The 117,993-nt window shown below is 39.8% G+C and overlaps 5 protein-coding genes, 1 long non-coding RNA gene and 2 other non-coding genes across 8 annotated transcripts; 3 read left to right on the top strand and 5 right to left on the bottom strand.

The window, feature by feature from the left end:
• Positions 1 to 5,291: 5,291 nt before the first annotated feature.
• On the top strand, positions 5,292 to 15,530 carry LOC124254905 (flavin-containing monooxygenase FMO GS-OX-like 4). Its single transcript, XM_046688739.1, is given in 9 exon segments — positions 5,292 to 5,427; positions 6,864 to 6,996; positions 6,999 to 7,069; positions 8,179 to 8,317; positions 9,725 to 9,861; positions 12,254 to 12,431; positions 14,709 to 14,820; positions 14,823 to 15,000; positions 15,002 to 15,530. Coding segments are annotated over 8 exon segments (1,254 nt in total). The 5' UTR covers positions 5,292 to 5,427; positions 6,864 to 6,867; the 3' UTR covers positions 15,312 to 15,530.
• A 4,729-nt stretch (positions 15,531 to 20,259) lies between these two features.
• Positions 20,260 to 37,833, bottom strand: LOC124254900. Its single transcript, XM_046688735.1, has 12 exons — positions 37,484 to 37,833; positions 36,646 to 36,784; positions 35,368 to 35,507; positions 34,949 to 35,126; positions 33,359 to 33,987; positions 31,861 to 31,972; positions 30,805 to 31,314; positions 28,208 to 28,503; positions 27,013 to 27,151; positions 25,580 to 25,716; positions 22,659 to 22,836; positions 20,260 to 21,082 (listed from the first exon to the last, which is right to left on the bottom strand). The coding sequence occupies exons 1-12, from the start codon at positions 37,675 to 37,677 to the stop codon at positions 20,480 to 20,482; spliced, it is 3,255 nt and encodes a 1,084-aa protein (XP_046544691.1). The 5' UTR covers positions 37,678 to 37,833; the 3' UTR covers positions 20,260 to 20,479.
• A 12,127-nt stretch (positions 37,834 to 49,960) lies between these two features.
• LOC124254912 lies at positions 49,961 to 50,076 on the bottom strand. Its single transcript, XR_006892578.1, has one exon. It is a non-coding gene; the product is annotated as a U5 spliceosomal RNA (small nuclear RNA).
• A 10,308-nt stretch (positions 50,077 to 60,384) lies between these two features.
• Positions 60,385 to 60,500, bottom strand: LOC124254913. The gene has a single exon (XR_006892579.1). It is a non-coding gene; the product is annotated as a U5 spliceosomal RNA (small nuclear RNA).
• Positions 60,501 to 64,387: 3,887 nt separating this feature from the next.
• On the top strand, positions 64,388 to 69,329 carry LOC124254901 (proteasome assembly chaperone 2-like). The gene is given in 7 exon segments (XM_046688736.1): positions 64,388 to 64,493; positions 64,496 to 64,576; positions 65,243 to 65,301; positions 66,097 to 66,215; positions 66,732 to 66,920; positions 68,026 to 68,143; positions 69,017 to 69,329. Coding segments are annotated over 7 exon segments (786 nt in total). The 3' UTR covers positions 69,131 to 69,329.
• Positions 69,330 to 71,253: 1,924 nt separating this feature from the next.
• LOC124254902 (targeting protein for Xklp2 homolog) lies at positions 71,254 to 89,186 on the bottom strand. The gene is made up of 15 exons (XM_046688737.1): positions 88,980 to 89,186; positions 87,804 to 87,851; positions 84,697 to 84,795; positions 81,535 to 81,658; positions 81,194 to 81,277; positions 80,066 to 80,377; positions 79,397 to 79,697; positions 78,962 to 79,112; positions 78,363 to 78,522; positions 77,770 to 77,980; positions 77,053 to 77,154; positions 76,042 to 76,218; positions 74,903 to 75,049; positions 73,310 to 73,421; positions 71,254 to 72,760 (listed from the first exon to the last, which is right to left on the bottom strand). The coding sequence occupies exons 1-15, from the start codon at positions 89,089 to 89,091 to the stop codon at positions 72,471 to 72,473; spliced, it is 2,430 nt and encodes an 809-aa protein (XP_046544693.1). The 5' UTR covers positions 89,092 to 89,186; the 3' UTR covers positions 71,254 to 72,470.
• Positions 89,187 to 89,395: 209 nt separating this feature from the next.
• On the top strand, positions 89,396 to 100,634 carry LOC124254895 (anamorsin homolog). Its single transcript, XM_046688732.1, is given in 8 exon segments — positions 89,396 to 89,479; positions 91,333 to 91,498; positions 92,318 to 92,361; positions 92,363 to 92,542; positions 96,037 to 96,193; positions 97,235 to 97,369; positions 97,738 to 97,859; positions 99,323 to 100,634. Coding segments are annotated over 7 exon segments (906 nt in total). The 5' UTR covers positions 89,396 to 89,479; positions 91,333 to 91,344; the 3' UTR covers positions 99,437 to 100,634.
• A 235-nt stretch (positions 100,635 to 100,869) lies between these two features.
• Positions 100,870 to 114,791, bottom strand: LOC124254897. The gene is made up of 3 exons (XR_006892577.1): positions 114,778 to 114,791; positions 111,166 to 111,170; positions 100,870 to 100,959 (listed from the first exon to the last, which is right to left on the bottom strand). It is a non-coding gene; the product is annotated as an uncharacterized LOC124254897 (long non-coding RNA).
• Positions 114,792 to 117,993: the final 3,202 nt, after the last annotated feature.

Below are 117,993 nucleotides of genomic sequence, written 5' to 3' on the forward strand. Positions count from 1 at the left end.
GAAACGTCGCAATCACGAATAAAAAGAAGTTGTTATCCATAAAGTTTGTTCTATATTGAACCCATATGAGCCAAAAGATATAACTGAGCTCTTAAACATCGTAGGATTGGTTACAGCATTTTTAACATAAGCTGTAACAGCTTGTTAACCAATCGTAACACATGTTATACTTGAGATTACACTTTCTCAGAAAAGTACAGATTCTGGTAGTTTTGTTAGTTTGAGTCCCATCCGAGATTCGAACCCACACCCTCAGTGTCAGGCATCTAATCGCAAGAACACATTACACTTTACTGAGAAAGTGTAATCCCAAATATAGCTAAGCTACATTTGACCATTTTCTAACTGTCCTGTATTCATTGTTAACCAATCGCTATTCATTTATTGACTAAAAATATGTTTAAAGGCACAATTTCACACATTTTCAAAAATATTTTGAAATATTGGGACATATGCACTCACTTTAGCTTCTTATTGATGCAACATAAGACTTATTACCCCTTACGACTTGCCTGATATCGATAATTGAAACTTATGAGGCGAACAGCTTCCAAACAGAGAACACTTGCCATATATGGAATGTAAACAATTGCTCCGTACATTGAAAATTGTCGCATGTGGTGTTGTCAGTGTTTGCCGAAGTTGTGCGTAGGATTAGTAAAGAGCCCTCCAAGGGACATAACTCTATGGGTTTCACTTGAAATAATGTTCAGCCGGTAGAGGGCACAAAAGTCGATATAATGCAACATTGCATTAATTCATTTAAACATTTTAATTCAATATTTTAATCTAAATACGTAATTTGTTTTGGGAATAAATTATATGGTAGCTTCCCTGAGGGCTGATAGTTAATATTATTGAGAAAAATGCATTATTTATTGTTAGAGAAGTGTGGTGTGAAACAGTGCCTTTAAATAAAGCATCATAGGATAAATGCTGATTATCCCCTCCCCCACCCCACTTAGACTGAAGAATAGCCACTCATTATATAATTCCACGAAAATAGAAGGGCTATTAACCTGGATGGGGTACTTGTGTTTCAGAACCACGAATGAGTGAGTGAGTATGGTTTTAACGGCGCTTTTAGCAATATTCCAGCAATATCACGGCGGGGGACACCAGAAATGGGCTTCATACATTGTACGCATGTGGGGAATCGAACCCGGGTCTTTGGCGTGACGAGCGAACGCTTTAACCACTAGGCTACTCCACCACCCCGAACCAGGAATGAGAAAGTGATAGGATGTAAAGACCCATGAAATCTCTTGTACACATTAGGAACCGCTGAGATCAGTCTTAAATATTTTCTGAAAGTCAACACAGTTAACGCATACTTGGCCACACATCTAAGTAGCTAGACTAATGCTTAGTCTCTGAATATATATAATTTTGATTGTAACAAGTAAACCCATATAAATTGGAAAAGGAGCCCAATGAGAAGGGAAATTCAGAACCTGAGGAAATCTAAACTTGCTTCATTTAGGGTTTTAGCATTGCATGGAGGGCTAGGTGGAAGGGAAAATAATGATCAGGTTCAGGCACTGCGAGACAGACTACTACAAGTAGCTAGCCTGCTGAATGCTTAATGTGTTCGTCCATGCTTGAGCTCTGCTCCTATCACTGTTAAATGTTCACAAACTTGTACAGACCTCACAGCCGGAATGGTTTTTTCACCTGTATTTTCAGGACTGTTTTTGTTATATGACTGCTTGACATAGACGGACAAACGTCACTCAGGTTGAACTTGGCAAAATACATTATCATTAGAATTTGATGAAACAATCTCTTTTGCAGGGTTTCATCAATTTATGGGATAACTTCATATAAGGTAAAAAATCAACAGAAATATAAAAAAAGTCAACAGAAATAATAAAATTCCTGATTTTTTTTATCAGTCAGTGAAGATAAAGTGGATCCACGCATATATCACATGACTGTTTTAAATGTCAAGGTCACTTTGAAGGTCCTTCACCGGTGAAACAACCCGAAATAGTTTTATTCAGATGTGGAGGAGACTTCACATTTGTAACTCAAGTTACGCTCTCTCATTGGATAACATTGAAGTGAAATGGTCAATAAGAGTGAATAACGCATCCCGGTAAACTTTAGAAGTTGCTGCTTTTAAACAGGTGATAACTGTTATATGACAGAGGGTCTCGGGCATACAGCGCCCACTGTAGTATCGTATTACGTCTCATTAGTCTCTTTGTCAAGTTGAGACAATAATTCATCGGCGTTTGTGAATCTGATCTCACGTGTTCAAAGCAGCGTCTCACATTGGAAAATCCTCCCGAGGCGGAAGGCTGCAGCTTTTTCATAGACGAGGCAATAACTTTTCCCCTTGTGTCGTTGAATCGCTGACAAGGCGTTTTGACGTCATTTTGTCATAGTTGCCTCATGTCTGCCAGCACAGCAGTTCTAGAGTTATAGAAACACTTTTCTGTTTACGGTTCTTCTTCGACATGTTTCGGGCATTTTTGGAAACGTTCTGATCCACAATAACATCAAAATCAAATTCGTCGCCATCGAAACCCGTCCTTGTTGATAACGGATCCTGAATTCAAATCTAACTTTGCAGCTAAAGCATACTGCACAAAATCATTTGAAGACCTATCATGTCATACAAAAGAACCCCGTATATTTTATTGAATGTACTCTCTGTGGATTGACCTGTGTTGGAGAGACACAACAGAAACAATAGACATGAGGCAACCAGCATAGATCCGGTTCAGTGGAAATATTTCCAATTGCGTCTACCAACATTTTAATTCTGAAAGTCACGCCATCCTGTGTATAAAAATTAGGATATTAGAAAAATATATCCCCATTCTAATAGCTTTAATAGTCGACCTTACATAATGTCAAGAGAAAATCATTGCATTCGACTCTTATGATACAATGTCATATGGATGTAATGACAAAATAAAAAACGTTGGCAGTCTTTCCAACAGAAGAACTGTACCAATGTCAATGTATTGAGTCTGTTTCCAGCTTCTCGAAGGCGTCACGCAGTCATGGTCACAAGAACGGACAAATGCTAATGGTACCATTCACTTGGAAGAGTTGCTGCCTCTGCTGCAGGAACCACTAGGACTGCACAAAGTGAGAACAAGACTATACTCTCGATCTCGGTCATTGAAAGAAATGAAATTATCCTCTAAATACAAGCAGCCAACTGTGTTCGTTTTATTTGTTCTCATATCTTTGTGGCAGCTGTTATATCGATGGAATAGAAGCGACAGAAACCTTTTTTCACATCCATAACAATTCTACAACTTTAGCTGATGGCTGGGTCTACGGACAGCGAAAGCCCACAGTATGAGCTAGAGAGTATAGTTTGCCTCAAAACGTTTGGTGAAACGGAAATAAAAACAGCTGAATCAGACAAAGGCCGCATGTTCCTGAATCTGAAATTTGCAAAAAGGCTATCTGCGACCCAGCCCAACTCCAACATGAGATCGACCACTCAAAACAACCTTCATCACCCTCAACGGATATCCCAAACAACTTGTAGAGCAGACCGTAGCCACAATCCTCCATCAACAAAATGACCGTCCACCCAAACCCGAACCAGCTCCCATCCGGATCAACATTCCCTACAAAGGCCAGATTAGTCATCACATCAGCCGACTTCTTAGAAAAACTGCTAGTGTTGATGTGACATTTTATTCTGATAAAACTTTAAAATCAATCCTGAGAGCGAATGGAAGAGGTGGCAGCAGCCAGACCGAACCCAATCCCAGAGGATGCATCTACAAAATTTGTTGTGATTGTGGAAGCAGTTATATTGGAGAAACGTGCCGGCCGTTCAACATAAGGCTAAAAGAACATAAAACTTCAGTTGAAAAATCTGCCCTCTCAGAACACATCGTCAAAAATCCAAATCACTCTATAAACTGGCAACACACTGAAATCCTGGCTTCCAACATCAGTAATTGGCGCCAAAGAAAACTTCTTGAATCAGTCAACATAAGAAGATTAGTACCCGAGATCAACAGGGATCAAGGGGTTTACCTCCCTAGCGCCTGGTGCATCACCAAGAAATCATAGACTCTCAAACCACTCTGCTGTGTAAACATACTGTTGTTCTCATTGTAAAAACATACCCTATCATTGTATTCTTCTCTTTCATCTCACTGCATTGTTTGTACATACTTCCTGTACATCTATATATATATACAATGTATATATATATATATATACTGTATTGTTCACTATGATCATTATCCACCTGACGAAGGGGCAAGAACTAGCCCAGAAACGTTGTGTAAATAATGAATCAAGAAGTTGTTATCCATAAGATTTGTCTTGTAAGAGCAGTCGATTGTACAATTCTGCCTATATCATGAGCATATATTTGTTTCCGCTGTATTACAGCTGTATGATGTTGTTTGTAAACAAAGTCTGGACCAGACAATCCAGTGATTGCCACCATGCGATACGAAGTGAGTGAGTGAGTGAGTTTATGAATAACTATGAAATAGTGATGATACCAGGTGTTCGCGAGAAGGTGAGCGTATCCTGCCCCACGGGTGGCACCCGTCATAAACATATACACAGTCTAGACGGGTGGCACCCGTCACAAACATATACACAGTCTAGACGGGTGGCACCCGTCACAAACATATACACAGTCTAGACGGGTGGCACCCGTCACAAACATATACAAAGTCTAGTCAAATGTTCACCGGAAATAAATCGGGAACGTATGGTACAAGTCAAAATAGGGAATTTAAGAACAAATATGTATTTTTATAGTCAAGACTACGATATTAAAACAGTACTTTAGGGTTAAGAATAATCAATTAACAGTAAAATCCTAAACTCATATAACACAAGTGAATTCCTGGTGAATATCACCACAACATATATACCCAATGTACTTCAAATTTTATATTTGATTAGGCTTTACTAGGCATAGCCAGCTCCTTACGTTAAAATATGTTTTATGTAATCATAGTTATGACATTGTGTATAAGTGTCCATGCCCCCAGTATCATTCTTTTAGTTGCTGCGTTTTTTCATTTAACTATATATGTTATGTATCCAGCTTATGTAAATTGTGTGTGTGTGTGTGTGTGTGTGTGTGTGTGGGGGCCGTAGACATAAGCCTTAAACAAAACCAATCAAACTTAAAGGTAAATGGACATTGAAGGTATGACAACGTCCACGGTGTTCTGCAGTGTGGCGGAGGTCGATGTATAGTAAGGTTTATGTACCGTGTGATGTCGGGGGCTACGTGTGTTGTGACGTTCAATGTCTGTATTGTAATAGCTCTCCCAGCTGTAAGATCACGCGTGGTGGCGAAAGATGATGTATGAAACTTGCCACCACAGACTCGGTTTAATGACACAGCATAAAGTCGCCCAAGACCTGACGGATATTTTGACTGAGTTAATCCTGTGGTATTTCGCTGAAGACAAGCAAGTAAGTAGGACTCATAGACAGGCATGTTGTAGCCTAGTGGTTCTTGGCAGATCAAGTGTCTTGTCCAACTATGATTGTTGCATGCTGTTGACACGGTCGTCTGTCAGTGGCTATATAGTGTTCGCTAGTTACGCCGCTTACCCGGGTTCGATTCCTCCCATGGGTGCAGTGTGTGAAGCCAATTTCAGGAACAAAACAATTCTTCTCATTTCGGGTGTTCCTAGTCGTAATATAGTTTGAATAGTGAGTGAAAGCGGCGTAAAACCACATTCAGTCACTCAAAAACAAAAACAAACGCCTTCACAAATCAAAGTGAGCTCGTCATTTCCCCTATAAAGATCCGGATATGCATGCATGGAGATGAATGTTGTACAGAACGGGACACGTGGAATGTGTGACATGAATACTTCACTATATAGCCAGATCTGATTTTGTGTGGTCCTAATTACACCACAAACATTTAATGGCTTCAGAAGCCATTTGTGTAAAATATTAATTTGACCACTGTCTTTTCTGAAATTTGGAGTTAACTGTGTGAAAGTGATGACGATAGCGGGATTAGGAATGTATGTGGCTGGACAGTATGATTGGGTTACAGGTTTATTCACAGTTGGGTGACATGAGAGTGGATGTATACTGGCCATGTTTTTGCTTTTGAAGATCAGTTATATTTGATCTAACTGGAGAAATGTCCATTTACCAGGCACCATAATATGATATACTACTCAAAGACTGACTGACTGACTGAGTTTGGTTTTACGCCGCTTTTAGCAATATTCTAGCAACATCACGGCGTGGGACACCAGAAATGGGCTTCACTCATTGTACCCATGTGGGGAATCGAACCCGGGTCTTCGGCGTGACGAGCCAACGCTTTAACCACTAGACTACCCCACCGCCCCTACTACTCAAAGAAGTTAAAGATTACTCATATTATCTATATATGCCAAACAATGTTATATTTGTATAGGACTCATATTGGCTGTGCCCCAGTTGCAAGCTGATGTGAATACGTTGTCATGTCAAAGTTGTTGGTAACATTCTTTTAATTAATGGAAGTCGTGTCCCAAGCATGAAGTTGATTTGAATACGAGTATATTTGCCGTTGTTATTTCTGCAGCTGCTATTCCTTGATACATTCATTGCTTGAAAATAGCGATTCCACGACCCTTGCTTTCATTTTAAAGATCGTAAAGTACGAGAAATAGTCGTTATGCCTTGTTTCAATCTGAGTGTAGGGCGCAAACGGATCGACATGTAATGCTGTTCGCTTAACGGCTGCGACGCGATTACCCGAAAGGTCTGTAGAAAAGTACTAACGTGCACCTGCAGACGATGACCTGACCGATGTTTCGTTAGATCTGTCTTACTGTTTTCACGTGTCTTAGGTCTGTCGAGTTCTACCAAAGTCGCCGTAGTTCCTTGTTTCTACACAGAAATATGCCGATACGAGTGGCCGTGATCGGCGCGGGTGCAGGTGGGCTGTGCGCCATGCGGCACCTGTTGGCCAGGCCGGACGTTTTTGAGGGGGTCTGTTTTGAACAGTGTCCGCTAGTTGGAGGTACATGGGGGTGTACACAGACAGAGTTGGAACTGATGAATACGGACTTCCGGTACACTCCAGCATGTACAAAAACCTCAGGTGTGTGCAGAAGATTTAGAGAAACATTCTGATAGTGATATATATGTAATATATCAATTTTAAGAATTAAAAAAAATACAAAAGTGAATGAAATAAAACCTGCATTTATAATATCGAAATTTATCAACATTTATCTGAACAGAGACCATATATCGGTATATGGTCTCTGATCTGAACAACTTCAATTGTGTTGTATTTATGTGCTCATTCTATGAAGCATGTGAGTTGTACTAATATACCACTAAGCACATGCATCATCCATTGTACTGGTATTTGGACATTTATATATATAATGCTGTAGCATTCCACTGAGTGGGGATATGGGTAAGAATAATTTAAGTGCCCAGGAACCTTTCCTGCTTTTCAGAGGCGACTTAGAATTTCTAATGCTTGATAAATGTCAGGATCAGTGACTTTGTTAAGTGTATGTCATCGTACTCCCTTGATATGGATCATTGATATTGATATTAATCACTGACTTGTCTTGTCCCGTTTGTCTTTTAGAGGCTATCACCATGAGTTGTGGCAATAAACCACAAACAAATTAACAAACCAGATATATTTCAAACATTGCACATCTGTCCGACAAAGAGAGTACAATGGAAAACTACTGATATTTTTTATTATATAGTGTCAATAAATATCAGGTTTCAGATTTGCATCAAGTACACCTATACAAACCTGAAAACAAATGTATGCATATATACTGAGAGAAACAAATAAAGGATCACAGGAAAATTCAAGCGTTCCTGTATTTTTTTCCAGTTTTCATCACCACAGCGCTATTCAAAGCTGGTGATTAAAACTTGAAAATATTAAAGGGACGCTTGCATTTTCCTGTGATCCTTTATCTGTTTCTCTCAGTATATAATCTCTTAATTGTGTTCCCAGGGTGTTGTACAAAGCAACCATAATGCTAGGTGACTGTAGCTCCCACTCCTAAGCATAGACTTACGACAGTCTTAGCACTAAGGTTGTTTTGTACAACGGCACCCTGATCTTCAACAAATCCCTTTTCCACCAACCTTCACACTGCTGTCTTGGCAAGTTATGAAGGTGAAGGTTACTACTTGTACTAAATTTAATGTTGTGAAATGTTCTTGTTTCAGGACAAATCTGCCAAAAGAAGTTATGGCATTTCCTGACTTTCCTTTCAAGGATAGTTTACCATCTTTCATATGGCATCATGATGTCCTGCAGTATTTACAAGACTACAGCAACCACTTCAATGTCACTGACAAAGTCAAGGTACAGTTATCCGAAACAACACATCAGGCTTAGGTTTACTATTATTACTATTAATATTCGGTCAGTAGGGAAGCCTAGTGGTTAACACGATCGCTCATCATGCAGAGGACCCGGCTTCGATTCCCCATATGGGTACAATGTGTGAAGCCCATATCTGGTGTCCCCCACCATAATATTGCTGGAATATTGCTAAAAGCGGCATAAAACTAAACTCACTACTATTTCTCCACTTGTCAAAAAATAAAATTTCAGTTTTACTTCTGATATCAGTTACCTTTTTTAATATTTTAATTATTTTAATTTAAAGTGAAAATATTAAAGAAATATATGTTGTGTAAGTTTATTATGCTAGAATTGTTTTTTTTCCTTAACCTAATGCACACTCCACTACATATTCAAGACGGGTGTACAGATTGACATGAGTAACTTGATGCAAATTCTGAAAATATACCCACCATTTCCTGGTACTGTATGGCCTGTGGTCCTTACTTCTGAAGACCCGGGATATAAGTCTTCAGCAACCCTTGCTTGTCGAAAGAGGCGACTAACAGGATCAGGCGGTCAGGCTTGCTGACTTGGTTGACACGTGTCATCATATCACAATTGTGTACATTGATGTTCATGCTAATGATGGATTGTCTGGTAAAGGACTCAATTACTTACAGACCGCTGCCATATAGCTGTAATATTGCCGAGTGTGGGGTTAAACAACAAACTTCTGAAAATGTAGCGATGTAATGATAAATCAGTACATTTGTTAACTGTAGTACATCAGACAGTAAATTTCAGTACAGTTTTAAAAAACGGACCATTATTTTCCTCCACACATATTTGCATCAATCTAAAGCATTTTTAGGTTTGGAAATTCCTCACTGTTCTCTCATTCTCATGTAAATGTTTATCACCAGAGTCACAAAACATTGTTCTGTGACAGAGTTCTGGTTCCTGCTGATGACAACAGATGTTTTTGTTATGACATTGAGCTGATTGTGCGAGGAAGTGACAAAGAGTGTACATATTTACCTGCTGTCTGAAACCCATTAACAAGGATTTGGTACAGACAAACCATGGATCAAAATTCGGATTTGAACCAGCAATCATCAACAGCAACTCAATATCTGATGACTGAGCCACTCATGCCCCTTAACATTATGAAATCACCAACATACAACCATGATGAACAGTGAACGAGGGAAAAACAAAGCACCTTTGAGCAGCTGAGCTGAGCTGGATATCGGCGCTATACAAATGTTAGTATGTATGTATTTATGTGTATGATGAACAGTGAACACAGAAACAACCAAGCTGATTTAAGTCCTGAAGATAGTAGACGTGTTGAGCTTAATTGCTTTGTTTATGAAGCAAAATAAATATTCCAACACTGACATTTTTCCTTTCCATTTGCAGTTTCAGACCAGAGTAGACTGTGTACGTCCTCTGAAGAGTAACAACTCAGAACCACAATGGGAAGTGCAGTTTTGCAGTGTTCTCAATCAAACAAAGAAACAGACGGAATTGTTTGATGCAGTCATTGTGTGCATTGGGTAAGTATACCATGTGGTACTTGATGGAATGTCGTCTAGATCCATGACTGGGCGGCCATTAGGTAAAACATCCAAAAGTTGAAGTAAAGAACAAAAGTAGGCAATAATGGCCAAATGTTGGGAACAAGGTATTTGGTAGATACTGATTAAAATTAGAATGTTGTACAAATTGCAGCACGCTCTGCCTTCTCTGTTGTCAATGTTGTCCTTTAACATTGAACAATTGGTATCATTTGTATGCACTGATGGTCTTAAGTCCTCATTGTTCTTTCTTTCATATTGAGGGCAGTGGGGTAGTCTAAAGGTTAGAGTGTCCGCTCATCAAGCTGAAGACCGGGGTTTGATTGCAATGTGTGAAGCCCATTTCTGGTGTCCCCTGCCGTGATAATGCTGGAATATTGCTAAAAGCAGCATAAAACCCTACTCACTCACTCACCCACTTACTTCCATTTTGTCTGTCTGTCTTTTGTATCATTACCTTTTATTACTAACAATTCATTGTTTATGTGTAAAATGTGACTATTATTGAGTACTTTTGACACTTACTTCAGCTATTGAACTTTTGGATTGAATGGCCGCCCATACATTTGATAGAGCTAAATAAGGAATCTGTACATCGGAATGAGTTGCTAACAGCTGGAGTGTAAAGGACGTGATTTGATTGTTGGTTCTGTATGATGCTGTTAAGTGGTATATAAGTTAGTTTTTTTAGAGGGACAGTGGTAGCAAGCAGTGCGATAGAGCCATACTTGGTTAGCATTTAAACAAAAGGTATGGAGCATGTTGTATGTGTCGTATCACAAGTCGTAAATGTGTTGATATATTTATTCGGGTTTTTGTTACAGTATACCAATCTGTGTAGGGTTAAGATGGCTGACTGTTTTCAAACTCACACAGTTGGTCTCGCTTGAGGTTTATGCACGTGAAAGGGCATGCTCCTGTATTGTTTGTAGTGAGTGAGTGAGGTAGTAAGGCTGTACGAAGCATTTCACAAACATTCCTTTCATATTACGACAATGGGACACCAAAAGGACTTCACACCTCGGGGGAATTGAACCAGGTACCTGAACATCTGTATACTGAATGAACCCATGAACATTCTGGTCCCTTTAATAGTTGACAGGACAATTACTAAATAAAATTGAAATATAGTAAAACTTATTACTTGTGTATCCCAAAGATGTACCTTTGCTGCTCATTCATTTGTATTTAAGGCGCAGTCAAATGTCGCAGTTTGCATGAAATAATGTTCAGCATGACCCTTTAAAATTCTCTGTCTTGTCTAGACTTGTCTGAATGTACTTGTAGCCCGTGTGGTTGATTTATGATGTTTTACTGGATAAACCTCCAGCTGTGTTTACATCAACGGCAGTTTCTGCTTGGCTGAGTGAGTGAGTATGGTTTTACGCAGCTTTTAGCAGTACTCCAGCAGTATCACAGTGGAGGATACCAGAAATGGGCTCCACACATTGTACCCATGTGGACAATCGGACTTGGGGTCTTCAGTGTGACGAGCAGGCGCTTTAACCACTAGGCTACTCCGACACCCCTTCTGCTAAGCTGAAAAGTTGAGATGTACCATTTCCGTCACTGGATCCTTTTCCATTGAATTGGGCAGAAAACAGAAATGTAACTGATTTAGTATCCTAAGAATGCAAACGGTCAGGCAATGAATATTTACTAGGAACAGTATTTGCCCCTTACTACTTTTCATATGTTAGGTACCTTCAGTTGTTGGCAATTTAAAGCCCATTTTTATATTGAGTTGTTCTGTAGAAATATTGTTTTACGACTACATACTAGTTTGAAGTTTACGTCTGTGATAATCTAGATATTTACTGTCCCTCGTTGACAGATATTTATATTGTCTAAGTTTATTTTTAAAAAACAGCGCTCATAGTCTTGATATGGCTGAAATACTGCTGATGTGACTTTAAGTTCAACTCTATCACTCACTCACTCACTTATGTGTTAGGGGTGGTGGAGGCGGGGAGCAATTTACAGTGCAGAGTCTCTTGTGACAGAAACCTATGATGTTGAGTTTGAATCCCAGAATCGCTTTCTAGGTTTGTCTGCACCTTATCTGTTTTCAGCTGTTTCAAGAAAGTCGAAAACACCTTAGGCTTGTGTCATTTCAGGCTTTCATCACACTCAAATTGTCATGTCATTATGTAACTGGTGTTAATATTTTCTTTCCCCCAAAATCTTTGTGCCACACTAATTCTTTCTTGTTTTATGGATTGTATTGGCGAGGAAATAACCTCAAGGTTGGTTTGGGTAACATGGAAAAAAATCAAAGTGGCAAGTATGCAGACCAAAAAAACAATTTAATGAAAAGTTGCAGAGTGTGTAAATTTGAAATGTAGTGAAATTCATGATTAATATACACCAGGCATGCTTCCATCCCCTTGGTGCCAGACATTCCGGGTCTGGACAAGTTCAAGGGTCGTGTGTTCCACAGCCACGACTATCGGGAGCCTGATTCCTTCAAGCAGCAGCGTGTGGTTTGTCTTGGTGCTCGGTCGTCTGGCATGGACATTATGCTGGAGCTCAGCGCCGTGGCTCAGACAGTAAGTTCAACTCTGCATCTTATGTAAGAACTCTATTCAGGGAGTGAAAAGACACCTTTAAATTTGTATGTTTTTATAAAGTTAATTCATTATTAGAGAAAAAAGAGAACTGCTGGCCTGCAGGATGAGTTAAAATAGATTGTTCATCTCAACAGCTGTTTGTAAAAGTATGTGTTGGAAGGTTTTGGTATTGTAGGAAAGTGGGTTTTTCTTTTAAGAAGTGTAAGTTTACATCCTATCAGGTATTAGGTTCGTAATGTAAATTTAGTGGGAAGTTTGACGTGTCAATTACCAGAAATAAGTGATTTCTGAAAGAGGTTTCTTGTAGTTTATAAAATTCCACTTGTTACCTTTTCGTTTTGGCAGTAAAATTCCGTTGGAATTATCCTTTCTCGGTCGGTTGACAGTCGCAACATGCGCTGCCATGCCGTGCACAGTTTGCCGTAGCCAGGTGTGTTTTCTGTTGCGCATTAAGAGTGCGGTATGGTAGAGCTGCCGTGATTGGTTGGCTGACTCCATTGCGGGCCAATGGGTGATAAGGTAGCTACTTGACCAGGGTATATAAGGGCCTGTAACACTCTCAGTCGCTTGCTTCAAGATATCCTGAACCTACAGTAAATCGGGAGGTTTTTCTCCTTTCCTTAGTTTTTGTATGGTAGGATAGGAGAATGATTAGCGGGTTGGGGGAAATGATAGGATTAGAGTAGGCTTTATTTTGTAGGAATTAATTAGTTAGGACTTTCTTTTGGGGTTAAACAGATTACTAGGTGTGAGTGTGTGTGAGGAAGGCTTGTATTTATTCTGTTAAGTTTGACTCAGTTATTTGTATTAATTAATAAATTGTTTTTATTTGGTGAATTTGAATTGTGTTATTATTCTGTGAGAATCTCTAGCAATGACATTAACCACCATAGGACCTGAAATATGGTTTATGAAAGGTTCCGGTCTCTTAACACAAAATTAACATCCATTAAAAATACACAACGCAAAGTCTACAACTGAGACCGCTTAACAATATCGAACCTTGACACTCGCATGAACCTTACTGTCACTGGGCAACCTACCTCAGCGGAGGCGCCTATTACAGTATCATGGCCACCGACTACTTGACAGGTGCTTGTCCCTTGACGAATTGAAGCCAGCATATTAATTCATTGACAACCATCAGCATATTGTTACTTATGGAATCATTCACAGGGAAGTTTTTCATATAAACATGAAAACATAGTGTGTTTTGTTTTCCAACTTTCTGGTGTTGTGTAGGAATGTAACTACAGCATCTACATTCTCATGAAACGGCAATTGTTTGGACAACAGTCAAACGGTCGATTTCAAAAAGAATAATTTTTATATGAGGATGCATGACTAGAAGTGGTTGTTAACAAGTTTAGTGGACGTAACTTTTGACCTTTAATAGTTTTCATGATGATATTACCAACTTCCTCTTCATGATGACATTACCAACTTCCTCTTCATGATGACATTACCAACTTCCTCTTCATGATGACATGACATTACCAACTTCCTCTTCATGATGACATTACCAACTTCCTCTTCATGATGACATTACCAACTTCCTCTTCATGATGACATTACCAACTTCCTCTTCATGATGACATTGCTAACTTCCTCTTCATGATGACATTACCAACTTCCTCTTCATGATGACATTGCTAACTTCCTCTTCATGATGACATTACCAACTTCCTCTTCATGATGACATTACCAACTTCCTCTTCATGATGACATTACCAACTTCCTCTTCATGATGACATTACCAACTTCCTCTTCATGATGTAAAATTCCCAATGAATTTTTTGTGGAAAGTTGGTTGTTGTTGTTATCGTTTAACGCTGCACTCAGCAATATTCCAGCTCATTAGTCTCGTCTTATGACAAGCATGAGTTGCTGAAGACCAATTGTAACCTGGAGCTTCATGGTTTTTTGGTGGAAAGTAGTGTTTATGACAGTGAGGAATCTTTCCTTCTGTAGGACTATTAATAAATAAATGGTTTATATACTGAGTCAGTTAAATATTTTCAGTAATGACATTCTGCACAAAATGATAGCAGTGAACTTTCTGACTTGTCATTCCCAAATAATTTACTATAGTTTTATATATATTTGAAGGTACCTTTTAGAAAATGAATTTTACAGTTACAAATTTATATATTTATACATCTATTATGATAACTAAGACATTGAATTGGGAAGAATCCACAATGTAAATCATTAGAAATGAGAGTGGACATGTTTAATGCAACTCTTCTGTTTCAGGTGTTCATCAGTCACAACAAGGCCCCCCTTACATCCAAATTACCCCCCAACGTAGAACAGAAGCCAGGGATAGCCCCGGCTACGGGAAGATTCAGTTATCTTCTCCAACGAGGGATGAACAAAAGATTGACACTGTTGTTTTCTGCACTGGATACAAATACACTTACCCATTTCTGTCTGAATCTTGCAATCTCAAGATAGAAAATGAAAGAGTTACCCCCCTTTACAAGCATATACTCCATACAGAATTCCCAACACTGTCTTTTATAGGAATGTGCAAAGTTGTCTGCCCTTCCTCAGTTCCATTTGCAAATTCTTGTCGTTCTATCAGCATTGGATGGATCCTTGAAGTTGCCGTCGCGGAATGACATGGACTTAGACATAGAGAAGGACTATCAACATCGCCTCCCTCAAGGACTGCTCCCTCGGTATGCACACCACATGGGCCCGAGGCAGTGGGCGTACAATGATGAACTCGCTGATATGGTCCAGTGTCCAAGGTTAGATCAGCAAGTGATGGACCTTTATAACACAGTACATGAGTGGAGGGCAAGAGATGCAGCCACATACAAGACAATGAACATTACACTAGAGAAAGCCTGATTTTACCAGAGCTGTGAATAAGTGAACGGTTTTAAATGATATAGCATTTCAAATCCAGGGAATGACTGTGATCATTTTAAATGCATATTTTATCAACTCTGCTGCTGTAAAAATGGTTAATGATATTCGGGTATGCATGTACATACATAGAATATGTACTCTAGTCTTTTTACGTGATCAAATGATGTATCTGACTGATATAAAATATTATTATTGTTATTGAGTTTCCGTTTGCATCGTGATTGAGCTTTCTTCACCCTCTGTGGGAACAGCCCAGCTAACACACAACGTTGTGGGAAGGTTGTAGATTGGTAACGTCATGACACAACCTTACATTAGTATTATAACACAAGTTACTGGTATTTAGATTTTGTATTGAAAATATTATATACATTTTATAATTATAATTTGAAAAAGTGCAAAATTTGACAGTTAAGTTCAGTCACAAGGGTGAATGTGACAATGTAAATGGGAGGGAAATGAACTTGTCAGCTGACCAAGCTTAACTGAACTGTTATTGATTTTACATTTTTCTTGGGGAATAAATAAATTTACCCTCGATTGACATGAAATGAGGGTGAAACGCTCAAACTGGTGTTCCTACACAAATTGGGTGGATGGACATTTGGGATACAGATGGTCAGTTTGGTCAGTTTGTCAATAAAGGGCATGCATAGGATCTGAAATGATTTTGATTAAGTATCTAGTAGCGCCTACCAGTCTGAAATATTAGTTAGTTATGCCAACGTTGGGTTGATGTATGGCTTAAGGATAACTAGAAATGTCATTTTATCACTGGAAGAAATTGATGGTACCAAATAAAGTCTCCGAAAGGGACTAATGAAAATAACTAATTATCAAGATTGGATATGAGTCATTTTGGGGAGGAGCCCAGAAATTGTGAAGAAAACTAAAAACTAGTGACTGAGAGAGAGCGGGGGAGACTGAGCCCTGCCGTTGACTTGAGAGGTTCTCTGCATATTGAGAGAAATAGGCTCAGATGAAATTGTAACTTTAGAAATTGGGAAAAGAAACCAACAAGTTCTTCCAGGAGATGTGTGAATCTGTGTTACATGTAAACCAGGACATCTAGGAAATATTTGAGGACCTTTGTGAAAGAATTCAGGTTAAAATAAACCGGACTTGAACACCATACTGGACTTATCCTTGATTATCCATCTAGCTACATCATCCCCAGAACCAGAGTGGCTAGACAGATTGCCTAGGGAATAAGGGTATAACACCCCGAAAACCTAAGGTAATAGTAGGTTCACTAGCAGAACAGCTTGATGACAATATGGATGCTGTCAGTCATATTCTTCATCTGTCTCTGTAGTGAGTTTGTGGTTTTACGCCGCTTTTAGCAATATTCCAGCAATATCACAGCTGGGGACACCAGAAATGGGCTTCACACTTTGTACCCTTGTGGGCAATCGAACCTAGGTCTTCGGCATGATAAGCGATCATTTTAACCACTAGGCTACCCAACCACACCTCATCTATATCTGTGAATTAAAGTCAGACAAACAAAGAACTGATAACCTGAGGCACACATCAGCACTGGGGCAGTGGGGTAGCCTGAGTGGTTAAAGCGTTGGCTTATCGCCGAAGAACCGAGGTTTGATTCCCCACATGGTAGCCTTGCTCCAAGGTTGTACTGAATGCTAAGCCCATTGGTGTATAGTAATTCTATCCTTTAAAGAGGCAAGTCTAGATCAGTGGACAGTACCAGTCCGTTAGAGGAATATTTATGTTTTATAGAAATTATCATTTAGACTATTTCTTATTACCTTAGAGACTTATGCAAGTCTACCCACATGAGTATAATGTGTGAAGCCCTTTTCTGGTGTCCGTGATATTTGCTGGAATATTGCTAAAAGCTAAATGAAAACCATGCTCACTACCCACTCACATATCAGCACTATCAGAGACCTACTAGCAAAGTTACTTCCTGATTGTCATTGAGTGAGTATAGTGTTGTGTCTTTAGCAATATTCCAGCAAAATCACAGCTAGGGGACACCAGACTGACTGAGTTTAGTCTTCGCCCGCTTTTAGCAATATTCCAGCAATATCCGCAGTGGGGACACCAGAAATGGGCTTCACACATTGTGCCCATGTGGGGAATTTAACCCGGTTCAACCTAATCGCCAGCACACAAAGTCAGCCACCTAACCCGCTCAGCTACGCGACTTCCACAAAACGAAAGTCGGACAACTGGTAGTCTAGACTCGCGGGCTTTATTGTACCCTCTGATCGTTAATTGTTAATTGGCACAGCCCCCGGCCGAAAGCTATGATTACACAATGCCATTTAGAAAGTGGTCCTATGTAATATTTGGGATTACACTTTTCTTAGTAAAGTACAAATTCTAGTACTTTTTGAGTTGAGCCCCATCCGATTGAACTCTCACCCTCAGAGTCAGGCACCTAATTGCCAGCACACAAAGTCAGCCACCTAACCCGGCTCAGCTACACGCACCATTGTGTAATCATAGCTTTTTGGCGAAGGGAGCCCGTGCCTATTAACACTTATCAGAGGGTATTCAAAGCCCAAAGAAAATGAAAAGAAGTGTTGAGTTTCCATGGACAAGAGACAGGTGAACTGTTCATTTATTGTCTGTATCGATTTAATTTTTTTTATTTAAATACCATCATCAAAACCTGTTGCAAGAGTATTAGAACACAACAAATTATTTTCTTCTTTGAGTGGCATTTTAGAAGCTGGGAAGTACAATATTGAACAAGTTTATGGAAAACAACTTCTTTTATTTCCTGCTTGACAACAGTACAAGAATCTGTATCGAAATATTGCACTCACGAAATAAAAAGTTGTAATCCATACAGTTTGTTCAATATTGTACAACAAATTATGACAAAACATGAGGAAAAGAATAAAATATTTTGAAATATAAAAATAAAAATTAAATTACCACACCTGTTGAAAGTGTATTATAACACAATGACAAATCTTGAGAGGAAATGAAAAGGTTATTTGAAAAATAAAAAGATGCCCTTACCAACATGAATTTTGGGAAAAAATCTTGAAAAATGTTTTCTTATGTTTTGAATCACATATGAATCTCTGTCTTCACTGTTCTGTTAGTGGTTTGTGAAGGCGGTGGGGTAGATTAGTGGTTAAAAGCGTTCACTCGTCACACCGAAGACCCAGGTTAGTTTCCCTACATGGGTACAATGTGTGCAGCCCATTTCTGGTGTCCACCGCCATGATATTGCTGGAATATTGCTAAAAGAGGCATAAAACTAAACTCACACTCACTCACTGTTCTGTTAGTGGTTTGTGAAGGCGGTGGGGTAGATTAGTGGTTAAAAGCGTTCACTCGTCACACTGAAGACCCAGGTTCAATTCCCTACATGGGTATAATGTCTGCAGCCCATTTCTGGTGTTCCCCTGCCATGATATTGCTGGACTAAAGGGGTGTAAAACTAAGTCATTGGAATGACATAATTACCACTTGCATGTTATTTATCAATTTGAAAGTTATATCAATCAAAACATAGCTTGTTCCCTCACTCATTGCAGAGCTACTGAATGCGGATGAATATGGCTGTTTATCCTAATCATTACCCTTTGCAATAACTGTATTTGTTGAGAGTTTTCTGTAATTAAAATGGGGCAGTGGGGTAGCCTAGTGGTTAAGGCAGTAAAATTTCGTCACACCGATGACCCTGGTTGATTCCCCTACCTGGGTACAATGTGTGAAACCTGTTTATGGTGTCCCTTGTCATTGATATTGCTAGAATATAGCTAAAAGCCGGCGTAAAAACTAAACTCCCTCACTCACTGTAATTAAATGTCACAATATAATTTACAGTTGCAGTCGTGGGTAAGCATAGTACTAGTAGACAGCACCAATCAGGCAAGGTTAAGCATATCAGTTTAAAGTTCATCTGCTGTAACAAATAGTCCAGGTTTTCCTCCTTTGGTGTAAGAGATGACATCAGTGAGAATCAGGGCCTGAGGGCGTCTCGTGGTTAACACATTCGTCTGTCATGCAGAAATCCAGCTTCGACACCCCACATGTGTGAAGCCTATCTCTGGTGTCCTCGGGGCGGTGGGGTAACCTAGTGGTTAAAGCGTTGGCTCGTCACGCTGAAGACCCGGGTTCAATTCCCCACATGGGCACAATGTGTGAAGCCCATTTCTGGTGTCCCCCGCCGTGATATTGCTGGAATATTGCTAAAAGCGGCGTAATACTAAACTCAGTCAGTCTGGTGTCCCCAGCTGTGATATTGCTGGAATATTGCTAAAAGTGACACAACACTATACTCACTCAATGAGAATCAGGAAGTAACTGTGCTTGTAGGTCTCTGATGCTGATATGTGAGTGGGTAAGTGAGCATGGTTTTACGCCACTATTAGCAATATTCCAGCAAATTTCACGGTAGGGGACACCAGAAAAGGGCTTCACACATTGTACTCATGTGGGTAGACTTGCATAAGTCTCTAAGGTAATAAGAAATAGTCTAAATGATAATTTCTATAAAACATAAATATTCCTCTAACGGACTGGTACTGTCCACTTATCTAGACTTGCCTCTTTAAAGGATAGAATTACTATACACCAATGGGCTTAGCATTCAGTACAACCTTGGAGCAAGGCTACCATGCTGGGAATCAAACCCGGGTCTTCATTGATAAATAGCGCTTTAACCACTAGGCTACCCCACTGCCCCCAGTGCTGATGTGTGCTCAGGTTATCAGTTCTTTGTTTGTCTGACTTTAATTCACAGATATAGATGAGGTGTGGTGGGGTAGCCTAGTGGTTAAAATGTTCGCTTATCATGCCGAAGACCCGGGTTCGATTCCCCACTTTGGTACAAAGTGTGAAGCCCATTTCTGGTGTCCCCTGCTGTGATATTGCTGGAATATTGCTAAAAGCGGCGTAAAACCACAAACTCACTACAGAGATAGATGAATAAACTCAATAACAATAATAATATTTTATATCAGTCAGATACATCATTTGATCACGTAAAAAGACTAGAGTAAATATTCTGTGTATGTACATGCATACCTGAATATCATTAACCATTTTTACAGCAGCAGAGTTGATAAAATATGCATTTTAAAAGGATCACAGTCATTCCCTGGATTTGAAACGCTATATCATTTAAAACCGTTCACTTATTCACAGCTCTGGAAACATCAGGCTTTCTCTAGTGTAACGTTCATTTTCTTGTATGTGGCTGCATCTCTTGACCTCCATTCATGCACTGTGTTATAAAGGTCCATCACTTGCTGATCCAACCTCGGACACTGGGCCATATCAGCAAGTTCATCATTGTACGCCCACTGCCTCGGGCCCATGTGGTGTGCATACCGAGGGAGCAGTCCTTGAGAGAGGCGATGTTGATAGTCCTTCTCTATGTCTAAGTCCATGTCATTCCGTGACGGCAACTTCAAGGATCCATCCAATGCTGATAGAGCGACAAGAACTTGAAAATGGAACTGAGGGAAGGGGCAGACAACTTTGCAAATTCCTATAAAAGACAGTGTTGGGAATTCTGTATGGAGTATATGCTTGTAAAGGGGGGTAACTCTTTCATTTTCTATCTTGAGATTGCAAGATTCAGACAGAAATGGGAAAGTGTATTTGTATCCAGTGCAGAAAACAACAGAGTCAATCTTTTGTTCATCCTCGTTGGAGAAGATAACTGAATCTTCCGTGAAGCGGGCTATCCCGGGCTTCTGTTCTACGTTGGGGGGTAATTTGGATGTAAGGGGGGCCTTGTTGTGACTGATGAACACCTGAAACAGAAGGGTTGCATTAAACATGTCCACTCTCATTTCTAATGATTTACATTGTGGATTCTTCCCAATTCAATGTCTAAGTCATCATAATAGATTTATAAATAAATAAATTTGTAACGATAAAATTCATTTACCTTCAAATATATATAAAACTAGGGTAAATTATTTGGGAATGACAAGTCAGAAAGTTCACTGCTATCATTTTGTGCAGAATGTCATTACTGAAAATATTTAACTGACTCAGTATATAAACCATTTATTTATTAATATTCCTGCAGAAGGAAAGATTCCTTACAGTAATAAACGCTAATTTCCACCCAAAAAACATTTCATTGGGAATTTTACATCATGAAGAGGAAGTTGGTAATTTCATCATGAAAAATCTTAGAATAAATACAAGCCTTCCTCACACACACTCACACCTAGTAATCTGTTTAACCCCAAAAAAAGTCCTAACTAATTAATTCCTACAAAATAAAGCCTACTCCAATCCTATCATTTCCCCCAACCTGCTAATCATTCTCCTATCCTACCATACAAAAACTAAGGAAAGGAGGAAAACCTCCCGACTGTAGGTTCAGGGTATCTTGAAGAAAGCGACTTTTGAGAGTGTTACAGGCCCTTATATACCCCGTGCGCTAACCTTTAACCCTGGTCATGTAGCTACCTTATCACCCATTGGCCCGCAATGGAGTCAGCCAACCAATCACGGCAGCTCTACCATACCGCACTCTTAATGCGCAACAGAAAACACACCTAGCTACGGCAAACTGTGCACGGCATTGCAGCGCATGCTGCGACTGTCAACCGACCGGGAAAGGATAATTCCAACGGAATTTTACTGCCAAAACGAAGGTAACAAGTGAAATTTTATAAACTACAAGAAACCTCTTTCAGAAATCACTTATTTCTGGTAATTGACATGTCAACTTTCTCTCTAAATTTACATTACGAACCTAATACCTGATAGGATGAAAAATTACACTTCTTAAAAGAAAACCCACTTTCCTACAATACCAAAACCTTCCAACACATACTTCTACAAACAGCTGTTGAGATGAACAATCTATTTTAACTCATACAGCAGACCAGCAGTTCTCTCTTTTCTCTAATAATTAATTAACTTTATACAAACATACCAAAGTTAAAGGTGTCTTTTCACTCCCTGAATAGGTGAGGTGAGGTGAAACTGGGTTTTACGTCGTGCTTGAGAATATTTGGCTCATATGACGACGGGCATGCATGTGTATGTGTATGTGCGGCTGCTTGTGCTAGCCCAGACTGAAGCTGGTTTTATAGTGCTAGCCCACTGAGATACCATGCCGCAGTGAAGCATGAATACCCCACTCAGACACATTATACTGACTCCGAGCCGACCAGTCCTTGTTGTACCCATTAATGCCGAGCACCAGGCAGAGACCAACAAGTACCATATTTTAACGTCTTTTGGTATGACGCTGTCGGGGATCGAACCCGCGACCTTCCGATCTCCTGGCGGATGCTCTAACCACTACACCACGGAGGCGATCCTCCTTGTATAGAGTTCTGACATGAGATGCAGAGTTGAACTTACTGTCTGAGCCATGGTGCTTAGCTCCACCATGATGTCCATGCCAGACGACTGAGCACCAAGACAAACCACACGCTGCTGCTTGAAGGAATCAGGCTCCCGATAGTCGTGGCTGTGGAACACACGACCCTTGAACTTGTCCAGACCCGGAATGTCTGGCACCAAGGGGATGGAATAATGCCTGGAGCATATTAATCATGAATTTCACTACATTTCAAATTTACACACTCTGCAACTTTTCATTAAATTGTTTTTTTGGTCTGCATACTCGCCACTTTGATTATTTTCCATGTTACCCAAACCAAACTTGAGGTTATTTCCTTGCCTATACAATCAATAAAACAAGAAAGAATTAGTGTGGCACAAACAAATTTTGGAAAGAAATTATTAACACCAGTTACATAATGACATGACAATTTGAGTGTGATGAAAGCCTGAAATGACACAAGCCTAAGGTGTTTACGACCTTCTTGAAACAGCTGAAAACAGATAAGATGCAGACAAACCTAGAAAGAGACTTTGGGATTCAAACCCAACATCATAGGTTTCTGTCACAAGGGATGTAACTATGGGTGCCGTTATACAAAACAACCTTAGAGCTAAGGCTACCTTAAGTCTATGTTAAGGTATGGGAGTTACGGTCACCTTAGAGCTAAGATCGCTTTGTACAACGGCACCCTGCACTGTAAATTTGCTCCCCTCCTCCACCACCCCTTACATATGAGTGAGTGAGTGATAGAGTTGAACTTAAAGTTACATCGGCAGTATTTCAGCCATATCAAGACTATGAGCGCTGTTTTTTTTAAATAAACTTAGACAATATAAATATCTGTCAACAAGGGACAGTAAATATCTAGATTATCTTCAAACTAGTATGTAGTCATAAAACAATATTTCTACAGAACAACACGATATAAAAATGGGCTTTTAATTGCCAACAACTGAAGGTACTTAACATATGAAAAGTAGTAACGGGAAAATACTGTTCCTAGTAAATATTCATTGTCTGACTGTTTGCATTCTTAGGATACAAAATCAGTTACATTTCTGTTTTCTGCCCAATTCAATGGATCAGGATCCAGTGACTACAATGGTACATCTCAACTTTTCAGCCTAGCAGAAGGGGTGTCGGGGTAGCCTAGTGGTTAAAGCGCCTGCTCATCACACTGAAGACCCGAGTGCGATTCCCCACATGGGTACAATGTTGGAAGCCCATTTCTGGTGTCCCCCACCGTGATATTGCTGGAATATTGCCAAAAGTGGTGTAAAACCATACGCACTCACTCAGCCAAGCAGATACTGCCGTTGATGTAAACACAGCTGGAGGTTTATCCAGTAAATCAACCACACGGGCTACAAGTACATTCAGACAAGTCTAGACAGGACAGAGAATTTTAAAGGGTCATGCTGAACATTATTTCATGCAAACTGCGACATTTGACTGTGCCTTAAATACAAATGAATGAGCAGCAAAGGTACATCTTTGGGATACACAAGTAATAAGTTTTACTATATTTCAATTTTATTTAGTAATTGTCCTGTCAACTATTAAAGGGACCAGAATATTCATGGGTTCATTCAGTATACAGATGTTCAGGTAACTGGTTCAATTCCCGAGGTGTGAAGTCCTTTTGGTGTCCGTTGTTAAGTAATATGAAAGGAATGTTTGTGAAATGCTTCCATTACAGCCTTACTACCTCACTCACTCACTACAAACAATACAGGAGCATGCCCTTTGAGGGCTGTCTTTTTCACTCTAAATCACACCTGAATCCTGAATACTGCTAAACACAAATGTCAAAAGTATCGGTCACACTTCACTCCAAACCGGCAGAACAAAGACCATAAGAATACCTTTCTTGGTCATATAAGGGTCAGATATGAATCTAAATCAATAAAAAAATATGTTTAAAAGAAAAGACATATGTAGGACATTATTATTTACACTGTGGTATATTTGCGATAAAGACCTAGGGGAGGTAACTCTCTTTCAAGTGTGAAGCACATCACGTGCATAAACCTCAAGTGAGACCAAGTGTGTGAGTTTGAAAACAGTCAGCCATCTTAACCCTACACAGATTGGCATACTGTAACGAAAACCCGAATAAATATATCAACACATTTACGACTTGTGATACGACACATACAACATGCTCCATACCTTTTGTTTAAATGGTAACCAAGTATGGCTCTATCGCACTGCTTGCTACCACTGTCCCTCTAAACAAACTTACTTATATACCACTTAACAGCATCATACAGAACCAACAATCAAATCACGTCCTTTACACTCCAGCTGTTAGCAACTCATTCCGATGTACAGATTCCTTATTTAGCTCTATCAAATGTATGGGCGGCCATTCAATCCAAAAGTACAATAGCTGAAGTAAGTGTCAAAAGTACTCAATAATAGTCACATTTTACACATAAACAATGAACTGTTAGTAATAAAAGGTAATGATACAAAAGACAGAGACACAATATGGAAGTAAGTGGGTGAGTGAGTTAGTAGCGTTTTATGCTGCTTTTAGCAATATTCCAGCATTATCACGGCAGGGGACACCAGAAATGGGCTTCACACATTGCAATCAAACCCCGGTCTTCAGCTTGATGAGCGGACACTTTAACCTTTAGACTACCCCACTGCCCTCCATATGAAAGAAAGTACAATGAGGACTTAAGACCATCAGTGCATACAAATGATACCAAATGTTAAAGGACAACATTGACAACAAAGAAGGCAGAGCGTGCTGCAATTTGTACAACATTCTAATATTAATCAGTATCTACCAAATACCTTGTTCCCAACATTTGGCCATTATTGCCTACTTTTGTTCTTTACTTCAACTTTGGATGTTTTACCTAATGGCCGCCCAGTCATGGATCTAGATGCCATTCCATCAAGTACCACATGGTATACCTACCCATTGCACACAATGACGGCATCAAACAATTCTGTCTGTTTCTTTGTTTGATTGAGAACATTGCAAAACTGCACTTCCCATTGTGGTTCTGAGTTGTTACCCTTCAGAGGACGTACACAGTCTACTCTGGTCTGAAACTGCAAATGGAAAGGAAAAATGTCAGTGTTGGAATATTTATTTTGCTTCATAAACAAAGCAATTACACTCAACACGTCTACGATCTTCAGGACTTAAATCAGCTTGGTTGTTTCTGTGTCCACTGTTCATCATGGTTGTATGTTGGTGATTTCATAATGTTAAGGGGCATGAGTGGCTCAGTCATCAGATATTGAGTTGCTGTTGATGATTGCTGGTTCAAATCCGAATTTTGATCCATGGTTTGTCTGTACCAAATCCTTGCTAATAGGTTTCAGACAGCAGGTAAATATGTACACTGTTTGTCACTTCCTCACACAATCAGCTCAATGTCATAACAAAAACATCTGTTCTCATCAGCAGGAACCAGAACTCTGTCACAGAACAATGTTTTGTGACTCTGGTGATAAACATTTACATGAGAATGAGAGAACAGTGAGGAATTTCCAAACCTAAAAATGCTTTAGATTGATGCAAATATGTGTGGAGGAAAATAATGGTCCGTTTTTAAAACTGTACTGAAATTTACTGCCTGATGTACTACAGTGAACAAATGTACTGATTTATCATTACATCGCTATATTTTCAGATGTTTGTTGTTTAATGCCACACTCGGCAATATTCCAGCTATATGGTGGCGGTCTGTAAATAATCGAGTCTGGACCAGACAATTCAGTTGTCAACAGCATGAGCATTGATCTATGCAACTGTGATATGATGACATGTGTTAACCAAGTCATTGAGCCTGACCACCCGATCCTGTTAGTCAATTCTTACAACAAGCATGGGTTGCTGAAGACCAATTCTCACCCGGATCGTGACGGATATTCAGAAGTAAAGGACCACAGGCCAATGGTGGGTACGTTTTCAGAATTTGCATCAAGTTACCCATGACGATTTGTACACGTCTTGAATATGTAGTGGAGTGTGCATTAGGTTAAGGAAAAAAAAGAATTCTAGCATAAGAAATTTACACAACATTGATTTCTTTAATATGTTCACTTTTAGTTAAAATAAATAAAATATTAAAATGGTAACAGATATCAGAAGTAAAACTGAAATTTTATTTTTTGACAAGTAGAGAGATAGTAGTGAGTTTAGTTTTATGCCGCTTTTAGCAATATTCCAGCAATATCACGTCAGGGGACACCAGAAATGGGCTTCACACATTGTACCAATGTGGGGAATCGAAGCCGGGTCCTCCGCGTGATGAGCAAACACATTAACCACTAGGCTTCCCTACTGACCGAATATTAATAGTAAACCTAAGCCTGATGTGTTGTTTCGGATAACTGTACCTTGATTTTGTCAGTGACATTGAAGTGGTCGCTGTAGTCTTGTAAATACTGCAGGACATCATGATGCCATATGAAAGATGGTAAACTATCCTTGAAAGGAAAGTCAGGAAATGCCATTACTTCTTTTGGCAGATTTGTCCTGAAACAAGAACATTTCACAACATTAAATTTAGTACAAGTAGTAACCTTCACCTTCATAACTTGCCAAGACAGCAGTGTGAAGGTTGTTGGAGAAAAGGGATTTGTTGAAGATCAGGGTGCCGTTGTACAAACAACCTTAGTGCTAAGACTGTCGTAAGTCTATGCTTAGGAGTGGGAGCTACAGTCACCTAGCATTATGGTCGCTTTGTACAATGGCACCCTGGGCACACAATTAAGAGATTATATACTGAGAGAAACAGATAAACGATCACAGGAAAATGCAAGCGTCCCTTTAATATTTTCCAGTTTTCATCACCAGCTTTGAATAAAAAATAATATTAAAGGAACGCTTGAATTTCCTGCGATCCTTTATTTGTTTCTCTCAGTATATATATAAACATTTGTTTTCAGGTGTACTTGATCCAAATGTGAAACCTGATATTTATTGACACTATATAATAAAAAATATCAGTAGTTTTCCATTGTACACTCTTTGTCGGACAGATGTGCAACATTTGAAATATATCTGGTTTGTTAATTTGTTTGTGGTTTATTGCCACAACTCATGCTGATAGCCTCTATAAGACAAACACATACGGGACAAGACAAGTCAGTGATTAATATCAATATCAATGATCCACATCAAGGGAGTACGATGACATACAATTAACAAAATCACTGATCCTGACAATTATCAAGCATTAAAAATCTAAGTCGCCTCTAACAAGCAGGAAAGGTTCCTGGGCACTTAAATTATTCTTACCCATATCCCCACTCAGTGGAATGCTACAGCATTATATATATAAATGTCCAAATACCAGTACAATGGATGATGCATGTGCTTAGTGGTATATTAGTACAACTCACATGCTTCATAGAATGAGCACATAAATACAACACAATTGAAGTTGTTCAGATAAATGTTGATAAATTTCGATATTATAAATGCAGGTTTTATTCCATTTTACTTTTGTCTTTTTTTTTGTAATTCTTAAAATTGATATATTACATATATATCACTATCAGAATGTTTCTCTAAGTCTTCTGCACACACCTGAGGTTTTTGTACATGCTGGAGTGTACCGGAAGTCCGTATTCATCAGTTCCAACTCTGTCTGTGTACACCCATGTACCTCCAACTAGCGGACACTGTTCAAAACAGACCCCCTCAAAAACGTCCGGCCTGGCCAACAGGTGCCGCATGGCGCACAGCCCACCTGCACCCGCGCCGATCACGGCCACTCGTATCGGCATATTTCTGTGTAGAAACAAGGAACTACAGCGTCTTTGGTAGAACTCGACAAACCTAAGACACGTGAAAACAGTAGGACAGATCTTACGAAACATCGGTCAGGTCATCGTCTGCAGGTGCACGTTATAGTACTTTTCTACAGACCTTTCGGGTAATCGCGTGGCAGTCGTTAAGCGAACAGCATTACGAGTCGATGAGGTTGCGCCATGACTTACGTTTAAAATAAGGCTTTGTGGCTTTCTGTTATATATGCGATCTTTAGATGAAAGCAAGAGCTGTGGAATCGCTAGGCTCAAGCTGTGTATGTATCGGAAGTAATAAAAAGCATCGCATGGCTGCACACAAACCTACATGATTATATTCAAATCACGTACCTTCGTGCTAATGACACAACCTGCATTAATTAAGTGGATGTTACCAACAACTTTGACATGGAAACGTATTCACATCAGCTTGCAACTAGGGCACAGTTGAGTGCTATACAAATATAATATATATATGACATAATACGGGCATTCTTTAACTTCTTTTGAGCAGTATATCATATATCGTCCCTAGTGGGAGGACATCTCACCAGTTAGATCATATACTAGTAACTGATCTTTAAAAGCAAAAACATGGCCAGTACCCTACTCCCATGTCAGAAATGGGAAGAATTGTTTTGTTCCTGAAATTGGCTTCATATGGTCTGCACCCATGGGGAATCGAACCCGGGTAAGCGGCGTGACTAGCGGACACTATGTAGCCACTGACAGAAGGCCGTGTCAACAGCTAGCAACAATCATAGTTTGACAAGACACTTGATCTGCCAAGAACCACTAGGCTACAACATGCCTGTCTATGATGTCCTACTTACTTGCTTGTCTTCAGCGAAATACCACAGGGTTAACTTCAATCAAAATATCCGCCAGGTCTTGACTGTTTGCTGTGTCATAGAACCGAGTCTGTGGTGGCAACTTTCATACGTTATCTTATCTCCACCACGCGTGATCTTGCAGCTGGGAGAGCTATTACAATACAGAGGACACGTAGCCCCGACATCACACGGTATATAAACCTTACTATACATCGACCTCCGCCACACTGCAGAAGACCGTGGACGTTGTCATACCCTCAAGGAACCGTTCATAATGTATGGCCAGGAGGGTGATGATTTTGATGTAGAAGCATGTACAATGTGACTGACACCCACCCCCCAACCCACTAAAATGTATGTACAAAGTAAGTGACCCCCCTGCGTGTCATGTACAAAATCAATGATCCCCCTCCCCTTTCCAATATTTTTAAGCATAATTGTAATATCTTTTTATGTACAAAATTGCTGACACCCCCTAGAAACATATGTACAAATTGATGACCCCCCTACCTCCCCAAAACAAAATGGGTGACGCCCCCTTAAAATCATCATCTCTCTCACACACACACACACACACACACACACACACACACACACACACACACTAACCAGCCATAAATTTTGAACGGTCCCTAAGTCTGATTGTTTCTTGTTTACCAACATAGCAAACGTTATGCAGGGCTGTTTCGACGTAAATTGTAATACGCAAATTGTGATAAAAACTGACGTAAATTGTAATAATTTTAGTTGCGGTAAAATGTAATAAATATTTACGTAAATTGTAATAACAGTTTTAACCACTGGTAAATACGCGTGTGTTTGTTTTACGTTGCATTTCATACATCATATAAGCTTGTTAGGGCGATAACTCAAGAAAGAAATGATGGATTTTCTTCAAATTTGGTACCAAGGTATATTGGCGCGATTCACCGACACAAGTGAAATTGTGTGACCTTGAGATAATTTGCAAGGTCACAGCAAAACTCTGAGGGTTTTGACAATACAAAGATTGTTAGCTCGACAACCCAAGAAAGAAGTGACAAATCTTAGCTAAATGACGAAAACGATATTCGTCCTGATATACAATCGATATAAAATCTCTAACTGTCCTCTGTATCATGTCTTTTCGCAAATATCTGTTGAGTTTTGATATGTATACATATAAAGTGGGGATGGGATGGGGGTGGGTTTCTAACGGGTATATCTAACACACTTACATGCATGTAGAGTCGGAGGGGTGGGTGGGTGTTCCAACGGGTATATCTACGAGGGACGTTCAAAAAGTAGTCAGCCTCACCTACAATATGATACAAATGCAGCTGTTTTTATGCTTTATTGATTTGAAATCAGATTTTTCAACTGAAGTTTTATGGTCTTTTAGCCTTATGTTGAACGGCCGGCACGTTTCTCCAATATAACTGCTTCCACAAACACAACAAATTTTGTAGATGCATCCTCTGGGATTGGGTTCGGTCTGGCTGCTGCCACCTCTTCCATTCGCTCTCAGGATTGATTTCAAAGTTTTAGCAGAATAAAATGTCACATCAACACTGGCAGTTTTTCTAAGAAGTCGGCTGATGTGATGACTAATCTGGCCTTTGTAGGGAATGTTGATCCGGATGGGAGCTGGTTCGGGTTTGGGTGGATGGTCATTTTGTTGATGGAGGATTGTGGCTACGGTCTGCCCTACAAGTTGTTTGTGATATCCGTTGAGGGTGATGAAGGTTGTTTTGAGGTGGTCGATCTCATCTTGGAGTTGGGCTGGGTCGCAGATAGCCTTGGCGCGTCTGGTTAGGGTTGAAACTATGGCTTGTTTTATTTGTGGATGGTGGTTGGATAGATAATGAATATACTGGTCAGTGTGTGTTGGTTTTCTGTAGACAGAGGGAGTGATCTTGGATGAATTGTCAAGGGATACATCAAGGAAGGGCAGCTTGTGTTGATCCTCAATTTCCATGGTGAACTGGATGTGGCTGTGCTGTTTGTTGAGGTGATCTAGGAGGACTGCAGGGTCGTGGGCAGGATCAAAGATGGCGAAAGTGTCATCCACTTCCTGTACCAGCATAGTGGCTTTATAGGACTCTGCTTTTAGCAGAAATTTCTTATGAATGTGGAAAGGGTTTTGCCGCTTTTATTTATAAGCGAATAACCAGGTTGAAATTGTGTTCGTGTAGGGAAACGATATTGATGGTAGTTCCTAAAATTCGAAATATTTTGGGAAACTGACATTTGTCTCAGAATGTTGCTTAAATTTAGTGCATCAGTTCCCTTTTTTTTGCAAATTTCAGATTCAGGAACATGCGGTCTTTGTCTGATTCAGCTGTTTCTATTTCTGTTTCACCAAACGTCTTTAGGCAATATAAAGAACTATACTCTCTAGCTCATACTGTGGCTTTCGCTGTCTGTAGACCCCCCCATCAGCAAAAGTTGTAGAATTGTTATGGATGTGAAAAAAGGTTTCTGTCGCTTCTATTCCATCGATATAACAGCTGCCACAAAGATATGAGAACAAAAAACCGAACACAGTTGGCTGCTTGTATTTAGAGGATAATTTCATTTCTTTCAATGACCGAGATCGAGAGTATAGTCTTGTTCTCACTTCGTGCAGTCCCAGTGGTTCCTGCAGCAGAGGCAATAACTCTTCCAAGTGAATGGTACCATTAGCATTTGTCCGTTCTTGTGACCATGGCTGCCTTGACGCCTTTGAGAAGCTGGAAACAGACTCAATACATTGACATTGGTGCAGTTCTTCTGTTGGAAAGACTGCCAACGTTTTTTATTTTGTCATTACATCCATATGGCATTGTATCACAAGAGTCGAATGCAATGATTTTCTCTTGACATTCTGTAAGGTCGACTATTAAAGCTATTAGAATGGTGATATATTTTTCTAATATCCTATTTTTTTATACACAGGATGGCGTGACTTTCAGAATTAAAATGTTGGTAGACGCAATTGGAAACATTTCCACTGAACCGGATCTATGCTGGTTGCCTCATGTCTATTGTTTCTGTTGTGTCTCTCCAACACAGGTCAATCCACAAAGAGTACATTCAATAAAATATATGGGGTTATTTTGTATGACATTATAGGTCTTCAAATGATTTTGTGCAGTATGTTTTAGCTGCAAAGTTGGATTTGAATTCAGGATCCGTTATCAACAAGGACAGGTTTCGATGGCGACGAATTTGATTTTGATGTTATTGTGGATCAGAACGTTTCCAAAAATGCCCTAAACATGTCGAAGAAGAACCCTAAACAGAAAAGTGTTTCTACAACTCTAGAACTGCTGTGCTGGCAGACATGAGGCAACTATGACAAAATGACGTCAAACCGCCTTGTCAGCGATTCAACGACACAAGGGGAAAAGTTATTGCCTCGTCTATGAAAAAGCTGCAGCCTTCCGCCTCGGGAGGATTTTCCAATCTGAGACGCTGCTTTGAACACGTGAGATCAGATTCACAAACGCCGATGAATTATTGTCTCAACTTGACACAGAGACTAATGAGACTACTACAGTGGGCGCTGTATGCCTGAGTGTTGGCAATATATATTTTAAATCGATTTAAGAAAATACACAATATCCAGCCGTGCACGTTGAGGTTTAATTGATGTATTGAACTGAAGAAACCAGGATCCTGGGGTGGAAACCCGTGGGGGCAAACCCTCCGAAAAATTTATATTTAGACTGAAGGTTTCATGAAGCTGGCAATATTCTGTTATGTAAATCGATTTAAGAAAAGAGTGACAAATTTATTCTGTAATATAGGTCATCGGACCACAATAAAGGAATATTTAATCGGTATTATCCTACATATATAGGAGTCGATCTCATGTCAATATTTTCTCTTTTGTCATTGCAAAGTCTTCAGCAAAACATGATCCAGTAGCATGTATAAAAAGTCCGTCAGTTTAATTCTTGAGGTAGATACATTTTTCAGATATTACACTGGATGTTTCATGGTTCGTCACACGTCTTCCGAGCAGGTGCCCGTAGTGTGCCATTTGCAGTTATAAAACGCTTTGAAGAGTATCAACATACTTATATACACATTATAATGCGTATAAAAATGTATTCACATATTTCCTTAACAATTATCTCTCCACATGGAAGTTATCGTTTCCAACACGAACATATTTTTCTTTCTTGTATCCAACCAAATTCTGTATCCTGGTTCTGTGTACGTAATCATAGATGATTTTCACGTTGGGTGGAATTGGATCTTGGAATCCGCCTAGCTGTACCAGCTGGGCATTGTATTCCCATTGGTGAGGACCCATCTCGTGCGCGTGTCTCCTTGGCAACCCACGTGCTATGCGATCAGCAAGATCATTGGCTTCATCCGCCTCCATCTCCTCTTTTGATGGCAGTTGAACAGTTCCGCCAAGAATGGATATCGCGGTACTTGTCTGGACGTGGAATTGTGGGAAAGGACATATAGTTTTACACAATCCAATCAAAAACAAAGATGGAAACTTGGAATGAACTAAATGTTTGTAAAGGGGAGTAACACGTTGGTCTTCGTCGACCTTGACCCCTATTTTGGGGTCAAGGAAAGGGAAGGTATACTCGTAACCGGTGCAGAAGAGAAGAGTGTCGATCTTAGCTTCCTGGTCGTTATCGAAAACCACTGATCTTTCCTTTAAACGCTTTATTCCAGGAACTAAATGAACGTTTTCCGGCAACGGACATTGTAGTGGGTCCTTTCTGCTGCTTAGGAACACCTGTAAAAGCAATTTGAGCCAAGTTGCTTTCAGAGAGGATGTGGATGCTTAGCTTTGCATTGAGAACATAAATTACAAAGCTTATGTAAGCTTATACATAAGAAGGTAATAACCTTCTCCGCCATTACCAATAAATTGACCGCCTCCGTGGTTAGAGCGTCCGCCCGGAGAGCGGAAGGTCGTGGGTTCGATCCCCGACCGCGTCATACCAAAAGACGTTAAAATATGGTACCTGTCTGGCGCTCGGCATTAATGGGTACAACAAGGACTGGTCGGCTCGGAGTCAGTATAATGTGTCTGAGTGGGGTATTCATGCTTCACTGCGGCATGGTATCTCAGTGGCCTAGCACTATAAAACCAGCTTCAGTGTGGGCTAGTACAAGCAGCCGCACATACACATACACACGCATGCACGTCGTCATATGAGCGAAATATTCTCAAGCACGACGTTAAACCCAATTTCACCTCACCTCACCTCACCTCACCAATAAATTCATACATAAACCAGCGTAAGATGGAAATTTGTAATCACTTCGGATAATGACAAACTTTATGGATGCACAACTTCTTTTTTTCAGGTGATGCGACGTTTGATACAGATCCTTGTATCGTTTTCAAGAAATGATAGTATCCCTACGATACAAAAATCTGTATCGAAACGTCGCATCGGCTGAATAAAGAAGTTGTTCATCCATAAAGTTTGTCATTATCTGACTCTCCAACTTCTAGAAACTGTCACTGAGAGAAGTTATAATTACAAAATGGCGTCTCCAGCGAATTTAGATGATGTGACACTATTTCTGAGACATTCCATTCACATTTCAGCTTCGTGAACCATGTAATATTCAAAATTTAAAACTCCCATTTTCTCACAACATTCATCAGTCACATGATTAGCAGATCCAACTTAATTATGCATTAGCTGCATATGGGTACCACGTTCCACAAAGACCTCATATACCTCTTTGGCCTCTGAGCTGACGTCGATGGCGATATCCTGCCCCGAGGCTCCCGCTCCCAGGAGAACCACCCTCTTCCCCCTGAACGCTGACGGGATCCTGTAGTTGTGGCTATGAAGAACCTCCCCCTCGAACACATCCAGCCCTGGGGTGTCGGGTATCAGCGGTGTGGAATAGTGCCTTATAATACACAACGTCAAATATATTTGTTATTCGTCAGAAATGTCACTTTGCTTTCCTTTCACATAATCTTATTCCAAAGTTATCACTACCCAAAGTAGTATCATTTAATTATAAGTTCATGTCATTGAAACCACCACAGTTTCTGTTTTGTTGTTGTTGTTTTTCTGGCCTAGTGAACCACGACAAGCTAATATCTACCTACCTACCTACATCTATCTATCTATCTATCAACACGTACCCATTGCAGACGATAACAGATTCAAACTCTTCTGTCGTCTGCTTCTCCCTATCGTCTGCTGCAGAATACGCCACCTTCCATTTGACGGCCGGAGTGTTTGGTTCACACACTGGTGAGACATGTTCAACCACCGTCTTGAACTAAAATACACATAGTACAGAATAGTCAAAGCATTTATACTTCATCATTTCATACAAAAACATTTAATACAAAAACAGTAATTAATAGTAAAGCATCCGTGTAGTTTTAGATTTTCATTCAACAATGCCTCAACAACCTGTCTCATATTGTATTATCTCCGAGAACTTAGAGACGAAACAAAATCGCAGTTTTTCTTTGTTTCTTTACTAGAGTGAGTGAGTGAGTTTAGTTTTACGCCGCACTCAGCAAAATTCCAGCTATATGGCAGCGGTCGTAAATAATCGAGTCTGGACCAGACAATCCAGCGATCAACAGCATGAGCATTGATCTACGCAACTGGGATACGATGACATGTGTCAACCAAGTCAGCGAGCCTGACCACCGATCCCCTTAGTCTCCTCTTATACAAGCATGGGTTACTGAAGATCAATTCTAAGCCTGATCTTCACTGGTATCTTTTTCACATAAAGATCCCGTTCTAAAGTACACCATAAAGAAGGTCCTGAAACAATATTCACCCTACAGTTAATGAACAAAGATGTCCGGCATGGTTCAGGAACCACGGGGCCTGATTCACGGAGCGTTCGTAGCACTTCGATATTCGTAAGCCTATAATAAAGCAGATAGTTACGATACGATTCTATGGCCTATTGGAGTGTTAATCTAGTGTTATAAGTGATTAATATGGTTTAACATCGCTTTGAACAACATTCCGGGTATACCATGGCGTGTTACAAGCGTGACATGGGGTTACAGCTTTAGTGTGAGTATGGTTTTACACCGCTCTTAACAATATCACGGTATCGGACACCAGAAATGGGCTTCACACATTACCCATGTGGGGAATCGAACCTGGGTCTTCAGTTTGACGAGGCTACTACTTGGCTACCCTATCGCCCAACACAGCTTGAGTGAAACCTGGGAGCAAGAGTATGGTTCTGTCAAGCAGGGACGCATGGCCCTGACGAACCAGGTTCGAATCCACAATTGTAGCACTGTTATACTGACGAACAGTATTAGACAAATCAACGTTAACCAAAATTGGCAGGTAGATGTGATTCTTTAACTACTTATACACATGTACATGAATTCATCGAGAGTACCCAACACCTTTGAAAACCATCGTTACATGTATACCTTAATGAATTTGTGGAGGTCAAAATGTTCTGCGTATCGTCGAAGGTATTCGGCGACATCGGTGTGATGGACGAAAGACGGCAGTCTTGAGTCGAACGGGAAGTCAGGAAATGCCATGATCTCCTTCGGAAGGTTCGTTCTAAAATGGTACGGTCGTATACTTTGCAAAATATTGTAGCTTGTTTTGTTTTTGAAAATAATCATAAGTCACAGATGTATACTTTCTTTTGAACGTCAATATAGCATGTAGAACGCAACGTCATAGAAGTAACGTGACGTCATAACATTGATTATGACGTCACGTCACCATGACACCATGACAAAGAGATATTTTGCCCTAGGGCATTGTATGAAAAATATGAACCCCGATATTTTCCCCCTCGTAGGACAGGTTTGATACACCTAATACAATTTGCACTAAAAACACTAAATTGCAACTCAACAAAATGAGTAAAACACTCCTCTCTAGATTTTTCGACGAAAGACTACACAGACTGTACAACCAGAGTATCCGAAGCAAAATCAAGTTTGTAATGCCACAGCGATTAGCCAGTGGTTGTCTCCCCTAACATCTAAAAATATTAGAGGGGGCGGGCTTATCGGTCCGGGCTGGACCGGACTACTGGGCTAGAGAAGAACTAAACGTGAAACTGCCTCATTTAAATCAGGGATACCCTACAACTTATATAGTCTCCCTGTTCAAATGACTGTGATATGCGTTAACATATATTGATTATGCATTACTCTAAGCTGGGTTAACAGACACACCGAACTAGACTCATACTTGCAGGCCGAGCCCACATGAATATTTCACTGTTTCACTATTCGATGTACTCACCTGAGGTTCTTGTACATGCTAGACTGAATCGGCAGGCCTCGCTCATCTGTTCCGGTTTTATCTGTGTAATTCCATGTTCCACCTACCTCTTCACTAAGCTCGAACCCCACCGGACAGAAACCCCGTGGGTGTGCCTTGAGAAGCCGTAAGGCACACAGGCCCGCAGCCCCAGTTCCTATAACAGCTACCCTCATACTGTCAGTGTACGACCGTCTAACTAATATTCTGTACTAAAAAGACTTGTAAAGTTGTAGAAGAATCCGTGTTGGAAGTAAGGCAGTAGGTAAACAGCTGGGTAACATTTAGGTCGGCACGTACTCCTCCTCAGCGCGTACTCGCTGCGCCATTCATAAAGGAACCACTCAAGTTCGATAACGCTGTCTGGAGTTTGGATGGCAATACATATTTTACCGCAATCACTCACATAGACTAACTTTCAGTCTCTGAATATATATAATTTTGATAGTAACAAACAAACAAACACATATAAATTGAAAAGGGGCCCGGGGAGACCAGAGATTCAGAACCTGAGGAAATCTAGACTTGCTTCATTTAGAGCTTTAGCATTGCAAGGAGGGCTAGGCAGTAGGGAAAATAATGTGGTTCAGGGACTGTGAGACAGACTACCACTCACATTGTTCCCATATGCATGATGTTAACCTACAGGATGTATCCCGGAATCGGAATGGCTCGAGTTGGTCACGGATAGTTTTTGCTGCAGTCACTATGTATGGAATACTAGTATATATCAAATATCTAATAACTATTAATATGTTAATTAAAATAATGATTATTTTATGTCAGTAAAACGAATTCGTGGTATGTCACATCTTTCACTTGAAATGATCCAATGACTAGATTAGGTTACTGGGAGCTTATGACATTAGCGTGATATCACATTTATTATAGCTTATAAAATTGTAAAAAAGTGTGTGTGAACAGAATATCCTCCATTTTCTTTTTATGACGTAACCTAGGTGTGACCTTTGTGTGACCTAATCGATTGTTGAACCCCACCCTCCCCTTTCCGGCCCAGGTGTGTGTGTCACCTTCAGGTTTACCTTAGTGGTCTGTGATTATTATTCAATTATCTTATGAGTGGTATGAGTTTGCCGACTCGAGTGTTCACACGACAAACTAATGCTTAGTCTCTGAATATATATAATTTTGATAGTAACCAACAAGCCCGTTTAAATTGAAAAGGATCCCTAAGGACCCCAGAGATTCAGAACCTGAGGAAATCTAGACTTGTTTTTATTTAGGGTTTTAGCACTGCAGAGAGGGCATGTGGCAGTAGGGAAAATAATGTGGTACAGGGACAGTGAGACAGACTAAGCATACGTACGTGTTCAACGTAGAATTAATATCACACAATGAGGGGGGGAATTTAGCTGCGATTTATAAGGTCAAAATATCACAGCGCATTTTGTTAAATCAAAGTTTAAAATACGCTGTCACACAAGGAACAAGTATTTTACATATCTGTCAACAATAAACGGTTGTAGCTGTTAAAATCCATGTGGGCCTGTATATGCGTGAAATAGAGGGCGCAGTCTAAGCACTTCTGTCAGTACTAACAGCAGAATCGCTTGCTCACTGAGCCGTCACTGAAGAGACATGTGACAGCTGTGATTGGATGAAATAGTGTAAGGTGTTATGTTTGTTAAAAGCACCAGCATCCAGTCATTAAAACTGACCACCATTTTAAGTATTTAATGCTGTCATTTGTATCAATTATGCTTATGCGTGTACAAATTATGTTCAAGTAGGTGACAGTTGGTGCGGACCTGGGAGGGTTGATGTGTTTAGCTTCCTGTGTGTGGCTTCCTGTGCTCGCAAAGTTATCCGGTTCAAGTTGACCAGAAATTGTTTTATTGTAAGTTAAAGGTCAGACTGTAATCATGACGGTACATGCAGAGACCATATACCGGTATATGGTCTCTGGTACATGGCATGGATAATTTTCAATGTGATGTTGAATGTATGCTGACAAGTGGTCAGATTCCGTTATGTAAGGAGACAAGTGTCAGGACAGGAAATAGTAAGCAGTTGAGGACAGATGGTCACTGAATATCTCAAGTAGTTTGGTTGTACGGTGATGAAATGATTTAGCATTTGTCATATATATTACTGAATAAGAAATATGTGTTCTCCTGTAAAACTTTCACTTTTACTCAACATTTTAAAACTTTTACTCTCAAATTGCAAACATGAAAAACACCCATCTTATGTTCATGTTTATGACACTTATTTGACATCATGTGACACATAGGTTACTCACATGCCGTTAGTCGCCTCTTACGACAAGCATGGGTTACTGAAGTGTAGCCCAGACCTTCATGGGTACAATACATTAAGAAACAAGAAAGATATACAGATTTCATTGTTTATTAGCTCCGTTTCAAATGAGTAGGCTTTAGGATAGGAGCTCTCCCAAATGTCTACTTTACATGTTGTGCTAATTGTATTATTGCCCTTCCTCAACGTTCGGCCCTTCACTCTCTACATCAGATATCATGTCTTAATAATCATCATCAATTAAGTCTTCTACCCAAGATTTATATTGGTACAGTTTGGAAAACACGTCATGATACATATTATTTGTGTCTTTTACTCGTTTCAGTATTCCTTGTGTCTTTGGTCCATACTGTATATGGTACAGATAAGTAATAAATCGGGCATACGTCTCTTTAAACGTGCTCCAGATGAATTTCTTCAGTTTGGCTTGAATATGTCTTCGTTTAAACCTCTTTTCATGTACAGCTGTCGTTTCTCATCCAAAAAGTCTTTATTCAGCTCACGCGTCCGTGAATACATTTGTCTTATACCTTGCTCCTAGAGATCAACTATGTTATTTTTCCTGTTGCCATGTGTGACATCGTTTAACGATTCATCATCCTCATCAGTTTCCATTTCAGGACATTGTTTATCGTGTAAATGTCTTTGTAAGTTGTGGTTATTGCTAAACACTTGACCACAATAGTCACAATCTGACAGAGGACGTGGTCTCTTCACAGGAGAGAAGTTGTCGTCTTCCTCCCACTTCCTTTTCACTTGGGGTATTCCAGGTGGACCCTATGAAGACTTTTCAGGACACCAGTTTCTTCTGTGTTTTTGCAAATCATGCACGTCTTGAAACACGAGTCCACAGTCTTTACAAGATGGCATTGTTGGGAGCTTTTCTTCACACGTCTGCTCACTCTGAACGTCTAACTCAGACTGAATTGTCCTAGCTTGGAGGCCTCCTTTTAAACTGAATACGTTGGGACAAAGTCGCAAATGGGGAGGTGTTTGGGGTTTTAGATCAACCAACAAGTATCCATCAGGTTTCCCGGGTGGTCCTTTGAAATGGCTCCATGAAGTGGTCTGTGTTACCTGGAAACATTTGCCTCGCCAAAGTCATGATGGGTTGTTGGTCAATAGGGTTGTTGAACAGAAGCAGATAATGACAGTTTCTTCGTTGTGTGGGATCCTTACTGTAATACAAATTCTGGTTCAAGGATATCACTGAGAGATTACGATGATGACTTCCTTCGGTAAAAAGATCTGTAATGCGTGGATCTTTGCTGGCAGTAGACATTAAGTCATCGAGGATAACCACGTTCACAACACTGGGGTCCAGAAATGCATCCTTTTCGAGATCAGAAGGAATGCCTTGATGAAATTCCACATAGGGATAAACATGGGTTTGAATGGCATTATACAAGGGCTGCCATCGTTTGTAGAGCCATATAATACGTTCAGGGTAAGGTTTAATGTTCATCCTTTCTAGAAGCTGTTTCACTAAGTAGGTTTTCCCACAGGAGGTGGGCCCTGAGACGATCATGGTGAATGGATGTTGCAGCCTTAATTCTTCCAATGACTGGGTAGTACTTTCTGATGAATGTGGTTGCACTGGTTGCTGCTGCTGCTGCTGCTGCTGCTGCTGCTATAGTTGCTGATGCTGATGATGATGTTGCCAAGTGGGCATTAATGAAAGAGGAGATCCATGAGGTGGTGGTGATGCTTGTGGTGATGGTTGTTGAGGAGGAGGAGGAGGAGAGAGTTGTTGATGTGGTTGTGGAGGAGGAGGGAGTTGTTGATGTTTCTGTCTTCTATGTCTCAACATATTGTCTGTCCTGGAAAAAGTCTGATAGCACACGGGACACGTTGTTGACTGCATGGTGGTCCGAGTCTAAATGGCAGGGAACCATGTCTACTGACTGCTTTTATCTAAAAAATCGTCTTCCGTTTCTTCATGGGAATCTGGGAGGAACTTCCAACTTTAGATCCCCCTTTCTTCTGCATCTGAATAAGAGCCTTGGCTTGTTCGACCACTTGTTGAGTAGGGGTAACAAAATTAATCTTAGGTTGTTCTGAGGTTTCTTTTGGTTTATCTTTCTTCCACTCTGGGTCATACAGTTCCAAATATCGATCGACAGACATCATGGCAGATTTTTCTCCTCCACGCATTATAGAATGATAAGGATCTCCTTTCCCTTCAGCCCTGAGCATGTAAAATCGTGTCCATTTTTCGGCATCGGGTACGAAAAGTTTGTTTTGTGGATTATTCATGATGAAAACGGGAGCGGCTTGAGGTGATGCGTCACTGTCACTGGTCCACGGCTAAATGAAGTTAGATAGCCCTTGTGGCCTGTTATATAGATATCTTCATTGACCTTGGGCTTGGTGTAGCTTTCAACATCGCTGCCAGGATGGTCATACATGCTCTTTCCCCGGATTGACAAACCTAAGACGGGTGTACCAGATGTACTAAGCCAATGCTCTATCAAACAACCAGGCATTTTGAATGGCCTCATCTCTAAGTGCATTGACAAACTGTGGTTTCAAAACAAATGCTACGATTGGCATGTTACTGGCAAAAAGACTATTCCACATACTGTCTGTCGTCCAAAGGGGGTGAACTAATCTTCGTAACACAGCTAGGTAGTTATTTCTATCATTTTTCCTCAGGAAACGACGCCTTTCATATCGAGTCACTGGTAACTTTCCCTTTAATAACCTATTGATAATATTGATTGTCGAATCTCCTCAATGTCTTGAAACATTAACATGAACCTTAAAAATTCATAATGTTTCAACACGTACCTAGCCATAATAATTCTAGCAAACAAGCTCTTATCGTGGTTGGGATATCAATGAGATTAGTATTTGAGTAAACCTCTATTTATACATCAACAAAAGACTATACATAGACAACCAATGCATATATATATACTCTTAACATTGATTTATTTCTAATATTCACACATTTTACATCACACTCTTGGTTGCAAATCCACATGACTACCCCAGTGGGCCATATTTTTCTGAGGTACTCCCACCAGGGCCAAATACGGACAGTCTGGAGACCATTTTTCATGTTCGACCCAGGGATCGTCATCTACTTCCCAGTTCTTGAGAACGAGACCACATTGAAAACACTTGCAAGTGTCCCCTCTGATTAAGTACACAAATCCTGCCTGTGCCATGTGACTAGGACTCTGTTTCATCTGCACTGGCCAGTCCTTAAACGAAACAAGTCTTTTCTGGAATGAAGCCCATTCAGTACTGATTGCACAGCAATCGAGTGTCTTGTCGAGTGGGTAATGTCCACACACATCCATGATATCCCAGAGCATTGGTAACACGTCCGCACAGTACAGTGTCTAAACCAAGAATGGCTTTACACCCAACGACTGTAGTCACTAGGGTTACAGAAGGAACACATTCTTGTCGTAAGAGGCGACTAACGGCATGTGAGTAACCTATGTGTCACATGATGTCAAATAAGTGTCATAAACATGGACATAAGATGGGTGTTTTTTATGTTTGCAATTTGAGAGTAAAAGTTTTAAAATGTTGAGTAAAAGTGAAAGTTTTACAGGAGAACACATATTTCTTATTCAGTAATATATATGACAAATGCTAAATCATTTCATCACCGTACAACCAAACTACTTGAGATATTCAGTGACCATCTGTCCTCAACTGCTTACTATTTCCTGTCCTGACACTTGTCTCCTTACATAACGGAATCTGACCACTTGTCAGCATACATTCAACATCACATTGAAAATTATCCATGCCATGTACCAGAGACCATATACCGGTATATGGTCTCTGCATGTACTCATGATTACAGTCTGACCTTTAACTTACAATAAAACAATTTCTGGTCAACTTGAACCGGATAACTTTGCGAGCACAGGAAGCCACACACAGGAAGCTAAACACATCAACCCTCCCAGGTCCGCACCAACTGTCACCTACGTGAACATAATTTGTACACGCATAAGCATAATTGATACAAATGACAGCATTAAATACTTAAAATGGTGGTCAGTTTTAATGACTGGATGCTGGTGCTTTTAACAAACATAACACCTTACACTATTTCATCCAATCACAGCTGTCACATGTCTCTTCAGTGACGGCTCAGTGAGCAAGCGATTCTGCTGTTAGTACTGACAGAAGTGCTTAGACTGCGCCCTCTATTTCACGCATATACAGGCCCACATGAATTTTAACAGCTACAACCGTTTATTGTTGACAGATATGTAAAATACTTGTTCCTTGTGTGACAGCGTATTTTAAACTTTGATTTAACAAAATGCGCTGTGATATTTTGACCTTATAAATCGCAGCTAAATTCCCCCTCATTGTGTGATATTAATTCTACGTTGAACACGTACGTATGCTTAGTCTGTCTCACTGTCCCTGTACCACATTATTTTCCCTACTGCCACATGCCCTCTCTGCAGTGCTAAAACCCTAAATAAAAACAAGTCTAGATTTCCTCAGGTTCTGAATCTCTGGGGTCCTTAGGGATCCTTTTCAATTTAAACGGGCTTGTTGGTTACTATCAAAATTATATATATTCAGAGACTAAGCATTAGTTTGTCGTGTGAACACTCGAGTCGGCAAACTCATACCACTCATAAGATAATTGAATAATAATCACAGACCACTAAGGTAAACCTGAAGGTGACACACACACCTGGGCCGGAAAGGGGAGGATGGGGTTCAACAATCGATTAGGTCACACAAAGGTCACACCTAGGTTACGTCATAAAAAGAAAATGGAGGATATTCTGTTCAAACTTTTCCCCTCTCCCTCCTTACAACAAAAAAGAGCCTATAATACCTAATTAAAGCAAACACGTGGCAGGTTGTGCTACTATACTGTATATAGTTTAGTGTGACTTTATGGGAGAATTGCATATTTTCAGGAGCCACGAAAGAAGTTGGTCGGTTGCTGGTTGTGTCACCTGCATGGCGACAACTATGTGACGACAGTCTAAATCAATCGATTCTGGATCAGAGATATTCCAATGACGGACATCATGAGCATCGATCTGAACAGTGGGGATACTATGTTGACATGCATCAAACAGTGCAAACCTAACCACTCGATCCAGTTAGTCGCCTCTCTCGACAAACATCGTCGCCTGTTTAGTCACGTATTGGCCCCTGAAGACTGTTCTAACCCCAAAGAAAGCATTGATATCACGATATCGATTTTCAGATGAACATGTGATATCGAATTGTGACGTATAAAAAAGGGTTTAGTGCACACAAAAAATCAAACTGACGATATCATTGAGATATAAAAAAACATCGATTAACTGATATCCAATATATATATATATATATATTCTCAAATCGAGGAGAAGTTCAGCAGTGTAAGCAGTAAATATATGATTTGATTTGACTGAAGAGAGAGAGAGAGGGAGAGAGAGAGAGAGAAATTGTTTATTGTATTCTCACCCAACACATAATTTCTAAGCATGTACATAAACAATGCTGCCTTAGTTAAATGCATTGGCCACCATAAAGAGGTTATGAGAGAATTTTAAAACAAAGTAGGCCATATTAAAATTTAATATATATAAAAAAATACACTTTTGCCCCATAAGTAACATTTTTGTTTCAATCATTCAAATGCTTTCATCCGGTTAATATAAAGATATCAAAACCATTCATACTCCAACAGTGAGTTAATGACTTATTAGTTAGCGTCACACAGGCACTATAACAGATAAACAAAAATAAAATTTTGTAAAAGTTAACCAAACATGGTTTTTATAATAGTTTTAGTACATATTAAGAGAGGCTAAATGAGGTTATTTCTTCTTGTAAACATATATAAACATATGTAAATATATAAACAAAACAGGCTCATTTTACGTTTAGTCGGGGCGGATACAGCTTTTTGAGAAAAGGCGGGAGGTGCACAATCTTGAGAAGGGGGTGCCCTCTTCATTTTCACGAGAGTTCCAATGGTCATTTGATAAACTTTCAGGACAAAAGCGGGGGTGCGCACCCTGCAAACCCCCCAACCCCCACCCAAAGGATCCGCCTATGGTTAAGTATAATGCGAAAAATGATGCTACCTTGTTCGTTTCGCGTTTGTACTGTGGACAAACAGAGTGTGAAGGAAAGTACCAATCCACTATGGCGGCGTCCATGAAAGCATGATATGTCAGAAACTGGAGTATTTGAGTGTTGACAGTTATCAAAGAGCGTGTGCGCGACCTTAAGGATTCAATCTTTTTGTGAAGTGTTCATTCATACGTTAAATATGTTCGTCTCAGCTGATGACAAGAAAAGGAACTGGGAGGATTACACGTTTATTTTGGTAAGTGACTAAATGTGAGAACACTCGATCATGAATAGAGTGAATGGATCAAAACATGTGGTGTAATTTTATGATCAGCTGACCTTACTTTTGCAGGTTACTGTTTTAATCTGTCTCACAGTTACTGAACCATATTATTTTCCCTTTAGCCTAACCCTCCCTGCAATGCTAAAGCTCTAAATTAAGCAAGTCTAGATTTCCCCAAGTTCAGGTCTCCCTGGGGCTCCTCTTCAATTTATTAATTTAAATAGGTAGGGCCCAGAAACATTGATGTATTTTGCCAGTTATCAATTTAACTTCAATAACTGCTTTTTTTTGCATTGTTGAGTGGTACCTTTTCATTGTAGAAATATATAAAAAATACAACCTACTTAAAATCAGATATTTCATCAAGATACAACTTGTGAAGATCCGACCTTCAGCAACCTACAGAGTAGTTCATATGAATAAACTTGTATTCCAGCCAAGGCCTACATCAAGCACACCTTGGTATAGTGCAAAGTCGTCTAGGTATATGCTGGACTACCTACAGAGTCGTGCCAAAAGTATTCAGCACTTGACTGACGTAATTTCCATAGACTTACATGTTATTTCAGTGTAGTAATAGTGTTTTTCATGAAGTGAGGTTAGGATGGATCTTTGTAAAATTTGACAGTCAAATTTGAAATCATCTCTGCTCTGCACACATAATTTCAGTTCAATTTCCCGACCACTATTTAACTAATGACATCACATTTATCAACTTATGTATGGTTCCACAATGCACAATCCCATAGGCCGCCATGTTAAAGGAGTTCACGGCACTGTACATATGTTGAATAAATTGTTGCCATTCGATAAATAAGCAACAGAAAATTAAAGAGAAATTATGTGATTGTAGGTAAAATGATTCCTCACAAATGTGCAAAATTTGACTTGCATCTTATGAAAATTAAATTCATGAAAATTATATGTGCTACACTAAATTAACATGTAAATCTATGGAAATTACATCAAGTCACGAATACTTTTGGCACGACTGTATGTTTGTCGTGTGAGGTGGGTAAAGGAATCATGTGGTCACGTTCACTGATGTGGTTGATGCAGGCCATTGTATCATGTACTACCATAGTGATACCTTTGTATTGTAACCCCTGAAGATCCAGGTTAGAATTGGTCATGCCATTGTATCATGTACTACCATAGTGATACCTTTGTATTGTAACCCCTGAAGATCCAGGTTAGAATTGGTCATGCCATTGTATCATGTACTACCATAGTGATACCTTTGTATTGTAACCCCTGAAGATCCAGGTTAGAATTGGTCATGCCATTGTATCATGTACTACCATAGTGATACCTTTGTATTGAGTTGTAACCCCTGAACATCCAGGTTAGAATTGGTCTTCAGCAACCCATGCTTGTTGTAAGGGGTGACTAACAGAATTTGTGGTCAGGCTCGCTGACTTGGTTGACATGTCATTGTATCCCAATTGCGTAGATCGATGCTCATGCTGTCAATCACTGGAACGTCTAGTATAGACTTGATTATTTACAGACTGCTGAAATATGGCTGAAATATTGCTAAACAAGAAACAAACAAAACAAATCATTGAGCTACAATACCTCACTGCATTAAGATCTCCATAATACAGTGCAGGGCATAACCAGCTGATCACCTTTATTATGTGTGGAAACAATCCATACAATTCAAAATATCTGTGATTGTATAAATGTTATGTGAGATAATACACAGAAAATTTATCTATGAAAATAAGAAAATATTATCTAACCTGAAAATTAATTTTAACCTTAAAATCAACTATCCACCTTAGTAAGTTTATTCTGTTTGATGATATCATTTTGTACATGATCAGGGAAAGAAACCTTTCAAAATTTCCCACTAGACCACAGCGCGCCAGTGAGTGGAGAATAATTAGTTGTCCTGTCTGTACTTCACTGGTCCAAAATAACATTCGTAGATTTATCATTGTATCAATACAAAATTCACTAAAGCATATAGTGGCCCTGGTGAATTTTTACTAGCTAGGGAATTATTTGTGGTATCCTGAATATAGCAGGCCTTAATATTATGAATCAGCTATGAAGCCAAACTTCTGGATACAGGGATTGGGAAAGGCAGGAGCCATGGGCCATTTTGCACATTAAAATACAAAATGGCCCATTAAAATTTTGAAGTTTACCATTGATACAAGGGCAGTGGCCCATTCTAAATTCAGAAAATGGTTAATAATCCTGAAAATGCAAGTCGATTGAAACCCGATTTTGACCCTCAACTAAACGATCTTGACACAAACGGATGACGATATGTCCGGACAAAATGGGTGTGTGGTCGAAACAAGCCCTCTGGTTGGTTGATGCTTGTTAAGGTGACATTTACAACTGATACTTTCTTTTGAGAAGTCATTGCTCAAAAAATATTCTTACATTAAGCAGTCGATGAAAGGAAAAATTCCAGCGAATATACAAAGAATGTGCAGATTTGCAAACGTTGACCAAATTGTGTCAAGATCATTTAGTTGAGGGTCAAAATCGGGTTTCAATCGACTTTCAGAAATAACAATAAAGAATTGGCAGGTGTCATGAGTGGTGATCGATAGGCCAATCATCCATGATTATGTTTACATTAAGTTTTAATCGATTGCATGTGATGGAAGCGTAGCGATCGGCAATGCAGGCGGGCGGGGTGCACCGAAGTGTCCGGCCTTGTCATAATGTATTGTACTGTGAGGGACTTCGAGTCAGGGGTCATCTCAATATTTTTTATATTTTTTCAAAATCTTTAATCCTTGCAAAGACCCAAGGGCCTGTGAGCTAGGCCTAGTCTGAACCACATTAGTTTCCCTACTGCCTGGCCCTGCCTCCAAAGCTAAAACCCTAAATGAAGCAAGTCTAGAATTTGTAACCTCAACAGGGTTCCTTTTCAATTTAAATGGGTTTATTTGTTACTATCAGGGTTTTACACAGACTTTTAAAAATGGAAGTCATGGTGACTCATAATATTTATTTATGTCTGTCATTTTCAATATCTGAGAGTTATGAAAATTTTAATATTTCTTTGTGTTAATCATTCTCAGTATGTAACTGTCTATGTCACACCACCAAATGAAACTACAGCATTGTTCAGTTCAAACAGGCAGGATTACTGTCTCCTCTGAGTTCTCTGGAACAATCTGACAGCACTGTAAAAGTCAAACTACCATCGAACAATATCTTTTTTTGCTTATCAAATGGATTTATTGAACTGAATTGTGACGGCCACCCATAAAACTTGCGTCAAGCTTGACTCGTATGATAATATTTTGAGAGTCGTTTACAAAATTCTTGTGTCAAATACGAAGGAATCACACTTCATGTAAAACCCTGTACTATCAAAATTATATGTATTCAGAGACTAAACTTAGTCTAAGCTAGGCTGTGTGGAGTTTCTATGACTTAATATTTTATACTCTGGAAGGTAAAAACTACTTTCTGTGAGTTGTATCAATAGAATATTATTTTTTTCTCTGCACAGTGTGTACTGTTGTAAGCAGTGTTAAACATCAACACGATCATTGTCATTAAATTATGAAATGTGTATGTGAACAGAACTGTAGTCTCTGTGATTTGCATTGTATGACATAAGCGTCAAATATATTCATAACATTGACAAATTGCATCACTAATGAAATCTTCATTGTATCTTGTAGAAGTACTTCCTTGCAAACTGCCATCATATAACTGCTGAGTGAGGCATACCTAGCAAACTTTAGTTTTCATGATACACAGGGATTGTCAAAAAAATGCCAGGCTAATTGATTCTATGTTATAGTGTGAATGCACTACTTTTTCTAGTCTATTCTTTATTTGAGTTATGTACCCTACCAGGTAGGGCTTAAAAAATAAGTCTTAAGACTCATTGAGTTGTTCCTCCCCACGGAAATCTTTAGTAAAAGGCGAAAGATTTATGCGAAGTGAAGAGAAACCAGAGCTACTGAATAGAAATTGAGATCAGATTGTATACTGTCCCAACAATGTTTTCAGGTTAGGTGGCTTCACAAAGAAATCCTGATAATTATAATCACATGACGTTTGAATCATGTGTTTCTTCCACACTGAAGCATCTAGAGTGTTTGACCTCAATTGTGATATTTTTTAAAAATGTAACTGATAAATTATAACAAAGCTGCAGTCATATGATGTTAACATTTGAACCAAACGAGTCATACATTTCCCTCCAGATCCACGTTTGGGATCGTAACTGAGCTATTTATAGCACGGCCTTTGTGAGTCAGTATGGACTAGTGGTATCAGCTGCAGCCCTCGTGGTGGGCTATTTATAGATGGTCAACAGCTGGTTCAAGTCATCATTTGACCCATGACCAACACTATAGCCTGAGACTAAGGCTTAGTCTCTGAAGATATATACATTTGATAGAGGCAAATAACTATTTAACTTTAAAAGGAGCCCCAGTTAGACCGGAGATTCTGAATGTCGGGAATATCTAGACTTGCTTCATTTAAGGCTTTACATTATGGGACGGCTTGGTGGAAAGGAAATATAATATTGCTCACAAACTGTGAGATAGACTTAGTATAACCTAACTACAGTTTCTTGATCAAAGTCTGATATCACTTTAAAGTTACATTTGTTATGAAATAACACAAGCTGCTGTTACTTTCCTAAAAGTATTAAAAACTGTTTATGCTTGTTCAGGACCAGTTTTACTGCTGTGCAATGAAGGAGTCTGTATTATTGCTGGACAAACGACCTCATGTAAATGTGTTTTCCCCCACCCCTGCAGTGATCTTGTTCATTCCTTAATCTAGGTTATATTTACAGAAGTACTATAAACATAAAGGACATCCTTGTGAGTGGAAGTCATAGACAGACAGACATTTTATTTCAGTAATGTAGGCACACTCTGGCGCAGTGATGACTTAGCATAACATCACTGCCACAGGCTAATTTGCATATCACGTGACCAGACTTTTCTCTTGTTTGTAAACAAACGTGCATATTCATAATAAGAAGAGACTGGCCTTACACAAGCCTTTCGGCACGCTCTTTACAATGTTTTACATTGTTACATATATACTTTTCCACAACTGCGACGACCGCCTCCATGGTGTAGTGGTTAGAGCGTCCGCCCGGAGAGCGGAAGGTCGTGGGTTCGATCCCCGACCGCGTCATACCAAAAGACGTTAAAATATGGTACTTGTTGGTCCCTGCCTGGCGTTCGGCATTAATGGGTACAACAAGGACTGGTCGGCTCGGAGTCAGTATAATGTGTCTGAGTAGGGTATTCATGCTTCACTGCGGCGTGGTATCTCAGTGGGCTAGCACTATAAAACCAGCTTCAGTCTGGGCTAGTACAAACAGCCGCACATACACATACACACGCATGCACGTCGTCATATGAGCGAAATATTCTCAAGCACGACGTTAAACCCAATTTCACCTCACCTCACCTCACCTCACAACTGCGACAGTAACATTTATGACAGTACATATTTAGATATCAAACTGGTTGCATCGTTTGCTCCCTGTCGGCTTCAATGACAGCACGTGGAGCCGTACAACCTACGTAAGCAAAGGATCGCTACGCAAATCGAAATAGTGTTACATGTTTTAGGATATTTTCTCAGTGAAACTAAGCCATTCTATCAAAGATGTTTAATTAGATGTTTAGGCTTGTCAAAGATAAAAGAGTTAAGAAATATGTACATTATATTGAATGGACGGTGCAAGATGTGACGAATTGTCACATGTTTCTGGCCTGTGGCAGAGGTACTATGCTGGCTTGCCGCATGGAACTCTGGGTAGGAGAGTGTAATGTAGGCCATTTATCCATAATACAACATAGTGCAAATATAAAGAATACATACATACTGGATATAGGATAACGATTGGAATACAGGGTCAATTAGTTGTAGTAGTGGGTTTACTTCTTAGTTTTAATACAGTGGAGAGGAATGTAGTTAATGGTTTTAGATAATTTATGTTGTTACAGGTAATTAAACGCACAAAGGTTTCAATTGTTGGAGGGTTGGTCTGGTGGGTTGTGAAACACTTATTTCTTATTTCAGAATATTTGTCACAGATAAGTAGGACATGGAGCTCGTCTTCAACATAGTTTAAGCCAACAGTTTAGGCAGTAGAGGCAGAGACGTTGATCATAGGGTGTATTTGTGTGACGACCGGTTTCCACTGCTAATCTAAAGTTGTTACAGCGGAACATAGCCATAACTTTCCTTTGATATGGAAGGACATCACAAGACAAGTAGTGTTCAACATTAAGTAAAGATTTAAATTGTGAATAATATTTACATTTAGATGAAGAGTCAAGTGAGGAACGCCAATTTTGAAGGAAGCAGTCATAAAATCGCTGCTTGAAGATGGATATAAATGTTTTAATGCAGCCAATTTCTTGTGAGACCCATACAAACCGAAAACCATACTGAAAAAGGATTTGTCTTATGTGTGAAGCCCAGGTAGATTTATTATAATCATCAAGAGATTTGAGCATTTGGTAGGCCTGATAAGGAAGTCTATGGTGTTGTAGCTGCAACAGTCTGCACCAGTACATTATTGATCTGGAGGTATAGTGGTATTGCAGTGAGAGTCTACCACACTCTCCAAGCACCATGCTATTGTTGGTATACTTGCTGACTTTGAGAAAATTCTTACAGAACTTAAAATGTACAGTTTCAATATGTCTGCAATAAGTGGTTCCCCAAATCTCTGATCCATAACACAGAATAGGTGTAATCATGGAATCAAATATCTTAAAAATGTCCTTGTGATTAATACATCCAAAATGTTTCTGGTAATTATAGATGGAGAATATAGCTTTACTTGCTTGAGCTGCTAGACAGGATTGGGCTTTAGTCCATGACAGTTTAGGAGTGAACACAATCCCAAGATATCTGTACATATTCACAACTTCTATTTGTTCACCATTTAAAAAACATTTCTCATAAGAACGGAGAGGACCACCATTTCTAAAAACAATAATTTTGGTTTTGTTCTGATTGACTTTCATTCCTGTATCTGCACAGAAATTTTCAACAATATTAATTTTCTTTTGGAGCTGTAAAGCAGAGTTTGATACAGTTGATACGTCATCAGCAAATAATAGCGAAAATACATCAGGAATATGAGTTGATATGAATACACCTCTTCCACCAGCATTTGAGCAAGTTTGCTTATGAATATAATAAAAATCTGCGGACTCAGAGTGCATCCTTGGCGGGTACCAATATTACATTTGAAATAGGGTGATAACCCCAAATCAGTTCTTACACAAGTGCACAGTGTAGAATACACGTTGAAATTTTCCCGTTACCCCCTTTTCTATCAAACTCATGAAAAGTAATTTATGGTTAATAGAGTCAAATGCCTTGGAAAAGTCAATAAAAAGGCAATAGAACCTTCCATTTTTCTTTGACAGATATTTAGTGACCATAGCTTGAAGGGTGAAGATATGGTCTGTTGTTGAATAATCCTGTCTGAATCCAGCTTGTGTATCTGAAATTGTATCATTATTGTCACACCATTGTTTCAGTCTATTATCAGCTATTGAGGCTAGAACCTTGCATAAGGAGTTGATCAATGAAATTCCTCTATAGTTATTTGGTTCTGTTTTATCACCAGACTTATGCAAAGGGCATATGATGCTTTCCCCCCAACATTTTGGAAAAACTGAACTATCATACAATTTGTTAAAGAGTTTAGTTAATATAGGAGATATGTAATTCTTAGTAGCTTTAAAGAAGTCTGCGACTACTTCATCAAGTCCTGGTGATTTATTATTTTTAATATTTTTCAAGCTTAGAAATACCTCCTCTTCCAAAAAAGGTTCATTTAATACAGCTAAATGTTCATCCTCTATGTCAGTGTCAGTATCCACTTTGCTCCACAAATCTTCAATATTATCATCAAAGGAAACACAGTTTAAAAGTTCATTAAAATGCTTAAACCATTTATCTACAGATATACCCGGAGTAGCTGAAAGATTCATCTTACATGATTTTAACACTTTCCAAAATTGTTTTGGATCATTCCTTGATTCACTGAGTCTATTTCTTTGACTTTGAAAATAATATTCTTTCTTTAAGTGAAATGTGAGTTTAAAATGCCTTTTGTAATATATGTAGGTATCAATACTACCTCCAACAGCCCTATGAGATCTCAGGGCTGAGTATTGCTTGTGCTTCATCTCCTCCAACTCATTATCCTACCAAGGTGGCTGATGTATATTCATTGAACCAGTACCTGGGTTTCTATAAGTTTTCTTGAACTGATCTGCTGCTCTTTGATAAAGATATGTTATGATTCCACACTCTGTTCAACATTTTCCTCTATCTGCTTAAAAATAGCATCACAATGTCCTAAAAATAACTCCTCGAAATAAGGCATAAATATATTACTAGTATCTTGAGACCAGTAATATTTGGTCCAACTCTCCTGGTCCATTTGCTCTGTGTCATTTGACTGATTATCTGATGGAACTGGTTGATCTGGCACCAGAGGAAAGATAATAGCACAATGTCAGTGTAGGAAAGATAGCCCGTCCCAACGTCCGAGACGGGTGAATTTTGTGGAGGACGGGTTAAAAACAAATCTTGTCCGTCCTCATGTCGGGTCAGTTTTAGCAAACCAATGACATAATCATTATTATATTATAACCTTTTTGAATATTTACTGCCAAAGGATACTAGAATAATCAAACAGATAAAATTATCGCAAACGAAATCGATGATATATGAGAACAGAGTTGTCTCCCTTCGCTTCTTGAAACGAGTTTAGTAAGGAAGTGCGTGATTGGCCGGTTGTCACAGAATCAACGAATAGGAAAACGTGTTTCTTGTTTCCCCCAATTTCAGACCAAAATGGCGCGACCCTCATCGGTCGGTCTGCTGCTATGACTGAGCGAATTTACTCTTATTTTAGTCAATGTTGAATGTGCAACTGGCAAGGATGCAGATTCAGACTATGACTCTGACTTTTCATATCTTGATGGAGATGTTGATGACTTGTCTGAAGACTAGTTCTGTCATGTTGTAACCAGATGATTCCACTAGGAGAGATTTAACAGTCCAAGCTGTGTGTGTGCATATTAAATTATAGCTTAAAATAAAACAAACCAGTTTTAAGTCTTGAAATGGTGTTTTATTTATATTTGGAGGACAGGCTAGATTTTGGCAGGACTGGTAAAAGATTTGACCAGCCAGTCCTGCATTCTCTTCCCACAGAGGTTACTTGTCATATCTTCCTACGAACCTCTGTTCTAATACGGCCATATTTCCCGGTTCTCGTAAAATCCCCTAGCGGCAAAAGATCGCAACATGAATTATTTCCCTTCTTTCTATCCAGTCAGAACACGTGTTACATCGACTTAGATTCAACTTGACTAACACAAGCAAATGTGGGGCCACAAATATCCCCCCCATCTGCCGGGGACTTGTGTTGATGTTACACACAAGACGTTTAATGGCTAGCTTGTCCGTTGTCAACGAGGGCGATGGAGACGCCACTGATCCGCCATAACATGACTGAGTTCTGTCTAGAAGAAACGTTTGCGCATCGCGCAGGGGAAGAAGTTTAGTTTTCTCGAAGCATACGGAAATTACCGAGGCCTTGCGAATGATCACTTTTGAAACAACGTCGCTGATTGCACAACTAAATCTGATTGCCTCCAATCACGAGTCTTGAACGCTCAAACCATGAAAGGGCCGTATTAGAACAGAGGTTACGTAGGAAGATATGACAGGAGTAACCTCTGTGGGAAGAGAATGCCAGTCCTGTGGACAGGCTAGATTTTCTACATCTTTCCTACACTGACAATGTAAGGGAAAATGATTGGCTTCATCCCTCTCAAGCACACCAAAAGAGCTAAAGTGTGGAAATAAGTCAGTGCTTGAAATGAAATAGTCAACCACACTGGCACCATTATGGGTTATATAGTACCGGTATGACCAGAAATTATTGAGAATTTTAGGAATATGTTTATTGGATTTCTAGTATAAACAACCTTGACCAGCTATCAAGTGCTTGGTTTCATTCAATAGAGACAACTCTGTTAATCCTTTTTCATTAGTTTGTGAAGAGTTATCCCCCTTTGTTTACTTGCTAGCAGACGACATTTTCAGTGATCCTCAGTATGGATGATTTAGAGAAGAGGAAGTTGATTTTAGAGTATTATAACAAGGACTTCAAATCAGCTAAAGTGATTTCAAGTAGAACAGGCATCCCTTTGTCCACTGTTTATCGTGTTTTGAAAAATATTGCAAATGGATATGGCATTGAGCACCAGGGAGGCGCAGGTAAGCCAAGAAAATTGACTGTCGGTGACAGGAGGCGGCTTGGTATTCTTGTTTCTAAAAACAAACGAAGGAGTTTAGAAAACTTAAGGCTGGATATGATTGATAGAGGAACTGTCTGTAAGGAGACAATTAGAACTGAGCTGCATGCAATGGGTTGACAGAAAAGTCGAGGAATTCCATCACCGATCATGAAACCTGAACAAAAGGAACGAAGGTTGACCTGGTGCTTACAGCATAGAAATTTTAACTGGGACAGATTTTCACAGATGAAAATTCTATGTGGCTGTTTCCTAATACACTGAAATCCTGGACCAAACAAACTGAAAAACCTTTGTATCAGCGCCCAAAGTACAATCCGAAATTTAACGTGTGGGGTGGCATATCTGTGTTAGGGGCAACGCCCCTCTGTGTATTTGAAGGGAATATGAACAGTGAGCGATACACAGATATTCTCGAGGGACATTTACTTCCATCTGCTCACATGTTCTATGGAAATGTTTGGATTTTCCAGCAGGACAACGACCCAAAACATCGTTCAAAGCATTCACAGGCCTGGGTTTGGACCCAAAATATGACATTATTAGATTGGCCAAGCTATAGCCCTGACCTAAATCCAATAGAAAATGTTTGGGGACTTATGAAGGAAAGTGTCAATAAGAAAAATCTGACAAATATTGCCGAAATGAAAGAAGAGGTGGTCCGATATTGGAACAGCATGGACCACAACTTTGATCAGTAGTATGACCCGCCACATTGAAGCTTGCATTGCTGCCCATGGTGACTTGACAAAATACTAACTGTTCACCTGTCTTTGAATCTGGAGTTATGTTCTGCTAATATTCGCATTTAATACATGTGTAATGAGTGAAAAAAATATAAAAATTACAATCTTTAAATTCTCAATAATTTCTGGTTGTACTGTACAAGTGAAGTTACCTAACTTATCATCAAATAGTCTCCCATGTAGTGCATGGAGACCATGGGTACAACATAAATCTGCAAGTGAAACACCATATTTGTTATATCTTGTGTTATCCTTTGTATTTCTTGGGATGTTAAAAGTATCAGACGGGTAATCCTCACGGTTATCATGAATATATGGCAACTTGTCACTGGGAATAAAATCTAATAAGTTACCCAATCTTGCATTAAAATCCCCTCCCACTAATATATGGTGTTGGTTATATTTTGGCTAATTGTCACAATATACTCGTCCAAACGTTGGATTCCGTCCATGTCCTTATCAGCATTTATGGGGGAAGTTTCAGGTGAGATATAAACAAACATCATCACAGTGTCTTTATCAAGTCCAAGCTTAGATGTTTCAAACAATATGACCACACAATCCTCAAAATGAGCAAATGTTTTTCTAATATAGTCTACAAGTTCTTTTTTAATGAACACAGAGACACCACCACTGTATCGACCCATTAACTTCTGCTTAGGTCTACAATAATGGTATGAACGAGAACCAGACAGAAATGTCTCAAAATCCTTCAGGTCTCTAGCAAAGGTCTCCCAGAGTCCAATTATGTCATATCTAGAGCAGAATTATTTAAAGTCACTAAACGTAGAACTCATGTGTTTGTATAATCCTTCGATATTCCAACAAAGGATACTACACGAGCCATGGCCTAATCCTCATTTGTCTCGGTAAGTTGTTGATCGCGTGATTCTACTTGGAGTGCTCTCCCCTTCACTTCCGTTGTCAGGTGTAAACGAAGAGGTGTGGCTTTCTGTTTGAGTGTGTGCTCTGTTTGAATTGTGAGATCGTTGGTTTCCACCTGAGATACACACATTCTTATTATTTTCTCTGTTATGAATGAACACTTTCCCATCGACGAGTAACTTATCATGTTATTGGTTTCAATCCCGCTTTGAGAGCATCTGAATACAGTGGTGCAAGCAATCGGCGAGCTTCTCATACACGCTGTGTGAGATCCTCTGTAACACGTCTCGGGGTTTCCCGGTCTCGTAGTTTCCTCCTAGATGTAGACAGAATATTATTCTTGTCGCTTGTGACAACAAAGTTGACAATGATCGGTGGATTTTGTTTTCCTTTCCGTAGACGATGGGCTCTTTCGATAAGAATATCGTCCGCTTCAGCTATATCCAGATTGTCTCTGATAAAAGCCCTGACTTTATTTTCAGATTTGTCCCAAGTCTTGCCCTTCTCTTCTTCAATGCCGTGGAATAGCAAGTTATTTCTCCTTGAACGGGACTCATAATCATCAAGTCTATCATTTAGCAGCTTTATCTGGTCACACATGAGTTTATTATCAGAATGGAGCTGGGTAATTTCTTCCCTCTGCTCGCTTGCCTGTGCCGCCATTTTGTCAACTTTCGTATCCAATGTTGCCACATGATCATTAATAGTCTTTAGGTCAGATTTCAAGTCCATTATAGCAATCATTAAATCATCGTTAGTGTATTTGGCCTTACTAATACCTACAGCACCTGTATCTTCTAACGATAGCGTTGACTGCCTGTTAGACTTGGGGCCGGGGTTAGTCTCCACGTCACCACACTCGGTAAGCAACAAAGACATGATCAAAACTAGTCTCAAAGTCATCGAAACATACTTTTTTCTGATTGATATGCCATGCACAATCGATCTTGGCTTGTGGGGTTGACAGAAGGTCCCTATTTTCATTCGGTATTGTTCTAAACTGATACCCATCTCGGGAGCTTCGTCGACACGTGTACACTCTCACAATACCCAGCATGCAAGGTCATGCGATGCGATGTTAGCGTAGCAATCGGCAAAGCAGGCGGGTAGGGTACACCGAAGTGTCCGGCCTTGTCATAATGTATTGTACTGTGAGGGATTTCGAGTCAGGGGTCATCTCAATATTTTTTATATTTTTTCAAAATCTTTAATCCTTGCAAAGACCCGAGGGCCTGTGAGCTAGGCCTAGTCTGAACCACATTATTTTCCCTACTGCCTGGCCCTGCCTCCAAAGCTAAAACCCTAAATGAAGCAAGTCTAGAATTTGTAACCTCAACAGGGTTCCTTTACAATTTAAATGGGTTTATTTGTTACTATCAGGGTTTTACACAGACTTTTAAAAATGGAAGTCATGGTGACTCATAATATTTATTTTTGTCTGTCATTTTCAATATCTGAGAGTTATGAAAATTTTAATATTTCTTTGTGTTAATCATTCTCAGTATGTAACTGTCTATGTCACACCACCAAATGAAACTACAGCATTGTTCAATTCAAACAGCCAGGATTACTGTCTCCTCTGAGTTCTCTGGAACAATCTGACAGCTCTGTAAAAGTCAAACTACCATCGAACAATATCTTTTTTTGCTTATCAAATCGATTTATTGAACTGAATTGTGACGGCCACCCATAAAACTTGCGTCAAGCTTGACTCGTATGATAATATTTTGAGAGTCGTTTACAAAATTCTTGTGTCAAATACGAAGGAATCACACTTCATGTAAAACCCTGTACTATCAAAATTATATGTATTCAGAGACTAAACTTAGTCTAAGCTAGGCTGTGTGGAGTTTCAATGACTTAATATTTTATACTCTGGAAGGTAAAAACTACTTTCTGTAAGTTGTATCTATAGCATATTACTTTCACTGCACAGTGTGTACTGTTGTAAGCAGTGTTAAACATCAACACGATCAATGTCATTAAATTAAGAAATTTTTATGTGAACAGAACAGTAGTCTCTGTGATTTGCATTGTATGACATAAGCGTCAAATATATTCATAACATTGACAAATTGCATCATTAATGTGAAAAGGATGGGGTTTTTTCTTCATTGTATCTTGTAGAAGTACTTCCTCACAAACTGCCATCATATAACTGCTGAGTGAGGCATACATAGCAAACTTTAGTTTTCATGATAAACAGGAATTTTCAACAAAAACGCCAGGCTATAAACTGGAATTGATTCTTGATATAGTGTGAATGCACTTCTTTCTCTAGTCTATTCTTTATTTGAGTTATGTACCCTACCAGGTAGGGCTTAAAAAATAAGTCTTAAGACTCATTGAGTTGTTCCTCCCCACGGAAATCTTTAGTAAAAGGCGAAAGATTTATGCGAAGTGAAGAGAAACCAGAGCTACTGAATAGAAATTGAGATCAGATTGTATACTGTCCCGACAATGTTTTCAGGTTAGGTGGCTTCACAAAGAAATACTGATAATTATAATCACATGACATTTGAATCATGTGTTTCTTCCACACTGAAACATCTAGAGTGTTTGACCTCAATTGTGATATTTTTTTAAAATCTAACTGATAAATTATAACAAAGCTGCAGTCATTATGATGTTAACATTTGAACCAAACGAGTGATACGTTTCCCTCTAGATCCACGTTTGTGATCGTAACTGAGCTATTTATAGCACGGCCTTTGTGAGTCAGTATGGACTAGTGGTGTTAGCTGTAGCCCTCATGGTGGGCTATTTATAGATGGTCAACAGCAAGTTCAAGTCATCATTTGACCCATGACCAACACCTATAGCCTGAGACTAAGGCTAAGTCTCTGAAGATATATACATTTGATAGAGGCAAATAACTATTTAACTTTAAAAGGAGCCCCAGTTAGACGGGAGATTCTGAATCTGGGGAATATCTAGACTTGCTTCATTTAAGGCTTTACATTATGGGACGGCTTGGTGGAAAGGAAATATAATATTGCTCACAAACTGTGAGATAGACTAGTATAACCTAACTACAGTTTCTTTATCAAAGTCTGATATCACTTTAAAGTTACATTTGTGATGAAATAACACAAGCTGCTGTTACCTTCCTAAAAGTATTAAAAACTGTTTATGCTTGTTTAGGACCAGTTGTACTGCTGTGCACTTAAGGAGTCTGTATTATTGCTGGACAAACGACCTCATGTAAATGTGTTTCCCCCCACCCCTGCAGTGATCTTGTTCATTCCTTAATCTAGGTTATATTTACAGAAGTACTATAAACATAAAGGACATCTTTGTGAGTGGAAGTCATATAGGTTTAGGTGATAGGGTTTTATTATGTTAGGCTTTGAGGATTCCTTGTGCTCATGCCCACATTTTGTCACAATACAGAAGTGAGTGAAAAGTGTGTACATTGTGGCTTGATACATTCTGTAAATAGTAATACAATGTGAAGGGTGGCAAGTGTTTGCTGACAAGCTAATGAAATGTTGAAGAACGATTTCATTATGATATACTAGTATCTACTTACAGTGAATTATTTTTTTTAAACCTTTTTTTAAATTTTATTACTCTCTATTTGGTAACATACAAACAATATCCTCAGCAATTGAAGAGAAATTGTGATTAAGATGACAGAAAACTTCTTGACAATTTGTTTGAAATGGTCAAACTGAAACTTTACCATTTTGGAGTATAGGTGTTGCTTCTCATCTTGTATAAATCGTTCACCATTTACTAAAGATTTCTGTAGGGAGGAACGACTACAGACAGAAATATTTGAGGAAAGAGTTGACTGACTTAGATTGTCAGGTCATTAGCCAGAAGCCATGTAATCTAGGAATCCAGCAAACTGATCAAAGCAACTTTGCAGATTTTAATACTAAAGTGCCAGGTTCGATTCCCCACATGGGTACAATGTGTGAAGCCCATTTCTGGTGTCCCCCGCTGTGATATTGCTGGAATATTGCTAATAGCGCGTAAAACTAAACTCACTCACTCACTCACTCACTCTCTGTCACTCACTCACTCACTAATACTAAAGTGCAAATGCTTGTCCTAAAAGGAATTTGAAAAAATGGAAAGAGCATAAAACAACAGCCAAAACAAACAAAACCCCGGTGAAATCATCCCCGAATGAAGAGGTCCATTCTGGTCCCTGGTTGTGCAGTGTAGTCAGCCTGCATTTGTCTCATTGTAAGACAGAAGTGAGTGAGTGAGTTGGGTTTTATGCCACTTTTAGCAATATTCCAACAATATCACAGTGGAAGACACCAGAAATGGGCTTCATACATTGTACCCATATAGGGAATCGAACCCGGGTCTTCAGTTTGACTGTAAAGGGTTTTTAAAATGGAAATTATTAGAATTGTAGAAATATATAAAGTATCATCCTCCCAGGAACTGGCCAAGAGATGATATTCATGTATAAATAATTTGATTATATACTGTATTAAATGTCCATTCACTATGATAGTAATCTGGTTCCATTCTCAAATATAGCTTCATAATAAACCTGATTGGAATGGCACAATATGAAATATTGCATTAGAATTAAATAACACTTACTGTGCCACGTTAGACTAAATCTTAGTCCCTGAATATATATAATTTTGATAGTAACAAATAATTGCATTAAACTGAAAAGGAGCCCAAGTGAGATGGGAGATTCAGAACCTGAAACAATCTAGACTTGCTTCATTTGGGTCTTTAGCATTGCGGAAAGGGCTGAGTGGAAGAGAAAATAATACGGTTCAGGGACTGTGAGACAGACTAGTCCCACATTTGTGGTATGAGGAACTGTGATGGTGACATCACCTCTGATTAGTGGTGGTCCGATTAATTGAAATAATCGAAGATTGGTTGCAGTGGCCAAACGACCAAGCAATCGATCACATTTTCTCATAATCGAACACAAACGATTTTGGAACCGCTGTAATAGAGTTCAAAATACTTGATGATGGAACATATCTAGGACGTTGTCAGGGCCTGAAAACGTGTTTATTTCTAAGAAAACTCACTTCAATTTCTGAAAAGTCATGACTGAATATTTCTTGAAGAATCTGGGAAGTTAATGTTACACTGGAACTGAATCATTTTACACTGGATGTGAAATCTGCAAATGTAATTTGTGCAGTTTCTGAAAAACAAACAGAGAACCAACTGTTTTTTTCTTTATACTTATCTGCAACTACAACCTGAATAGGAAAATCTAAAAAATGACGTTAACCAATTTTTTTCGATGATTGGTCGTTGGTATTGAACCAATCATCAATTGTGAGATTTCAACCAGTTCCCAACACTACCTCTGATAGAAAGCTGTTGTGATGCTGGGTATTAATCTCAGAAGGGGAAATATCAGTGGTTAATACAGTGCTGTCCATATAGCTGTATTTCATCTGAAGCTTGTCGCCCATATTAAAATGTTACTCAGTGATATAAGTGGAATACTTACTCAAATACAACATGTGTACACAGATGATTCCTTATTTTACAGCTTATAGTCTATTAGTTGAATAACATGTAGCATAACACGGACAACAATTGAATTATCATGTCTATTGATGTTGGATTACAAGTTTCCTATTTACATTTGCAAAGTTTGTTTGTTCACCTAAGATGATACTGCATACTTTTGACTGGGCACAATACAAGAAATAGCAGCTATGCAATGTACATGGAAAATACAATTTTACTTGACCTCTATTCTGTGTTATGTATAATGTGGGGTGGGGCTGGGGGTGGGGGGGTGTTTTGTTGTTTTCGTCAATATCTCAGTTTGTATGTTTTGACGGAAGCTAAAATCTTGACACTGTGGCTACCTTACCTCATTTAGCCAAAAAATGCACAAAACGTGAAATGAATTCAATTTATTATGTTGTAAAGACGTCAAAAGTGGTCGATTTCTCGGCTTTTCCAATTCGCACTGAAAGACATGTCAAGAAGTGCTTCACATGTAAACAAAATATAATGTGTCATGACCATATGATATAGGGGGTTATAATCCATGACCATTCAGCTTATAAGACAAGTCGAGTTCATAAACGTTTGCTACTTGGGGGTATCAAAATCCTACCATTTTGGGGACTCACTCTCTGAGAGTAAGATTTTGATAAATCTCTACCGGGATCGACTGTCTATCAGGGAAATGGTATTTGATGACGACCAACTTCCGGTTGAGCATGGACAGGGCTTACATCCTGTGTTCTTGTGAGGTTCTGGAAATTGGTTAACTGAAATATTATCCACTCACTCTTTGCATTTGTGTGTTAGGCTTATAAATAAGATACATACAATATATGAGGATATGTATGTTTGCTTCCAGCCCTGTGTGTCCGTGGGGAATGTTGGCCAGCTCACAGCTGACCTGGTCATCTCCACATTGTGGATGGAGAGGGTCGGGTACATCTACCATGAAGCGTCCTCCCCATGGTCGGCAACAACCCCTTCGCCCACCATGATGCAAACATCTGTAAACTCACCACCAGCTGTGAAGGTAACTACCGCAGTAAAGGAATAACTCAGGGGTGGAAATAACTTTAAAATTGCTAGTGTACTCCGGAACAGTGGCACATGTAAAATCACTTGCCCAGATAATTTTTCCACTATACCGGCCGTTTTCTTGTTGATTTTGTTAAACAAACAACATAAGTAACATTGGAAAGTCAAGTGGACACCGGTACAGTGTGATATACAAATTAGCTTGCCCGACTGAAAACAACACTGGACTCGGACGTCGGGCAATGGGTTATTTCCAACCCTGTAACTTATTAGTGCCAAACATAACCAATGTGTTTAGTAACTTATAATAAACTATTCATTGCTGAAGCATGTTTTTAGCTCAGTGACTGAAGTTCTTGTAGGCTTATTATGTGGTGTGTTGTCCATTGTATGTCTGTCCATCCGTGATACAATAGCGGCCATATTGAAAATGACATTGATATCAGTTGCCTGACCTTTTCTGCTACCTGTGAAGGTTTGAGTTGAGTTGGTCCAAACTGGCTACTAATGACATTTGATTGTCAGGCTCGCTGATGTGGTTGACTGTATGTTATGTATCCAGTGGTATATTTGCAACAAGCACCTGTTCAGAATTTATATGATGTTTACTGGGGTATATTAGAAGCAAGCGCCTGTTAAGACATGTTTTCTTCTATTACAGTATATGAAAACCAGAGCAACAAATTAGTTGTTCTTCAACAGAGGTCACCATTTGTGAAGGTTAGTAATATAGTGTTGCCAATTACTCAGAGTAACTGGTCTGCAGATCACACGTTTGGATTCTGAGTCCTTGAACCTCATGCTTGTAGAGGGGATTTCAGTTGCCAAACATTTTTAGACAGTCCTATGTACCATGAATCACTAGCAGTGACCAAGGTCACTGTTCCAGTCTCTATGATAAGCCCCAGCCTATATCATGTCTGTGAGGTCCCCTGATATATAAAAGTAATTACCGTAAACAATGGTCAAAACAAACTCAAAGGGAAACAGTAATTTTAGTTCATTATCACTACCATGTACATCAAGTGGCAGGAGGGGCGGTGGGGTAGCCTAGTGGTTAAAGTGTTGGCTCGTCACGGCGAAGACCCGGGTTCGAATCCCCACATGGGTACAATGTGTGAAGCCCATTTCTGGTGTCCCCCGCCGTGATGTTGCTGGAATATTGCTAAAAGCGGCGTAAAACCAAACTCAGACAGTCAGTCAAGTGGCAGGAACCCAAAACATGGTTTGTTATATCCTTCATTTCATTCTAAGCATGTTAGTTGTCAATGTAGTTTACTGTATAGAAAGCCCACATTGATTGAATTGGTATCAGCCGTGAAAATGTGCATCTGGATAAGTCTATATTTGAGTGATTTGCTTGAGTAACAAATTCAGAAGAATCATGATATTGTTTTGTATAAATATTTACTTAACGTCAAGGTACGGTACTGTAAAATGGCATGTACTGGTACGTCTGTCAAGGTCGTTTAGTAAGGCATTGGATTATCTGCAATTACATATCTGTTAATTCAGGGCAAGAAGAAGAAGTTCATGTCTTGGCTTGCAGAGTGGACGAGGTTACAGAAGTTCCGTCAGGTGATCATACTGACCAGTAGCTACTCGGAGGAGAGACTTGATGTCCAGTTACAGGGGTCAGTTTTGGGGCCAGATCATTGTCATAAACATCTGCAGCTGTACATTGAGACTGTCAAGCTCAGATATAAAACTGTCTCTATATTCCTGCCTGTCTAGCTCACTATGTTTACATGCTTTTTCACATAGACGGATTCAGATTTTGTCCTGAAAGTTTTTTAAATGACCTGTGAAAACTAAATGACCCACGCAAAACGCGCCGTGCACACACACACACACACACACTTCTCAATAAGCTGTATCCGACCCTGTTGCACATATTGGTTCCAATCTTAATATAACTTCTCCCAATAGTACAGGTACCTGTGTACATCAGAGTTGCCTCCCTTAGTTTCCAAGCTCTGTCTGTCGGGGAATTTAAAGGGATAGGGTCCACAATTCACCACAATCATGATGAAGACATTATGCCTTGATATAACTCAAACAGTAACACATTCAAGCCAACCTAACACTTCATAGAATGGGTGAGACACGCAAGTGAGATGTATGATTGACGTCTGCTCTTTGTATGGAAGGTCCCAGTTCCGGTTCATCCCATCGGAGTCAATGGACAGGAAGTGTGGCGACCTGTTCCGCACAAAACTGGGCTGGCAGGAGCTGGAGCGGAGAGCTACCCCTACTGAACTCGCCGTCGATGGCAGCTCACAACAGATGGTGCTGTACATGCCAGGAAGTGGCATAGCGAAACAACTTTTTGAGAATCTGTGAGTTGGTTAGATGTTCTAGTGTATCAAATCTCCAATTCTGTTAGTAAATATACTTGAATTCATTCACCACCATTATCATCTGTCTCAACAGAAGCGGCTCTATATGCAGTGCTTAATTCAGTGGTGTGGGCAGTTTAAAATACAACCCAGGACTTCTAGCAGCATGAGATTTTAAATCTTTGAAGGGCATTTAGAAGTGGAATGCATAAGAAAAGCAAGATTTATGGATGTCAACTTCTTTATTATGCATTTTGTGTTATTGAGGGCAGTTAATTTGGGTGGCTTTGATTTTCATAATACTCTGTAAATCATCTTTTCATGCAGTTTTATTTTAAACCCTTTTTTGTTTAAATGAAATATATAAGGAGAAGTCCCTTGTATGTTTTGCAATGTCAATATATGCCACACAGAAAAGAATTTTTAATCAGTTATTGATTTCCATCTCAAGACTATGGGATAAAGATGGAACGTGACTTCACTTCTGAGACAAAGCAATGTTGGGGAATCTTACAGGGTAGTTACCGTTTATAAAGTGTCTGGTAGATAATCAAAGATGGACAACTGTCTAGTTTCAATGATTCATCAGGACCACATTTAACCTAGCTCATATTTGGTTTTATTTCTTGCTGTGTGTATATTTTGTGTACAACTCCTGGTAATCTTTACAGGCATTGTCCCTTGGAAGTCGACACAATTGGATGATAACGTCTTGATATGCTTTTATGTCAACAGTTCAGTCTAGAACCTTATACCAGGTAAAGCCAGACTGTCTGTTTTAAAAAATGCTGTGTTATCGCCAAAAATGGTTACAGAGCAAATATGGGCGGCAGGGTAGCCTAATGGTTAAAGCGTTGGCTCGTCACACCGAAGACCCGAGTTCGATTCCCCACATGGGCACAATGTGTGAAGCCTATTTCTGGTGTCCCCGGCCGTGATATTGCTGGAATATTGCTAAAAGCGGTGTAAAACCATACTCACTCTCTCCAGAGCAAATGCTAAATTAAGTGCTTTCTTTGGCAATATTCCATTGTTTCGCACTTTGTGTGAGTTTGCTGGACAGTGTTTAAACTATTCCATGATGGTGTAAATGTTATTGTTTCAGCAAAACCGACACGTCAGTTGTTGTGATGATGATGTTCTGCTCAGAAGGGGACAATGCCCATGATGCTGTTGCCATGGTTACACAGTTAAATAATTGGCTTGGGATTGTCTCTTTAAAGGTAAGCAGAGGTGTACCATCTTATATGTATATAGTACATAAGGAGATTATTACATTTGTGTGTGTCAGAGGCCATCTATCAAACAAGGAGTTACTGTCTTACAGGCAGGAGTGCAGTAATCTGTCAAACTCTCGTTTTAGAATCAAATCGACACATATTTCATCTTTCCTTATGGCACATTAATATACTCTTTAAAATAAGATGGGGCACTTGAACTCTCAATTTGGATAGGAAGTATAAGCATTAACAAACTTTTCAAAGACAGACATCTTATGAACACATCACCATTTCTCTTTATCACAACCCCCTAAACGCAACGCATGGGATGCATGAACACAATGCAGAAGCCCCATACGGGTTTTGACGAAGGTCGATAAATCACTGTACACCATTAATTTTGACAGTCATCTTGCATCACACAGTTGTTAGTGTTTGTTTCTAGTCGGGGTTTTTTGTTTGAAAATGAAAATGGTACACAAGCAAATTTCACGTCATACACCAATCATCTTTCAAGAGGGATTACTGTACAAACAACTATGGTCATAAGGAAGTGCAAGTGGTGATGCACTCTCAAATATCCATTATTACCATATCAATATTGACTCATATCTCCCAATTTTTCAATTGTAAATAAAAAATTAAGTTCCCTACTTATTAAGAGAATACATTACACAACAGCATCCTGCCTACTGCTTACTTCATCCATGGTGTTACCATCCACACAAATGTCATGCCTGTTCCCTTGTTGCTAAGTGGTGTTATCTAACAATTTAGATCATCTATGCTCAATCAAATCTAAACAAGCTATGACTTGATGTTATAACATTGTAAAGGCAGCTGTTACACCAAACATCATGTGACTTTGTTGTTTAGGCTGCTCCTGGTAGCGAGGTGGGGAAGGAGGCGACCGGACCAACTGAGTGGAAGGTTCCGGTATCCTGGTGTCTGGTCTTTGGGACAAGAGCAGATCGAACACTATTCCACTAACAGAACATTGTCAAAAACTGATAAACATTGGGCTGGAATTTCTCCACCCATCACTGTGGGTGAACTGTAATAAGATTGTCTTCGATATACCATGCTGGATTAGATGCAAAGGTGCAACCCCCGCATAAATTTCAGACATTTTGGGTGTACAACATGTACATGTAAATCACTCCACAAAGGCTCACTAGGTATATTGTAATTATCATCCAAAACTGTGTTCCACAGGAGATATCACTTGTGTGAGATCAAACGATATCTCCTAGGAGATATCGTTTTGACAGTAGATTTTGTACAATGCCCTGACAATGCTATGACGTCATGTACTTGATGACGTCACAATGCTATGACATCGCTGCACTGCAAGTCTAATGGCAGTACCATGTTCAGAGATGTACATTTTTCATTGAAAATTAATGAAGAGTGATTTGGGATGATAAATAGAATCTCACCCTCGTGTCTTCCCAAATATATCGTGTCTGATCTGATATCAAATATACTTTATCACTGTTGATATAAGATATCAGAAAAAATATCTCGCTCAAGGTAAGACTGCTTTGTACAGGATAGCATGGTCAGCTGTATCATACTGCAAAACAGCATTAAACAAGAAACCAAGCAAGCAGAACATGGGGTTTGGATGATTTACACAAATTAAGCCATCTTGAATGGGTCTTCCTCCCCAAAGTGATCTTAGCACAACTTTTGTCAGTGTTAATGGGTGAGTGAGTGAGTTGAGTTTCACCGCACTCAGCAATATTCCAGCTATATGGTGGCTGTCTGTAAATAATCGAAGTCTGGACCAGACAATCCAGTGATCAACAGCATGAGCATCGATCTGCTTGGTGGGAACTCATGACTTCAGTGTTAATGAATGTGAGGTGGTATTCAATATCACACCTCAAAATGTCCCCCACCTTGATATTGCGGGAATATTGCTAAAAGCGGTGTAAAACCATATTCACTCACTCATTCAAACTGTGCAATGATCCACATGTATTTCCTGCATCTGTGAGGCAGGTTAACCAGCTGCAAAACCTATATGGATACCCTGTATGATGTTAAGATGTGCTTTAATAATAATTAACACAAATATCTGTGCACAATGTTGAAAGAGCCAGTTAAACAAATTTACCAATGAATGGTTTTTTTGTCCCTCTCATGTTTGGAAATCATCTCAAATATATGTCAGACACATAATTGAACAGCCAGAAATTTGGGCCTTCAGTTGCTTGGCAACCTTGGTACTACGTCAGCATGGAAATTGTTGTGGCAGTAAGTTTGATGTTAGCCAAATGGGGGCATTGGGAGGAGCTGCCTTTTTATTGCAATAGTCTATTTGTACAATTTTTTCATATCATGACAAGAAGATGTTATCAAATTTTTGTGACTTACATGACTGGTTAATTCTTTATGGAAGTGACATTTTTAATTTGTGATTTCCCTGTTACATGGCAAAGGCCATAGAGTCCGTGACTGAGCACTTGAAAACTTTGATTACAGATACAATAAAAGCTGAAAATTACTTAGGTTTTCTTCTTATAGTTGTTTGGTATATTTACCATTGTTTCATGATAATGTACATTTTGAAAATGGATCAAGCTATGACATCAATTAATACATGTATCACATCATGTGTGCCATTAAATGTACATTGTCATCTAGTGTAGAGCTACTGGCTACATTTGTCAATCATGTTATAATGCAGTGTTACTTAATTCAGAAACACTGCATTTGAATGAGTATTCAAGACATTCATACTGTTGAACCATTCATTTTCATATTCATAATGTCTGAATCATATTGCTGCAAGGATTCATTGTTTGTATCATGAACATTTGTGTAAAAAATATTTTTAAAAATGGCATTGCTCTTTGTTTTCTTTTGAGATGAACAGCAACCGCTGGGTAACTTACAAGCTCAGTTGGTTTGTCACTGTCACAAACATCAGAACACAGTGACGGGAAATTTCAAGTTTGATTTCATCAATGCCACATGAATGCATTTGAAAATTCCCAATGAATATGACTACACAAGCTTGTTCCAACCCATGACACCTTTGGCATCCCGCCACAGCAATTGTAGTTCATATTCAAAGGTGATCATATTAAAAACACAAGTGTTTATTGGGTTTCTTAATTTATTCACATAGCATTAGATTACATAATTACAAAGGGGAAATGACTCATGGAGAGATACAGAAGGTAGAAAAGACACGAGGCATAACAGGCAGAGAAGTCTGAGCACAGAGACCAACATTTAGCAAGCTCTCCACTCATATGTACAACTAAATGCAGCATCAGGTGCTTCAAGGGTGTCAAAGACACCAGCAACAAAGTACATAGGACATGTGCATACTTGTGCTTTTTTCATCCAAGGAAATAAACATAATGATTATTGGCCTGTCACCATATCATACCATCACACATTGTGAAATCTAAGTAATCATCTGAAAACAGACTACAATATTTCCCTCAAAGTTTGCTTAGACTTGCAGTAGTTCTACCTGTATCACCTTGGATACAGCATTGTCACGGAGCAGCACTACACCTTGCATGTTGGAGTTGCAGTCAAACAATCACACATTTTGAGGGCATTGGCCTGGAAGTTACATTAACACAATTTTGCTAGATGCCATATGATGTAATTAAATATATTATGTTTAAGGAGCTTTGCCACTCAAAAACTCACAGCTGATGAAAATGATTTGCCTTCTCTTCAAGGTTATTATTACAAGGTCTTATCAACCTTGGCAGAAGAAAGAAATCTTTTCAATATTGGAAATATCGGATTGTCTTGTAATGCAATAAAATAATATTGCCTTATAATACATCTGGATATTCCTGAAGGAAATCCTAATCCCCTGGTAAGCCTATTGCAATGCTTACAAATTGCTGTTTTAACGATAAATAAAATCTAATATAAACATAAATAAAAATGCTTACACAGAAGCAATGTTTTTTAATAAAATGAGCTTAAATTTGTTCCACTGAAGATGATGTTACGATATTCAACATTTGATCATGATTCTGCAAATGAGACCTGTTGATTCCAAGTGTTCTTTGATTCCAAGTGAAGGAATAAAGCTATGACTTACAAAAATCAAATCTAATAATATGCAGTTCTAGAGACAGGGCATAGTCTAAATGCTGTTGATGTAACTGTAGTTGAATCTGTACAATACTGAAGTCAGAAATATGTACAGTGTTTTACTATCCAAGATTCTGTTTGACTGCTATTGATGAGATGGAGCCAAATTGGCTGTCTGCAACAATCAACTGGATGAGCTGTATTCACACGTGTATGAATAAATGAATGAAGAGATATCAGTGCCAACTGTTGCTTATACTCGGACTTTGCCTCGTAGTCTGTCTGAGAATCTAGGGGACTCTGGACATGTTGGTGGTTTCTCGCTGCCCTGGACAACGACCTGTTTGAATTTTCTGATTGGGTTGGACTTGTGAACCATCTCTGCCCGCAGTTTAGCAATAGCAGCCTTCTCTTCCTCCATCTTCTGTGCTTCCCGTTCATGGTTCAGTTCTGCCAGCTGAGCCTCTCGTGCCTTCTTTCTCAATTCATACTCATCCCGATCAACAGCTCGTCTCTCGGTGTTCAGAGTCAACTCACTCACATCTAAACAGAAAACAGAAAACTCGGTATACCACAATTCCCTTTTCAAACAATACATATTGCAATATTTTTAATGGTTTAATGGGTTAAAAGGATAAAAACATTCTCTACGGTTTAATTATGGGCCGATGGATGCAAGATCATTCACACGGATGACTGGCTAAGTAAATCAGAATTGCCATTGGAATGGCTAATATAAAATGCAAAAGAGTTTTCTATCACTTGCAGATTTAAGACAAAAGCAATGAAGACATTTACAGATCACTAAATAAATCTTCCCTCAAGTTACACTGCATGATGTTTGGGTCACACAAAGCATAGAATTCCGTTTTACTATCATTTAGTTTTACAATCTATGAAAGTAATAAAAATAGAAAGAAAGAATCCTTAACTATCAAACCTAATTTTGAGATTGCTGTTCTCAGAACCACAGCATGTAATAGGGGGTGGGGGTGGGAAGTGTGTTTCTGTTGTGAAATTAGCCCTCATAATATATGAAGAAAATATCCTGCATACATGTCTATATTGCCACATTCTGTGCGCATTACTCACCTGTCAGTGCTCGTGAAGATCTCTGCGGCATGAAGGGTTCCTGGTGGACAACGTCGGCAGGTCTGGCCTTGAACATCGCCGCCTGCTTCTGTTTCAACTGCTCCTCTTCCAACTGAAGACATGAGAAATGATGGAAATGAGACAACTGTGGAACAGCTATCATCCATTGAGATTATTTGTATTTCACAATTCTGTAGTGCTTAACATGTTACATGTTACAATTCTGTAGTGCTTAATATGTAGTGGCGGTGCGTGGTCCTGTGCATAGAGCTCAGGTCACAATCGTTTGAAGTTAAGCAACGGTGGTTGCGGACAGTCCTCGGATGGGTGACCATGTTTGGCAGCTTGACCTAAGAGTTTCTAGGACTTCAGTCCTGCCCCACAACAAAGAATATGTGATACATGTTGTCTCACCATAGGCAAGTGAGTTTGTTCAAACTTGCCTCTGTCCACCCAGCAGTAAAATTGGGTACCTGGGTGTCGTTGTACAAAACGCGCTGAGGCTACCTTAAGTCTATGTTAAGGTATGAGTTACAGTCACCTAAGCTTAAGATTTGTACAACGGCACCCTGGTATGATACGATGGTAGTCTGAATTTGAACCTTGTGCCTGACAGGCGACCGGTTGTATTCTGTACAGTGTTCTGTACTTGTTGACCAGGGGTAATATGTCAGCGCTTTGAGCATGCAATGTGCATGGATAAATGCGCAATATAAGTGGACTATTATTATTATTATTATTATCACGTAAATACCTAATATATCCTTGGTTAACAGTTGCAATGTAGTTTTAAGCACATGTAAACATTATACTTGGTTCACATCAATGCCTTATCAACCGACAAGTACACTATAAGATTGATAAAATATATCACATTGGTCTGCGTTCAAATATACACTTTAGATATTGTGGGTCGATTTGTCTAAAGCGACCTTTACACATTTTACAAGTTGTCAAATTGGCGTTTTCACAAGTCAAACACATGTTGTCAAACTTTCATTTCATTTGAGCGCCATGTCTCTATCGGTGAGGTCATGTGACCATTTTGTTGACTGCAATTGGTTGTTTCTGAACACCACAAGTTTGACTACACTTCAGACGTCAAACTCAAGTTTGACAACACAGAAAGTTTGATGGAAAAGTTGTGAGAATAGAGACCGATCCTATTTCTCGACAACAGTTTGACAACTCTGAAATCAGTGTTGGTGGCGAGTTGGAATGTTCACACTCTCAACATGTGTTGTCAAACTTCAGTTTGCCATATGAAGGCAGCTCTCATCATACAATGCTGTTAAAATAAGCCAGTCATCTGTTATTCCTCAGGACAGCCTGCTTCCGTTAGTCCTGTGACTTCTCTAGGCAAACATGATACACTCGACATTGAAAGATCATGGTCAAAACTAGCAGCTTTTGGAACCAATGATTTCTACTAGAGTATAAACTGTACTTGGACACCAGGAAAAGCATGCCAAAACGATTGAGGGCACGCCATGGAATTACGCCAAAACACATGTATAATTCCAGAAGATTACTCTTCGTAAGCTGCAAGTATTGCCAGATTCTAGGGTCACTCATCTTCATGGATTAACTTACAACCTTGTGGTTCCACTCTTCTGACTTCTTGGCACCTCTGATCTCACTCTGGAGGTTGAATGGTTCCATCTTTGTACAGAGCTTGGTGTGTCTCTCGGGCAGAACAGGCTCCAGACGTGGCAAAGGGTTGGCCCGGAACTCCCGTGCCTGTGGCACAGAATAAAATACACAGGTATCAGGATAAGGATGTTTCAAGGTATTTGTCGACAAATCAAATATCATTGTCATATCTAATAAAGAGCTAGAACTATTACTGTCAATCTAAAGAAATAATTTAAATCCCTTGTCCAGGATAAGGAAAAATATTGTGGATGTGAAGTGAGTGAGTGAGTTTAGTTTTAAGCCGCACTCAGCAATATACCAGCTATATGGTAGGTCTGTAAATAATCGAGTCTGGACCAGACAATTCAGTGATCAACAGCATGAACATCGATCTGTGCAACTGGGAATTGATTACATGTGTCAACCAAGCCAGCGAGCCTGACCACCCGATCCCGTTAGTCGCCTCTTACGACAAGCATAGTCGCCTTTTGTGGCAAGCATGGGTTGCTGAAGACCTATTCTACCCCGGATGTTCACGGGTCGTGGATGTGAAGAACATTCAGGGTACTGACTATAGGTGGAAATGCATGTATCTCACTCCTCAGATCCACTGTACAGTAAGAGTCTCCCAGCCACAGTAAGTAATAGATGAAATTGTTTATTGTTTTTTTATATGTCTCACATATAGCAATATTCCTGCAATAGTGTTACAGATGACAACAGAGTGAGTGAGTAAGTGAGTTCAGTTTTTAGCAATATTGCAGCAATATCACGGTGGGGAACACCAGAAATGGGTTTCACATATTGTAACAATGTGGGGATTTGAACCTGGGTCTACGGCATGACAAGACTGCTTTAACCACCATGCTACCCCACTGCCCCCATGACAATTGGGCTTCATACATTGATACCATGTGGGTGTTCAATTTACAAACCCAGGCTTGCTGTCCCACCACCACAGTAACTCAACAGATACGGAAGTACCAAGACTATGAAAAGGCATTCTGGTCAGCATCACTCAGCACATTCAGTTCCAGGAAATTCGTTTCATTTTGTTCATGGTTACGAATTCAATGAACACATCATGAGTCCCTTACCCGCTGTTCCTCCTCAAGTTTCTGCCGCAGTTTGGCCTCCTTCACAGCAATGGGGTCAGGGTAGCGACTCTCAAAGCTGAATGGCTCTGGGGTAGTTGTCCTGTGGGACAGTTTGGGCTGGAACGGGATGCCTGGGTGAGGCACAGCATGAGCCTTGGGCAAAGGCTTTTCTGTTTCCTACAACACAGCAATCATAGATTGTTCAAAGGAATAATTCTAATAAGTCCCACTAATTCCAATAACTATGGTTAATTAACAAGAAGAAAAAGTGATCAATATCCCCCGCAATGGCAAAATACTCTTCATGATTATGTCTCTGAGATATGATTATGTCAAATATTTAGGTGTGTATATAGAAAAGTGGAAGGAGAGTATTGAAAGGTTTTTAAAGTTCTGCTCCAGAAAGCAGCACTATCACCAATTTCAGTCAAACTTGTTGCCATGGAAACGCCAAAAATATTTTATTCAGAATTCCCAAACTACCAAAAGGCACCAGTACACCACCAGACCAATCTATGTGCCAAGCTTGGTGAAGAAACATTGAACGGTTTTAGAGTTCTGCTCCGGAAAAGAGCACTACTACAATTTCAGGCTTAGTCAAACTTGTTGCCATGGAAACGCCAAAAATATTTTATTCAGAATTCCAAAACTACCAAAAGGCACCAGTACACCACCAGATCTATCTATGTGCCAAGTTTGGTGAAGAAATAGTGAACAGTTTTAGAGTTCTGCTCCGGAAAAGAGCACTACCACAATTTCAGGCTAAGTCAAACTTGTTGCCATGGAAACGTCAAAAATATTTTATTCAGAATTCCATAACTACCAAAAGGCACCAGTACACCACCAGATCCATGTATGTGCCAAGTTTGGTGAAGATATATTGCTCCAGAAAAGACAAATGTGCACGGACGGACGGACGCACGGACGGAGTCCATTTTAATACCCCCCGCAAAACGCGTTGCGGGGGATAATAAATGGTACTGTACTTTACCAATCAGAAACAGCACTTACCTTTTCTTGTGGTATTTCCACAGGAAGCCGGACACGATGCTTGAGAGCAAACGCTGGAGACTGAGGCACTGTGGTAGGTATCTCCTTGGCTGGCTTTACACCCTACAGTAACAAGAAAGACTGTTTAAGTCATGGTGTACCAAGCTAATTTACATATAATAACAGCTGGTGAAATAAACCCAGCAAATAAACCCAGTCCCACCTCAAAACTACACAGACAAAGAAAATGTTTCCTGATAATTGAGGGATTATTTAGTTAACAAATGACCACAGTTCAACAAACATCTGAACTTGTTGATGAAACCTGCTGATGAGGTGAAATTGGGTTTAACGTCGCAATGGAGAATGCATGCGTGTGTATGTGCGGTTGCTTGTACTAGCCCAGACTGAAGCTGGTTTTATAGTGCTAGCCCACTGAGATACCATGCCGCAGTGAAGCATGAATACCCTACTCAGACACATTATACTGACTCCGAGCGGACCAGTCCTTGTTGTACCCATTAATGCCGAGCGCCAGACAGTACCATATTTTATTTTGGTATGACGCAGTCGGGGATCGAACCCACGACCTTCCGCTCTCCGGACGGACGCTGTAACCATTACACCACGGAGGCGGTCTCTCATAATAAAGAATAACAATAATTCACCTTTGAATTTATACTCACACGGCACACACTGAAGATGATACAAGTCAGAATGTAAGGTAGAATAACTTACCACTGTTCCCTCCAGAATCTTCCTCGGCACAGGCTGAGCATGGAAAACAAATTCATCTTCATCTGCAGCTTTATTTGGCCGTTCCTGGAAGCGCCTGTCCAGGTGAAGGTTGAACTCCTCTGGTTTGGTCGCTGGCTTTGGCTCTGGTTTGTAGAGACCTGTGGCCTGACTCATGATCCTTGTGTTCACTGGGTTAGCCTTGAACTGATATCTGTAAACGAAAAAGGGATGAAAAACAGGATTAAAGGACTATATTAGATAATGGACTATAAGAAGTGGTTTAGGTCCCATCAGTTACATCCCTTGGTCATAATGTTTTAAAGTACATCATATACTTACATACCATTCTGTACATGGAGAGTAGGCTTAATTACTTTTCCCCAAGAAAGATGTACATTTTCTTTTACAATTACCATGCATGGTAAAATGCATATATCTCATATATACCCATATATTCTCACATGAAATAGGATACAACATTAAATCAGGTCAATTAATCTGGCAGGACGTGGCTGAGTTAACCTATCCAGATACACAAATTGTCAAAAGCATGTGGAAAGTACTCTGAACCCACAAGAAACTGTGATGCCTACTTCATAATCTCCTGATACTCCTGGTCCTCAATATCCTTCTGACTTGGCACAGTCGGTGCCCGGTAACGATGACGTGTCTCTAGTTTGGGCGTCTCTGGTTGGGTGAGGCGAAGGGCGTGAGGTGATCGTGCCTTGAGTAACTTTCTATCAGAGCTGGTGGCTGAAAACACATGACATTTTGTAGGTTACAGCTGTCATAAATGTGACAGAAGAAAATAAAAGCAGACAACGATTGCTGATGTTCTAAAGTTAGAAATATTCACTCATCCAGAGATGAGACATCCAAATAACAAATGTTGTGCGAGATGTCCAAATGAAACTGCTGTTCTGTACAACAGACCGAGATGTGGGAACCACCTGTCATGGTCCCGACCTATATACCCCACCTCATCACCACACAGCTCAAACAAAGCTCAACAGGATTAATCAACTGATGGACTGACATAATGACTACTCCCTTTGAAACTCCCATATGACAGGGATTACTTTCTTTAATCCTAATCCTTTCACCTAAACAAACATGTACAATCCTTTGATCCACCAAAATGTTTTCACAACACCCATTATACACTACTACTCTACAGCTTTACAGTTCCTACCTCGAGGTTTTCTTCTGAACCTGTCGGGTGTAGATCTGTGGAAAGCTGCAACAGACTGCGCCATGGACTGGAACTTCTCTGTCTGTGGTGCTGGTTTGTGGCTGGTTGTCAGCTTGAAGGGCTGTGGTCTGGTTAAACTTCTTGGGCCCTGCTGATATATTAAAGAAGATGTAGACAAACTGGATAAAGGTCCAATCATATAAATACATGTCAGCTTCTAGTCAAATTTCTTACCTGATCTTCTAGTAACCTCAGCTGATGATTAAAACCAATGTCTGAATTTCTCCATTACTGACATAAAGATACAAACAGAATTGGTGCATAGATGAGTACACACATGTGTGTGCTCAAATTTCAAAATTATTTCTCATTACATATGTCAAATGAAGTTGCATCTGTACATAGGGGTACTGATGCTGCATACAAAATCCTAACCTGTGAAGAGGAGGCTGTATTAGAACGGAGACACCTCACAAAGTCAACTGTACTCTCATCTTGGACGTCCTGGTGCTGTGACTTGAGTCGACTGTCTGTGCTGAACTTGAAGTCCTGTACTATAGTGGGTTCCCGGGAGTTACACACAGGGGCATAACCAGGAGCATTCTTACTCTTCAGCAGGGAGTCCTTAGCCATCTTTCTCTTCTTGGCCAGCTCCTTCCTCATCTGTGCGATCTGTTCCAACTCCTGCTCCTCTGTAGTTTTAACCCGAGGAGACCCAGCAGCCAGTTGTTTCCTCCTGAAGATTGCAGCATATTGTGTAACTAACAAGCAGTGTGGATATTCCAAGTATTACCCATATGGTAAAACATAACCAATTTCATATATATCAAATGTGCACATATGCACTTATCACTTTTGCCATTGTTTCTGTATTTCTTCGTCTGTGATGTCATTACACTATTGAATATGATGTCGATGAAGAGGGCTGTCACACTTGCTTACCATATTCTACTGCACAAATGTACATGAATAAAATGGATAACTAGCCCGTATTGGTTGTTGTAGACCTATATGCAGAATTCCCACCAAACAAGCCATTATTTCCTATTGCTGCATAAGATGTGAACAAATGAATACTATCTTATCTTCTGTGTCAATATTCACCTCATAAAGGTTGGTGTTGTGGGAAGGGTTGGCATTCTGGGCATCTTAGCACATGGAGCCTCAGCGTCCTCTATATTCTGGGGAACTGGACGACCAGCTGAATAGCCTCGAGTATGGGGACGAGCTATTCTCTCAGGTTTGGATGAACTGGCTGAAGAGTTGCTCCTCTTTAAAGATCTCTTGCTTGAAACTTCCATTTTGTCTTGGGACCCACTTCTTCGATAATTATTTGACCCTTCTAATTTGCTTTGGGAACCACTCCTTCGAATGTTGCTACCAGAGATCCGTTGTCTTTTCAGAGCAGGCCTTTGGCTACAATATGATCACAAACATTATTGTAAAACATTTATAAGTGAACAAAATATGAAACCCATAAAGCGAATTACATCATCTATAATCTAAATCAGTTATTACAAGACAAACACGATCACAAAGCCATAAATTATTAAAAAATCAAATATACATGAACAAGAACTTAGATTAGTACTTGACATGTACTTAACAGAACTCACATTGTTATCCAGTCAAAACTATGTGTACATATGGTGTACAATGCTCAATTTCCAATAAAACAGATTCAGCAAGCTGTTATTGGTGGGCAAGGTACAGTAATGAATGGACAAATAACCATAATCTGGGGTAATAACCATAAACAGTATATCAGTCTATGTCATGAGTCACACATGATGCTTTCAGTAAAATAATTAGGCCATCATATATAATATTATAACAGGGCTCCAGATAATTTTTCAACATCAGGAGTACATACTCCTTATTTGTTCAATATTGAGTACTGCAAAACCTTAAGTGTACATTTAGAGTACTGAATGGAAGCTAATGGACTATCAGTAATCTTGTGTTTCGTTTCATATATGCACCACAACATTGCTACTCTTGTGTAAACAATAAAACAATACTTTTTTTCAGATAAATACGTCTGTAAGTGATTCTAAGACCGTACACCATTGCTGTGGTGAGTATCTGCTACGTTTTCTAAATTATTTCCTACCGTATCGTGCATATTTTTTTTTCCATACATACGCGATACGGCCCTTATCTGGAGCCCTGATTATAACCAAAACATTTGGATTCCATAAATTACTTTACATGACATAAATGACAACAAACCTGTCACTGGTTGATGTAACTGGGGACACGTCAGTTGATTTCAGATTGGAAACATCACCACCAGAAGAGCTGTTTGCTCTTTTCCTAGAGAACAAATAGCATGGTTGCTCTTTGACATCAGTGGCATTGGTAGGATGCAACAAAACAATATTTACCATAAAAAGGAGATTGATTGCCTTATATGATTTTCATTTTACAGCAGCACTGAACATAAGCATAGTTATATAAACATGTTAAAGCAACACTAAAACAATAAACAAGATATTTAAACAATAGCTGAAGAGAAGCTAACAATATTTACCCAGGTCTCAAAGGCGCCACTACTCCCACTTTCTTGCTACTCGGCTTTCGATTGTGTTACAGTTTGTGGCTTCTTGGCCCTCCATTCATCCAGGGAGGTGATGATATTTGATGATGGTGGGGTCATCTTTGCTTGTTGACGAGTAACTGTTCCTGCGCTTCCCTCTTAAAAAATTAAATTCATTTACAATTAGTATCTACCAAATTTACTTATCATGGTAATACATACCAATTTCTAAACATAAGCATGTTCACCGTAGTCAGAACAATATTGAATTCAACAGTAAACATGGTTTTGAGTATTACAGGATATACAACCACAACATTTATTTCTGCCTTTAGGTCTGTAAGGAAGAGAGATCATAAGGCAGATCATTGATGATAACCAAAGATTTAGCCCATACTAAATTCAGGACAAACATAAGATCAAGTAGATATTTATGATCCACCGATGTAATTTTTATTTTCCCCATTTAATTGAGTTATGATATGTGGCTGAGACTTTTAACACTGACCACCTTGACAGTACCATTTCATACCTGCTGCCTGCACCGCCTGTCTACTACAATGGAACCGACTACAATTACCTCCTTCGTAGTATCAGTTAATACCTTTTACACTGCACCACCTGCTACAAGGTTATGTACTACACTGACACAGCCCAAACACAATATTTAAATCAATCTGATAGACATTCTCACCTGTCGACAAAGTGAGAAACGAAACGACACTGTAAGCAAATTGCATTGGCATGCCTAAGTAACAATGTCTGATGTTTATTCTGTAGCAGTGAGCACTAGGTGACACAGATGAGACAAGCTGACCATACTAGGTAGCCTGTCATTAAAGAGCCTTTGATGTTCTCTCACTTCCGCTGACATCAGACATGTGAGTTGGGCTTGTCTGCTTCAACACAATGCAAATGCTGCTTAATTACAACCACATCGTTAATAATTACAGTTAAGGATTAGTTAAACCTGGCTTACAAGATTAGTTAAACCTGGCTTACAATAGCTGAGTCTGAAGCTACAGGTGCTTTCACCTCAAAGGACTGAGAATTAGGTGTTATAATTACAACCACTTTACAGAATGAATACCTGTTATCACAACATTTATGTACAACCGTGTTCCATTTCACAATGCAAGGAAACCTCACTTATCTCATTACAAACCCAAGCATTGCGAAAAACACACCACACTAGCTACATGAACACTGGCCTGGGCACTAAACACACAAGTCTTTGCCACCCACAAGGCAAACAAAATCATAAATTCTTACTATGATTCTTACAGATTCACTCAGCAAGGTCCAAGCAATACAAAAAAAAATATAGTTACAAGCAACGATGAGGGCTGCTCGGCTTAAGTTCTATCTACATTACTGCAATCATGAAAGTTGTAAGTTTTAGTTAATATGGGGCGGTAGGCTAGTCTTTGAGTGGTTAAATCAACATTAATATCCCACTTGTACAGGTAGCATTTTGGTTAAAGCGCTAAATCAGACGGGTTGGTTTGAGAGTTACGGGTGTTTGAAATTGTCCCTTGATGTTGGGCTATTGAAATCATCATCCAAAATGGAGCCAGAACACGACATTTTGACAGGCGTACAGCAAAGAAATCAGAAAAGATGTGTACAGTTTTTATGCATTTATTTATGTCAGAACTTCTTTGCTACCTGACAGGCGAAAGCGGATCTTCCAAATACAGCCGGGTCGAGGGAGTAATGTACCTTTTAAGAAGTTCTGGAGAAGAAATAGTTCCCTTTAAAAAGGCTGTATCCCAGTTGTTCTTAGGTCTACGGTCAAAACAATTAGTGTTCTGGAATCACCAAGGCTTCATCTATCATACTGGCACATGGCATACTGAATTTGCACAGAAACTACTGAAAAACATGGCCAAAACTGAAAACAAAAAATAACTGCCAAACGGTACAATTTAGCGACTTGAACCGTCCAGGCAAAATTGTTGGGAATTCGATTGTGCATATGTACAAGAGATTTGGAAGTGTTGGAACAATTAGTTCTTGAGATATTTGCTGTCAAACTTTGAAATTGTGGAATTAATTTTGAATTATCTCCCCAATGCTATTGGGCTAGAGCCTAGAGATTTTTAAGGGGAATATCTTCACCTCGGTGGGCATCTGTGTGATTTTTTGTAAGCGATTTGGAGCATTGGTTTAGGAGGTAAGTTTGGTACAAAAATCAGCAAAATAATAAATAATAATAATAATCCGAACGATTACAATAGGTCTCCTGCCTAGAGGCAAGGAGCCCTAATTAAACCAAATACTAAATCCTATCAAAGCAAATGATTTATATATATATATATTTCCAGAAACCTGGGTTAGTAAACAAGCATTTTAATAATTATGCTTATATAAATACCACCCTAGCAACATAACACTTACAAAATTATGATGGTTACATAAGTTTTTACATGAGTTCATAAATAAAGGAAGCAAAGATGCAATTGACAATATAATGATAAGTGCTGCAGTGAAAACAAGTGAACATGCATGATACAAGAGTTCTAGATGTCATCAATCCTAACAAAGCAAATCTATCCTAAGTGGCAAAGTCACTACCATAATTCAAAGTTTCTGGTTATCGCTCAGTCACAACATGCAGATTGATAATTGGAGCTCAGTGATCAATCTGTTGTAATTGTAAGCCTCACCACAAAACTCATGTGGGCAGTAACAGGTCACAATCATAACATTGTGTACATTGCAGTCTTACAAGTACAAAAACTGCATCAGTTGTTTATACCTTCATTTAACAAACATAACAATAAGAAACATACTTTCTAAAGTTTAATTTAAAGTTGAATTCTATTATGAATATTGATTAGTTTCCTGAGCTCATTGATAATCACTGAAGCACGGAGATTGATTGACTGATTATTCAATCACTCTGTACCAGCACTACGAGAAAGACAGAATGGTGCATGTGAAATCACAAAGGAACATCAAAACACTAATAAGCCCACTAAATAACACCCAAAATATCAGAGTCTTGATATTTTTCTAATCAAGGGCAGTACATAATCGCCCGTTTTTTGTGTGTTAACAATTAAATAAGCAGTTTGTGAGGGGTTTTTTTGCTGAAGTATTGTTTCAAAAAAATTGATTTCAATGCTTTTAGATTGACAAAAAAATGTGTACAGTTTTTATGCATTTATTTATGTCAGAACTTCTTTGCTACCTGATTTCATTGGTGCCACCTGTGCTTGAGGAGTAGGGGTTTGTACTTTGGGAGTTTTCACATTTCCTTCCAGGGGTTTCTGAACTTCATTTTTGTACTCTGAAAATAATCATTTATAACATGTTTAACATTTCAAACATTTTGCTGTACACGACCAATAGATGCAATGTGATTATTATACTGATACTCAATGCCAAAGCTGGCTGTAGCATATCACTTGCAACATAATGCTGTAGTGTCATGTTCTTCCATGTTGACTACAGGGGTGGAAATAACCCACTGCCCGACGTCCGAGTCCAGTGTTTTTTTCTGTCAAACAAGCAAATTTGTATATCACACTGTACCGGTGTTCACTTGACTTTCCAATGTTAATTATGTTGGTTTTTAAAAAAATCAGCAGGAAAATGGTTGGTATAGGGGAAAAATTATCAGGGCAAGTGACATTACATCTGCCACTGTACCGGAGGACACTATCAATTTTAAAGTTATTTCCACCCCTGGACTATGACATGGATTGTCATTTCAATAATACTAGTCATGCTTCACTGAAAATTCTGATCATCACAGCCCTTTCTTTGAGACCAAACCCTTCATAACCATGATTTATCATCAGCTCACGTTCTGACAACTCAACATGCTCAAACATGCACACAATACAAAGATCACAATTGTTTTACTTCTTTGAGTGGCACTTACAGTCCGTTATGTTTCTTAGTTTTCAAGTTAGATTGCAATTCATCGGTCCGCTTTTGAGCCAAACGGACTATAGAAGCTGGTATGATAAACAGGAACGATTTTACATGGATTGACACCTTCTTTCTTGCAATGTCCATATATATGGCGTTAAACTCCACTGGGACGTGCTCATAGCGCATACAAGAGTCAAGGAAAAGTAGTAAAAACTTGTAGCCGTACAAGGTCACTTTAAAAGTACAAATGGAACAGATGAGTCTTTCAGAGACACTTAAATTATTCCAACGACTGGGCGTCTTTGAGAGAGTCTGGCAGTGAGTTTCATTTAGTTGCAGCTGCAACACTAAAGGACTTGTAACCAAAGGACATTTTCTTCCATGGTGGCACTATGAGTCTCTGTTGATTCTCAGACCTGAGAGAACGTGGTGGAATGTACATACATACAAGGTCACACAGGTATGATGGGGCCAGATTGTGAACGCACTGAGATGCCAGGGTGAGGAGTTTAAAGTCCACTCTCGCCGCTACTGGGAGCCAATGTAACGCCTTAAGCACAGGTGTTATGTGCATTCTATGGGAGATCTGGTGACTATCCTCTCCGCTTGATTTTGAATTGTTTGAAGCTTACTGAGGAGTGTTGCCGGTGTGTTTGCAAGCAGACTATTGCAGTAGTCTGTGCGTGTCAGAATCAGGCAGGGAGCGAGCGTTGCAGCTGAATCTTCAGTTATGAGATGACGGATTTTCCCCAAGTTTCTCAGTTGAAAGTAACAACTTTTACATAATGTTGTTGTGCACTTGCTGTTCCATTGATAATCCAACATCAATTAGGACACCTAGATTCTTCACAACAGGGGACATATCGATGCTTGTCTGGTTAATGTGTAGTTTGTCTTGACACAACTTGGAAAGCTTGGTCTTAGGCCCAATAACAGCAACTTCCGTCTTCTCCTCGTTTAGCTGAAACATATTCAGAGTCATCCATTCTTTAACATCAGAGATGGAATGTTCCATCTTTGCCCATGTCTTGTGCTGTTCCTCCTGCTCTATTGCAAACGAGTCATACATCTGGGTGTCGTCAGCGTACAAGTGATTGTTCATTTTCTCTTCTACAAGGAGCTGACCCAGCTGCTTCAGAGGGTGAACATGATGGGCCCCAGGACAGACCCCTGGGGTACGCCACAGGATAGAGGAACTCTTTGTGAGTGGACTGTCTTCACAACAACTGACTGGCTCCTGTCTGACAGATATGAGGCAAACCATGCCAGAACTGTGTCATACACTCCAAAATCAGTCTTTAGCCTGGATAACAACTTCTGGTGGTCAATCGTGTCAAAGGCTGATGATAAATCCAGCAACACTAGGAGAGATACTTTTCCAGAATCCACTGCCATGCACAGATCATTTACCACTCGGACAAGAGCTGTCTCAGTGCTGTGCCTCTGTCTGTATGCTGATTGGAATTCATATAACTGTTCCTATTCTAAATGGTCTAAAAGACTGATCTCCACCGCCTTCTCCAGAACCTTTGACAGAAATGGATGCAACGTTTCGGTGTAGGTGCTAATTTAACTTGTATGTGTTGGGTGCTAATTTAACTTGCTTGACATAACGGTGTTCACGTCTACACACTAATGTTGCATCCATTGCAATAAAATAGTTGTCTATACATATAGAATTGTTTCTGTGTTCATCACAGTTGTTGGTAACTAATCTTTTTTAATTTATGACATGTTTGTAGCTGTGTGTATTTGACATTTTCATACTTGTGTTGGTATATATCTTGTTTCGTTAAGAAAGCTAAACTTTCCAAACTTCAAACAGACATGAACTCGAATTTGTGATTTTTAACAGTTTCAGTAATACAGTTCTCACATGACAAGCCTTCTGTATACATGAAACTAAAAACATTCATTGTTCCAGGCTTTAACAGTATCAACAAGATACATCGCACATACTTCACATAAGAATAAATATCACACATGTGATATCATTGCACTTCAATCTACATGCTGCCATCATTGAAACATCAAGAGTAAACAAAGGCAAGTAACTTAACTTGAGCAGCTGATTGTCTGGTTCAGACCGCCACCATATAGCTGTAATATTGCAGAGTGTGGCATAAAACTAACCTCACTCACTACTTGAGTCGCTAATGCTAGCGGCTAAAATAAAAGATCGTGATTCACTTGACGACTGTTACATGTTGTTTAAACATCTGTTTAATCTTCTGAAATTGAGGTCTAGTTTGTTTTGTTGCTGAAGTAACCATAACCAATCCTATCACTCAGTATCAGTCGCATCTCACGACAATTCATACTTCAAAGGTTGCTGAAGACCAATTTTAACCTGGGTCTTCATAGGGTAGAAGTAACCTGAGGCACTGATTTACATAAAGATCATAAAGCAATACCAACCTGAACTGATACGAATGGAGCTATCTTCAAAATCTTCATGGTCTGCATCTGAAGCATTCAAATTGCATTGAAGAATACCAGCTAAGGTCAGTGAAGTGACTCTGTAGTCTTCTGCTCAGATATATGTATTGTGAACCAGGGTGAAAACATACAAGACTGATGAAATAGACTTAAAAGACATCTACCCACAACAAAGCTATAGTATACATCACTTAAACATACATAAAGGGTCACATTCTATCAAAAATGTTTGACCTTACTATTCGTATATCTACAAACTCACCAACAAACAGTTTGGCATTTTTGCGATTATTTTGGGGCAAAAACATATGTTAAACATTAATGAATAGGGGGTGTAGCAGTGTGGATGGCCACAACAGGATATGTTTCTTTCTTCCTTATAATCTCTTCTGATGCCATAAAAAAACAGAAGCCAAGATTATCCCAAACAGCTGATTTGCGGGACTGAGGCCATACCGATGCACTAGTTTATGTGAATAGTTTCTAAAATCACTAATCGCATTGTATCAGACTCATGCACAGTATATCCTATTTGTATTCAGTAATTAAATCTGAGGGTGTGCCTTTGGCTTAGTTATATTATTATAAATACTGACGATTGTAGATTTGCTCAGAACTGTTACAAAATGTGGCAAACGGACCTAATTTGACCTTAACATTCTCCTTCTGAAACGTCAAAAGCACTGTGTAAAAACCAGGATACAAGTGGAGGACAAATGAAACTGAGGACATACTTTGTGTTTATATACAGAATGTTTGTGTATATAAGCCAATTAGGCGTGTTTGCCAATCCTTTTCTTTCTTCTTGAATGGAATAAAATATGTTTAAACGAGAATGTTTGTGATCATATTAAAGAACATTATATTTAGACACTTATTTGAAGAAGCCAAAATTATGACATGAACATGTTGACATTACTGTTCCTATTCAAACAACAGGATAAAGATTGATGCCCGTGAAAATCATTACAAATATAAATCATGAGGGGATCATTAACTGTGATAGGTCCCTGTAATATACCAAGGATCCAAATTATACATAAAACCTCTGAAACTATCTGATATCCTGATATCTTAGTGTTGATCTGATTCAGCAACTTCAACTTGTTCAAGCATATTATACCCAGACTGTGTGATCACGATCAAATTTCTCACCAAACCATTTGTCTGCGCTATCATCCAGAGGTAACGGCTCGCTGAAATCGACGTATTGTGGGCAGTTATAATCCCATTCTACATCCATAGGACCTAATTCCGTTTCTGCCATTTCGCCAAAAGAAACGAAACGCTTTTTCAAAACAGACTTCTACTAGAACGAGCGGTAAGTGAAATTTCAATCTACCGCATTTCGCCAAACGACCAATCAAATGCCGAGAGTTATTCGTGCAACGGATGTCGTCGTCATTCTTCACGATGATTGGAGTAAATAACACGTTATGCGCAATAATGACTTATGAATTTTATATATCTTACAGTCTAACTGGCCAACTTTTTCGTTCATTGCCAAATATTATTTGTATTCTGTATATATTATTTTATTTATAAAAAGAATAATTATATTTGCTGCGTTATTAGAATCACGAAGGTCAAGAACGGGAATGAAAAGTAACTCGTGAGAAAAATAGGTATCTGCGATTCTTTGCAACTTTTGTCAGGTAAAGGAATATAGGATTATGAAATGGTCCGTAAAATGGATTAAATGTTTTAGGATATAGGGCCAGTTTTTCGAACATATGTTTTTCCATTTGAAGTTTGTGTTGAGCAGTTGAGCAGCATGTCAACAAATAGGAAAAACTCCTGAATCACGATGACGGCAATAGTTATCAAATTAACCACATATCAGTCGAAGGCTGTTATGAAAAATAACGCGTGTTCTGATCAAAGACTGGCATATAATGTCACAAAAATTGTTATGGTTTCACAACACACATGTCTGACATTGTCTCAGCTATGAAGTATGATAAATGGATGTGCTTTTATGTTGCATATTCACATTTGTAAGTAACTTATTAAAGAACAATTTAACCTAAACACAAGCCATCATTCAATTTTCAAGAGTTCACAATGTCTTGTGTGATGCAACACCTGTTGTTACAGCTCAAGTGAGCACTGTTGTTCGAACACACATATGACATTGGCAAAACCTATGGTCCAACGATGTGTTATTTTGGTGATCAGGGACCGATTGTTTGGCTGTGATGTGCATTTAGACATTTTTACTCAAGACTTCACAAAACAATTGTACTGATTTACCGTAAATTGCATTTGATTAATTTGTGTAAACAAAGTGAGAGATCTTATATAGCTATATGGCGGCAGTCTGTAAATAATCAAGTCTGGACCAGACAATCCAGTGATCAACAGCATGAGTATCAATCTGCGCAATTGAGAACCGATGACATGTGTCAACCAAGCCAGCGAGCCTGACCACCCGATCCCGCTAGTCGTCTCTTATGACAAGCATGGGTTACTGAAGGTTCATTCTAACCCGGACCTTCACGGGTCTCCCACCTCAAAACTAGCCTGGAGGATCATAAAGATGTACCACAACTTATACACCATAAGGGGGGTGTTTGATTTGCAAGGGGTGCCAAACACTAAAGATCATATTAAAAGAGGTATTTGTTCAGAGTGATGTACCAAACCCTAGTGATTATAAAAGGGTGCATAATTAGAAAGTGTAATTAAAAGCTAAGGATAGTTTTGGGTGGGGTAACCTTTCCAAACCCTAATACAACTAAACATAAGGATAAAAGAGACATGTTAGAGCCACATCTCATTCATCAGCCAGTGCCAATTTGCCCTACATGTTGTGCCTGGTAAATTACAGTCTCACCAATGTGATATTAGGCTGTCATGTTTCTGAACTGTAAATAATTGTGGTTGTATACAAGTTGGGTTATACACGAGAGATAAATGCCGAATGAGGTAATATACTTCTATCACCATAGTATACCCTGATCTGCGGTTATCACAGTATGATGTGGTAGCTATTATATGTAGCACCCAGAGAGTGTAAGGTCACCAGTTTAGTCCTCAGCTGTGTTATGCGAATAGATGTTGAAAGGTGGTACGTGTCTTTACCATGCCTGGTGCTGGACATTAAGGGCATAAACCAGGGATAGGGTCAACTCATAGTCTGTATAACATGCCTGAGTGGGGTATTCATGGAAATCTGCTGTATGGTATGTCAATAGGCTAACCCCATCAAATATAAACATCAGCACAATAGCAAGCAGTCCTCCCTACCCCTAAATCATGTCTCCCCCGTCTTTCTTCCTCTCCTCTCCTTCCCCCTCTTCACCTTCCGCAGCCCCTTCCTCCTCCTCCTCCTCTCTCTCTCTCAGCAATTTGGGCTAAAAAAAGCCAGTATCTTTGTAAAGTTGAAACAAAACATTATTTCTTCTAGTTCAATTTTATGTGTTTTGGAATTTGATCCCTCATGTTCATAATCAAGATTATTGTTTCATCCTAAGCCAACGCCAGCTTTTTCTTTTTGTCACAATAGGATACCTACACAATGGACAGCATTGACATCAAACCAGGACAGAAAGTACTGCTTATTTGGGGTGGACAGTCATCAGAAAATATTCAAGATATTGTCCAGTTTCTGACCAGCCAAGCAGGGGAGTCAGGCAGCGTCCATGTGGAACATGTGGAGAGACTTACACAGTGTATGTTGTCAATATGTGTGTTGTCTGTACATTTGACCAGTTAGTAGGATTCAGATCGTTGCTGGTGACAGTTTTTAATACTCCCTAGGGAATTGAGTTTAAATGCAGTAATGGCCTGCTATGAGTATGAAGCAAAGCTCATCCACTGATCCAATTCAGTAACTTCTGAGAACAAAGCAGTGGACTGACAAGGGGAGATAATTTGTGCATTTAACTAAAATGTGCAACATGAATAAATAAAAATTCATTTATATATTTAAATCATATTCACAATGAAAATGAAAACCCTATTAGTATAACAACACGCTTGCATGATTAATCAATGTGATAATCCTTTTCCACTTGTGTACCTTTTTTTAAATCTGCCCAGCAGATGTAAAAATGCCCTTTAGACAGACACTAAGGAGTAAATATTTTGAAAACCCAAAGGAAACTATAAAACTCCAATGTGAATAATACCTTTTGAGGAAATATTCAATGTCTCAAAACATTATCTGGAGCCCAGCTGGGACCTATTCTAACCCATTATTGGCTAGCACAAATGATCTTAGCAACTACAATTGTAACTCACTAACTTAAGTCATAGTGCTAAGACTGCCTTGTGAGAGTGGGACAAGGTCCGCAATGGGTCATATTAGATGACACTGTATTATCAGTTGCACCAATTTATCCATAACAGCTCTAGGACAAAAGTACTTTTCATAATAATGACCTCTTATCTCCTAATTAATAAGTAATGTATGTATTAGGCAATTTTAATCAAATCACGGTTAAAAGCATTGTGGTGTTTTTGCTGAACAAGTTGACTTTGTGTTGTAGCTTCACATCCTAACTCGGTGTTCGATGTTGCCGTCTGTGGCCTGCATCAACCCCGGGGTAATCCAGCAGGACATGGACAGACTCGGGGAGATCTGCAGGATACTGAAGCCAGCTGGTACACTCTACATCCGGGATGCTGTCTCTAACAATGCCAGCGGAACTGTACAGACAACAGACAAAATGGTGTCAACACTGAAACTCTCAGGATTTGTCAACTTGTCAGCTGTAAGTTGTCAACCAATGTTTTGTTGCATGGTCCATCAAATTCCATAGAGCACTGTAGGAATGAGGAACCATTTGATCATTGTTTCGTCAACATATGCATCTTCCTGAGGCAAGGGCAATATTTGTAAATTAAATGAGATTGCCAGGCTACCATGAAATAGAAGATGCAGGTCTTTACTAACACCTTCAGACCCACATTTAAATGACTTCAGCATATTGTGACCAAAAAATCAACATGTAAATTCACTGCAGGCCTTACAGACCCATTGAATTTGAAATAAGGGTCTAACACAAGATATACCTGTCACAGGCCTACATGCAGGTGCAAATTTCATCAACTGACTATAGAAGTCACAACTGACGAACTCTGCTAGAATTTCATGGCATGATCATAGTGCCATCAGTGACTGTAACGACTTGTCCCATCTTCCTTCTATTTACCAATCAGATTACTTCTTTCATATCTCTTGCACTTCCTTCAAATAAATTGGTGGCACCCAGCTACAGCGATAGACAGTCAACATCTATATTGTGATCAAACAGGTTTTACCTTGTAGTGCCTCAAATCACTTGAACACTTTGATTAATAATATGAAAAGATATGGAAAATATCTGTGACAGCCAAGTTGACAGTAAACATGTTTTGCAAATCCTACAATCAACGGGAATCTTCACAGCAGTCACAGTGTTTAGCAACTTATCAATTTCTTCTCTCTTTTTTTCTCCACTTTTTGGTTACATTTCCATCCATTATATAACAACAATACATACACGTACATCTATATGTGCATATAGATGTACACAGGATTGTGGCTCGTTTAAATGTCATATCTAAGACATTACACTGGCTTGTTTAAGTATATGTAGAGATGTACAAAGGTGTGATTCATATAAATATCATATCTAAGACAGTACACACAGGACATGTAGAGAAAAACATATGTAGAGACAACCAAATTTAACAGGATTGTGATTCATATAAATATCATATCTAAGACAGTACACAGGGTTGCTAAAAGCATATGTAGAAAAACATATGTAGAGACAACCAAAGGCGTCATAGATGTACACAGGATTGTTATTCATATAAATGTCATATCTAAGACATTACACAGGGTTGCTAAAAGCATATGTAGAGAAAAACATATGTAGAGACGACCAAAGGCATCAAAGATGTACACAGGATTGTTATTCATATAAATATCATATCTAAGACAGTACACAGGGTTGCTAAAAGCATATGTAGAGAAAAACATATGCAGAGACAACCAAAGGCGTCATAGATGTACACAGGATTGTTATTCATATAAATGTCAAATCTGAGACATTACACAGGGTTGCTAAAAGCATATGTAGAGAAAAGCATATTTAGAGACTACCAAAGGCGTCAAAGATGTACACAGGATTGTTATTCATATAAATGTCAAATCTGAGACATTACACAGGGTTGCTAAAAGCATATGTAGAGAAAAACATATGCAGAGACGACCAAAGGCGTCATAGATGTACAGAGGTGGATATCAATTATGTTACTTGATTTTTGATAGCTCCGTGCATAGACTAGTTACATCAGCCAAAATGGAACTCAGAAATATATATGTAGTTTTCAAGGGTTGAATCTGGACTTTATATGACACACTAGCTTCTTTACCATGGTCAGATGCAATAATTTAGAAAATAGATCTTTCATCAGATCAGTGCATCACACATCATTGATAAAATCATTGGTTCTTTAATTGTTGTTGTAACTTGGAGCTGCACGAAGTTGATGATAACTGATAACAACTGTTACAATCACTATAGTTTGGCATGAAATGCATGTGGACTCGTTTTTTTGTAAATATCTCTTCATCCAATGACCCAATCGATCTCAAACTGTGCAAGTGGATGTTTTGGCAGACAACCTAATCACATTGTAAATCACCGATTTAATGCATTTGTATTAAAGAATCTGTCTATGTAACTGTCAACAAAATAAACAGCAGAACGCAGACAGCTTGCAGAGGGAGGGAGCCAATGACCTGTAACAGCGGCAGTGTTGGGTCATAAAGGTCAACGTTCGTCAATGTAGGTCAGCTATGCTGATGACCCTGATGTCAAAAGAATCTAACTTTGGATGCCTACCTTTTTGTACAAGGTTTTGTTTATTGGTTGTTGGTTTATTTTTCACATTTTTTAGCACGATGTTCTTTTTCATGCCAAGAGCAAAAGTTGTACGTTTCATGTAATCCGACACCTTATAAATCGGTTTGCTACGATTGCTCTCTTTTAGAAAAAAATTCAACACATTTCTAATTGAACGTTTAGCATCATCTGATTAAGCTTTCATGATGACAGCTAGAAGTAGTCAATGTGAATGATCCAAACGATCTATCACTGTGCAGTGCACAGGTAACTATCATGAACTGCACGTGCATTTACCTTTATGACCCACCACTGCCGCTGTTACAGGTCATTGGCTCCCTCCCTCTGCAAGCTGTCTGCGTTCTGCTGTTTATTTTGTTGACAGTAACATAGACAGATTCTTTAATACAAATGCATTAAATCGGTGATTTACAATGTGATTAGGTTGTCTGCCAAAACATCCACTTGCACAGTTTGAGATCGATTGGGTCATTGGATGAAGAGATATTTACAAAAAAACGGGTCCACATGCATTTCATGCCAAACTATAGATATGATTGATGCTGTTAATTGGCACAACCACTAGATCAGTTTGTTGCTGATGTCAACAACTGTGTCAAACACTAGGTCAGCTGGATGCAGTCAACTGGTACAACCACTAAATCAAGTTGATGCTGACCATTAGTGTCACATGCAGGTTGATGCTAGATGTTTACAAGAAGATAGGTGTTAGCTTGATTAGTAAGGGCACTCTATTTTGTGACATGAGATGGGAACACAGAAATTCAAACAATCATTGTTTAGATGACAAGTATATTTTTATTTAACAATGGATTGTGAAAATGTAAGGTCTTCTGAGATCAGGTGAGTGAATATTGCTTTATGCCACATCAGCAGTTTTGCAGCTATTGGCGTTAAACTGAGATCAGGAAGCAGCTGCGTTTCCTTATAACGGAATCGGATGTTCAGGCTCGCTGACTTGGTTGACACATGTCATCTTATCCTAATTGCGTAGATCGATGCGCATGCTGTTGATCACTGGATTGTGTGGTTAAGACTCGATTATTTACAGACAGCGTACGATCGTCACACCGAAGCCCTGTGTTCGATTCCCCTCATGGGTATAATGTGTGAAGCCCATTTCTGGTGTCCCATGCTGTGATATTGTTGGAATGTTGCTAAAAGTGGTGTAGAAATAAATTCACTCACTCACTCACCTTATACTACACATATCATCCAAGTAGAACACTTCAGAACAAAGAATGTACTTAGCCATTAAATTCCTGTGATAAGTAGCTGCTCTCTTGTTTGATGGTGTTTGTGTGTTTTACGGCCTGGAATTATCTTTAACTTTTTTTAATTTCCACCAGCCTGTTTCTTTACCTCTGAGCGATGATGACAAGGCAGCCCTACAGAATCTGTCATCAGACAATGGCTTGTCACTGGTGCAGATCATGGCGGAGAAACCCCACTATGAAGTAGGGTCCACTACGCAGCTCAAACTGTCATTTGCAAACAAACCTAAAGGTTAGTGATAGATGTGAGGAGATAACCAATTTTGTGGGGATTTAAGATCATGATGAAGCTTGAAAGATCGTAATACAGCTAGTTACACCATGTCTTATGTAGGCTCAAACTACAATCTCCTGTACTTCCTCAGGACCTAACCAACTATCCCATTAATATGTACCAAAGATTCCATCACTTTTCTTTTCTTACCGGTTCAGAATTCCCCAAATTCACCTACAGGGTCAATAACCAGAGTTATCTCCCTTGGACTGTAAACTCCTGTTGCTCACTTTGACAGCTTGATACATGAGGATATGCACCTTTCCAGTTGTGCACTACTACCTGTATATCATATATTCAGAATTAAGGTGTCAGAATAAACATGTTTCATTGCAATAGGCGACCTCTGATCTTCAAACCGTGAATCGATCTGGGTCTCCAGTACACAATTACAGCTAAGTAGATGGGTAGGGTGACTTTGTTAATTGCAAGTCATCTTGTACTGACATTGTGGAACTTGGTGGCTCATGTTTGAAGAATGTCCAGTGACTAGTGTCCAGACTCTCACTTACAGTTCACAGTGATGTAGCTGGAGTATTTCTCATTGCAGCGTAAAATATCAAACATATCCTACTTTGTACACTTTCCTTGACAAGGCTATGAGTTACAGCTACCACAACTCTTTTGTTTGATTTATAGGATTTTTTTTCATTTTCAATTTGGCATTAGTATTCCACATCAAGTACATTAGTAGGTTAATGTAAGAATAGGGGCAGTGGGGTAGCCTAGTGGTTAAAGCGTTTGCTCGTCCCTCCAAAGACCCAGGTTCGATTCCCCACATGGGTAAAATGTGTAAGCCCATTTCTGCTGTTTCGCCGTGATATTGCTGGAATATTGCTGAAAGTGTCGTAAAACCATACTCACTCACTAATGTAACAATATATATTAGACACTTGAGAATGCTTATTTTGCAATATTTGGCTGTTTGTGAAATTAATGCAGTTATCATTATGTGTCTGCCTATTTATACTAAGATAATGTTGATGTTCATTTTGACAGCAGTAGATGCTAATGTAGCCAAGGTGTGGTCGTTGTCTGTGGATGATGTGCTAGATGATGAGGTGGAGCTTGTTGATGACGATGCTCTCCTGGAACAAGATGACCTGAAAAAGCCAGACCCCGCCTCTCTCAGAGGTGAGTTCAGCCAGCAGTTTCAATGTTATCTATCAAGTGACTATATTCAAAATATGCCTCTCTTCACACAGCAGTTAGTGTGGACCTGGCAGGTTGGTTATGTAGGGTGGGGTGTAATAATAATAATGCTACACCACGAGCATTCATTTTTAGTGGAATTTGGTGCAATTTTAATGGAATTATTTTTGCTGTTCATGTTGTCTAATGCATGGGTAACTGAAGATTGTAGCAAGGTTGTCTCCATGTCGTTTGGGTGCTAATTTATCTGAGTTGTGTTAGTGTTGTTGGAATGACTTGATTCCCACTTTTTAGGACTGCACGTGATTACCTCTCACAGTTCCTCATATATAGCAATGTTTGTTGATCAGCTGATTGTGGTGCAAACCCCAAGAAGAAGAAGGCTTGCAAGAACTGTACATGTGGGCTGGCAGAGGAGCTGGAGGAAGGGGCTGACATCAAGCCCAAACCAGTCACGTCTGCCTGTGGAAATGTAAGTGAAATACTTTCCCAAAGTTTGAGATTTCCCTTCACCTGTGGTTTCAAGTTATGTCATATTATTTGATTAATGTAGACAATAGTTACAAAAATCCATTCCCAAATCTTTTACAACTTCTAGCCCAAATATGGCTATATTGGTATCATTTTCAGTAGAATTGTGTAATATTGGACTCTTACTAGGTAAACTAGACCAAACAAAGTTTTACTTGACTTGGGCTCCAGACTAGGTGAATCTCACAGAACTCTCCTGATGTCAACTGACACTATGAAATGACCATACAGAGTTGTTTCCCTTAGAGCAATATTGCAAGGACAAGAGCAAAAGGATTATCCATCGTTCTGTACTGTTTATCAACTCCACGAAATGTTGAGAAAATCTCTGACAGCATGTACCAAACTGTTCAAGTTTAAAATTCTATGTTGCCTTCTACATACTTCATGCTGCCTGAAATGTCTTTAAGCTCTTAGGTCTGCATAGATATGGGTTTGAATTTAGTACGGCTTTGAAAAGGGAGGATTTCATGAACAATATCCACTTGAAGTAATTGCTGTCACAATGTTTAATTCAAATGGCCTTGTGTTTTGTGAAGGGATCCTTGTAATGGCCTTACTGGTCCTTACACGACCTTGAGTCAGTTTTCAGTTGATCCAGGATTCAGTGTACTGGGTATATATGAGCCTGTTATTTTTAGAGAAATATCAGACCAGTGGCTAATGTTGTAGACTTCTTGAATACACTAAACATTATCTATTCATACAGATGTGTTTTATACATACACTTACTTCTTAAGATATTGCCATGCTGATAATTTGACAACATATGGATAAAGTAATACCTCACATGTAAAGTCAACTTGTAGTCATTCTTGTCTCATAGTTTGTTTTTACTTGTAAGGTATTTCTTGCCAATGATATACATTATCAGACATGAAGAATTTAGACAAGGGTACTTTATTGACTATAACTTGCACTTCAAATTATCAGTTAGATTGAAAAATGCATTTTGACTTATAGTTAAGTAGTGCATATTCTTATTTGATGAACTGTGGCACTGATGGAAAATCAATGAACCAGGGTATGAAACTCCAAAAAGAATTCAGCCAAACCACAGGGCTGGTTAGATGTAAAACTTGCTAGCCCTGACCAAAACTTATCTGCCCACAAAATATCTTCATATACATGTCTAAATTTTAACACGACCGTCGGGCAGGTGAATTTGAGAATCTGGCAGTCCGTGTTGAAAATAACCCGTCCCGGGTGGTCGGGCAGGCAGGTATTTCGAAGGCTGAACCCTGAAAGGTATACATGCTGACTCAAAGCCAGGCATTATGAGAGATGGGAAATAAATAATGACAGAAAAGAAGCTCTAATTTGTTCCAAGACTTGTATTGTGTTCTTTTCGTTTCCTTACCTTTATTATCTCTTTGTTTATGTATTTCCAATGTAATGTTTCAGTGTTACTTGGGTGATGCATTCCGTTGTGCCAGCTGTCCATATCTTGGCATGCCTGCCTTCAAGTCAGGAGAGAAGGTCGGCCTCAGTGACAGACAGCTGAAGGCAGACGCCTAGTCATGTGTTGTGAACCAGTGAGAGTGGCCTGTGTTACAATGGCAACATGAGATTAGGAGAAGATGTTGACAGCCCATATTTATGTCGTCTGTCAAAGGTTCATAGTCAGACGGAACGGTAACCCAAGAAGACATGAGAGTTGTGCTACTTGGTATCCTGTTCCTGGCGTGACCCGTGTTATTCTTGATGTATTATATCTGTTGATGTATTATTTCACAGAGCACGGGTGTCTATCAAGTTCTGGTTGTCCCAGAATTAGTACCCAGGAACCTATGCTGGTTGTTGTGGTCAGTTTAATGGATCAGGTGGTCAGAATTAGTGACTTTCTATATTTTTCACACGTCATGATACACTGGGGTCACGGATTGTTGCACTTAATATCAATTACCGGTTTGGATAGTCCAGACTCAATTATTTTCTGTCCACCATCATTTAGCTGGAATGTTGTTGAATAGCACATTATCAACAAATTAACAAGATTATGTTCTTGTGTCCTGTTATTCTGGCTTTCTTTTGAACCCTATGGGGATTCTGGGATTCTAGGTCCTCAGCAGTGTATGCTTGTCGCGAGGTTAGTAAATGATATAATGGTGTCTGCCTCAGTGACTCATTCAGTGTCTTAGCCCTGATTGCGTCGTTGCTTATATGAATTACCGTTGCTTATATGAATCACTGATTTTAATTGATTGTTAACAGGCTAGATGGAACATTGGTTGACAGACAAATCTTTGTATTTCCTGACTGTGTGTTCCTGTTTAGTCTGTATGACAGTCACTGAACCACATAATTTTCCCTAAAGCCTAGCCCTCCCTGCAATGCTAAAGACCTAAATGAAGCAAGTCTAGATTTCCCCAGGTTCAGGATCTCCCATCTCACTGGGGCTCCTTATCAATTTAAATGGGTTTATTTGTAACTTTCAAAAATGATATATATTCAGAGACTAAGCATTAATCTAGTTCCTGTTTTACTTCTCCAAGTTTTGATCAGTTGGTGAATTATGACCAGTGCTTGGAGGTGTCCTTTTGCAGCTAAGCTTATGCACATTGAGTTGGGCTTTATATAATTATTGACTACCTTTCTTCTCTATTTTGTGGAAAACAAATAAACAAAGTACCTTCATGTAATGTTGAGTACTATCATCATGATTGACTTGAAGTACAGGAGTTTTGAATGAAATTTGTATTGCAACATTGTATGCACATGAAAATCCCAAACATTTCAGCCAGACCACAGGGCTGGTTAGATGTAAAACTTGCCAGCCCTGACCAAAACTTACCTGCCCACAAATAATTTGTTTGATGCTAGTTTATCATCCAATTATATCCATGCCAGCATGTCTAAATGTTAACCCGACTGTCGGGCTGGTGTTTGAGAACAATCCGTGTTGAAAATAACCCCGCCCCTGAGGGTTGGGCAGGCAGGTATTTGAACGCTGGTTATGTATGGCTGTTTATGCTAGTCATGACCATGCCAGTGAGATACCATGCTGCAGTTTAACATGCATACCCCATTCAGACACAACACTCATGTTAATCTTACAATTTCTTTCTTAATCACCTTTATCATGTTTATGTCGAGCAAGGTAACAATAATTATCATGTTTAGTGTCTTTTGGTATGATGCAAGAGATTGAACCACCAACTTCTGCTGTTGTGGCAGGTGCTCTATCAACAAGACCAGGTGAGAGAACAAAAGGGTAGGATGTAACTCAGAGGTGGAAGTTCCTCCTGTAGACAGTCCAGCTGTGTTTCCTTACATGTCCCTAATTTGAAAGAATACTAATTGTATCACCAGTTGTTCATTTGCTTCAGTTCAGAGGCAGAGAAGGTAACTAGGAAAGTTATCTCCCTTTGGCCTTCCTTGTTATTTTACAAGTTGCCAGTTGTCTATCATATATCTCAGTAAGTTTTAACCTTGTAAGACAGACCTTGGGTCTCCTTGTTATGGATCTTAGAATGGATACAGCTATATTCAGGTACCATGACCAGGGGCCTGTCGTAAGTCTATGTTAAAGTATGGGAGTAACGATCACCTTGAGCTCTACGATCGCTTTGGGAAACGGGCCCCATGAAACACATCCTCCATAAGGTGTCCCCGTGGTATTGCTGGAATATTGCTAAAAGCGACGTAAAACTAAACACACTCACTCCAAAAGCTACAAACCATCAACACCTCATCAACTCTTCATTTGTGCACCAAGGCCTGGCCCTACAAAAAGACTACTTTTGTTCATGTACTGACAAATTTGAAAGTTTCTTTATATAAATATCATGTGTACTTCCGGTTTGTAGGTTGTACTGCTGAGGTTTATGGACACTTCTTGGTCCTACATCACCAAGGAATACAGTCAAATTTTGCAATTTATAGCCTGTGAATTAAAATACAGTGAGAAACCAACAACTGCTCAGAGTACATTGGTACAGCCTTAAGTGAATTTGCTCTATGCATTACTTTGATTCAGGCAATTGCAAAGGTGTTCACATGACATTCGTACAGCTGATTTCACATAAGTTATACAGAGCCATATTTCCTACGCTAACCCCAAAAGCCCTGGATCCTAATTACAGGGATGTAAGTGTTGACTGTTGATGGAGAAATGTACTGTGAAGTATTGTTGTAGTATTCTGGTGTTTGGTTTATTGATGCAATGATGTTTATGGACAGAGCTGTTGTGACATAAAGATGCCTTAAGTAGGGGACTGTCTCAGACACCTAAGGCACCACAGTTCATTTAGTTGTGTCCTTTGTCTACACCATAATTCTACCTGTGAAGGTCCGGGTTACAATGAACCTTCAGTAACCCATGCTTGTCGTAAGAGGCGACTAACGGATCGGGTGGTCAGGCTCGCTGGCTTGGTTGACACATGTCATCGGTTCCCAATTGCGCAGATCAATGCTCATGATGTTGATCACTGGATTGTCTGGTCCAGACTCGATTATTTACAGACTGCCGCCATATATAGCTGGAATATTGCTGAGTGTGGCGTAAAACTAAACTCACTCACTCACTCCATTGTAGGTTTTTTTCGTGCACCCTGTATCCTTTCAATGTCATTAGCTACAGATTTAAATACAGGCCTTTGTTTGGTTACCAAGTGATCTGAATTGTGTCCCTTGCTTGGCCAGGATCACGGATGGATGGTTTAAATGCAAGTAAGATGCTTGGTTTTTCAGTTGTTGTGTGATTATCCCAAGTGGGTAAACGTCTTGGATCTTCGTCCCACAGTAAGCCATGGCATTTCAAAATGGCATGGAACCCTTCTCACTCACTCACTCATTATCAATCTACGTCAATTATGGAAAGATTGTCAGACAAAAATGTAAATATTGAATAAAGAATCACACTAAACAGGTGTCTTTTCATTTTTATTTCTCGTATAACTATTGTCATCTTAAATCAGGCGCTGATGCGAGCTCTAAATCAATCACAGAGTGTTCTGTTGTAGCTATTAGCATACAGTGGTTTTGATTGCATTGCAGCTCTTTCTGGTGCTTGTGCCTTGTTTCCGGTTTGATTAAGCAACAACCCCAAAACCCAAACAGTTACGATATTTCTTGTTCCGTCCGCATCATGAGCACTTTTGTGCTTGTCGAGTGAGTGCAGTTTAGCCATCACTCCACAGACTTTTAGTGAACTGCTACAAATCAGCTTAAATCTTACAATTGTACCCTTTAGATTAGTGTTGGTGAATCACTGGCGGGAATGTTTCACGGGTAAATTCCCAGTATTTTTTTAGATAATATTGTCCTTTAAATGAACTTCCCACCCCCACCAAAGTCTTTTTTGTCCCAGCCGAAAGAGCACACATATTATTTTGGGCCTTCCGAAGGCTCGTGACTTAGACCTTCACCCTTATGCACCCTCTTTGGACCGTTAAGATAGGATTGCTCCCCTATGGTCGATTAGATTTAAGAGGCATTTAGGTTCTATAAATCAGAGGTGGTCAAGATTGGGGACTGGTCAGTTCTCTGACCGTGTGGGACGTTGTTCGTTATTAGACTCAGGTTTGTCATGCGTCAACGGTTCCGTGTGATACAGCAGGGGTATTGGTGACATTCCTTACTGTGTGATCTGAAGTAGTACTGGTGAATACAGGCAAACGGTATGCGATCACTTGTTTTCTCGAGTTCAGCATTTCACTCAAAACACAGACTGAACACAACCTCAGAGTAAAACATTCCTTGAATATCTTCTATAACCCGTATCAATACCCCATTGATGTCCGTCATGGAGCCCGGATGAACCTTTGGTGTTAGTGCTGTGGTTTGTTCAGACATATACTAATGATGGAATGTCAACAACTGATAAACCCGACCTGTGAAGGTCCGGGTTAGAATTGGTCTTTAGCAACCCATGCATGCTTGTCATAAGAGGCGACTGACGGGATCGGGTGGTCAGGCTCGCTGATGTGGTTGACACGTCATCATATACCAACTGCGTAGATTGATGCTCATGCTGTTGATCACTGGAATGTCTGGTCCAAACTGGACACTTTATACAATGTAGGTTTCCTTCAAAGCCCAAGGTGATCGGGCGCGAAGACTTCGTTGATGGCGACATTTTGTACCCTGATTACGTGGATCGTTTAAGACCTTCATCGACACATACGTTTGATATATATGATGTTCTCGAGGCATGCATTTCAGAGCCTGCGAGTCTTCGGCATAACGCATGAGTCAAGATTTCTGGCAATGACCCAGGTGAGGGTGTACAGTGATTCCTCCCGGTGGTGCCAAACGTCTACCATATCAGAAAAAAACATGGACATTTGCCTAATTCTTGCCAGACAATTCTTCAATTTTGAAATGGGAGGAAATCCGACGGTTTCAAATCTGATGAATACGGAATATGTCCAATGTTTTCAAAGCCTCAGGGGGGCGGTGGGGTAGCCTAGTGGTTAAAGCGTTGGCTCGTCACGCCGAAGACCCAGGTTCGAATCCCTACATGGGTACAATATGTGAAGCCCATTTCTGGTGTCCCCCGCCGTGATGTTGCTGGAATATTGCTACAAGCGGCGTAAAACCAAACTCAGTCAGTCAGTCAAAGCCTCAGTCATGTTGACAGAATGTTGGGTAAGCACAGTTGACACACCAAATCAGCATAATAGTGGACATTAATAGACTGGCCTCGGGAGATAAATCACCAGTAAGATTCCCTTTGAATCCCAGAAAACGGAAGTCATCACTTTTATATTCTTTTCAAAGGAAGGTGGACAGTCGTGAAACCAAGAAACACTTATGGCTACAAGTTGTTCAACAAACGCAAACTGGTCCGCACCAAAACAACGTAAATGTACACGGCAGAGGATGAACTTGGAGCGTTTTTGATGAGAATTCTGAAGCTTTGGAATCCAGAGTGCTGACACCGTTGTCGTGCCCAGTTCATTCCCCAGAATGCGCCTGTAAAGATGCGGGTAAGAACTGGTCTTCAGCAACTCATTCTTGTCGTAAGAGGCGACCGCCTTGTTATCGCATCCCAATTGCACAGATCGATTCTCATGTTGTTGATCACTGGACTGTCTGGTCCAGACTCGATTATTTACAGACCGCCGCCACATAGCTGGAATATTGCTGAGTGCAGCATTAAACAACCAACCAACCCCAGAATGCACGCAACTCTCTCGTGAAGGGTGCCCGCCGTACTATCTATGTGGCACTTGCTGGTTCCACGATCTTCCGTAATCATGTCATGTATTTTATCAACAAAACCTTATGTCCTGGAAGTCCACGGAGAATTATTTGGCAGAGTTCCTGATCTTGGAACATCTTCGAGGCTCTCAATTCCCATCTCCAACCCCTCCAAACAATGACAAAGAAGCGAGCGTATTCTCATAAAGCTTACGTGGAAATAACAGTGACCAGTCACTCCTTTGGGTGGCATTTTAGAAGTTGGGAAGTACAATACAGACACACTTCATGGATAACAACTTCTTTATTTCGTGTGTGCGACGTTTCGATAGAGACTCATGTCCTGTTTGACAACCGTACAAGAGTCTGTATCGAAACTTCGGACTTACGACATAAATAAGTTGTTATTTATAAAGATTGCCCAGTCAGTTGGTGATATAATTGTCATTGAGCGATTGAAACATTCTATTTAAGATACCCTGTTACAGAGGGAGAGTGAGTGAGTATGATTTGACGCCGCTTTTAGCAATATTCCAGCAATATCACGGCGGGGGATACCAAAAATGGACTTCACACACTGTACCCATGTGGAAAATCGAACCTGGACCTTCGCCATGACTATAGCGAACGCTGTCACCATCAGGCTACCCCTGAAGGAAGAAACCCATCAGGGTAGAAATACTTCAATGTGGATACTGCAGCTCAGATTCTTTTCTGAACGCAACACATGAAGGGGTATCACCCGCCATCACCACTGCCTAAAATAGATACCTTTGAGTGAGTATGGTTTTACGCCGCATTTAGCAAAATTCCTGCAATATCATGGAGGGAGACACCAGAAATGGGCTTCACACATTGTACCAATGTGGGGAATCGAACCCGGGCATTCAGTGTAACGAGTGAATGCTATAACCACTAGGCCACCCAACTTCCCGCCTTTGAGAATATGGGGCTGATAGCCCGCATTAATCACGTGACCTACCCTATCCACCCGATCATTTATATCAGACGCCGCTTACGACAAGATAAGATCGCTGGGAAACTATATTTTTACCCCGGCATCTCCACGGGTACCTCCCACACCAGGTTGTCACATAACGCTGTAACAGGAACACTGTACTAAGAGGCGTTCAACCCAACGCGCCCACTCTCGTTAAGTATGTATTAAGAAACGTAAACAATATTTTTGAGGATTTATTTAAGAGCACTGGTGCCCCTTTGAATTTAAAAGGAATTGTTTACACACACACACACACACACACACACACATATATATATATATATACAGAGGCCCAGATACGCATAGAAAATTTTCCAATTACGCATTGAAAAAATAATTGTTGCGTATACCAATTTACGCATTTAAAATGTTAGATACGCAAAAAGTTTAAAACAAATGCGTACGGAATATATTTATAAAAATCGCTTGCGTTATGAAAAAGACATCTATTGCTATCAAGTTGTACTGTTAGTGTAGGACAAGTGTTGTACTGTCAGTATAGGAGTGATTTTTTATGAAATCATTTTTATGAAATCATTAAAGCTGGTTTTGATTAGGTATGACATAAGGCAGAACATACCTGCTTAGTAAACTTACTCAATGACATATACTTAGGTGAGTAAAATGACTGAAATACGCACATATTTGAAAGCAGTGGGTAACGGAAAATGAAATACCCACTCAACATTCATAATACCCACTCCAAAAAAATACAGTGGGTACAGTACCCACATGAGTTAAAGACCCGTGAAGGTCCGGGTCTATTAGAATAGCCCTTCAGCAACCCATGCTTGCTATAAAGGCGACTATGCTCGTAAAAGGCGACTAACGGGATGGTAGGCTCGCTGACTTGTTTGATACATGTCATCGGTTCCCCATTGTGCATATCGATGCTCATCTGTTGATCACTGGATACTAAGCTGGAATATTGCTGAGTGCGGCGTAAAACTCAACTCACTCACTCACATGAGTTAAATCTTATCTGGAGCTCTGTACTATATATATACATATATATATATTCAGATACTAAGCGTTAAGCCTGAGTCACACCAAGGTAGTTCTTAGTACGTCTTGCCCCGTCCAAAATGTAATTCTAAAACGGGCTCGAACGGGATTGCATGTGTAACGTTTGTAACAATTACGATGCTAGTTTGATCATAAACAGTTCTCAGTACGTCTATTTAGTCTTTACACCGTCCCCAGACAGTTGGTATTACGTTTACATGGGTAAAATTGTCCGTTCACCCCGTGTGGACGTTTTCAAGCAGTTAAATAACGTCCTTAGTCAGTTTATATCCCTTCTGAACTAGACCTCGTTCTGATCTCGTTTTTAATACGCACAACCCCAGTACAGGGCAGTACGATATGACAAGGAAGGGTATAAATACTTGCATTTCTAACACGTTCGTCATTTGGGATAGATATTTCTACCTGTGAAACATGAACAAGTTTGTAGCTGTTTAACCTGTTGAATGCTTGTTTCCTGCATGTTTTAACGTGTTGGGTGAGGAACTGGCTTAAACCTGTGAGGCGAATAGCTGTGGGACATGATCATCAACTGATGGAGGAGCTCCGCCTTGATGATCACGAGTCCTACAATTTCTTGAGAATCACCCCACCCATGTTTGATGAACTTCTTGACCGCATCACCACCCCCTACTGAAAAGCTTTGGAACCAGGGATGAAGTTCGCCATCACTCTTCGTCATATGACATTAGAAGATATCCTGTGCCACCTTGCAATATGAATTCCGGTAGTCAGAAACACAATCTGCCTGTTGGTGAAAGATATCTGTAATGCTTTGGTAATGGATCTCAGGAAAGAAGTCATCTAGTGCCCTGTTGACAGAGCCACTTGGGAAGACGTTGCCGAGGAGTTCCTGAAACGCTGGGATGTCACACATGTTGCCATCAGAAAGCCTCCCTTCTGAGTCTGCTCTGTCACAGACATCTGAGGTGAGGTGAGGTGAAATTGGGTTTAACGTCGTGCTTGGGAATATTTCGCTCATATGACGACGTGCATGCGTGTGTATGTGTATGTGCGGCTGCTTGTACTAGCCAAGACTGAAGCTGGTTTTATAGTGCTAGCCCACTGAGATACCATGCCGCAGTGAAGCATGAATATACCCCACTCAGACACATTATACAGACTCCGAGCCGACCAGTCCTTGTTGTACCCATGAATGCCGAGCGCCAGGCAGGGACCAACAAGTCAACAAGTACCATATTTTAACGTCTTTCGGTATGACGCGGTTGGGATCGAACCCGCGACCTTCCGCTCTCCGGGCGGACGCTCTAACCACTACACCACGGAGGCGGCCCACAGACATCTGAAGGTCCAGGGAACACAGCTCTCTCTTCCGGCACAGAAGGCTCAGCAACCATGGCTTCATTTGGGCTTGTTGATCTTGGACTGGATTTCCCACAACCTGTCTTGGTCCAACCTTCTTCTTCCTTGGCGACATGGTGATGTCGATGTTTCTACCTTGACACTGCGAACGGGAATGAGAACGGACTAGAACGTGCTAGGTACGTATAGAAACGGGACAGGACGTGATTGCTATTACGATTGCACGCACGAGGAATGGAGTGAGAAAGTAGTGCGAACTGGAAGATCTGCGTGAAAACGGGTTGGTCGTGTTAAGAACGAGTTAGAACGGGGTTGTGCGTATTAAGAACGAGATAGGTCTAGTTCAGAACGGATATAAACTGACTAAGGGCGGGATTGAACTGCTTGAAAACGTTGTCCACACGGGGTGAACGGACAATTTTACCCAATCTAAACGTAATACCAACTATCTGGGGACGGGGTAAAGACGAGATAGACGTAGGCTACTGAGGACTGTTTATGATCGAACAGGCATCGCAATTTTTACAAAACCTACACGTTCTATACATTTCCAGCCCGTTTTAGAATTATTTTTTGGACGGGGCAGGACGAACTAAGAACTACCTTGTTGTGACTCAGGCTTTAGTCTAATCCCGCATCGCCAGTGAAGAAATCACAGCAGCGCAACAAACACCTAATAATGTCTGATAAGGAAAACATCAGACACGCTCGCACGCATGCGTACTAACGCGTTAATCCCATTCATCTCACCTGACTAAGGGAGTAAATGTTAAAATGGTTTAATGCTTCTTTGAATTAATACACTGTTTTCAATCACAGTGGTGTATATACACCTGGAGAAGTTGTTACATATATCATGTCTTCTCCCATGTCGAGGGTCACGGTAAATATACATATACACGTCAACTGTCGTTTTCCTCAACGTCAGGCCAGATGACCTTTGACCCGAAGGTTGTGACAAGACGGTGGCAGTGACACAAGTGACAACAGAGCGACACCCCGGAATGACTGACAGACATTTTTATAACGGGATGCCAGCCCTGAAAGTGATTGATGCCGTGTTGAAGAAATATGCAATACCTAATTCGTGATATTTTTGACAAAATGCCTCTTTATAGATCACAAAAAACGTCGGTGTAGAATGTACAAACGCATTAATCGGATCCAAATGGGAGACAGTTATTCCAAATATATCACAATCTACGAAAAAAAAAGATTGAAGTGAATAGATGCACATATCGCGTTTATCTATAGTCCTCGCCACTTGAAATAGAATCAAGAAGCATTTGCATGTGTGGTAGTACATATGAAGAGAAAACATGTCGTTCCGGCTATGAAGGTGCTCATAGCTAACATCGCAAAGACCCTTCGTGAGTCACTGAATCAGCTGGGTTATCCGCCATCTGCATCAATTTTCTAGCTGTATCGCGATGGGCACCCGTGAAGATCCGGGTTAGAATTGATCTTCAGCAACCCATGCTTGTCGTAAGAGGCGACTAACAGGATCGGGTGGTCAGGCTCGATGACTTTGTTGACATTTGTCATCAATCCCATTTGCGTAATTTTAAGTCAGACTATAAACCTCTGTTTCGAGTAACTTCTTACAGAAGACAAACTCTACAGAAAGATACAGCCAGTTTGAACAAGTGGATACTTTGGGTAATTACGAATTTTGTCAAAATAAAAAGGTTATGAAATATTTTATGCGTATTTGTGTGCAAGCAACAACAAAAATAAAGGGGTCATGGGGATTATGGTTGACACATGTCATCGTATGTCAGTTGCGTAGATTGATGCTTATGATGTTGATCACTGGATTGTCTGGTGCAGATTCGATTATTTCCAGACCGCCGCCATGTAGCTGGAATATCACGTAGAGCGGCGTGAACAAACAAACAAGCAAGCAAGCAAACGTAAGGATTTCCGTCCATTTATTTACGTCTCACTGAAATGAAGTACATTTGTATAATCCAACAGGACGTCACGTCAACTCTCAAACTCACCTTATTAATGTATCAACGTAGTGATTACATCTACAAGTAACAGGCAGCTACTTAATTCTACGGATTCACGATTATTGAGAGGCAAGGTGAGAAAACATGGCGCTTAACGTCATGTTCGCATCATTTCACTGATACAGCGGTTGACGCACATGCACGGGTGTGCGGGTAATTTCTGTGTTTAATTTGTAAAAGTGCAACAATTACACAGTAGATAGATAGTTTCCGATAAATGACAGAGATTAGAAAGCGGTTTGCCATAAAACTGGCTACAACGCGTGTAAACCCCATGTCTGTTTTGATATCGACAATGTGACACTTGTCAACCAATCAACGATGACTTCGAATAACCCATGGTATGTGGATCGGGAAATCGACAAGCAAGTGTCACTTCAACAATACAATGAATAAAAGTTTAACTCCACTGGCTGCGCTGTAACAGAGTTTCAGAACCTTGTGATGTGTTTTCAAGAGAATGTGTCATCTTTTTCACTTGTTTAATTTGATGTGTGTTATGAATTTGCATGGCGATTGTTGAACGCCTGCCACACAGTGACAAGCACGACATCTTTGATTGACATAATTCTTAACAGTTCATCCATACGATATGTTTCGTAAAGACATTGGGAAAAGGAACGTGTGTTTTTTGTCTATTATGTCAGTTGAATTTCACTAAATTGTCAACCGGTCCACTCATCGTAAAATCTATTGATTTCGTACCTATTAAACATGAAGCGTTTGTTTTAACATACCACAGCTGCCGTCTGCCTCGTGTCACGAAAATCTCCTTTAGCACGTGCAAAATGGCGGGTTGGTTGCAGTGACGAGATTAGCAGAGCAAACACGCCACGATCTTCACGAGAATTATCCTGTTCTTGAAAGAGAATATTTCCACCAATCAAGAGGTGTTTGATACAGCGCGGAGTCAAACTATAGGGTGATACCATTTTAGTATATTTCTTGTAAATGAAAGAGCATATTTGAAACTTCAAGTTAAGTTGAAAACTCAAAATATCTAACGTTGAAATTCCAAGATACTATGGAAAAAGTTCAAGATATTATACATGACACGATGGTGATATTTTAACAAAATTACAATATACTCTTTAACACTGCATGATATTGCACTTGAATTTTCATAGTTTTAGAAATTTCTACACGATATGTTAACATTTCAGCATATTTCTTGAAAATGTCTAATTTTAACTTACTAGAAGACAAAATCAAACTGACATGGCCCTATTTGCCTTCAATATTACAGAGAGAAAAATCGCTTTTCTAAACATTTTTTGTCTGGATGATTTTCTCGACGAATACAGTCCATAATTTCGAGTTGGTTAAAAAGTGTAACATTCCGTGAAAATCCGTCATCGTATCCCAATTGCGTAGATTGATGCTCATGCCGTTGATCACTGGATTGTCTGGTCCAGACTCGAATATTTACAGATCGCCGCCATACTACTTGAATATTGCTGAGTGCGGCGTAAACAAAACAAAACGTGTAAAAAATAATAAGTATTTTTATAATAAACCATTTTGCCCACAACTGCATGAGGTTTGAATATCGAACTGCTCTATCAATAACATTACAATTACAACAAGTTACTGTTTTCAACCTTTGAACATTAAAAAACACATAAAGCTAAAAAGTCGATGTAAAGAAATATTCCCATTTAAATCCCAAAATTGACATAATACATTTTCTTCAAAGAAGCAAATTATACAGACCGATGAACCAAACTTGCATATCCGCATCAATAACCAAGCAGTTCTGTGATTGCTAGCTGATGTATGTGATTGTTGGAAGGTTGCAAGTTGGATCATTAATCACTATATATAGCGCATAGCAACGACAGTCGAGACTTGAGGAGATATATATGCTGGTTCCTTTTAACGCCACTCAGAAACGTTCTAGCTTTCCCGCCGGTCTTTAAAAGATTTAGTCTTGACCAGTTGATCCATTTGATTGAACCTGTGAAGATACCGGTTAGAATTGATCTTCAGCAACCCATGCTTGTCGTGAGAGGCGATTAACGGGACTGGGTGGTCAGGCTCGCTGACTTGGTTGACACATGTCATCGTATCCCAATTGCGTAGATTGATGCTCGTGTTGTTAATCACTGGATTGTCTGGTCCAGGCTCGATTATTTACAGATCGCCGCCATGTAGCTGGAATATTGCAGAGTGCGGCATTATACAACCAATCAACCGACCATTTGACTGACATTGTGACCAGCGACACACACAACACGATAAGACATTATCCAAGAGAACAGCGAGCCTGACCACCTAATCCCTTACATCTCCTCTTACGACGACATGGGGCGGTGGGGTAGCCTAGTGGTTAAAGCGTTCGCTCGTCACACCGAAGACCCGGGTTCGATTCCAAACATGGGCACACTGTGTGAAGCTCATTTGTGGTGTCCCCCGCCGTGATATTGCTGGAATATTGCTAAAAGCGGCGTAAAACCATATTCACTCACTCACTCTTACGACGACAATCATTTGGTTGCTGTGATTTCTGTGTGGCGTTTGAGTCTGCACTCGGCAATATTTTATATATATGAGGTCAGCCTGTAAATAATCTTGTCTTGACCAGACAGTCTATTGGCTGACATCATTGGCAGCCATTTTCGACAACCATGTGGTTGCTGAAGACAAGTCTAGCACGATCCCTCACGGACCCTGTTTATAATAATGAGTGAGTGATTTTAGTTTTACGTCGCTTTTAACAATGTTCCAGCAATGCCACGGCAGGGGACACAAAAAATTGGCTTCACACATTGTACCCATGTGGGGAATCGAACGCGGGTCTTCGGCGTGACGAGCGAACGCTTTAGCCACTAGGCTACCCCGCCCCTATATACAATAACCAACGGGTTATAACGAACTCAAATGGACCACGAAGTTTAGTTCGTATTTTGACTTAAAAATATACAAGACGCAGCCACTCTGTCTGTGTGATTGTGTGTGTGTGTGTGGTTGGTTTCTTGGTTGGCTGGTTGTGTGCAATATTCCATCTATATGACGTCAGCTTGTAAATAATCATGTCTGGACCAGACACACCTGTGATGCATACTTTAAGCAGTGACCCACGACGTCGGAGGTAATCGTCAGGGACACCAGAAATAGGCTTCACACATTGTGCCCACACTTGTGGGGAATCGAACCCGGGTCTTCGGCGTGACGAGCAAACGCTTTAACCATTAGGCTACCCCACCGCTTCACCACTCAAAAGAAGCCGTGTAGTACAGTATATATATTAAAACGCTAGTGTTTGGGGAATCAGCTCGCATGGCTAGAGGTTCCACTATACTAACCTACACACAACACAGCACCTGAGTGAATAAACGAGGAGCCACAGAATGATTTGCGTCCGTCTGTCGTCCCTTTTTTAGATCTACTCCAGCTAAACATAAACGCATTTACTGATAAAACCGACGACAAAGTTGTTACTGTGAACTGAAGACTATATCATTTTGTTTGACCGAAGCATCGATGGTAAATGTGTGCAATGGATGACCAGCTGCGCTTGATTTGACCAACATAGAAAATAAACAGCCGTAAAGACAGATAACTGAACTGCATCTTGGATCTGTTAGCTTAAGAGACACTGGTCCTGGATTAGACCCGATGCTCCCTATCAATGAGAGAGACACTTGGCAGGTTTCCGATTGAGGAACGTGGTCCCTGAGTCTGTAATATTTCCCGTTTTCCCGTCATAAAATATTTGTCCGTTTCCTCCATATTAATATATATATGCCTGCCAGAAGATAGTTTTTTTACACACAAGGTAGCCAAGTGGTAAAGGCGTTCGCCCGTCGCCTAAGACCCATATTCACACATGGATACAATGTGTGAAGCCCGGGAAGTGTCCCGGGAAGTTGAATGATTTATTCGATTATTCAAATATGGTATTTTTTTCTAAAGCCGATTTGTGGAACATACTTAGCTAGCCATGTTTGTTTGTATCATCTAGTTTGGTTTAATTAAATGAAGATATTCTGCCGTAATTTCACTAAAGGCTAAAATGAATGTAGCACACACAAACATGAAGTATGTGGACAGAATGGTGTGCCAGTTTTAGTTGGTGATTAAAACGAAGAGCTTGTTTACGAAAAGGGTCATTGGTAGTTTATGAGACCTAAACCTTAACTCTTCGCCTTTCATCGTCAGTAGGTGAGGTGAGGTGAGGTGAAATTGGGTTTGACGTCGTGCTTGAGAATATTTCGCTCATATGACGACGTGCATGCGTGTGTATGTTTATGTGCGGCTGCTTGTACTAGCCCAGACTGAAGCTGGTTTTATAGTGCTAGCCCACTGAGATACCATGCCGCAGTGAAGCATGAATACCCCACTCAGACACATTATACTGACTCCGAGCCGACCAGTCCTTGTTGTACCCATTAATGCCGAGCGCCAGGCAGGGACCAACAAGTACCATATTTTAACGTCTTTTGGTATGACGCGGTCGGGGATCGAACCCGCGACCTTCCGCACTCCTTTCGAAAAAGAGTCGTTGGTATTTTACGAGATCTAAACCTTAACTCTTCGCCTTTCATCGTCAGTAGGGTCGGCGGGGTAGCCTAGTGGTTAAAGCGTTCGGTCGTCACACCAAAAACTCGGGTTCAATTTCCCACATGGGTGCAAATGTGAAGCCCATATCTTGTGTCCCCTGGCGTGATAGAGCTGGAAAAGCTAAAGGCGGCGCAAAACCATATTCACTCACTCGCCGTGTTCCCATTCAACATATATAACAGTATTGTCAAGAGCTGTCTTTGGCCAGCATATTGGTGTATTTGACAGCGGACCGAGTACTGCTTGACAGTTGAGCTTTCTGTTTATCAGCAAAAAAGGAGAACTCAAAATCTCAAATCACTGTCATATTCCAACATTTTAACTCTTGTTTTGAAAGATGAAAAGCTCTCAAAGTTTGACTCGCTTTCGCAATTTAGATTTTTCAATCTGAATTTGGAAAATGAAATACTCGCGATCTCGTTACGTACAACAGCTTTCTGTCGTTATGTTATATGTCAAAACTACACATCGCCCTTAAAAGTTAAACACCCTTACTTTCGATCTGAAACCACCAATTCACCTAAAAGAAGCGACAAAAGCATATCCTTAATCCCGAGAAAAAAGAAAATGCAAGGTTAAATTGTACGATTCCGACTTTACAATCTCACGTATGTGTCGTCGTGAATCACGAACAGCCACGATACCAAGCGTTCGCGAAAAGGCGAGCGTATCCTGCTCAATCGAAGGCATTCGTCATATACACATGCGAAGCCAAGTCAATTGTTCACCTGAACAAACACGGGATAATACGAACAAAATCATTTTAAAAAGTCGCGATTAACAGAAACGATCAATTACGAGGTTGAGTCTGCCCATGTCTCGATGTTCAACATGGAAGCCGATCTGTCAAAATATTCACGGACAGAAACTCGCCATGTAGCATGATGGCGACTTCTAAATGAATCCCTGATATCAGGCTCGGCTAAGCGATGCGAGCGGTAATACGTTACGGACTTGTGTAAACTTCATTCATCATTTAGGGCGGCAGGGTAGCCTAGTGGTTAAAGCGTTCGCTCGTCACGCCGAAGACCCAGGTTCGATTCCCCACAAGGGTACAATGTGTGAAACCAAAAATTGGCGAATTCTGAACAGAAGTTTACACCAAAACGCAGCTGTTCACATGCACGATATGTGCACATGCTTTTCAGCAATTTGATGCATGATCTTCGTACAATTCATCTGCATAAGGTCTGCAGTTGGTTCCCCCAAGTTAGTGGAGAAATCAATCTTCGATGCATGCATGCATGCACGCGCACACACACACACACACACACACACACACACACACACACACGTATAACATAACATATAGTAAGTGTTTTCAGTGAGTCTAAACTTTTGATGGGAAGTATATATACAAGAAGTTGTCATCCATCTGGTATCTTGCCTGAATAATGTTCCTCACCTACTTCGGGCGGTGGGGTAGCCTAGTGGTTAAAGCGTTGGCTCGTCACGCCGAAGACCCGGGTTCGAATCCCCACATGGGTACAATGTGTGAAGCCCATTTCTGGTGTCCCCCGCCGTGATGTTGCTGGAATATTGCTAAAAGCGTCGTAAAACCAAACTCAGTCAGTCCTCACCTACTTCTAAAATACCAATCAAACAGATGGTCGTTGAATTGTTTTAAACGAAAACCCGACTGCACCAAGAAACTGTGCAGAAAACTACAGAAGCTGCTTCATCTGCACAGATTATTCTGATTATGGGGAAGGATAACAATATCTGGATGAACAACGCCTTTATTACAGTGAGAGCGACGTTTCTGTGTAGGTTCTAACACCGTTATCAAGTAACATTTACAATCTACACTGAAACATCGCCCCCTCTTTAACAAAGAAGTTGTCCATCCATATATTGTTATCCTTTCTTAGAGCCCCAACTTCTAAATTCCTCTAAAAAAGTTAGTCATATTGTGCTTTCACCCGCGAAGATCCGGGTTAGAATTGTTTTTCAGCAACCCTTGTTTGTCGTCAGAGGACCCGTGAAGATCCGGGTTAGAATTGATCTTCAGCAGCACATTCTTGCTGTAAGAGGCGACTAACGGGATGGGTGGTTGGGCTCGGTTTACACTTGCCATGGCACAGAACACCACATAGAGCCGTAATATAGTACGGCTTTAAACAACAAACTGGGATCGTGGACTTAGTTGATTCATGTCATCGTATCCACATACCGCACATGGCCAGGTTATTAACGTGCTTATCAGTACTGTATCTCACTTTAGGTACTATTTCACTCTCATGAACGACAAATCCCAAAGTCAGATTCGAACCCAGACCGTACACCCTTTGACCAACTAGACTACCTGATCTCTTCGTTAAAGGTCACATGCAACGTAAAACACAACTTTGCAGATTCTGATACCTTTCGGTATGGACTTACCGAAACAAATCGTCAAAAATGCAAATTCAACTTATAAAGTTGAAAAAAACGCGATGAAAAAACCCGCGCGAAATCGGAGTTCAAACGATTCACTAATTTTCCCCCAGCGCTTTGGGGAAAAGTGGTTTCAACTGTTGGGCTGCGCTCATAGCACATGCGCAGTGAAATAGGTTCGCGCAGCTTGTATAAAGCGGGTTGTCCGGTGAAGGCTTTGGTGTGAGCTATTTTTCTAATGTTTTGTTGATATTTCACAGGCGCGAGCTTTTTATATTATATGTTATGACAGTAGATTACCGATTTAACTGTTTATATAATTTCATTTGTCTATTTCACCACACGTTCTTCTTACCGAGTCACTTTCTCAGTTCGATACTTAAAAGCAATGTCATTATTTAGCGTTGACAGAATTTCTAACTACGATATAGATATGTCGTTGTCACAGACAAAACTCAATGTCTGTTTTATTGATACCTGTGTGTCTGCCTGCCTGTCTGCTAATGACAATATTCAATACACAACTCCGATCACTGACCACATGCAATTTGAACTTAACACCAATCAGGCTATACACCATAAACAAAACGCATGATTGATTTATGGCCCGAGTTCGGTCTCTGTCA

Source organism: Haliotis rubra, unplaced genomic scaffold (assembly GCF_003918875.1).
Source record: "Haliotis rubra isolate DU_JTF1 unplaced genomic scaffold, ASM391887v1 Scf586, whole genome shotgun sequence".
Taxonomy (NCBI): Eukaryota; Metazoa; Mollusca; class Gastropoda; order Lepetellida; family Haliotidae; genus Haliotis; species Haliotis rubra.

Bases quoted from the DNA above. Each gene is read 5' to 3' on its own strand.
- LOC124254900 (XM_046688735.1), bottom strand. From the start codon at position 37,677: ATGAGGGTAGCTGTTATAGGAACTGGGGCTGCGGGCCTGTGTGCCTTA. The intron at 35,508-36,645 runs GTATACATGTAA...TGTGTATTTTAG, and splicing joins ACCTCCACAAATTCATTAAG to TTCAAGACGGTGGTTGAACA. The intron at 22,837-25,579 runs GTAGGTATACCA...AATATGCTCCAG, and splicing joins GCCGTCATTGTGTGCAATGG to GCATTATTCCATCCCCTTGG.
- LOC124254902 (XM_046688737.1), bottom strand. From the start codon at position 89,091: ATGGCAGAAACGGAATTAGGTCCTATGGATGTAGAATGGGATTATAAC. The intron at 81,278-81,534 runs GTAGCAAGAAAG...TTTGTTCTCTAG, and splicing joins GTAACACAATCGAAAGCCGA to GAAAAGAGCAAACAGCTCTT. The intron at 79,113-79,396 runs GTTAGGATTTTG...TTAATATATCAG, and splicing joins ATACAGCCTCCTCTTCACAG to CAGGGCCCAAGAAGTTTAAC.